The 130,395-nt window shown below is 60.9% G+C and overlaps 11 protein-coding genes across 28 annotated transcripts in view; 4 read left to right on the forward strand and 7 right to left on the reverse strand.

The window, feature by feature from the left end:
• Positions 1–6,979: 6,979 nt before the first annotated feature.
• On the reverse strand, positions 6,980–15,692 carry NOTUM (notum, palmitoleoyl-protein carboxylesterase). Its single transcript, XM_047834109.1, has 12 exons — positions 15,640–15,692; positions 14,404–14,768; positions 13,253–13,305; positions 13,077–13,172; positions 12,548–12,608; positions 11,637–11,695; positions 11,166–11,268; positions 10,254–10,445; positions 9,990–10,090; positions 9,299–9,446; positions 7,850–7,897; positions 6,980–7,619 (listed from the first exon to the last, which is right to left on the reverse strand). The coding sequence occupies exons 2-12, from the start codon at positions 14,739–14,741 to the stop codon at positions 7,313–7,315; spliced, it is 1,506 nt and encodes a 501-aa protein (XP_047690065.1). The 5' UTR covers positions 14,742–14,768; positions 15,640–15,692; the 3' UTR covers positions 6,980–7,312.
• A 13,710-nt stretch (positions 15,693–29,402) lies between these two features.
• ASPSCR1 (ASPSCR1 tether for SLC2A4, UBX domain containing) lies at positions 29,403–55,826 on the forward strand. 10 transcript variants are annotated; one of them, XM_047832555.1, is made up of 17 exons: positions 29,403–29,606; positions 30,569–30,624; positions 32,207–32,321; positions 33,619–33,719; positions 40,963–41,020; positions 41,933–42,006; positions 42,353–42,752; positions 49,257–49,396; positions 49,526–49,607; positions 49,981–50,047; positions 50,819–50,881; positions 51,439–51,491; positions 51,622–51,716; positions 54,710–54,761; positions 54,896–54,965; positions 55,045–55,220; positions 55,479–55,614. In XM_047832555.1, exons 1-16 carry the CDS (start codon positions 29,505–29,507, stop codon positions 55,209–55,211), a joined length of 1,695 nt encoding a protein of 564 aa, XP_047688511.1. In that variant the 5' UTR covers positions 29,403–29,504; the 3' UTR covers positions 55,212–55,220; positions 55,479–55,614. The 10 variants fall into 10 exon arrangements, with proteins under 10 accessions (XP_047688511.1, XP_047688509.1, XP_047688508.1 ...); XM_047832553.1 differs by lacking the exon at positions 55,479–55,614 and adding an exon at positions 55,354–55,447; XM_047832552.1 differs by lacking the exon at positions 51,622–51,716 and having other exon boundaries at positions 55,479–55,821.
• A 976-nt stretch (positions 55,827–56,802) lies between these two features.
• CENPX (centromere protein X) lies at positions 56,803–60,188 on the reverse strand. Of its 2 annotated transcripts, none has more exons than XM_047832565.1 (5): positions 60,067–60,188; positions 57,620–57,671; positions 57,396–57,449; positions 57,062–57,147; positions 56,803–56,966 (listed from the first exon to the last, which is right to left on the reverse strand). In XM_047832565.1, the coding sequence occupies exons 1-5, from the start codon at positions 60,094–60,096 to the stop codon at positions 56,952–56,954; spliced, it is 237 nt and encodes a 78-aa protein (XP_047688521.1). In that variant the 5' UTR covers positions 60,097–60,188; the 3' UTR covers positions 56,803–56,951. The 2 variants fall into 2 exon arrangements, with proteins under 2 accessions (XP_047688521.1, XP_047688519.1); XM_047832563.1 differs by having other exon boundaries at positions 57,062–57,150; positions 60,067–60,184.
• A 153-nt stretch (positions 60,189–60,341) lies between these two features.
• LRRC45 (leucine rich repeat containing 45) lies at positions 60,342–68,487 on the forward strand. The gene is given in 18 exon segments (XM_047833511.1): positions 60,342–60,985; positions 61,537–61,598; positions 62,023–62,093; positions 62,344–62,522; positions 62,776–62,904; positions 63,979–64,091; positions 64,415–64,473; positions 64,732–64,809; positions 65,085–65,220; positions 65,305–65,382; positions 65,472–65,583; positions 65,709–65,779; positions 66,207–66,299; positions 66,587–66,679; positions 67,224–67,397; positions 67,472–67,520; positions 67,523–67,618; positions 67,829–68,487. Coding segments are annotated over 18 exon segments (2,010 nt in total). The 5' UTR covers positions 60,342–60,765; the 3' UTR covers positions 68,026–68,487.
• A 132-nt stretch (positions 68,488–68,619) lies between these two features.
• On the forward strand, positions 68,620–71,590 carry RAC3 (Rac family small GTPase 3). Of its 2 annotated transcripts, none has more exons than XM_047833512.1 (6): positions 68,620–69,109; positions 69,677–69,748; positions 69,974–70,091; positions 70,220–70,282; positions 70,694–70,853; positions 71,093–71,590. In XM_047833512.1, exons 1-6 carry the CDS (start codon positions 69,075–69,077, stop codon positions 71,221–71,223), a joined length of 579 nt encoding a protein of 192 aa, XP_047689468.1. In that variant the 5' UTR covers positions 68,620–69,074; the 3' UTR covers positions 71,224–71,590. The 2 variants fall into 2 exon arrangements, with proteins under 2 accessions (XP_047689468.1, XP_047689469.1); XM_047833513.1 differs by having other exon boundaries at positions 68,955–69,109; positions 70,694–70,857.
• Positions 71,591–73,141: 1,551 nt separating this feature from the next.
• LOC125152187 (L-xylulose reductase) lies at positions 73,142–75,050 on the reverse strand. The gene is made up of 8 exons (XM_047834031.1): positions 74,912–75,050; positions 74,732–74,829; positions 74,123–74,277; positions 73,988–74,030; positions 73,814–73,913; positions 73,661–73,725; positions 73,453–73,570; positions 73,142–73,326 (listed from the first exon to the last, which is right to left on the reverse strand). Exons 1-8 carry the CDS (start codon positions 74,961–74,963, stop codon positions 73,223–73,225), a joined length of 735 nt encoding a protein of 244 aa, XP_047689987.1. The 5' UTR covers positions 74,964–75,050; the 3' UTR covers positions 73,142–73,222.
• A 4,999-nt stretch (positions 75,051–80,049) lies between these two features.
• On the reverse strand, positions 80,050–82,191 carry LOC125151680 (carbonyl reductase [NADPH] 2-like). Its single transcript, XM_047833030.1, has 8 exons — positions 82,140–82,191; positions 81,566–81,663; positions 81,308–81,462; positions 81,172–81,214; positions 80,985–81,084; positions 80,804–80,868; positions 80,457–80,574; positions 80,050–80,367 (listed from the first exon to the last, which is right to left on the reverse strand). Exons 1-8 carry the CDS (start codon positions 82,189–82,191, stop codon positions 80,264–80,266), a joined length of 735 nt encoding a protein of 244 aa, XP_047688986.1. The 3' UTR covers positions 80,050–80,263.
• Positions 82,192–96,546: 14,355 nt separating this feature from the next.
• RFNG (RFNG O-fucosylpeptide 3-beta-N-acetylglucosaminyltransferase) lies at positions 96,547–100,392 on the reverse strand. The gene is made up of 8 exons (XM_047832976.1): positions 100,102–100,392; positions 99,618–99,666; positions 98,971–99,073; positions 98,682–98,835; positions 98,346–98,434; positions 98,088–98,253; positions 97,519–97,604; positions 96,547–97,437 (listed from the first exon to the last, which is right to left on the reverse strand). Exons 1-8 carry the CDS (start codon positions 100,375–100,377, stop codon positions 97,356–97,358), a joined length of 1,005 nt encoding a protein of 334 aa, XP_047688932.1. The 5' UTR covers positions 100,378–100,392; the 3' UTR covers positions 96,547–97,355.
• Positions 100,393–100,479: 87 nt separating this feature from the next.
• Positions 100,480–105,870, forward strand: GPS1 (G protein pathway suppressor 1). 5 transcript variants are annotated; one of them, XM_047832974.1, is made up of 15 exons: positions 100,480–100,561; positions 100,865–100,949; positions 101,519–101,611; positions 102,137–102,318; positions 102,775–102,939; positions 103,021–103,156; positions 103,264–103,341; positions 103,526–103,586; positions 104,056–104,141; positions 104,381–104,475; positions 104,697–104,802; positions 104,882–104,962; positions 105,049–105,186; positions 105,272–105,406; positions 105,494–105,870. In XM_047832974.1, the coding sequence occupies exons 3-15, from the start codon at positions 101,534–101,536 to the stop codon at positions 105,566–105,568; spliced, it is 1,416 nt and encodes a 471-aa protein (XP_047688930.1). In that variant the 5' UTR covers positions 100,480–100,561; positions 100,865–100,949; positions 101,519–101,533; the 3' UTR covers positions 105,569–105,870. The 5 variants fall into 5 exon arrangements, with proteins under 5 accessions (XP_047688930.1, XP_047688928.1, XP_047688929.1 ...); XM_047832970.1 differs by having other exon boundaries at positions 100,504–100,561; positions 100,746–100,949; XM_047832971.1 differs by having other exon boundaries at positions 100,504–100,561; positions 100,746–100,949; positions 103,529–103,586.
• Positions 105,871–106,134: 264 nt separating this feature from the next.
• On the reverse strand, positions 106,135–111,694 carry DUS1L (dihydrouridine synthase 1 like). 2 transcript variants are annotated; one of them, XM_047832975.1, is made up of 14 exons: positions 111,573–111,694; positions 110,892–111,138; positions 110,335–110,443; positions 109,790–109,840; positions 109,406–109,518; positions 108,789–108,871; positions 108,457–108,560; positions 108,222–108,366; positions 108,009–108,105; positions 107,831–107,919; positions 107,284–107,429; positions 106,923–106,960; positions 106,603–106,678; positions 106,135–106,499 (listed from the first exon to the last, which is right to left on the reverse strand). In XM_047832975.1, exons 2-14 carry the CDS (start codon positions 111,126–111,128, stop codon positions 106,429–106,431), a joined length of 1,359 nt encoding a protein of 452 aa, XP_047688931.1. In that variant the 5' UTR covers positions 111,129–111,138; positions 111,573–111,694; the 3' UTR covers positions 106,135–106,428. The 2 variants fall into 2 exon arrangements, 1 of the variants encoding a protein (XP_047688931.1); XR_007146900.1 differs by having other exon boundaries at positions 106,434–106,499; positions 108,005–108,105.
• An 18,549-nt stretch (positions 111,695–130,243) lies between these two features.
• FASN (fatty acid synthase) overlaps positions 130,244–130,395 on the reverse strand; it is an 18,424-nt gene continuing 18,272 nt past the window's right edge. For both annotated transcript variants that reach the window (XM_047832905.1, XM_047832904.1), the window contains exon 42: positions 130,244–130,395. This exon is cut by the window's right edge and continues 674 nt beyond it. The gene's annotated coding sequence lies outside the window, so the exon portion shown is untranslated.

A 130,395-nucleotide genomic window follows, 5' to 3' on the forward strand; every position in this document is an offset into this window, starting at 1 on the left:
CGCTAGCACCGTCCGTTAACTCCTTGGCTGCTGGCGCTGCCCCGCCTCCGGAGCACCTGCGTCTGTCTGTCGGTCAGCTGGCTCCAGGGCCCGCGGGGGAGGGGAGGGAGGAGGGGAGGGAGGAGGGCAGAGCCCAGAGCGGAGGTGGGCTTGGAAGCCTCCCGGACCACCTGCTGGGGAGGATCTCCGGGAGGCGGGAGGCGGGACCGCAACGCAGAGGAGGAGGGGCGGGGGAGGGGGGTTGGGGGCGGGGGCTCCGCGGGCTGCCCCCCCCCTCCCCCGCGTCCCCCTGGAGGGAGGCTTGGCTCAGAGCTGAGGTGGTGTCAGGGCAGACCCTGCTGAGAGTGTCCCTGGGCTCCTACTCAGCCTGATCTCCTGGAGGTGCTGGGGCTGACCCTGGCGCAGAGTTTTAGTTATATTTGGGGGTTCATCACGGACCTCCTCGCTTGTCCTTCCTCAACCTGTAAACTAGAGAAAACTCAGCTCTCCCATTTTGGGGCAGAAGTATTCATAATGTGTGAAATGCTTTTGAAGATGGAAAACAACTTTCCAACTGTAAAAGTAGTAGCTTGCAGGCCCAGTCAATACAGGAAAAGACAAGGAAAAATTGCCCGTAATTCTGTTGCCTGACCATGAACGTCTCCTGTATGTGTGCCTACTTCTCTTGACTTTTCATTTAGAAAATTATAAAATTTGGGGCGCCTGGGGGACTCAGTCAGTTGAGCGTCCGACTTCCGCTCAGGTCACGATCTTGCGGTTCGTGGGTTTGAGCCCCGCATCGGACTATGCTGACAGCTAGTTGCCTGGAGGCTGCTTCAGATTCTGTGCCTCCCTCTCTCTCTGCCCCCTCCCCCCCTTCCCATGCTCTCTCTCTTCTCTCAAAAATAAATTAAAAACTTGGGGCGTCTGGGTGGCTCAGTTGGTAGAGCGTCCGACTTCCGCTCAGGTCACGATCTTGCGGTTCACAAGTTCGAGCCCCGCATCAGGTTCTGGGCAGACAGCTCACAGGCTGGAGCCTGCTTCGGACTGTGTGTCTCCCTCTCTCTCTGCCCCTCCTCCGCTCATGCTCTGTCTCTCTCTCTCTCTCTCTCTCAAAAATAAATAAAAACACTAAAAAAATTTCAAATTTATGGAAGAATTGCAAGACAACACAATGAACACTCAGACACCTAGATTCAAAAATTGTTAATATTTTGCCCTATTTGTTCTCTTTCCCCACACCAGTAATAATTAATGATATTGACTAATTCTGCAGATATGACAATTTGCCCCAGACACTTCCATGGGCATCTCCTATGAACAAGGCCATTCTCCCATAGAACCTGAACACAAGGGGATTTAAGAATGATCACTTCACACACGGTCCTTATTCCATTTTCCCCCCGTATCCCAAAATACACTTAAAATCTTTTAAAACGTTTGCACCAGGATCTGATGGGGATTATGCATTGCAGTGGTCTCTCGTGTCTCCCAATTATTCTGGAATAGTGTCCATTTCCCGCCCCACCCCCACATTTTATTATTTCTTTATTTACGTACTTTTTATTGTTCAAAAAAAAATTTTTTTTTGATGAAAGAGAAATAGAGAGTGAGTTGGGGAGGGGCAGAGACAGAGGGAGAGAGAGAGAATCCCAAGCAGGCTCCGCACTGTCAGCACAGAGCCTGACTCAGGGCTCAAACCCACGAACCGTGAGATCACGACCTGAGCCGAAATCAAGAGTTGGACGCTTAACCGACTGCGCCACCCAGGCGCCCCCGGGCCAGTGGTTTTATAGACTGTCTTTCAACGTGTATTGGCTGTTTCCTCGCGGTTATAGATTCTGCTAAATGCTCTTGTCAGGAAAACCACAGGGAGACGCGCGTGGCCTCAGGGTGCCTGTCGAGAGAATGGTGGCGGGATGAGTCCAGAGCGGGAGGCCTGGCTGTCGCTGGGGTGGTGTCCCCAGCACGGGTCTCCGTGGCCCCCGCAGTCCTCCCAGGCTCTCAGCAGCCTCTGGAGTCTCTCGTGGGCAGCGTTCTCCGTGAACACACACCCTCTTTACAAGTAGACTCGTAGCGGTCCTCTGACCTGATGTGCCTGTTTATGATTTTTCTGGAAGAGTTAATATAATCATGAAAGAAAGCATTCGTGTTGGTTTGCAGGTCGTGAGTCCTCCGAGATGGTGTCTGGATGCTGCAGGCTGGGGGAGGAAGGCCTCGCAAGGTAAACCTTCCAGTCCACTGACACTCAGGAGGAAGGCGACCCCGCGTGCGCCCTTGGGAAGGGTTCTGCTTCGTCCCTCCCAGGTGTCCGCCACGTGGTCTGCTGACCCTGGACCAGGGAGCAAGGGGACATGGGCCTCCGGCTTGGGGGCGCAGGGAAGATGGGTCAGCTCCCACCACCCTGCGACCCCAGGGAGCTGGAAGGAAATCCTCTGCTCGGAACAGTTTCATTTACCACAAGCGGACCATGCTTTAGCCAAAGTTCATGGCTCAGCAAGTGGTAACAGTGAACCAAGCCGCGTTCCTCAACCGCTCAACCGGTGGCTGGGGCACAACCCCCCGCACCCTAACCGAAGGGGTCCAGCTTGTCGCACGCGAAACCCTGAGCATTTTGGGAAGACCAGGTTCGGCGTGGCCAGCGCCGCGGGGCGGCTCTGGGCGCTCAGGGACGGCCAGCACACCTGTGCGGGCGGCAGGCAGCCTCCCAGGCAGCCTGTGGCAGGTGCGGTGAGTGAGGGGGCACCGCTGTGGGCTTCGGCAGAAGTCGACTCCCTTCCTGAAGACCGGACACCGCACAGACCTCGCTGGGGTTTCCAGCTGCCAGCACGGAGATGCCTGGAAATCAGGCCAAAATGCAACGAGAGATGCTGGAGAGGGACAGGCATGGCAGCAGCGAGAGTGTCCCGGCAGGCTGGGACATGGCCTGATAGTGGCCATGGAGTCCAAGTAGGGCAGCATCCCAGGGCCAGCGTCCATGGCTGTCCCACGTCCCCCCGCCCCTGCGGCCCCCTGGCCCTGCGGAGCACGGGGGGCCTCAGTGGCCCTGCCCGGGAGAGAGCTGTGGCCGGTGTGGCCCGGCCAGGGGCCCGGACGGAGCTGCAGGCGCTGCGTCGGAGCCTGGGTGAAGCCCCTTCTGGCCACTGAGTCCCCCATTTCCCTAGCTCCCTGCGGGTGGAGCCCGGCCCTGAGTTCTCTGTGCAGGCGGACCTGAAGCACAGGCAGAGGCAGAAGAAGCGGGGTGGGGGGTCTGCTCAGGGGCAGCCCCCGTGCCTGGGCCCTGCAAGCCTCCCCTTGCCAGTTCTTAACCGCTCCCCGCCCGGAGGGGCCTACAGAGCTGGAGAGATCACAGCAAAATCGGCTCCCTTTGCTTTGCGGGCGGGCTCTGCTGCCCACAGCGGGAGACTCGGGCCGTGTGGCCACGCTGGGGAACAGAGGCCAGGCTGGGCGGCTGCTTCGTGGCTGGGACGGTAGCCGGGACCCCTGGGAGCCTGACATGGAACACGTTCCAAATTCCAGACACAGACTCCCCAACTGCCTGGTGCAAGGCTGCTCGGTGGTGACGTCTGCTGTTCTCAAGCCTCCACTCACTTGTCACAATTAAAAAAACACCGAGAGGGCGCCTGGGTGGCTCAGTCGGTTGAGTATCTGACTTCAGCTCAGGTCATGATCTCGTGGTTCATGAGTTTGAGCCCCGCGTCAGGGTCCGTGCTGACAGCTCAGAGCCTGGAACCTGCTTCACACTCTGTGTCTCCCTCTCTCTCCGCCCCTTTCCTGCTCATGCTCTGTCTCTATCTCTCAAAAATAAATAAACTTAAAAAAAAAACCCACTGAGAATCTAGCTTCTTGTAGTGCAGAAATAGCGACTAAATGTTCAGTGAATTTAGCCTTTTTTGGGGGGTCAGTGAAGGCCCCTCTGAAGAGGGGACAACTAGGCTGTGAGCTGAGTGATGCCACCGGCACGTGTCCACATGACAGAAAGGCAGGGGTGGCTGCTGTGTGTGCTCAGGGGACGCGGGGGCTTGGTAGCTGGAATTTGGGCACGAGGGCCGGTGGTGGGGGCAGGACAGCTGGGAGGGAGGCTCTGGAGGTCCCAGCCACTCTGATGGCAGCCACGGGGAGCATCCGTGTGCACATCTTGCCCGTGCTGTCGGATATTTTGGCTTTTTTTTTTTTTTTTACACATTTCTATTTATTTGTGAGAGACAGAGACAGAGCGTGAGCGGGGGAGGGGCAGAGAGAGGGAGACAGAGAGTCTGAAGCTCAGAGCCCCACGTGGGACTTGAACCCACGAACTGTGAGATCATGACCTGAGCCGAAGTCGGACGCTTCACCAGCTGAGCCACCCAGGCGCCCCGGATCTTTTGGCCTTTTTTTGAAGTGTGGAGTTGAAGCTCCAGGCTTCAGGTCCCGGGCAGCAAAGCTTATGCTCTGGTCATCACGTACCGGAAAGCTGGGCCATGGGTTTGGAGTGAACGTTCTGAGCACTTTTTTAATCAACTTTTTACATCTTAGAGCAGTTGCAGGATCGCAGCAAAACTGCCGGGAAGGTCCAGAGCTTGCCCGCGTGTCCGCCCCTTGCGCACAGCCTGCCCACGCACCCGCCACGGTGCTGTCGGAAGCCTCGTGCGGGGACGTTTCGCCTGCTCGTCCCTCCCCCACCCCGGCAGCCCTGGGTCCTTGTCCTGTCCCCACAGCTCTGCCTTTTCCCAGGGTGCCTGGCACTTGGAGTCATGCAGCCTGGAGCCTTTGCAGACCAGCTTCTTTCACTCGGTGATAAGGTTCCTCAGCATTTAAGTTTCCTCTAGGTCTTTTCCTGGCTCGGTTGCACATTGCTTTTTAGTGCTGAGTAATAGTCTGTCATTTGGATGGACCACAGGTTATTCAAGAATTGGATGCTCAACCGAATGAGCCCCCCAGGCGCCCCTGGTCTTTTTTTTTTTTTTTTTTTTTTTTTTTTTTTTTTTTAGGTAGGCTCCACACCCAATGCGGGGCTTGAACTCACAACCCTGACGTCAAGAGTCAGTCGTGTGATCTATCGACTGAGCCAGCCAGGAGCCCCCAACCCCCCTGTCTTTAAAGTATGTCCTGAGCATTTTTGTTCCCATGGGAGAGAAAAAGCAGCACCATTTCTAGAAAAGCCGAGAACTCAGTGTGGAGGGCGCTGCGTGTCACTTGCTGAGTACTGAGGTTTGGCAGCCCCACGGTCCTTGAGTGTCCTGGGCTCGTGTTGTCACTGGTCCGGCAGTGAAGCACAGCCCGGACAGGCCACTAGGCCGGTGGTAGGTCTCATCTGTCTCTTCTTCCTTGTCAGGAATGCGTGGAGAAGGGTTTGTTCATTTGGTGACAGAAATCCCGTCGGGTATAACCCACAGGTATGACGTTCAAAGGTGCACAGCGCATCCGGGGAGCTGCCTGCTCACCCCCCAGCCCGCCTCGGATATCTGTCCGATGGTGCTGATGTTGCCGCCCCTGCTCTTCTCTGCACAAAGAGCTGGGGTTTAGACGGCGCCGCTCGAGTCCCCTGCCCAGCCTGACTGTGGCCCCTTCCAGTGAAGCCCCCCCTGTTGGGCCCTCCCAGCCCCCTCTCCCACCGGGAGCCCCCCATCCACGGGGAGCCTGAGGAAGGGCCGCTTCCCCGAGCCAACAGTCCCCCCTGGATTCCCCTTCTTCCGTCTACAGCCCTTGCCCACCTCATCCCTGAGCTCACTGTCTCCTTTGCCCTTGGGACCGCATGGGTTCCCACAGAAGACCATGGGGCCGCGGTCTCTGGAGACCCCAGGTGGGCCGCTCGGCGCCACCTGGGGAAGCCAACATTGGTGATGAGCAGGCCCAAGGTGGGCTGGGAGGGGCCGCGGCGCTGCTCGGCAGATGACACAGGCCCTTGGGTTCTGCCCCGATCCCTCTCCGCCCCACGGTGGCCCTGATGCGTTGGCAGAGCTAGCCAGACCCCGGGGCACGGCCCCCGACCTTGCTGGGCCAGAGGGTGCCGGGCCTCTGAGATTCTCCTGGGAACAGGTCTGGGCTCCTGACATGTGTGTGGTGGGTGTGGAGCCCATGCTGCCTAGCAGGGATCCTCCCTCTGTCACAGGGGTGGCCTCTCCGGGCCTCAATTCCTTCATCTGTCACTTGGGGCTTGTAATACTTCAGGGCAGCTGGGGCGGTGAGGGGGGGGTTGTCACCATGCAGGTATGCTGGGGTGCCTGAAGCAGGGAGTGCCCAGCTCCCCTCAGTAAGCCCTCCGGGCTCTTTGCACCCCCTCCCCCCGCCCCCGCAGGAGGTGATGTCTGTCGTCCAGCCCCAGGCGACAGGAACACCACTCACAGCTCTGTGGGCCTCAGACACGGTGCGTGGTGAAAACAGAGGCCACAACAGAGGGTGTGCGTGCGTGCGTTTGCTGGGGTGCAGGGTCCCCGGGACGACCCACGGGAAGACTACCCCTGTGTTCTGGGAGGCAGGGTGGGGGCTGGGCCCAGCGGGTTCCGCCCGGGGAATCTGCATCTTGGCGTGTGCACGAGTGACCTCATAAGAACCAATAAAGCAGTGCAAGCTTTTAAGAACGCTTTAGCTGGATAAGGAGTGTTTTTCCAGGGTGAGACAGTTTGGAAATGAGATTGCTGGGGGTGGTGTGTTGCCGAAGGGGCAGGTGCCCCACCAAGCACTCTGAGTGGCCTCGGTGCGCGCCGTGTGAACGTCCCCAGACGGGAAAACAGAGACATGGGAGCTGTGATCGCCATGTTGGAGTCTCACGTGTGCTGTGCCCGTGACTGGTATTTGCTGAGTGGACGAACAGGACACGAGGTGGGGTCCGTGCCCCCCACCAGGGGGTCGGAGGTCAGGGCTCCCTATGGCCCCCGCCCCCAGTATCCCTGCTGCCCTGGGGATGGGGGAGGGGGTGTGAAACGGGCAAAGTGCCCATTCAAATAAACACGCCTGCAGGGGGAGGCTCTTTTGTTGTCTTTTTTTTTTTCATTATTTAAAAAAAATATGTTACAAAACAATATCATTAATCATATATTTCTTATTTCCCTTTTTTAAAAAATTAAAGTAATAAAAAAGTCATTTTATAAAATAATACAAAAGGCCAGGAGAGGCTGAGGCTGGGGCTGGGCCAGCGGGCTGGAACCCGGCGCCTCGGGCTCCCCAGCGAGGGCGGGGCGGGAGGCAGGGCTGGGGCTGGAGGGCGGGTCCACGGTCTCCAGCGAAGGCTGCTGGGAGGATGGCCAGGGCCCTGTCTGTCCTAGCAGGGGCAGAAGAGGCCGGGCAGGTGGCCCTGGGGTGGGGAGCCCGTGGCGGCGGCCGGCCCTCAGTGCCAGCTCCCGGGGCGGGACCCCTAGCTGCCGCTGCTCAGCATCCCCAGCAGTTTACTGGGCTCCAGGCCCTGCTGCTGCGCCACGGTCTGCACGTCAAAGCCCATGTGCATGAGGAACTGGGCCACGTTCATCTCCTGCCCCGTGAACTGGTCCCGGATGGTGGGGCAGGAGGGGTTGCAGTGGGGCCAGGGGCAGCTGTCCACCAGGTGGACAGGGCAGCCCTTCAGGGGGGCTTTGCCGGCCTTGTGGTTGTCGTGCAGGCTTCTGTCCCAGCAGTGCAGCGCCCGCGGCAGCGAGGTCCCCTTCACCTGGACGTCCGTCCAGTGGCTGCAGACAGAAATCCAGGTGGGGCTCGCTCGGCATTGCTACCACCGGAGGCGGGCTGACTCTGAATTCTTGCCACACAGCTGGTTGTGTAAGCGGCATCGGAAGCCCGAGACAGAAGCCCTTCATACAGAGCCAGAGAAGGCAGGTGGCGGCCAGGTGGGGGGGTGGGGCTGTGGACGTCTGGAGCGAGAGCCAGGGATGCGATCTATCCGGGGCATGGGGACACTGACCTTCGGATGATGATCTCGTGGGAGAGGCAGGCGGGGGCGAAGCTGGCCCTGTTGGGGAGCAGACAGTCAGCTCACAGAGAGCACCTCCAGCATCTTCCCCACCCTGGTGCCCACAGGTCCTGACGCTCCAGCCCACCCCCCTGGGCACCTGTCTCTGGCTCCCACCTCCTTCCTGTACCTACTGCTCTGGACCAGGCCTTGTCCCCACCAACCCATGGGCTCCCCTACAAACCCTTGTCTCTTTCTGCCTCCAAACCCGGCACAGAGTCCACCCCTTCCAGGCACGGCCACCTGGGCCATGGTGGGATGCTGACCCGGACAGGTGAATATTTTGCTGTTTGTTTGTTTGTTTAATAGGCTTCATTTCTAGATTCACATTAAATTTTTTTTTTTAACGTTTATTTATTTCTTTTTTTCCTTTTTTTTTTTTTTCAACGTTTATTTATTTTTGGGACAGAGAGAGACAGAGCATGAACGGGGGAGGGGCAGAGAGAGAGGGAGACACAGAATCGGAAACAGGCTCCAGGCTCCGAGCCATCAGCCCAGAGCCTGACGCGGGGCTCGAACTCACGGACCGCGAGATCGTGACCTGGCTGAAGTCGGACGCTTCACCGACTGCGCCACCCAGGTGCCCCTAACGTTTATTTATTTCTGAGACAGAGAGAGACAGAGCATGAACGGGGGAGGGGCAGAGAGAGAGGGAGACACAGAATCGGAAGCAGGCTCCAGGCTGGGAGCTGTCAGCACAGAGCCCGACGCGGGGCTCGAACTCATGGACCGCGAGATCGTGACCTGAGCTGAAGTTGGACGCTTAACCGACTGAGCCACCCAGGCGCCCCTCTAGGTTCACGTTAAAACTGAGTGGAAGGTATGGAGATTTCTCACACCCCCCCTGCCCCCACACCTACAGCCTCCCCCATTATCAGCATCCCCCACCAGATGGCGTGTCCGTCACAACTGACGAACCTTCAGTGACACACAGCTACCGCCAGAGTCCAGAGTCACGGTGCACTCTCGTGCTGGACATCGTAAGGGTTTGCACAAACGGATGCTGACGTGTGTCCATGTTACGGTCTCACACCGAGTAGTCTCACTGTCCTAGGAATCCTCTGTGTCTGTGCACCCCTCCCCCTTTTCCCAACTCCGTCCTTGATGCCGAATGAGCTTTTTACGGACCCCGCAGTTCTGCCTTTTCTGGGATGTCACAGAGTTGGAATCACACGCTACGTGGCCTTTCTCGGACTGGCTTCCTTCTCTTGGCTACGTGCGTTTACGTTTCCTCCACGTCTTTTCAGGGTTCAGAAGCTCATTCCTGTTCAGCGCTGGGCAATACCCCTGCGCGCAAGGCCGCTTCCTGTTTTGCCATCTGTGAGGCCGCTATCTTTACGTCAAATGGTTTACCGCCTACCTAGAGGGGCGGGGGTGGGGTGGGGTGGGCAGGACACTCACGGCACATCCTTGAGCGTGTTGCGAAGCTCGCGGCCCAGGTTCTGGATGTACAGCCACTGGCCCTCCTGCACCGGCTGTCCCGTGAGATGCACGTTGTCCACAGTCAGCTGGGCCTCATCAAACAGCCACTGCACCACGAACACGGGGCCTGGGGGGGCACAGCTCAGCTGGGCCTTGCCTCGACACTCTGCCCTCCACCCCGGGCTAAGGGCCGCTGAGGTCCAGCCAGCTCCACGGCAGGCTCACAGGCCCTTGGAGTGCTGGCTACCGGCCCCCTCACGGTGTGCTTGTCTGAAGAAGTACCTTGTTACCTCCCCCACCAACCTTGGCCTGGCTCCCAGGGTGTGCACTGTGACCACAACTTGGTGGTGGTGTCCCTTCAAGTGTGGGACTGAGGAGGGACGGCCGAGGCCCACGGAGGGCAGCACTAGGATTCAGCTGCCAAGCACATTCCTAACTGTGACTGTGGACAGGGTGACCCACTGTCCTGGTCGGCCTGGGAGCGAGTGCACTTTCAGTGCTGAGACCAGGCAAGTCCCAGGCAAACCTGGACGGCTCAGTTCCCCCGCCCCCACGTGGGTGGCCTGCGGTCTCTGCACCCAGCTCTAGACTCCAGGCTGGAGGAAGCCTAGACCCACACCCCCTGCTCCCCACCCTGCCCCGCGTGCCCCGCCCGCAGCCGGCCCCTCACAGCGCAGGGTCGGGTAGACTTTGTAGCCAAAGAAGCAGTTCCACTCCTCGCCGTCCTTGAACTGGTGCCGACAGCGCTCCGGGACCACCCCGTTCCAGTACCTGCGCCAGGGCTGGGGGTCAGGCAGCCCCGCCCCACCCCGCCCCGCCCCGGCCCCTCCCCCCACCCCGCCCCGCCCCAGCCCCTCCCCCCCCCACCGCAGCCCCGCCCCAGGCCCTCCGCCCCCGAGCCGGCGAGCCCAGGAGGCACCCCCGGGTCTGGCACCTGATGCCGCGGCGTATGGCCTCCGTGGGCGCGCACGTGACGGTGTCGACGCAGTCGGTTCGGCGGTACTGCTTGTTGTCCAGGAACCAGCCCGAATCAGCCAGGCCCCGCACCTGGATGGCCGGGTAGCCCAGCTCCTCCAGCTGCTCGGCCACGCGGTCCACGTTCAGCAGCACCCCCGTGCCCCCCGCGCTGGGGAGGAGGCAGTACGTGAGGCGGGATGGCCGCGGTGGGGCGCTCGCCTCCCCGGAGCCCGCCCTGCCCCAGCCTAGGCCCGAGAAGGGGCCGGGATCCTGACGCGTCCTGAGCTGCCAACATGCTCCGTGTTCCACATTCGTGTGCAAGACCCACAGGCCTTTGGGGGTCACGGAGGCACAGGAGGGGCTGGCAGAGCTCCCGACACTGAGCTAAGTGGCAGGTCACCCACTTCCTCCCCCTCCTCTCTCCCTTCCTCTGTCTCTGACTCGGTTTCCTTATCTGAAAACGAAGACAAAACATGTGGCCTCAGACCCCCTCAGGTATTCTACCGATGTCCTCGGGGCCCTGCATGCCTGCAGCGGTGCAGCCACCAGGCGTGATCCCGCTTGCAGGGACCCCAGGCCTTGGAGAAGGTACACCGGTCCACAGCTAGCCCCTAACCGACTACCTAGGCCACCGTCATCCAAGGCTTCCCTGCCTTGGGAATCCAGCAACCTCAGAGTCCAGAAGCATCCTCCGGACAGCTTCCAGCTACACAGCACTGTGGAGCGGAACCCCTGTGACGCTCCAGTAACACAGACCCTCCTAGGTGCCCTCCCAGGCCTGGAGAGGCGTGAGCTCCCTGGAGCCCAAGGCGCGGCCCCTCCTCGCCCTCCACCCCTCTAATCCCACCACCCCCCCTGCACACACAGGCCCCCGCCCTGCCTGGCCCACCTGCTCCCTGCCAGCAGCAGCACCTTGGCCCCGCTCAGCCCTTTGCCCAAGAGCTCTCGGACCACCTCCTGGATGATGAGGGCACCCATGAAGGCGTACTCGTCTGCAAGGAGGAGGACCGTGGCTTCAACGGGGGGCCTGGACAGGAGCAAGGCCTCCCAGCTCCAGGTTGGAAGGAGGAAGAATTCTAGCTGGGGGTCTGGAGGTCCTCCCGGGGGATAGGGTCAGGGGCTGAGGTGAACTGAAGGGAGGTTGTCAGGTGCGTGAGGGATGGGGCCCCTCCCCAGGGGACACGCAGGAGTGAGGACCTCCGAAGGGGCCAAGCCAGGCCTGGACAACAGGCAGTGGGTGCTTGGGGCAGGCGTCCCGGGACACACGGTCAGAGGATTAGAGGGAGTTACGAAACTGGGGCCCTGTCCTCCCTGCCGTGTCCTCCGGGGCAGAGAACAGAAGTTACAGCAAGGAACTCACTCTTCTCAGACTTGGACGAAGCCCCGCTCCAGACATCGCTGGAGCAGTAGGGGACGAAGCTGTGACAACGGACGGTGTGAGTTGCCATAGTCCTCTGCTGCCCAAGGCCCTCAGGAAGGACCCCTCCCCAGGAAGGGTCCTGAGGACAGGACCGCCTGGGAAAAACCTCTCGGAGGACAAGATCCTCCCAAGGACAGGACCTCCTGGGAAGGACTCCCCCCAAAAGGAAGGACCCTCCCCAGGGAGGAACACCCCCCATGGGGTTCCCCTGGAAAGAACCCCCCCCCACCCAAGGACAGGAATCCCTCATAGGTAGGAACCCTCAGGGAGAATCTCCCCAGGAAGGACCCTCCAGGTGGGACCCGCCCCCAGGAAGGGCCCCCCCCCCCAGGAAAGACCCTCCCCAGGGAGGAACACCCCCCATGGGACTCGCCAAGGAAGAACCCCTCCCAGAAGGACCCCCCCCCCCCCAGGAAAGACCCTCCCCAGGGAGGAACACCCCCCATGGGATTCCCCTGGAAAGAACCCCCCCCCACCCAAGGACAGGAATCCCTCATAGGTAGGAACCCTCAGGGAGAATCTCCCCAGGAAGGACCCTCCAGGTGGGACCCGCCCCCAGGAAGGGCCCCCCCCCCAGGAAAGACCCTCCCCAGGGAGGAACACCCCCCATGGGGTTCCCCTGGAAAGAACCCCCCCCCCCACCCAAGGACAGGAATCCCTCATAGGTAGGAACCCTCAGGGAGAATCTCCCCAGGAAGGACCCTCCAGGTGGGACCCGCCCCCAGGAAGGGCCCCCCCCCCCAGGAAAGACCCTCCCCAGGGAGGAACACCCCCCATGGGACTCGCCAAGGAAGAACCCCTCCCAGAAGGACCCCCCCCCCCCAGGGAAGGACCGTTGTGCTCCCTCTTACACCATGTTGGCATTCCACCAGTGGGGGTTTTCCTCTGGCTGGGAGGACAGGATCCCTGTGCCTGTGGTGTCGGAGGGCAGAGGCAGTGGGTCTTTCTGTTGGGAAGGGGTGTGTGGGGATGGGAGCTACGGGAATGTGTGGGGTGTGGGGGATCCTACTTGGCCACGACAAGGGAGGTAGGCCAGACTAGTCATCTGGACGTGACCCTCGACCTCCACCACCCAGCACTGGCTGCTGTGACCTAGGGATGAGGGGTGTGGAAGCAGCCATAGTAAGCCCCCTCCCCCCCGCCTCCAGAGATTACCTGTGGAACAGAGTGAAGGATGATAGGTGGGTGCCCCCTGACCTTAGGAGGGTGGGAGAACTGGGGGGTGGGCACGGTGGGGGCTTTCCTAGGGCTCTAGGGAGTGAGGAGGGCAAGGGTTCTTCCGGAACTTGGAACTGTCAGCCCTACCCTACCCTGCCCTACCCCTCAGGCGGGAGCTCGGGTGGGGGGGTGGGGTGAGGGGGGGACCGGCGACTTGCTGACCTGTGCGGGTGCGCGGCCAGTCTCTGGAGCTCATGAGGCGCCGCATGGTGTCATAGCGGGAGTCGCAGTTCTCCCGGTTGAAGCAGTACCAGCCACCTGCGGGCACAGCCACCATGTCAGGGCCCGCACGCCCAGGGGCCTCCGCCCTCCTCGCCGCCTCGGCTCCGGGGACGCACCTTCCAGAAAAAGGAGCCACCGCCGACTGCCCTTGGATTCCTTCAGGTAGTAGCTGCAAGGAGGGGGAGGGGGACGGGCGGAGCGGGTGGTCAGCTGGGGCCCGCGAGGACCCAGCTCTGGGGAGGAAAGGGTCATTCCACCTGTCGCCCGGCGCACGCGCCAGCCGCACGGGGGCGCCAGCGGCCAGGCCCCGCGGAGCGCGCGCGGCCCCGCCGGCGGTGGCGGGTCCCGGGAGGTGGCGCTCGTGGGGCGGGAAGGGCCTCGAGGGGCTGTGTGGTCCGTGGAAAATCCCCACGGCCCGCCCCGCGCGGGACCCGCTGTAACCTCGGCGCCGGCGGCGGGGCGCGGGGAGCGGTGGGGGCGGTCTTGCTGGGCTCGGGATCTCCCGGGACCCGCAGTGGTGCTTGGAGACCGAAAAGCACCCTCTCTAGAGGAGCGTGCACGTGGGGCGGGGGCCCTGGGACCGCCAGGAAGGCGCGGAAGGGCGCGAGTACCACCGAGGCCCGACCTAACGTCCGGTCCTCGGGCTGCCGACTTCGCTGAGGGTGTGGGGGCCCCGACCCCTCCTCAACCCTCAGCCTCACATCCTTCCTTCCGTATACATCGGGGCTGGACAGGGGTGAATGCCGCAGCCCGGGTCCTTCGGTCCCACCTGCGCCCCTTGCCCGTCCCTCTGGCTGGCTGGGATCTCAGGTAGTCCCGGCAGCAGCAGGGGGCAGACAGGGTCGTTGTGGAGCTGGGGTGGGGGTGGGGTACCGCAGGACTCTCCCCGCCCCGCTGCGTCGCCTCCTGCGGCTGGAGCCAGGGTCACCTCCCCGCCCAGAGACCGAAGGACGCGAGCAGCGGGGCAGGGCACGGGTGGCCGAGGGGTCAGTGCCCGGCCTGGCCAGAGGCCAGCTCTCCGAGCGCTGCCCCCACCCCACCCCACCCCACCCCACCCCACCCCCGCTGCGGGTGCCCGCCCCGGGTCCTCCGCAGGGCCAGCTCCTCTGCGAGCCCGACGGGGGCCCTCTTACCCCCCACCCCGAGGAGGGGGGCGGGCGACCAGCGCCGGGACTCCGAGCGTCCGAGGGGGCACGGAGGCGGGTGGCGGCCGAGCCCCGCGGGGCGGCCTGCAGGGGGCGCCGGTCGGGGCGGGCGCAGGCCTTACCCGGCGGGGCTGCCGTCGTTGCAGGTCACCGACGTGTTGAGCAGGAGGTGCAGGCGCAGGTCCTCGTTGAGCTGCTGAGCCGAGCAGGGGTACAGGGACTGGGCCAGGCTCTTGACCTGCGCCATGAAGCTGTCCATGTTGCCCTCCACGGCGGTGAAGTCCAGCGGGAAGCTCTCCACCGGCTGCCCGGCCGCGGGTGCCGCCTCGGCCCGAGGCGGGGAGGGCGGCGGGGGCGGCTGCGGGCCGCGGCGCCGCCAGGTCTTCCTGCCCTCGCCGCCCCCGGCCCAGTGCAGCAGGCCCAGCAGCAGCAGCAGCAGCACGCGCACCCCTCGGCCCATGGCCGCGCCGCTCGGGCCCGCGGCCACCTGCGGAGAGCGGGCGGCCTTGAGGCGGCGGCGGCGGCGGGGGTGGGGGCGCCGGGCCGGGGGCGCCGGGGCCGCGGGGCGCCGGCCGCGCCTGCTCGCCCGACCGGCTGCCCGCGCTGGGCCCGGCGGAGGAAGCGCGGGCGGCTCGGCGTCGAGGCTCGGGGGGCCGGGCGCCGTCGGCCTGGGCTGCTCGGGCTCCGCGCGCGGCCGGCGAGGGCAGCGCAGGGTCTGGGTGCGCTGGCTCCGGCCCGCGCCAATGAGCGGCGGGGGCCGAGCCTGGGCGTAGTTTGCGGGGGCCGCGGCGGCCCGGGTGCCCGCGCGTTAGATGTGCCGCCGCCGCCGCCGCCCGGCTCGGCGGAGGGGGAGGGGGCCGCGCTCGCTCTTTTCTTGGCGGAGGCATCGCCTTTTCTTCCCAAACCGCAAGCCTGACGGAGGGGCCTGGCCTACCCCGCCGCGGCCGCCGGAGGCGCTCCCGGCCCGGCTCCGTGGGGGGCAGCGCGGCCCCCGAGGTCCCCGGCAGCTCCATTCCCCCCGCGGCCGGCCCGGCGCCGCCGCCGCCGCCGCCGCCGCCCTCACCCCCACCCCCGCCCCGGGGAGGCTGGAAGGGGCGGCGGGGGCCGAGGGGAGGGGAGACGCCACGGGCAGGAGCGGGGCTTTTCCGCGCCGGGACTCCGCCTGCCGCGCAGGGGCCGGGCCCGACGGGCCTGGGGGCGCAGGGCGGGCGCGCTCACCTGAGCCGCCGGGGTCCCCCCTCACCCTGCTGCCCAGGCCCGGAGCCGCCGGCGGGCGACCCGGGCCCCGGCCCGCACCCCACCCCCACCCCCACCCCCTCCCACCGCCCGCCCCGAACGCGCCCGAGCCCCGCGCTCACCGCGGCCGGCCCCGCGGCCCCGGCTCCTCGGCGTCGCTCGCCCTGCGCCAGCCCGCTGGGACGCCGGCTCGGCTGCGCTCCCCCTCTGGCGCTGGCGCGGAGCCGCCCGGGACTTTTATCCAGCGGGGCCCCCGGGATCAAAGCGACGGCGGACACAGGGCCCCGCGCCGAGGGGCCGGCAGCAGCGGCGCCGGGGCCTCCAGGAGGAGCGGACAGGTGTGGCGCGGGGCCCCGGCGCCCTCGGCGACCTGCGGGGAGGCACCGGGCGTCCCGGCACGGCGCCACGGGGGAGTCGCCCGATCCTGCGCCCGGATGGAAGGATTCTGGGCGGCCCTGGGAGGCAGTGGGGCCAGAAGGGGCGCTGCCACTTACCGAGGTCGGCGAGCCTCGGGGTGGGGTCCTGGATCCTCCCTGCGTGAGCCCTGGCTGAGCGCTCCACGCCGAGGACCCCCAAGAACCTTTCCCTGCCCTAGCCGCCACTGGGAGATGGGGAGGGGAGGGGGCGAGGATCGATGAGCCGCCGGCTCGGTCTCCCCTCAGTGACCCCCACGCAGCCCAGTCTGTCTGGCCCATCACCTCACCTTCCCAGCGCACCTCACCGAAGACAGAAGGAGATTCTTTCTCAGAAATCAAAACGGGGTGTGTGTGTGTGGGGGGGGGGGCAGGTGTTTGCTTAGGAGGCTTCTACGGGTGGGTGGGGAGAAAAAAAAGCGTTTCTTCACCATCCACACCCACAAAGTGCTGTGGACTGCTTTAGTAGACCTTTTCTCCTTTCCCCTCCCATCTACAGTCCAGCGGATGCCATCACACCCATTTTAAAGATAGGGAACAGGCCTTGCCTTTGGGGACAGGGGTCCAGAACTGGGTTGGGGGGGGGGCTTCCTGAGTCCCTCTCCTAATTCAGGGCAACGGGGAGGCTGTGTTCACCCCCCCCCCCGGGAGGCACCTGCAGCCCCTCCTGGGGCAGGAGATTAGAGGCTGCCACCCCACCCCAGCCCCCCCTGGATTGCTGCTGGCCCGACTGCCCTCTGTCCTTCTCACCAGGCCCAAGGCTGAGTGCTGAGCTGTACACACAGCAGGCAGCTCTGGCTGGGCTCTCAGGAAGACCAAACAGGGCCCCTGAGAGCTGGTGTTCGGGCACTCGAGGGATGTGAGGTGTGTAATGGAACCCTCAAAGCCTAAGATGAGTCTTAGGGGCCCCAGAGGTTGGCCTGGGCCGGAGTCATTCAGCTAAGAGAGGGCAGGCTGTGTGACTAGCACGGGTCCTCCCCACGGGCACCTTCAGGGAAGCTGTGTACCCATTTTCCAGATGAGGGGGACTGAGGCTCGGAGAAGCTCACAGACGTGCTGAGAGTGAGCTGTGTTCGCTCAAAAATCCACACTGGCCGTCCCACCCCCACGTGGTTGGGTCCGTTTAAAGGCTTGGGACTGGCCGGCCAGAGGTGGTAGCTTCGCACAGATTCCGTCCAGAGGGATTCCACCTTCCCGCCCCCGCTGACCTAGGTATTGGGGAGAACCTGCCTGGGAGCCCCCTACCTCTAGGAGCCTATTGCTCCAAGTTCCAGGCGGGGAAGGTCGGCTTCCAGCTGGGTGGCATCATCGGGTTGGGTCGCGCTCCACACTGACCCGGCTCTGAGCCGTTTCCTGGCTGGGAGATCCAGCGCAGGACCTGTGACCTCTCTCTATGCCTCCGTTTCCTCTTCTTTAAAGTGGGGTAATGACCATACCTCTATCAGAGCTTCTCTTGTGGGATTATGGGAGCCCATGCGTGAAAGTGCTCAGCACGGTGGGCGGCCGGGACGGCAGCGATGATTGCCAACGAAATTCCGGGACAAGGGGAGAGCATGCACGTTGTACTCGCCGGCGTTTGCCGTAATGCGTTTTAGCCTGCACATTGAACCAAAATGAGTTCTTGTTTTGGTTTATTCGACATAACTAGCAGAAGCGAAAAGCTTTCCCCGGAACATTCCTGCCCGTCTGTCTGTCTGTCTGTGTCTCCGCCTTCGCCATTCCTGCTCCGTGCGACCCTGACCTGTCGCGGCAGTTGGCTGTGACACACTGACTCTGTCCTCTCCCTGCCGGCCCCCGAGGGGCCAGCTGTACCTTCTGCGCCCCAGACTCCCGCACTCAGAGATTGCAACTCCTGCACTCTGCCGGGTCCTCCCAGGACAGCCGGCACTTCAGGCTGCCCAGCGCTGGGCCTCCTCTTCCGGGCAGACGCACCCAGCCCCGAGGCCACGGAGGAGGGCAGCCCCTCGGCTGAGCAGCGACGGGTCAGATACCATCTTGCAGCCAGGAGGATGGGCCGCGGTCAGAAACAAGGGAAAGGACAGGCATTGGCCGGGGACGCATGGAGGACGTGTGTGCGCCGCTGGCGGGAACGTCAAATGGGGCAGCCACTGCGGGAGACAGTTTGGTGGCTCCTCGGTAGGTTAAACGGAATTATCGAGTGATCTAGCCATCCCATGCCCAGGTATATTCTCTAAACAATTGAAAGCAGGTGTCCCAACAAAAGCCTGTATGGCACCGTCCGTGGCACCAGTACTACGTACAGTCGTCGAAAGGTGGAAAACCCGGACGTCCATCCACGAGGGAACGGATGGACAAAACGTGGTCTATACCATTCAGACATAAAAAGGAAGCATCGACACGCGCTTCGTAATGAGTGAATCTTAGAAACGTGAAGCCGAGTGAGAGAAGCCAGATACAAAAGGCCACATATTTTATGATTCCGTTCGTGTGAGATAGCCAGAATGGGCGAATCCACAGAGCCAGAAAGCAGACTGCTGGTTGCCAGGGCACGTGGAGGAAGAGGGGACGAGTGACGAAAATATTCTGGAATCGGTCGAGGTGGCAATTGCACCTGTGCGTGAACTCAATGCCGCGGAATTGTATACTTTAAAGTGATTGGTTTTAGGTTATGTGAATTTTACCTGGGAAAAACAAACAAACCCTATAGCTCCAAGGGGTGTGACCCATGGTGGTCACCAGGCTGGACGTAGGACACCACGTGACTGAGGATGTGCTCCAGGTAGACTGAGTGTCCAGGTGGGACATTCTCCCAGGACATGTGATGTGCACCCCCCAGCTTGCTCACTAGATGGACGTCCAGGGGCCCCACATGGTGGGGGACGGAGCATCAGACCCCAGCACCTGCTCTCCCCACCCCCCCACCCCCCGCCTGGGGCTGGGTCTCGGATTGCCAGGTTTCTCACCTGTAAAGTGGAGATAAGAACAGCACGTGCCTCCCAGGGTCGAGGGAACAGGAAATGAGGCAGGACCAGCAGAAGCTAGGGAGCATGTGATATATGATGGTTATTACTTGGGCATGCGTGGTGGCCATCCCCGAGGGACCAATGTAGACTGAGGTCATGGGCACCAAGGGCTCATGGAATGTCTGGAGGGTAGGAACTTAGGTTTGGGGACGAGGAGCAGGAACAAATCATCCTCCTGCGGTGGCCCACAGACCAAGGACGCCACAGATGCTGGACGTGGGGCTCGCCCTTCTCTGGCCTCTCCCCACGGCCATGTGCAGTGCAGTAGACTTTGCTTTATTCCTGCCCCTTGGCTTCCTGGCTCCCATTCAGGGGGGCAGGTGCTCCCAGCTAAGCTCAGATCTGGCGTATGCTCAACCGCAAGGAAGCTGGGGAACTGAGAACCCGGAGTGGGGGGGTTCTTTTCTTTAGGAGGGGCATCCCCAGACATGGTTTGGGGGTGCAGGGGCTGCCGCCTGGGCAGGAAGACAAGGGGGAGGGAGCCGGAGACCTCAGGTGAGTACACGGGTAACTGATGGGAGCTGTGTTCCATGTGTCAACATGTGCCCAATTCCTGGGAAGCGGCAGGCAGAGAATGAACAAACGTTTGGGGGAAAACAGAGCTAGGGCCCAAGCTGGGGCAGGTTCAGGGCCCAGGCTGGCGGAAGCCACTGAGGGAGAGGGAAGAGGGCGCGGTGGAGGGCAGTCCGTGGTGCGGGGGTCCCACCTGAAACCCCGTGTGAGGCCTTTCAGACCAACAGCGTGGCCAGAGGGCCGGGCCTCCGGGACCTCCGGTCATTCGGCAGCTGTGGACCCAGTGCCCTTGCCCAGATGTGGGACCGCCCTACACAGCACGGCTGGCTCCCTCCTGGGGCCCCTTGAGGGCCCTGAGTCTGGCTTTGCATAGCAGGAGGGCTGCTCTGAGCTCCAGCTGTGGCCTGCCTGCCGTCTGGGGCCCAGATGCCGCCTGCCGGCCTCAGCCGCCTCGCCTCGCTCTCCGCCACCTGGGCAGCTCCGCACCCCAGCTGCTGGCCTCTGAGGCCCCAGAGGGCAGACAATCCTGCTCCCCCCAGGGGCTTGCTCTGAGAGGAGGCCTTGCTCCCTGGCCAGGCAAAAGCCCATCTCCAGCTCTGAGCCAGGGAAGGGGCCTCAAGGCCAGAGCCTGCAGTCAGAGAATCTGAACCCTCTTTTGGGTTCCCCCAGGGTCCCCCCACCCCCATTCATTAGCAGAAAATCCCCCCTGGCCTCATACTCCCAGACCTTGATTAGCAAAACGGCTTGCCTGGTGCGGGGGTGTGTGGGTCTAGGCCCTTTACAGACACTTCTAGGCCCGATGTGGGGACATGTCCTCTCCTGAGAATCAGGTGGCCATTCACAGGCCTGCCCTGAGCAGCCTTGGGATCACCTGGCAGAAGGGACCATATATATACCCCTTATCCTGGGATTGAGAGAGCCCAGGAGTTAGAGCCCCATTCACGTAGGGGTGAGGGCCCCCAGGGCTGCGAGAGGAAGCTACATCATAGTGCCCCCTGTGACCGCCTCCCATCCCATCCCAGTGAACAGAGGACCAGTGCAGGCTTTCCTGGCCCCAGACTCAACCCCTGAGGGCCTTGGGTCCCATGCACGGTTATTTGGCAAGACCTGCTTGCCTCTCTGCGCCCCTCCCCCATCCTGCCCCCCCACCTCCTCGCAAAGCCTCAGCTGCCTGGTGGATGGTCCTGGCTGGAGGACCCTCCCGGATGTGGCTGCCCCCCTGGCTAACTGGAGTGTCAGGGCCCACCTGGGAACGGCCACCCTCCAAAGCTGGCAGGAGGAAGGGGATGGGGATGGGAGGTGCTTCTGGAAGATCTGTGGAGATGGGGCTTCCCAGGGTGTCGCAGGTGTCCCCAGGGCACCAGTGCGTGCCCCACCCCTGCCGTACAGGTGAGGAAGGGCCTGGGGAGGTCAGGTCCCATGGGGAGGGCCAGAGCCAGCTCCCCCTCGGCTCTGCCAGCTGCTGGCTCCTTCGCACCCTAATGAGCTCCAGGCCAGCTGGTCCCCATCCGTGCGGCCTGCTGGTCCCCAGTGCCGGCTGCAATAGCGGCTGCAGGCCAGGGAGGCCGGGCCATGTGACCTTCGGCCCGTCCTCCCTCCCACCCTGTGATCTGCACGTGGCCTCTAGGGAGGCAGAAACAAACCCTCAGATCTCGTCACTGGGAACCTTTCAGCGCCAGCGACATCAAAGGGGGCAGCGGGGGCGGGGGCGGCAGATGCTTCTCTTAAAGGGCCACACCACTTTTTAATTCAAAGCAGATTCTGGGAACAGCTGTCTTGCTACCGCATCGTTGTTGGAGGAGGGAGGACAGGGGCCAGAAGGAGCGGGGAGGCAGCGATCCCTGCCCTCCCAGCCCAGGGCATTCGCTGTTCAGAACCCGTGAGAGGGTAGGTAGGGACAGTGCTGGGGCCCCTCCAGATTTCAGAAGAGGGCACTGGGGCTGAGTATGTCACTTTGCCAGCCGGCAGGGTGGCGACTTAGAAACTCAACTGTTTCATGAAATCAATACTCTGATCATTCTAGCACGTGTGTGTGTGCGTGTGTGTGTGTGTGTGTGACGTTCTTAGTGCCTGGGGGCCACCCACCTCGCTCCATGCGGGGGGGGGGGGGGGGGAGGCAGGGACCCTGTTGGCTCACCTGAGCCCTGTCCCTAGGCTGTCTTCTGGGGGGTGGGGCAGATGATAGGAGAACAGCTGCCCCAGGACCCTCATGACTCAGAGCAGAGTGGTGAGTGTGGAGGTCGCCCGGAGTCATTGTTTCATTCTCTGGCAGTGAGAAGTCACTGCCTTAACGATACCACAGATAATTTCCAGAAAGATCTATGTTGGAAAATAGATGAGGCTGGTTAAGTTAAAAATGCCATGTAACCACGATCGTGTGTGTATGTGCATGTAAACACACACATATGTACATATATTTTTTAAAGTTTTTTTTACTTATTTATATTGAGAGAGAGAACAGAAGGGGGAGAGAGAGGATCCCAAGCGGGCTCCACGGCCCCCAAGCAGAGCCTGATGCGGGCTCAAACCCACAAACTGTGAGATCATGACCTGAGTTGAAACCAAGAGTCGGACACCTAGTCGGCTGAGCCACACAGGTACCCTTATACGTATCTTCCAAATGCATTTTGCCAAATTGTAAGTATGGCACGGGGCAGGGCCGTGCCTCCCCCAGGGGCCCAGCACAAGGTGAACCCTCAAAAACTACTTGCCCCTGCAGGTAATAGGAGCTTTGTTTCCCAGGCCAGCCAGGCGCTTGTAACCTACAACATATGACCTGAGGTCCTAATAAAACCACATCATTTCTTTGAGCCATCATTTCTCTGGAAAATACAGCCTTGGCCCCATTTGCAATGCCCAGGAAGGTAACCTGTATTGCTCTCCTCCTCCCTCAGGATTTGGGTCGGGCCAGGCCAGGAGATTCTGTGCCGCCTGGGGCGAGGACCCCAACCTGGTCTTGCGGCCTGGCTCAGGGCCAGCGGAGGCCCACTGTGGGGCACTCACTGCCTGTGATGTGCTCTATGGCTTGGCCCCGTCTCCTCGGCAGTCAGGGCTGCTGCCACTGTCCTTTTACAAGTGAAGAACCAACCCCCACCCTCCATGCAGCCCGGAGTTCACGCCCCGACCCCTCCCTAGGCTGTCCAGCTTGTGACCTTCCCTACAACATCCACTTGGGGACGCTCGGCACTCTGGGTGCCGTGTACGAGGTCGAACTGGTCCTCGAGCAGGGTCATGTGGGCTGCGGTGAAAATAACACACAAGGGGACATCTGTGCCACCCGCTGGGTGAGAAGGAAGGAGGGGAAGAATTTACGCCCATGTCCCTTAGCATTCCGATACATGCACTTGCTTATCTTTGCAAAAAGAAACACGGGAAGGCTACCCCAGAACTGAAAGAGGATGGTTTTCTATGGGGTGAGTAGGAATGGACCAAGAGGGAGTGATCCTTTCTGGCTGTCTTGTGTTATACTTGTAACTTTTGATGCACATAAATATCTTGTATAACCAAACATAGCATTCAATCAAAAAAGGTGAAAAAAAGACCCTAAGATTCAGAAATAAATGAATCTATGCGCCGGATGACCGTAACTGCACAGAAAAAGAGAATTAATTCAAATAAAACTTGAACACTATACTCTGTACTTCTTTAGCGGTATCTGTTCTGAGGACAAAAATAACTACAAAGAGATCTTGAAATTTCCTTAGTAGGTCGGTAGTTATTAGCCAGATTGCTGTGGCGATTTGGAGGGAAGTTTTGTTTGTTTGTTGCTGCTTTAAATTTTTTTTTAATTTAACATGATTTATTTTCAAGAGAGAGTGGGGATGGAGGAGAGGTAGAGAGAGGGAGACAGAGGATTCAAAGCTCCATGTGTGCTGTGACTGCAGAGTCCTACGTGGGGCTCGAACTCACGAACTGTGAGATCATGGGCCGAAATCAAAAGTGGGCCGCTTAACTGGCCAAGCCACCCAGGAGTCCCTTGTTTTGTTTTTTAAAGTAGGCTCCATGTCCTATGTGGGGCTTGAACCTATGACCCCAAGATCAAGAGTCACATGCTCTACTGACTGAGCCAGCCAGGTGCCCTGGAACAGAGAACGTTAGTAAACACACTGATGTTACTGAAAACAAGCATTGTCACTGTGGAGAAAGGGATACCTGGTTGAACCATGTAGATTTGCTTTTTTTTTTCTTTTGTAGAATAAAAGATGGTTGAATATTGGTAATTTCATATTGTTCAACCAAATATAAATATGGACTGAGGGGAGAGGAAGAAGCCCGAGGTGTGGTTTGGAGGGAGAGACATTCTATGCCATGAGGATGCCAGCTCTGTCCCTGGCGAGGTCGTAGAAGGCAGAGGGGCTCCATAACGCTGAGCACGCTCAGCCCCAGGCCTTGGCTTCTGAAGCCCACTCCCTTCTCATGGAGACCGGGGCTTCCTTGAGAAATGGCAGATTTAGATGGCTGGGGCAGGGAACGTCCTGGGTGAACCTAGGACATCTTGAGTGGCAGAAGTGAAGTGCTCAGAGCAGAATGGAAACCTCCAAAGGACGCAGGGAAGATGTCACTGAGAAAGGTGCCTGCAGGCCAGCTCAGAGTACGGTATCCATGTTAGATTTCCCAATGGCGTGTAGAAGTTCGGTGATTTGTAAGAGATTGGCTTGGCTCTTGGGAAATACACACCGAAGCGCTGAGCAGCAAAGGTGCACGGTATCTCCAATTTATTCTCAAATAGTTCATCAAAAACTTATCTACAGAGAGAGAGAGATCATAAAACAAGTGGGCGGCATGTTATAATTGGCGAGTCTAAGAAACACACAGGAGTTCCTTGTGTTGTTCTTGCAACTGTCTTCTCCTCTTCCTCCTCCTTCTCCCCTCCCTCCTCCTCCCCCCTCCTCCTCCTCCTTCTTGTTTTTTCTTTTTAATTTTTATTTAAAAAAATTTTTTTTCAACGTTTTTTATTTATTTTGGGACAGAGAGAGACAGAGCATGAACGGGGGAGGGGCAGAGAGAGAGGGAGACACAGAATCGGAAACAGGCTCCAGGCTCCGAGCCGTCAGCCCAGAGCCCGACGCGGGGCTCGAGCTCATGGACCGCGAGATCGTGACCTGGCTGAAGTCGGACGCTTAACCGACTGTGCCACCCAGGCGCCCCTTCTTTTTAATTTTTAAAAAATGTTTTTATTTATTTTTGAAGGAGGGAGGGAGAGACAGAGCATGAGCGGGGGAGGAACAGAGAAGAGAGAGGGAGACACAGAATCCGAAGCAGGCTCCGGGCTCTGAGCTGTCAGCACGGAGCCTGATGCGGGGCTCAAACTCATGAACTGTGAGATCGTGACCTGAGCTGAAGCCGGACACTCAACCAGCTGAGCCACCCAGGCGCCCCCCTCCTTCTTCTTTAAAAAGTGTTTTATTTATTTTGAGAGAGAGGGAATGAGTGGGGGAGGGGCAGAGAGAGAGAGAGAGAGAGAGAGAGGGAGAGAGAGAATCCCAAGCTGGCTCCTCACAGTGAGCAGAGAGCCTGACGCGGGGCTGGAACTCACCAACCATGAGATCGTGACCTGAGCTGAAATCAAGAGTTGGACACTAATCAACTGAGCCACCCAGGTAACCCCTTGCAACTTTCTTCTAAGTTGAAATAATATAAAAATAAAAGTCATCCCCCTTCAATAAATAAATAAATAAAATAAAATGGGAGCATAGGAGCCAGCTTTAAGGAGGTCTCACTGGCTAAATTTGGATCAATTTGACCATCAAAAAGAATAATTGAATGGAAAAAGAATCTATGAATTCATATCAACATTTAAGAATTTGTTTTTAATTTTTTTAGTGTTTATTTTAGAGAGAGAGACAGATAGACAGAGCATGAATGGGAGGGGCAGAGAGAGAAGGAGACACAATCCGAAGCAGGCTCCAGGCTCCCAGCTGTCAGCACAGAGCCTGACATGGGGCTCGAACCCATGAACCGCGAGATCATGACCTGAGCTAAAGTCACGAGCCCAAACGACTGAATCATGCGGGCGCCCCAACGCTTAAGAATTTTTTTGGCATTTCTTGACCAAGAAAATGCCTAGTAAATGTGAAGGAAATGATAAAATTAGGAAGTCATGATTTTGCAATCATGAATGTAACGACGGATTCAGACAATAACCGTCAACTGATGCTAAAACCATTGGGTAAATGGTCATTGAAAAACATATTTACAGTCTCAAGGAACTACCCCACACATGGTTTATTCACTCTACGAGGGACCTTGGCCACGGAGGAAGCTGGCAGAACCCACCCTGGCCGAGTGTTCAGACTTCACTCCCCACTAACAGGACAAGCTGATGTCCTGGACCTCCTGATGGGCTGTCGCCTTTGCTGCCTCACTGATCCGAACATTTAATCCCGGAAAGGCGGAGGCAGAACCAGACTATTGAACAGTCTAAAGAAAATGGGTCTGGGTTCTTACCAAATGCGAGTGTCATGAAAAATTAAAACAAGCAAAACAAAAGATCGAGGGTCTGTTGTGGATTAAAAGAGTGTAGGCAGATGTGATGAACAGACGCAATGTGACAGCCAGCAGTACAGGACTATTTGGGGACAAGGGTAATTCGACAGTGAGATGTGTATTAGATAATATCCTTCTGTCCATGACTGTCTGCTTGGCGGGCGCAGGGGTGGGTTATTGTTAAGTAGGGCAAGGTCCTGCTTCTTAGGGGGTGCTGCTGAGTTGTTTGAAGGGAAAGTGCCTGGATATTGTCAACTCACTTTCAATATAAACAAATATGCAGACATATACATTTGTTTATTTATTTATTTACTTACTTAATTTGAAGAGGGGGCGGGGAGAGAGAGCATATGGGGAGAGGGACAGAGGGAGAGATTGAGAATCTTAAGCAGGCTCCACACTCAGTGCCGAGTCTGATGCGGGGCTCGATCCCCCGACCCTGAGATCATGACCTGAGCTGAAATCAAGAGTCGGACGCTCAAGTGACTGAGCCACCCAGGAGCCCCGGCCCATACGCAAATATAAATGCACAGAAAGAAGGCAAATGTGACATGATGTTGGCAGTGATGCATCTGGAGGGACGTGTAGAGAAGGGCTGGAGAGCAGTACTTTATTAAGTGTTTAGCTTGTCTATAGATGTCCTTTATGTTCAGTTTTCATTTATTTAAGTAATCTCGACACCGAATGTGAGGCTTGAACTCATGACTCTGAGATCAAGAGTTGCATGACTGAGCCAGCTGGGTGCCCCTAGAGGTCATTAAAATTATTTATTATTTATTATCTTTTAATGTTTTATTTATATTTGAGGGGGGGGAGGGGCAGAGAGCGGGAGACACAGAATCTGAAGCAGGCTCCAGGCTCTGAGCTGTCAGCACAGAGCTCGATGTGGGGCTCGAACCCAGGAACTGTGAGATCATGACCTGAGCTGAACTCGGACGCTTAACTTACTGAGCCCCCCAGGCACCCGCAGATGTCATTTTTTAATTGAGAATTTTACTGAGGCGATTAGAGAGTCATGTGGAATCATAAGAGATAATACAGAGCTATCCCCCGTGCACTTTGCCTGCTTTCCCACCATCGCGGCATTTGGCAAAACCACGGACGAGATCACAACCAGGACGGGAACGTGGGCACTGTGTACCCCCCCTTCCCATTTCCATGAGGGTCCCTGGGCATTGTCTCCCTAGATCTACACCGGCTTCGTTCCCTCCCCCAACCCAGTGACCCTAACATCTGGCAACCCTTCGTTTGTCTACCGTTTCTAAGATGCTGCCCTTTCCATAGAGCTGCATCCATGGAACTGGGATGCCCGTAGCCTTAGGGGACTGGCTTTTTCTCACGCAGCACACTGCCCTGGGGAGTCGCCCGGGTGGCTGTACCCGGAGCTCGTTCTTCTGGATGAAGGGGTGGTGTTCCGTAGCGTGGCCGGGCCTCCACGTGCTCAGCCGCTCACCCACTGACAGACATCTGGGTCTAGGTTTGGGCCATCACAAATAAGGCTGCTGTGAACACGGATGTACAGACCTGCCCTCTTCTGAGATAACAGATTTGGAAAGAAAAACACGAACTGTAAACAGATGCCCGAGAGAGACCTAAGTAAAGACCCCCCTTCATGGCCTCGCATACCTCCCAAAGATGCCCTTTGACCCCGCAGTCTCCTCCACGACCTCCACTGTGACTGCTCCCTGGAATCTGGGTAGCTCAAGGCTGTGCCTGAAGTGCCCGTAGGAGGTGACGGAGCCCTAGATAAGTGTGCTGAGGTGCAGAGACGAGCCGAGGGCGGCAGGCACAGTGAAGCAGCCTCCCGCCCAGTAGAGCAAATACACGGCCCTAATGTGTGTGTTCAACCCTGAGCGTGCACACACGCTGAAGGCAGGTGAGGGGTCTTCCTACTGTGGTGGTGAGCTAGCATGTGCAGGACCTGGAGTTTTGGGTGTTTCCTGCCTTCAGGGGCTTGTCAGGCGTGGGTCTGGCAGCCCAGGGCTCTGAGCCAGCATCCAGTGCTCATCCCCGGGGCTTGTTTCCATAGGTGCCTCACTGTATCCTGGTCTGTCCTGCCTGGTCTGCATCAGGTCCGGCCCAGCCGGGCTACTAAGGGGAGGTGGTCTGCCCTGACTCTCCTACCTCCCATGGCCAGTGCCCCAGTGTAGATGTCACTGAGTCTGGGGTCCCCTGCCTCTGCCCGGTGAGGATGGGCTGCCGGAGGGGCAGGCACAGTTGCAGGGGACTATGTGTTTGTTATACTATCAATGGTCAAACGGATATTTGCCAGAACCTGTCCCATGCCAGGCTCTGCTCCACGCACTCTGCTCTGAGTCCCTGCACAGTGCAGGGCCCCAGGGCCGGGCCTGCTCCAGGCAGGGACAGCAGCAAACCAGTGAGCAAGCAGCAAAGTCCTGTCCCTTGGAGACAGGGGATCCCGAGGGGATCCCTGTAGGCTGACATGCTGGAAAGGCTGGGCTCAGGGAGACTTGGGGTGTACGGGCTTGGCCGCCACGTTACTGCCGTTGGGGCTCCGATGGGTTAAAGAGTGGGGGTGGGGAGCTTGGCCAGGCAGTGATTAGAAACGCCCCAAAAGTGTCTGCTCACAGACAGTGAGGCCGATGTGAGCAGGCAGGAGTGGACAGCACGAGGTGATAGCAAGAGACGTTGTCTCTTAGCCAGCAAAGACCTGGCAGTGGCTGGTAACCAGGCTTGACCAGAAGACCTCCCAAGTGCCTCCCATGTGAAACCTCCAATGTCCTGTGATGCTCCCTGGCCTCAGGGGAGGGGCGTACCGAGGGCTCAGTGGGACACTCAGGCCACACTGAACATATAGGACTGCTGCCTGGATGGTCAGGCAGGACCGTGAGGGGTGTCCCTGGAGCTGCACCCAGTTTTCTTATATATGCATGCACATGTGTGTTTGTCAGTATATGGGTACGTGTGAGATGAATGTGTCACCCACATGAAGGTGAGACAGCACCCACACAGGTGGGACAGTAGGACCCGACACGCCCCTCCTCTGCAACCTTCCAGACTCTCACTGCGCTGGGCTGCAATCAGGGCAAGCACTGAACGCATAGAAAGTTGGTGTCAGACTTGCTCTGGTCTTGAGCTCGTGGCCGGCCTTTACCTGAGCCGGTCCCTGGCCTTCACACCACCCCCCCAGGGCCGCAGGCGTAGGTGACCATTGGGGACTGAGGGACAGTGGGCAGGCAGGGGGGCAGGTAGGCGGGCACTGGGGTGGAGGAGCCAGGGTTGAAGGGCAAGCGAGGCCCAGGCCGGCCTGGGCGCGGTGACCCTGCGGGACCGGGAGCCCAGGCCTGGCGAGGTCGCAGCCCGCAGGGCCGGGCCGGGCCCAAGAGCCACGCTGCGCCCGTTGGGGTGCCCGCGCGGGGCCACGCGGTATCCGAGCGCTCCCGCGCTCAGCGGCGGCGTCGGGGCGGGGCCAGGGCCGAGGGGCGGGGCCCGGATGCTGGGGCGGGCCCGGAAGCGTGCGCAGGCCCCGCCCCCAGGCCCCGCCCCGCGGCCGCGTGGCTCTGCGTCCGGGCTGTTGGCGATAAAGTGGTTTGACGCCGAGCCGGCGGCGGCGGATCACGTGAGCGGAAGATGGCGGCCCCAGCAGGCGGCGGGGGCTCCGCGGTGTCGGTGCTGGCTCCGAACGGGCGGCGCCACACGGTGAAGGTGACGCCGAGCACCGTGCTGCTGCAGGTGCGGCGGCGGCGGCTGCGGCGGCGGCGGCGGGCGGTGGCGGCGGGCGGCGGGGGCGCGGCGCCGGGTCTGCTCCTGCGGTTGGCTCTGGAGCGCTGCGGAGGCGGGGCCTTCGGGGGCGGGGCCTTCGGGGGCCAATGAGCTTCCTTCTGGCGCGGCGTGCCCGCCCCCTTCAGCCCCGGGCTCCTGCCTCCGGGACTCCGCGGGTCCCAGCGGGGGCCGGGGTCTGGCTGGCTGGAGTCGGGGGGAGGCACGTCCTTCCACCCCTCCGAGTCCGCCGCAGAGCCTCGAGCCGTGTCCCCATCCTGGGACGTCCTCCGGCCAGGTGTCCATTGGATGTGCGGCCGTGGCGTCTGGAAACTGATTTGCTGAGTCACTCGCTGCACTTCTCTCCGGGGCAGCTGTTGCATTAAAAAGGCTTATCGGGCCCCGCGGTTCAGGGGCCAGTGCTCGCCCAACGGTCTGCCGGGAGGAGCCCCCATTGTGGGGCGGTGGCGGTCTGAGCCGACCCGAATAGCTCAGTGTGTCTGCCGGGCCCGGAAGCGGGGATCTCCCCGGCCAGACGGGCGCCCCAAGACCCACCTGCGCTGGCCGTGTGTGCGGGTGGCTCATGGAGAGGACGGTGAAGCACTGCAGGCAGTGGGGCCCAAATTTGGACTTTACTCTCTCTGCGTGGGGCGAGTGTCCCAAAGTGTGGAGGGAAAGGTCTGTGGCGGTGGACTGTTGGAGACCCAGGGTGGAGGCTGTCCCGGGAGCTGGGTGACAAGGCAGGCCCAGTGAGGAGAGGGACAGTGAACACGGGTTGCAGGTGAGGCGTGTGGATCCGTTGAGTGGACAGTCCCTCATGTGGTTTGTACTAGGCTTGGCCTGGAAGCCAGTTAATCAAGAGTTGGACTCTGTGCCTGCCAACCAAATCACCAGGCCAGACCCAGTGGCTCACAGTCCTGTCGTCTGACTCCTAGGTTCTGGAGGACACATGCCAGCGGCAGAACTTCAACCCCAGCGAGTACGATCTGAAGTGAGTGTGCTAGGGTCCGGTCCTGGTCTGTCGGGGCCATCCGCCCCTCCCAGGACCCTGCCTGGGGGCGTAAACCAGCAGAAACCTACTGTCTCACAGAAACCCCAAGTCCAGGTGTGGGGCAGGGCCACACTCCCTCTGAGGCTCTAAGAGAGCAGCTTCCTTCCCTGTCCCAGCTTCCGGGGCCTCCAGCTGCTCCCTGGTTTGTGGCTGCACTCGGCCTCTTCCTCCTCCTCACGTGGCCTTCTCCCTGTGTGTCGTGTGTCTTTTCCTCTTCTGTCTCTTATAAGGACACTTGTCATTGGATTTAGGGCCCACCCAAATCCAGGATGACCTCATCTCGAGATACCTAACTCAGTTTTATCTGCAAAGTTCCTATTTCCAAGTAAGGTCCCATTCATGGGTTTTGGGGGTTAGGATGTGGATGTGTCTTTTTAGGGGTCTCTGTGGAGGGTTTCCGTGTGTTTGTTTGTATCTGTTCTTGGTGGGGCTCTGAGGGAAGAGGAAGTGGTCGTGCAGATGTGGGCAAACCTGCAAACTTTCCCCCGCAAACAACTGTGTGGATCCTGGCGGCCTCGTGGTGCCCTGGAGTTGCATGCCTGGGTCTTAGTGTGCGGGCGTGTTTCTAAGGAGAGGGCTCTTGGCACGTCCTCAAGTGGTCTATTTTTTTTTTTTTATTAAAAAAAATTTTTTTTTTAACGTTTATTTATTTTTGAGACAGAGAGAGACAGAGCATGAACGGGGGAGGGTCAGAGAGAGGGAGACACAGAATCTGAAACAGGCTCCAGGCTCCGAGCTGTCAGTCAGAGCCCGATGCGGGGCTTGAACTCATGGACCGCGAGATCCTGACTTGAGCCGAAGTCGGCCGCTTAACCGACCGAGCCACCCAGGCGCCCCTCAGGTGGTCTAAAACAACAAAGGAATCAGCACCCTTCCTTGGTGGCCTGTGGGTTTCTGTCCCACCTGAGGAACTTCTCCCCTTAGTGACTTGTCTTGGTGTGGCTGTCCTCACCTCGGACAGAGGAGAGCCTGTGCTGCCACTGAGAATCCCAGGGCCCCGCTCCAGGCTCCGGGCTGTGCCCTGGCGTCCACTCACAGAGCTTCGAGCTCTTTCTGGTTTCCCCGACCTGCCCGAAGCAGGTTAGAACTTTCCCGAGCAGAGCTAGGCACATACACCCCTCAGTAGCTCCAGGGTGCATTTTTATTTTCTGCATCTTCTGGGCCTGCTGCTGCTTCGTGCCTGGGGAGGGGGCTGGGGCGCCCCCTGGTCTGTCCACCAGGGTGACCCATTTCTCGTTTCTCCCTCTTGCTCTGTCCTTGTTAGCTCAAAGCTGAGTCAGTGTCTACTTTTCCTTTCCTTTGAAAGATCCGCTGCAGACAGGCATCCACTCTGTCTCTGCAAGCTGGCAGGCTGTACCTGTGTTCTTGCAGCCTTGGGGGCACTGGCTGGGGAATCGCCACGTGGACGCGAACACCGCTCGACTTAGTCCCTGCTCCCAGCAGGGCTGTGCTGGGCACCGTGTGCAAGCTGGGCTGTATTGGGATGTGCAGGGCAGCCCGTGAGCTGTGGCCTGTTTTGCAGGTTTCAGAGGAATGTTCTTGACCTCTCTCTCCAGTGGAGATTTGCCAACCTGCCCAATAACGCCAAGCTGGAGATGGTGCCTGTCTCCCGGAGCCGCGAGGGGCCCGAGAACATGGTAGGTGGCTCCCCTGGAGGGGCCCGGCAGCGCTGCCTGTGGCTCTCGAGTCCGGGCTGTTGGGACGACAGGATGCTGTAGCAGGCTGAACGGGTGGGACGAGCTGTTGCAGTGATTGGGGGAGGGGGCGGTGAATGGAGGGATGTGCCGGGCGAGGCTCGTGTCCTCACACCCTCACCACTTTCTCAGGGTCGGTGGTTGATTGGAAACGAGTCTTTCGGTCTCTGCTCTGAATTGACCTTTGGTGGGCGGGGCTACCTGTGCTGTCAGCCAAGCACCTCGGAGCCTGCGGTTTCCTGTGGACGTGGTGCAGCCTCGCTTCTGGCGGGAGCACACGTGGCCCAGGGGCTCAGGCTTCACCCTGGGCCTCCTCACCGGCCTTGCTGGGACCACAGCCCGAGTCTTGGACCGTGGCCTCCTGCTTCCTACCGGATCAATTACTTAGGACCTAGAGATTGAGCAGAAGACAGCACAGTTACCGGGGGTGGAAACAATAACCACAGTGCTGGTGTATCTCTGCAAGCCCCCAGATACCGCAGGGGAGGTGGTTCATCCCTGCCGAGAGACAAGGCGGCTCGGGCCTGCGGACATCAGTTAGCACTCCGGAGCCCATCAGGAGTCGGGCGGCGGGGACCGGCCCCAACACCCCTCTTTTCACGTGGAAGGAACCCTCACTTCCCTTGGGGATTCCTTGGGGCTGCCGGGGGTGGTAGGGAGCTTCTCTCGCGCTTTCACACAGAGCGGCTCGTCCTCTGTTACCGGGACTCCATGTAAAGGCGCGCTTGAAGAAAAGAGTGTCTTGGCCAAAGTGGCAGGGAAGCGGGCCTGGGCACCCAGCACTCACCGTGACAGACGGGCCTCAGGGAGGTGCTCGTGAGCGTAGGGACACATGCTCACCCCGGCTTGCGCACGCGTCCTCCGGTGTCTCTGTCACTCAGCGGAAGGACCCGAAAGGAGTGTCTTCTGGGGCTGTAGACTTACGTCCCCACTCGGCACAACAGTTGTTACACACGGAGCTTCAAGAACAGTGTGTTCGTTTGTGAAAAACGCTCAAAAGACGTAACACGCCTGTCGTTTGCCTCTGCGGAACAAGTTAACCCAAACTGTGACGACTGAAGACACAGCGACGAACGTGTGTGGGGTGTGCGGGGGGGGACAGCGCTTCCTTACCCTCAGGAGTCCGCGTCCTGCCGCCCACGGGATCCCGGGGCCCCGAAGGAGAGGTGTGTGCTCTCTGACCTGTTCCCTGGGCGGCTGCTTCTCTCTCTGACTCGGTTTCCCAATCTGCACCCCTCAGGTTCGCATCGCTCTGCAGCTGGACGATGGCTCCAGGTTGCAAGACACTTTCTGTTCAGGCCAGACGCTCTGGGAGCTTCTCAACCATTTTGCACAGACCAGGTGAGCGTCAGCGAGCAGGTTCTGGGCTCTGCCCTCTATGGCGAGGCTGCTGCTGGGTCGGCGGGGCTGGTCTGGAGCCACAGCCCGAGGTTCGCCGCGGCCGGAGGGTGTGCCTTTAGGGCTCTCCGATCTTGCTGAGAGGACGGGTTTGAGATAAGGGGGCCGCCTTCATCAGCGGCCCCCAGCAGGAGCTGGCCGCCACAGCTCATCCTTTTTCCTGGGCTTCCTGTCGTGACGGTGGCGCCTTGCCCTCCCGGAAGACAAAGCCATGCTTCTGTCCTTGTGGGGGGCTTGGTGAGCGGTGAGGGGAACAGGGAGCTTCTGGGCTCCTCGGTGGACAGAGGCTTTAGGTATAAAACTTCCTTAGGAAAATGGGTCACGTTTGAAAAGAAACCGTTAACGATATTTGACAGGTGTCAGTTTCCATCTGGTAATGAATGGTTTAAATCTTAGTCCTGAATGCGTCAACGTGGTAGCGTTTTACTTTTCTGTCTTTCATTTTGGCATGGAAGTCTTTGTGCTCTTTTGAAGGTCTTGGCCCGCGGCATAGAAGGGACCGTGGGAGGGCGCAGTGGTCACTGTGTGGCCCCGGACAAGTTGCTTGCCGTCAGGGGCGGTGTGAGGACGGGAGAGCAGGGCCTGGCCCCGAGGTTTGTCTGTGCGGCAGAGGGGACTCTGGGCCCGCACGGGGACGGGGTCGCCTAGGAAAGCCCATCTAGTCTGACTGCAGTGCCCGCCGCCCCTGCCGTCACCGCACCCGGGCTCCTGCTCCCCGCCGTCGTCGTCCCGTGCGGGCTTCCTCTTCCCGTGTCTCCTGTGTCGGACCTTCTTCCCACGGGGCCGTGGGGGCGGCTGTGCCGAGAGCAGGGGGCTCCCCTCCGCTCCTACGGGCCTGGGCCCCTGCGGCCGGGCCTGCCTCCCCTCCAGCCAGCCTCGATGTCCTCCGCGGGCGCTCCTGGGGAGCCCCTGCTCGGGGGTCTTTGGTGGTAGAGGCGCGTGGCACGCCCGACAGCAGTCCGCGAGCCGCCTCACCGTGCCGCCCGTGGCGCCTGCCGTCTTGCTTTCCCAAGGGGGCGGGGGTGCTTCTGCAGCTCAGAGCCCTGTGCCGCCGGCACCTGCCCTCTCTGCTGCTGCTCCGTGCTGCTGGGAAGATGAGGCCTCCGCATCTGTCTCTCCTTTGTCCTTTCATTCGTCCGGCTCAGGCCGGGCGGGGCTGAAGCAGGGAGCCGGGGCCTGGCCTCGCAGAGCTGACGTCTGTGAGGAGCTAACAGGCAGTCCTGCAGAGCCACAGGAAGACTTCGCAAAGGAGGAGGCAGGGCACCTTGGGACGTGGTGGGGCAGCATTTTCTGGGTGGCGGGGGAGGTCTCAGGAGCAGCTGTACCAGGATCTTGGAGGGAGCCCTCTGGGTCTAGGGGACATTAAGTGCAAAGGCCCTGTGGCAGGAACAAGGAACAGGAAGAATTCCTGGAACACAGGTGTCATTCTCCCTCCCAAAAGGCAACTGAAACGATAGGAGAGGATTTTACAAAGGTATTACTCAGAGCCCGGGCAATGGCAGCACTGGGTCATGGGTGAGGCGGACGATGGCTGGGCAAGGAGGCTAGAGTGGGAAGGCAGGTGGTAGATGAGGTGTAAGGAGCCATGGGGCCTTAGCTGCCTTCCGCTTTATGCTGCTGGCCCTGGAGGTGGTCCCAGGTGTGGAGCCTCAGGGCTCTCTGGACGGGGGTGCCCTCACTGTTCAGGCTGTTGCAGGAGCATGACCCCCCTGGGTAGCTCCCAGAACACTCGCAGCTCCCACTGTAGGGGGTGTGGGCGGCTCCCCGGATCACTGCCTGGGCACTGACAGCCGACTGCACTGCCCCTCGGAGCCCAGATGTCTGAGCAAGCCTCTGGGGTTTGAGGAGGAGACCGTGAACTGCAGGGACAGAGTGACAGCCTCTGTTCGCGTTCTCAGGACGGAGAGGCAGGTGGGACGAGAGCTGGGGGCGGTTGAACAGGCAAGTGCAGAGACCAGGAGGAGCCCTTGGAAGCAGGTAGGGAGGCGTATGGGTCAGCCGCAACCGTGGCTCAAGCGGCCACGATCCTTGTTGCGCGTGACGAAGCTCGTGGGTCTGAGGACCCACCATCCTGCTCAGTTGCCTGAGGCTCGGCGGGGCGGGGCTGGTCGGCGGCCACCCCTGGAATTGAGGGTACAGGGTCCTGGCCGTTTTGGCCGAGGCTCGGGAGGGAGCTCACCTCCTCTGCGGGAGGAAGAGACAGAGCCAGGCGGCTGAGCGTCAGGATGGGACAGGCAGAGGTAGATCTGGGGCCCAGGCAGCTGGCTCCGGGAAAGAGAAGAGGGAGGCGGGGGGAGGGGGGGATCGTGGCAGTGCAGTGGAAACCGGTGCCAGGACCGGACGCTGCATTTCCAGACTGCGGTGCACCACTGTGAGCACTGGAGCCGGACGAAGGGACACCGCAGGCCCGCGGAAAGGCCCCAGGCTCCCGGCAGCACCACCGGGAGGGCGGCTGACCGGTGCCTTCACCTGCTGCAGGAAAAGTGTTTATCCTAGGATTATCTGTCAGAATATCAGAGGCGTGGATGGAACCAAGCGGTGTCTAGGCTTGAAAGGTCGCACGGTCTCCCCTTGCACGTGCTCTGAGGACGCTGCCGAGGCCACCGCACCGAAGGGCAGGCAGGGTCCACCCGGGAGGAGCTGGGCACGCGCGCCAAGAGTCCCGCCTGACGGAGCGACGCACCGGCTCCCTGCTCTCGAGGCTGGGGCTGGCGGTGAGGAGTGGCTCAGAGTTGGGCAGCCGGGTCGCCCTGCCGTGAGGACCTCCCTCTAGAGGAGACTGCAGTACTTACGTGCAAATAAAACCGAACAGCGTCGGAAACCTGGAAACCGGTGTTTCCAAAAGACCCCAGTCCCCTGCGACGGATTCTGTCCCCTGCGGCAATGCGTAGGATCTGGTCCCCCGGCCGGTGGTGGCTGGAACTAGACAGGGTACCGGTGGAGGGTGCCGAGGGCTCTGGGACTGGCCTTTCAGCACCGGCCGGTGGGGTCAGCTGTCGATGGAGTGTGATGAGCGGAACAGGGGAGTGGAGGCCGCTCTTGGGAGAAGCTGGGTGGCGTCAGGAGGAGCTGGGCCCCTCAGGTCGCTTCAGTTGGCCGCGGGGTGTCCGTGAAAGTGTGTGAGTGGGAGCAGAGCAATTTGCCTCCTCTACGTGCTGCTTCCGAAGGTACCGTAACGTCTCTAGAAGTTTCCTCCCGGCACCCTTGCCCCAGCCGTGCGGCTGCTGCCCCATCTGTGTCCCACCGGCTCCAGGCAGGGCGGGCGCTTCTCCGCTCGCGCTTTCCTGGGAAGCTGGCGCCACTAACCACGGAGCAGGGTCCACAGGAGGGAGGGCAGGTGGCATCTGTGGCCACAGTCACGGCCCCACGCCTGATTCGCGGGGCTTGGCGGGGCCGAGCTAGGGCCTTGCAGGGGCTGCGCCTGCCGCTGTGGGACACCGCTCGTGCGGACGTGTGCGTGGTCCCGGGACGGATCCTCGCGCGGCGGGGACGATGTGCCAGGACTCACGGCAGCTCCCGTGCTGGCAGGGGGCGGGGGCAGGCAGCTCTGGGAATTCCAAGTCTTCATAGGACAGGATGAGTGGGAAGCGGGTTTTTCAGGAGGAGGTAAGCCTCTGAGCGACGGGCTTGGCAGGGAGCCGTCAGGTGAGTGCGCGTCCTGGGTCCACTGAGGGTCAGGTCGTGGCTCCTGTGCACGGTGGCTCTGCCCTGACCGCCGGCATCTGGATCACCTAACCGGCCACGGGACGTGCCACATGTGCCACACGTGTGGGCTGCAGAGGTAATTCAGACTTTTCTGGTAACCACATCAAAAGAACAGGTGAAATTAATTTCAGGATTATGGCGGACTTGACTCGGTGTGCCCAAAGTACTGTGCTTTGAACATGTGATTAACGGGAAAAAGACATTTTTACATTCTTTGTTGGATGGAGAACTTTGACATCTGGCGCGTCTCACACGTGGACCGGCCTTCCTACGGCTGCGGCCGTGTCCGTGCTCAGTGCCCACGTGGGCCTGGTCGCCACCGCCGCCTCTGCTTGGCCTGACCGGCCCTCCCCCCGCCTCCTCCTTGGGCACGTGCTACAGGGAGGGCCACCGGGAGAGGGGCTCTGTCCTGGTGCCCCGTGTCCCCTGCTCCAGCCCGTGGCTCTGTCTCTGCGCTGCGTCTGACTGGTCAAAGCAGCAGGGCCTCGAACATCCTCGAGAGGGGCTGCCCGCGAGTTTGGGGACCAGCCTGTTGTCACACTGAGGGGGTGCATGAGCCACGCCCCAGAGCTTGCGGGCGGCCAGAGGTGTGGATGCTGGGGTGTTCGTTCAGAGCTCTGGGGCACCATCCCCCATCTTTCCTTGGGAAGAAAAGGAAACTTCCCTCTTGAAACTGACCCTGCTCGGTCTGCCCTGGAGGAGGGGGCCCCACGGCTCCCTGGGGCTCTGACCTCACCTCCGTGTTGGGATATGAGTGGCCCGGCCCCTCGGGATGTGGCCTTGCCTCCTCGTGGCAGCCGAGTCTGAAGTCACAGCTCTGTCAGTCTCAAATAGGTGATGTAAATAGAAAGGTCCGGATGTCTGGCTTGCCTCCCGCATGGCGTCCTGCCAGGAGCTGGCCCTGGGTGGACAGACATCCCGTGTCCGTGGGGACAGCATGTTTGTGGCGAGTGAAGCCAGTAGCAACAGTGTCTCTGCCCCGCCCGGCCCTCCCCGCCGGCCCGTGGCCCAAGCGGGAGCGGCTTTGCAGATCTTCCGCGGGGCTAGAGCCGTCCTGCGACCGAGGCGATGTGCGAGGAGGGGCGGGCGGGCATCCGCGGAGGGTCTGCGTGACGCCCGGCCTTGAATGACAGTGCTGCCTGGGTCGGGGGCCCAGCTCCCTCCAAGAGAGTCCTGGGGCTGCCGAGGTCTGCTGCTCTGGAACAACCCCCCCCCCCGCCTGCCGTTCTGGAGGGAGAGCCCCGCTCATTGGCCCGGGGGGTCTGGAAGCCGTCGCGGCGCCCCTCCCCTGGCACGTCTACTGGCCTCTCCGTCAGATCCCCACACGGCAATGGGAATCCGATCCCTCTGGAGGAGCCGCACATCAAAGCCGGGCTGGCGTTTGATGTCCAGGGGCCTTGAGGGCACAGAGATGAGCAGGCCTTCCCCGGGCACCGTTCCTCTTCCGCTCCGCTCATCCGTCCCCACCACGACGTCAGGTGCCAGAGGAAGGTCCTGGAGACGGCATGCCTGGCCAGGGCTCCTGAAGGAGCAGCGAGGGCCCACTCGGACCTGGTGGGCGTCGGCCCAGCCAGCGTGTGGCCAGTTTTCTGAGTCCAGGTGGTCCGGGACCCCATGTCCCCACTCGCCCTTGCTGGCCCTGGGATCTGGTTTGCTGGAACGCACCGTTCTTGGCTGAGGTCCCTTCACTTTCCCTGTCTTGTCTTCAGTAAGAAAAGTCGTGAGCTGGCCGGGGGACGTCACCGACACTTTTGGGGTCCTGTATTTCTCTGAGGCCTGGGCTCACTGAGTCTTGGGCCAGTCCCAGGTCTGTAGGGGTGCTCCCTGGCCCTGCCGTGCACGTGAGATGACACCTTTTGTGGCCAGCCCCCTGCGTGGCTCTGGTTGAGGCTGGCAGCCTCCTCTGGGGACCAGCTTCTTCACAGCTGTGGGTGTGGGGAGAGCACGGGTGAGCTCCGTGGGGGCTAATGGGCCTCCCACCTTCCTTTGGGGACATTGGGAGGGCTGGTCAGGCTTGGGCAGGGACTCCTCCAGGGGTCCCAACATCTAGCTCTGGACTGTGGGTCCTAGCTCTGGGCAACAGGCAGAGGAAAGCAAACAGGAGGAACAGAGAGAAAAAACCCACCCAGAGGATGGGATCACGGGTCTTGGGGACGGTCCTAGGCAGCCGTGCCGTGCGCTCAGAGTGTCCGTGTGCGGCTGGAGGCCCTGCTGCTTGTGGTCACCAGCTCAGCTGCCGAGTCGTCTCGGCCGAGCCTGCATGTAAAGCCCTGAGCCCTGGTAGGGCCGTGCAGCCTGGCCTGACGTCACCCCAGGCCTCCCGCTCTGGCGGGCCCTGCCCCTCCGACTCGCCCTTCTCATGGGAGAGGGCCTGGACAGGACACTGCAGGCGTGGTCTCCGGTGGGTGTCTGTGAGGGCTTATTTCAGTGACGTGTAGGAGACACACTTTGCCGCCTGCAGTGGGAGGGCTCCAAAGCCAGGCCTCAGCCTGCCCGCTTGCCCCCTGACCTCCACGGTCAGCACAGGGCCCCTAGCACAGGTGGTGGTGCACAGGTGCCTGGGGGTGGGGTGGGGGCAGCATGTGTGCGTCCTGCTGTCCTGTGAGCGCGTGCAGCTGTGCTTCCTGGGGCCTGTTCCCTCCCGTGTGCGGGTCCCGTTTACGTCAGTGGCTCGGTCTGGTGCAGGTGGGTGCCCGCTGCCATGTTACCGGTGAGCACGGCCTCGAGGAGAGGAGGGAGGACGGAGGAGAGGGTGGCATGGCAACCTGGAGGACGGCGGTGAGGGGTGGGGACACCTGGTGCCTTTGCCCCTGCGTTGCCCTGGCCCAGCCTGTGCGTGTGACAGCGGCTGGGGCGCCTGTATCGCCCTGTGCGCCAGCACCCGTGCCCTGCCCTGGTCTTCACCTTCACAGCTTTTTGGTGACTGTGGTTCCAGTGGCTGTTGTGAGCCCATCCCTGTGCGGTGTGACCGCTGGGCTGCGGCCAGTGGGTGTGCTCCACAGGGAGGCCCTTCCCTGTCCTCCCGCCTCACGGCCCGAGGTCACGCTTGCCCCGGGGGTCTGGGCAGAGGGGGCAGCGTGCCTTTGCTCATGGCCTCGGGGGCCTGGCCTCTCTCCTTGGAGTCCACTTAGTGGGTGCAGGCCCTGAGCTGCTCCTGGGGCTCTGGGGTCAGCAGTCCTCTTAGAGGATGGCTTCCCAGGGCTCCGGGATCCTTTCTCGTCGTTGACCCGCTCAGCTGACCGTGATCTGAGGCTTGTCTGGGAGGTGGCTGGTGCTGCTCTGGGCTGCGAGGCTGGGAAACACGGCCACGCCCTTTGGGCCGGTGGCTCCCCGCCAGGCATTGGCCGCCTCCTCCTGGTGGCCCCGAGGCGGCCAGGGTGGGCCTGGGCCCGGGGTCCTGCCCGGGTGCCCAGGGGGCGCCGTCTGAGGGCACCGGGTGTGCCTGCGGCTGGCCTGTGACGTCTCCGTTCCCCCCCGGCAGGGAGTGCCTGGAGCAGCCGAGCGAGGCGAGCCCGGTCTGTGTGTACATGCGGGACGAGGTAGGTGAGCGGCCCGGCCCCACCCGCCTGGCCCCAAGTCACCACACGGGCCCGGCCCCACTTTCCAATCTGGAAAATTCACTCTCTCAGACCCGCCTTCAAAGCAGCGAGCGGGGAGACGGCCTCTGAAAGCGTGATGTGTTCCATGGAAAAAAGTGGAGTGCCGGCTCCGCTGGCACTAACCACGGGCCGCCCGGGCTGCTCCCCAAGCCTCCTCAACGCCCTGTTTGTTTTCTCAGCGTTTCTCAAAGCCCGAGAGTCACAAAAGTGGTTTCATTTTAATAAATATTTGCTTTGCTCCGTGTTTTGATCTTTTTCAAAACCGAGGGCAGCATAGTGCGGGCGTAGCCCGGCTCCGGGGCCCTGCCCGTCCCCACCCGCCCGTCCGTGACGGGGGCACCCTCCTGCTGCTTAGTCCCCTGCCTCACAGGGGCTTTTTGTTTTGAGCCTGGCCAAGTGCCCTTTTCTGGCCCGGGGTGGCCACTGTCCCCAAGGGGCCCCGGGAGGATGCTGGGGTTTATTTATCCCAGTTCGAGGTCCCCCGACGCGGGGCCATGAAGGGCGGGGGTCCCAGGGCTGTTAGTGGGAGGGACCTGGTGGGACCCATCCTCCCCTAGAGGAGACAGACCACGGGGCCCCGGGCACCTGGGCCTGGGTTGAGGCCGTCGTGGTCGGGGCAGCCCACGGAGGGGGTTGGCGGGCCGGATGTGGCTGACTCCGGCCTGAGCCTGCCCACCCAGGCCGCGGACCAGTGAGCATGTGCTCAGGTGTCTGGCTGGGGGCCCCCGTGGTGCCTGTTCTCAGGCCGAGGGAGCTGGCGTGAGGAGGGCTTGGCGGGTGGGGCTCACGGTGCCCGCGTCTGGGCGGCCAGGTGGGTGAGCACTGTCAGCGAGTCCTGCTTCCCCCTCACAGGTGACCGGCAGAGCCTCCTTGCAGAGCACGACGCTCAAGTCTCTAGGTCTCACCGGGGGCAGCGCCATCATCAGGTGGGGGAGCCCTCCCGTCTTGTTCACTGAAGAGAGTGGGGTCTGAAAGAAAAGGTGGAGAAGTGAAAGAGAAGATGTGCCCCACCTTGGTCCTCTCCCCTTGATCTGAGGCCACTGCCTGCTGGCTCGTCCTGCCCGGGGACCTGGGGGGCTTGGTGCCACGGGGAGTGGCTTGTCGCTGTGTACGGCCAGCGTGGTGGCCCCTGGACGGCGAGCCGGGTGGGAGCTGCGGAAGGTGCTGAAACCGGTTTGGTCCTTGCCCGAGGACCTCCCTCAGGGCCGTGAGCCCCAGGAAAGGGAGGGCTCCGTGTGGCGTTTCACTTGCTTTCCGGGTCTGCGCCCCCAGGTTCGCCATGAAGCGACGCAATCAGGAGCCTGGGGTCTCCCGGACCAAGACCCCAGGGAGCCCGGCCCCCTCCCTGTCGGCCGACCAGGCCACCGGCGGCCCTCTACTCCCGCTGAATTCGGTGGGGCTCAGCCAGGGTGACGTGAGCCATCAGGATGAAGTGGGCACCTCGGGGGCCAGCCGCGTGGACGCTCCAGCGAAGCAGATCTCGAAGGAGCCCGCCCCCGCCCCCTTTGTTCCTTTCTCAGGTGGGGGACAGCGACTGGGGGGCTCGTCCGGGTCTGCCAGGTCTCTGACGTCGCCTTCAGCCAAACCGCCGAAGTCCTTCTCCAGCCCCGGAGGCCCCTCCAAGCCGAAGAAGTCGAGGCCTGGCCAGGAGCCCGGGTCAGAGCCGGAGCCGGTAAGGAGCCCCAGGCCACGGCTGGGAGGGCAGGAGGGAGCGTGGTCGGCTCTCCTGGGAAGCCGTGGTTCGGGTTCTGTTTGGCCTCAAATCAGTTGCGCCAAGGGCCCGTTTTAGATGTTCGGTCTGGTGGGTTTGGACCAACTCGTGCCCCTGGGACCGCGTCACAGCTGGGAGAGCCCACCTGCCTGGTGGCCTCTCTGTCCATGTGCGGGCTTCCGACGCTCCCGCCCTGCGTGCCTCGGAGCCGTCGTCCCGCACCCTCTGCCTGGGCCCCGGGCCCTGGCTGGTACCGCCTCGCAGGCGGCTGTGGCGCTGGCAGTCCCCTCGGTCTGCTGCTGCTAGGCGGTGTGCGGGGCGGGCCTCCTCCTCCTCCGGCGCGTTCATCTGGCGAGGTTTGGGGTTGATTCCCCGCCGAGCCATCCTTGCGTTGCAGGGACCCGTCTAGTTGTGATGCTCTGCATCCCTGCTAGCTTCTCTGTTGGTGGGAGTTAGCGTTTCAGTGGAGGGTTAGCGTTTGTAGTGTCTGTCGTTCGTAAGCAGAGCATCCCGTGGGCATCGTGGGGCCCTGGCACCCCTACCTGCGTTCCTGTCTCCTCTGGGGCCCTTGTCGTTCTTCCAGGCCGCACAGCTGGGGAGGGCGGAGGGGCAGAGGCACCTGTGCTTGTGGGGGTCGTGGGCAGGGGACGGCTCGGCCACAGGATCAGGCCTGCGTCCTTTCAGAGGGCCAGGAGGCTGGGGCTTGCTCACCTGAGTGGATGGGGGCCGAGCCAGTCCCGAGGCTCATGGACGTCCACCCTGGAGAGGTGGTGGTGCTGCCGCCCCGGCCCTTGTGCTGATATTTGGGCCGTGTTAGAAACCCATCCGCAGTCCCCGCTCTCCTGGCCTTTGTGACTTGGGCCCAGAATCAGTGGCCAAAAGCAGACCTGTGTGGTTGGGGTGAGCGCATCCTGGGGTTCTGACTCCCTGTGGGCCTGCTCTTCCTGGGGATCTCTGGGTTTGGGAGCTGGACGCTGGGGCCAGGGCGGGCTGTCCCTTTCTCCCATCCTGAAGTCACAGAGGACTGGTGAGTGGGGCTTGTGGACGGCTGGCTCGGCCCAGGCACGCCCTGGCTCTCTGGGTCCCTTACGAAGCCGCGCATGGCCCTGTGGACACCTGGGGGGCAGGGGGCGGGTGCTGGCTTATGCTGTCCTGTAGCGGGTGACTGTCTGGGCACAGGATCCCAGTGTACCCCCAAGCACTGAACCTGGGGCCCCCAGGCAGGAGACGTCCCAGGCAGGGTGCGCCTGGCCGCCAGCAGCGTGTGCCTTTGATCTGGGGGCCCCAGCAGCTGGTTGATTGTGGAGCGTCCCCCACGGCTTGCCCGCCCGCCTCGTGCCTCCTGTCACTAACAGCCCCACACCCGGAGGGCTGGCCGGCCACGTCAGCCCTGGGGGGGAGGGCAGAAGGGAACAAAACAGAACTTTTGGGGGAACTTCAAAGGTACACTTTGGTAATCAAAACGAGTTTCCAAGTTTTCCATTAATGTTTTGCCTGTGTGTGGTTTTGGATTTAAATAAAGAGTCAGAAGAGACAGGATAAAATATAGGCAGGTCCTCGGCTGAGAACTGGGATGGTTTACAGACCCGGGCGGCTCTTGCCTTTGATGTCAGAACATTAATTATTAGAAGGTAGTTTTACTGGCCATCAGAGCCGGGCTCGGGGAGAGGCTGGGGCTGCCCGGCGGCCCCTGGCCTGTCCTTTGAAGTCCTTCCGCCGGCCCAGGAGGCCGCCCCACAGCCCGGTGCGCGGCTGGGCCACAATCCCAGCAGGCGCCCCCCACCCCCAGCCGGTCCAGGGGTCTCTGATCAAAGGCCCCGATGCCCCGGGCAGGGCAGACGGCTGGCAGCAGTCTTCCCTTGCCTGACTCTCCGCCCTCAGAGGCGGACCTGGGGCTTCCTTGGTGTCTCCTTGGTGCCTCCTTGGTGCCTCCTTGGTGCCTCCTTGGGGCTTCCTACCTGCGTCTCCAGGCAGCCGTCCCTGGCCCTGGCTGGCCCGGCCCCCTGCTTTATGGGCAGGTTGAGCGAGAGCACGTGGGGCTGGGAGGAGCCCAGCCAGGGCCTGGGGGTCCGAGCAGGCCCCCCTCCTCTCGTGCTGGGGTGCCTCTCCTAGCCTCCTCCCCTGAGCACACCCCACTGTCCCCCGCGTGTGGGTCCAGGGCACGGTTCGAGCCTGCGTCCGGCGTGTGCGTTCGGTGCCGTGGCCGCCCCGGGCTCCGGCAGCAGCCCAGGGGCCCAGCTGTCCCCAGAGGCACAGCGGCGGCCTTAACGGGAACGCCGCTGAGGTTGGTCGGCAGATGGGGTGGCGGCCCGGAAGGTGCTGGCCCAGTCTTGCAGCGGTTTCGAGGGCTGCCAAGGGCCCTCCAGCCGTCTCTGCCACAGCTGAATGTGGGGGGGAGATGCCGGCCTTCGAACCGTAGTGGAGAACGGGTACACGGGGTGCCCTGGTCCACAGAGCTCCGGCAGGGCCAGGTGGCCTTCTGTGGATGGGCCGGGGGCTTCGTTGGCAGGCCCCCATCCTGAATGGACCCGAGGGGCGCTCTCTGGTGGGACCGTTCCCGGTTCTCTGGTGTGGCACGTGTGTCCCCACCGCGTGGGCGTCCGCCCCCTGTACCTGCTGACCTCGGACCACGTGTCCTCCCAGGGGCAGCCGGGAGGCGGAGGGGACCCCGCACCGCACCTTACATTTGTGTATCTCCGTACCGTGGGGCGTTCGTGCGCCTCCTTTGCGGTGGTGAGCGTCTGGTCACGCCACGGGCGTGTGGGAGCCTCGGCCCGTCCCCCCATTTCTTGTGCTCAGGGTGGGCGGCCCGGGGAAGGCACCGCCTGCCCGCGGCCTTGGGTGTCCTCGGCGGTTCCCTCGAGCAGCCCCGCCGGGACCAGGCCTGGCCTCGCACTGGCTCAGCCCTGCGGAGGGCGGAGGGCGCTGGCTCTGTGAGTAACTCGGGAGGTTTGGCCCGCGGCCCTATGTACGGATTCATTTAAGCTCCAAGCCTCAAGGGGAGACGCTTCACATTCCCTCTGACCAAAGACCATTGTCAGAGGATAGTCTGGGCCGGGAGCGGGGAGAAAACCAAGAGCCCTCGCGGGAAAGCTGGAAAATCTGGGGTTGAGGTCACCCCCAAATAGTTTTTACATTTTTTCTCTGTGTGTCATCGCGTCCCGGAAAATTACTGTCAAGAAAATGAACCCACAGCCGCGGCAAGGCCACTTCCGACAGGAGGGGACCCGTGTGCTTGGTGGCCGCTCCGCCACCGGGGAGGCAGCTGCTGGAGGCTGGCGCCCGGCCCGCCTGGCCCTCCATGCCTGGTGCCGGGCTGGGCCTTCAGCCGCGCTGAGCCTGGCGTGGGGCTGGGGGGTGGGCGAGGCCCCCCTCGGCCCCCTCTGCCCCCTCTGCAGTCTCCCTCACTCGACCCATCCTGGCGAAGCAGGGCGCTTTCCGTGTGGCCGGGGAGCTGGGCTGTCACCCACTGCAGGGGCGCCTGGCCAGCGTTAGCGGCTGTGCGGACAGCTTTATGTTCACTGACCTGTCCTCCGTTGTCCTTTTCCGGACGTCCTCTTGTCTGTAGGACCCTGGGTGGAGGCCAAGTCCTAGAACCTACCGGGTCCTGCGTTTGCCAGACAGGAGAGCCCTGGGCTGGGGCGCGTCGGCACCTCCTCCCTCAGGGTCACACCTGCACCTCAGTTGTCCCATCTGTCACGCACACTCGGGACAGACCCTCGGCCCTCGGGCTGTGCCCCCATCGTTCTGCCCGGCCCCTCCCCAGGCACTTCCAGGATAAGGGGTAGGGGTGAGGAAGACGGGCCAGGCCTTGAGCCCATGAGGTGGGCAACCAGCACCTCTGCAAGGGTGACCCGGGCCCAGTGATGTCATGCTCTTTGGAGCCGCTGTCCTCTGCATGGCTCCCCCGCAGCCTCTGGAGCTGACCTGGAGATTCGGGCCCTGAAGGCCAGCTGTCAGGGTTCCTGAGAAGGTTCTGGGCTCCATTGTTCTCAGCCCCCGAGCCTGTGGCCCCAGCAGCTTCTCCTGGCCCCCACGGTCCTCAGCCAGCGCCTGGGAGCTTGGCGCCCTGTGCTGAAGGTGAGGGCCACAGCCCCCGTCACACTTGTCGCCACGTACACTTTCTCCCTGAGGGTGTCTCATCTCAGAGCTGCACTCTCTGTCTAGAAACATCCGTAAATCCGCCTCGGACGCGAGCCGTGCGTATAACTGCCGGGACCAGGGGACAGCAGAGGAGGGCGGCTTGCTGGCCGAGCGTCGGCCGTGAGCAGGACGAGGGCTCAGCCTGGAGTCCGCCCGGCTCTGGCCTCCCCAGCCCCACTGCGCCTCCCCGTCCCCGCCGGCCCCTCCTATCTGCGGGGGAAATGCTCTCCTGGGGAAGGCCAAGGGGAGGTATTCAAAGCCCCCCGGCTTCTCCCTCCATCATTTGACAGTGGGATCGTACTTTGGTCCGTTCTCGTGGGCCAGGGCCTCCTGGGCCAGGACGTGCTGGCCGCCCTGAGACTCAGGAGGTCTGGCCCCGAGCTCTGCTGGGTGGCTCGTTCCCGGCTTTTGGCTTCTGCTTGACCAGATGGGTTTTCGGAGCAGAGTGAGACGCCGGAGGAGAGAAGGAATCAAGGGTAAATCCAACACTGAGAGGGATTTTGTCAGGTTTATTTTCTGACCAAAAGTCAGTGGCCCCTGAGCGGCACGAAGCCGGTGGCTGGTGTCCTCTGTGTCCCCCATTCTGGGAGCGGTCTGAGGAGCGTGCTGTGGGCCTCGGGCTGATCGGCACTGCCGGGGGCCTGCAGTCCTTTTGGGTGCCCCAGGCTGTGCCCCGGAAGTGCCAGGAGGAGGGGAGGCCCGAGTGGGCAGGGCTCCCTGGGGCCGGCTTTTCCGCAGGGGAAGCGCTCAGACTCCGTTCGGTGCCCCGGACTGCTGGATTCTCGGGCCAACTCATGCCCAGGGCTGGGTCCTCCAAGGGAGAGCCTGTGACACGGTGGCCTTAGAGCTGCTCATTAGCCTGCAGGCTTCGTGCTTGAGTGCCTGGGGGCCTGGCGCTCGTGCACTGGCGGTTCCTGGCTCGGGCCTGTCCGCGTCCTGCCCTCGCTCCCCCCAACACCCTGCCCCAGGCGCCCCGGCCGGCTCTTGGCCCTTCTGGAATGCAGGCGCCGTGGCTGTGGGGGGCAGCCTGGCGCCTGGCATCTTGTTATAAAAAGCTCTGGTGAAGACTGCCCACAGTGGCACAGGATCCTGTGGCTGCGAAGGGGCATCCCCCAGGGGCCTCAGCCAGCCACCTACGGGCCCTGCTACCCAGGCTCTGGCCAGCCCTGCTTGGCTGCTCTGCCCCGGTGCTTCAAGGTCAGGGGGGGCTTCCTGGTGAGAGCCCACCCCCCCCCCCCCCTTCAGCGGGGGAGAGCCGTATCACGAGGCGTGGCGTCGCTGGGCACTCGACCTGAGACTGCCCGGGCCGACAGTCCTCACGTGTGGCTGGGGAGTTAGCCCTGGAGACGCCCAGCAGGTGCGCTGGTCCCCAGATGCTGGGCGGCCCTAGCCCTCGATTGGCCTGAGCGTGGTCGTCCCCCCGGGCGGTGAGCCTGGCCTTCGGGGCAGGCTGGACCGTGTAGAGGGCTCTCAGGAGGGACCTCTGGGGAGGTGTGCTCCTAGAGCCTGCCCGGCCCGTGCCTGGGTGTGGAGAAGAGGTGAGGTTCCCCCACAGGGGCAGGGCCAGAGGGCTGGGACCTGCGCGGCTCGGTCGGGCCCGGCTCCAAGGCCGCCTTGGCGCCGAGAGGGGTCACACTGGCAATTACCCACCCGGAGGCGCCTCCGGCCAAGCGAGCCCTGCCTCGCAATTTCCATCGTCGCTGCTGCCAATTAGGAGTGATGCCGTCCCTTTCTGCGTCCCCAGGGTGGTCAGAGGGTGGGCTGGGCTGCTCCCCTAGGGAGGGGAGGGGGGGTCAGCCTGGCCACGTGGCCAGTGGCTGGCAGGTTTTTGCCAAACCTCTAATTTGGGGGCTGTCACTTCCCCTGCCCTTTTGTGGAGCCCCCGATGTGGCCTCGCCCGGGGCGCTGTTCCCTGAGTTTGCTCTCTATTCGGGGGACCCTGATAACTGGCAGCTCCCGAGGCCTCTCGGTGCTGGGGCTCCCACAGAGACGGGAAGTGAGCCGAGTAGCTACCAGGGGAGCCTGTCACCCCAACCCCCAAGCCCCCCGGCAGTGAGGGTGCCTGCCTGGCCTGGCTGAGCCAAGACTCCAGGGCCGCGTTCCCTGCTGGTGAATGGGGGTCTCCATGTCAGTGTACCTGAGCAGGAGGCATGGAAGGAGGGTCTCCAGTCCTGGACACCTGGCCCCGGTCACGGGCTGACAGGTGGGGCCGGTGAGGGTATGGGCTTGGCTCCAGCTGTGGGGCCTGGGTGACCCGGCCCCACGGAGTCAGGAGACCAGGCTCCTGGGGGCCTGCGGCAGCCGAGCCCTCTGCCCACCCAGCCGGTGGATCGGGACCCCGTGGTGTGCCACCCGGACCTGGGAGAGCTGCTCCAGGCTTGCCCTGCAGAGCTGCCGGATGAGTTCTTCGAGGTGACCGTGGACGACGTGAGGAGGCGCCTGGCCCAGCTCAGGAGCGAGCGGTGGGTGTGCCCCAGCTGTGTCGGCGCCTCCTGGTCCCGCGGAGCCCGGGGGTGGTGGGTGTGGGTCCTCCTCGCTGGCCGGCCAGGGAGACCCCCGAACTTCACACGCAGACTCGCCACCCCCTGCAGGAAGCGCCTGGAGGAAGCGCCCTTAGTGACCAAGGCTTTCAGGGAGGCTCAGAAGAGGCAGAAGCTGGAGCGGTACCCCAAGGTGCATAGAAGGGCTCGGGGGGCGTCTGACCACGCCGCTGGCTGTGGTCACCGCCTCATTGCAGGCTTGCACGGCCACGGTTCGTAACCAGTCAGCCCTGTTCGTGATGAAAACACGCTGACGTGTTTTCACAAACGCGCGTGGTGGGGCTTGACCAGCCCTCGTGTGCAGCCCGCGGTACAGTGAGCTGAGGCCACAGCCCTGGCCAGTAGCATGGTGGGGACAGCCGGGAGCGGGTGCTGGCTGGCACTTGCACCTGCCCTGGGCCTGGTGTCTTCTGGCCTGGGTTGGGGGACCGGCCATCATGGGCCCGGGGTACAGCCGATGGGGACTTTGGCCGTTCCTGCTGACAAGTTGCCTTGTCCTGGCCCAGGTGGTCCTGAGGGTCCTGTTCCCTGACCGCTACATCCTGCAGGGCTTTTTCCACCCTAATGAGACAGGTCAGTGGCCCCACCGGGGTGTCTGGGGGGGGGGGGCCCTCTGAGTCCCGCCTGGCTTCCTTCCAGGCCATGGGACTGCGGCTGCTGGGCCTTTGGGGGGAGACGGGCGTTTCCGGGTTGTTGGTTGTGTCTGTGGGGCAGCCTGTGAGCTTGCAGAGCGTGTTGGGGGTGTGGGCACGGGGCCGGGGGGCCAGCTCGTGTCGGATGTGTACCTGGCCAGCCTGGTGGTGCCCCCGCGCGCCCACCTGTTGAGGGCACGGGTGTGACGGAGGGGTACCCAGAGGAAGGGTGGGCCCCCGCCCCCCTAACGTGGGAGTCTCTGGCTTGGAGCTGCGGCTCCCCTGGAAGGAAGGCAGCAACGCTGCCAGTTCTGAATGAGGTCAGTGACCTCCTTGGTGACCTGTGCCCAGGTCAGTGAGGGCAGCAGGCAGGCCCCCACGGTCCCTGGGATGCTGTGTAACCAAACCTTTGTACCCGGGGCCCCCATAGGGCAGAGCTCGGGATTAGGTGGTGGGCAGGGTAAGTGGTAAAGGGAGGGATGCTCCCGCAGCAAGCTGGGGGCCTAGCCAGGCTGAGGGTCTCAGAGTCCTGTGGAAGGACCATGCTTGGCTTTTCACCCCTGGGGTGGAGGCGGCTGAGCTGCCCGGGGCTGCCCGTCCCATGGGGTGTTGGGGGCTCTGCACAGAAGCGGGACGTGGCTTGTCCTGTCCCAGAACGCGGCCCGTGCCCGTCCCATGGGGCCTCGGCTTAATCCCGTCCTCCCTCCTCCAGTGGGGGATCTGCGGGACTTCGTGAGAAGCCACCTGGGGAATCCTGAGCTGCCGTTCTATTTGTGTGAGTCCTCCTGCTGGACACGTCCCGGCAACGTCCGGATCTCGGTGACCCCCGACCCGTCCCAGCTGGGGCTTGGAGAGATTTTCCTCTAGAAAACAACATCGTGGGGTGGGCTGGGCTGGTCATGCAGTAGCCCGCCTACCGTGTAAGCCCTGCTGGTGTCTGAGGACAAGTCCGAGGAGAGGGGAAAGGCGAGGGGAGGTTGGCTTTTGCCCCCTCAGCACCCCTGCCCTGCCCCCTCTCCCTGACCTCCCCTCCCAAGGGCGTCTGGGTAGGGAGGGGTCAGACCACTGGGCTTCGCGGGGAGTTGTGTGAGGCTGGGGCTCCTTGTAGGTGGGCCCGCCCTAGGTCACCCACCCCCAAGCCCCTTGCCCGGGTTGCAGTAGTAGCAGAGGGGCGGGCAGAGGGCTACAAGCTGAGGGGGCTCCTTGGAGATACCCCAGCTAAGGCCATGGGCCCAGGGCCCGCCCCTCCCCCTCAGGCCTGTCCTCCTGTGGGGGTCCGGGGATGGGCGGGGGGCGAGGTGGCTCTGGGCCCAGACACTTACCTTTTCACAGTCATCACTCCTCCAAAAACCATCCTGGATGACCACAGGCTGACCCTCTTTCAGGTACTGGCACCCTGGCGGGGATGCGGGGGGCCAGGGGTGCAGGTGTGGCCGGGCTGGCTCTGTAGACGTTGGGGGGGGGGGGCACCAGAGGGAGACGAGCGCCTCTGAAGCTGGTGCCGGGCCTTTCCAGCCTCCCCCGCTTCCTGCCCTGGCGGGGATGGGCCTACCCGGCTGGCTGCCAGCCTTCCCGAGCCGGGACCGCCTGTATCCTGCCCCGGGGTCTGGGTGAGAAGGGGCTGGCGGGGGCGGATGGAGGGTCAGAGGCCTCACCCGCCTGTGGCAGGTCCCCTGGGGTGGCAGCTGTGGGGCTAGTGTGGCACCCCGCTGCCCGGCCTGCTTCCCTGCCTCTGCTGGCAGGGCCGTGATGGGCCCTCCCCGCTAGCTGGTGTCTGCCGACCCTCCCCACGGCCCCCAGAGCTCCTGAAGGTAAGGTGAGGAGTGTTGATCCTGTGCCCTGCTGGGCTGCCTTCCAGAGCCAGGAGGAATGTCCCGTCCCTTTGCCCCTGGGAACGTAGCCTGGGGCCTCCCCAGCCCTCTGGCCTAATGGTTTCCTCTTCAAAGTCTTTTCAGATATTTTAATTAGTAACAGAGGCCGGCCCTTGTTAAGTGGCTGGCAGGCCCTGCAGAGGTCTGAGTTGGGCCGAGGGGGTGTGCTTGCGCCTGGGGCTGCCACCATTGTCAGGAGGGCGGGGCAGGGGCTGGAAGCTCTCCGAGGAAAGGAGTCGGGGTGAAGTCAGGGCAGGCGGGAGCAGGGAGCTGTGCCCCCCCCCAGCTCCCCTTTCTCAGCCCCCGGGAGCCCCAGAGGCACTGGGCCTCTTCCTCCAACCCGCCCTCCCACCTTCCCTCCCTCCCTCCCTCGCTGGCCAGCCTGTTGATAAACATTGAATTTAGGAGATGCTTTGGAATGGAGGGGGACCAACGCCGGTCCCGCCCCCCCCCCCCCCGCCCGCGCCCCGATTAGGAGCCCTGGGGTGCTGTCTGTTCTGTCCAAGCGGCCTGATTCCTGGTGACACCCTGCCCCCTGCTACCAGCAGCTGTCTCCTTTCATCTGTCAGCTCAGCCTGGAGCTGCGGGGGCCTCCGCGCGGGGTGGCGTCCCCGCCCGCCCGCCATCAGAGAGCTGGCAGGGCTTGGGGAAGGAAGCCTTCCTCCCTCGTGTGGGTGAGCGGGCGTGGGCGCGGAAGCCGCCGGCTTTCATGTCCCTGGCACGGCTGTGCTCCGGCTGCTGGCTGCCTGGGAGGCTGCCGGGAGGCCGGTCCCAAGCTCCAGAGAGTGGCAGCTTGGGGTAGGTGAGAGGGATGGTGGCCCAGCTGCCCCTTTTGGCCACTGGGCCAGGACACTGAGTGCTGGGAGAGGTGGGGCTGAGGACGAGGCCTGGGAGGATGTGGGGGGGGGGGGCGGGTTGCGGTTGGCAGGCACAGGCGCCCCCAGTGCCCATTAGATGGGCTTCCTTTAGTCCTGGTGCTGCCCTGGGCCCCGGCGCCTCTCCCACCACCTCGCTTAGGGCCCGAGTAGCAGCCTTAGCCGGTCCTGAAGAGTGCCGTGAGCTGCGTAGACCTCAGCCTGAACAGAGGCATAGACTCCTTCCTGGTGGTCACAGCGGCCTTCTGTGCTGTCCCTTCACCCTTTGGTTAGGATCGCAGAGATGCGAGCAACCGAGTGGGATGCTTCTGGTGGGTGCTGAGCGGGGAGGCAGGGAGGCTGGGTTCAGGAGGAGTTGCCCCAAGGGCCCGAAGGACTCCCAGCTGGGTGAGAGGGGTCCTTCAGGGCTTTCAGCTCCACGGCCCCCGGCTGTCCTGCCAGGTGGGTTCCGGTGGGGTCTTGTGAAATGGGAATGTGCCGAGAGCGGTCCAGGTGCCTGGGAGGTCAGCCAAGTCAGGGTCCGGTCAGGCTGGGGCTCCCGGGGAAGCTCGGAGCCCTGTTGTCTCTGCCCCCCCTCCCGCCCCCAGCTTCTGTGCCTCCCGGGCCCTGGGGCAGCCCCCTGTACGCCCCACAGGCTGTCCCTGTGACCCCAGGTGTCCTGACAGAGTGATGGGGCCTTCACATCAGCCCCGTCTTTGGCCTTGGTCTTGGCGTCCCCAGGCTTGGCCTTTCAAACTTCCTCCCGGAGAGCAGAGGGGGCGCTCTCACCTGTGGCTGCCCCTTCCACTGAGGGCTGAGGACCAGGACCCTCTGGCCAGCTTTGGGGCTTGCAGCCATGGTCCTCGGGTACAGAGACCGGAGCGGTAGACCGTGGGGCCCCTTTGTGGGCGGCCCTGAATCTGCACCTCAGGTTAGCCCCTGCCTCCAGGGAGCACGTCAGGGCCTGTGTGACCCATCCCTGTCCTGTACCTGAGCGAGAGCCCTGCACCACTACCCCCCCGTGGGAGGAGACTCTGGAGAGGCAGTTCCTGGACGCCCAGGGCGGGGTGTGGGGGCCCCGGTGCGGTGCCCTCCCTGTGGCCAGGGCTCCACACCAGTCACTTCCAGGTGACCGCCCGGTGCTGAGTCAGGGACCTCGAGCCTGAGCTTTGGGGTTCTGGGTGGCGGACACTCAAAGGGAGCTGACCCAGTACCTCCCCGCCCAGGACTTTCAAAGCGCCTTGGCTCCAAGAGCCCCCGCTCGCCACGCCTGGGCCTGGGCCGGCTGAGGGGCCCCCGCTCAGCGGGTATGGGGGCTCCCCTCCCCCTGACGGCAGCCCACCAGCTGCTGCACAGACCCCCGCGCTCTGGGTCCTCTGAGCAACACTGCCTGTTCTCTTCCTCCACACCAGTCCCGTGTATCTGTTTTCATCTCCCCTGACCCGTCGGCCTCTTACAGGCTCCGCTGAGGGTGGGGGCTTCTAGGTCTGTTCCCCTGGGTCATCAGGAATGCCGAATGCATGTGCCGCGAGAACGTCCTGCTGGTGTTGGGGCTGGCTCCCGGAGGGACCCCTGTGGTCTCACAGCCAGCCCGGCTCGTGCTGGGGGTGGGGGGTGGCACAGCGGGACCCAGTAGAGCCGGGCGGGGTGGGGGGGCAGTTCCCGGGAGCAGGGCAGCGGACTGCGCTTGCGGTGGGGACCTGGCTGGGGCGTGGCCCTGGTTGGCAGAGCCCTGGGCCCGGTGTGTGCCGCTTAGCTTCCCATGCAGCCCCCAAGAGGCCACCACGAGAGTGGATGCAGCCCGCCCTGCCCACCCGCTGCGGCCTCTGCCCACGGTGCCCACCTGATGCCCCGAGCCCCCTTCTGTTCTCCCTGCAGGCAGATCTCTTCCCTGCTGCCCTCGTGCACTTTGGAGCTGAGGAACCAACAGGTGGGTGGGGAGGAGATCCGGGAGGGAGATGTGTGCCCAGTACCCTATTCCCAGGCCGCGTCCCCTCCCGGAGCAGAGCAGCAGCAGGGAGAGGGGGGCCCTCCATGGCCTGAGGTGGGCTGGGTGTCCCGCAGGCCTCTTCCTGGAGCCCAGGCTGCTGGAACGCACCGTCTCCCCGTCTGCGGCTGACTTGCTGGTGGCCAGGTGAGTGCCCGCGGTGGGGAGGGGCGAGTCCCTGCTGTAGCGCGTCGGCCCTCCTGCATCTCGGCCTCCTGCCCCCCAGGTGCATGCCCAGGGCTGCTGGGGCCCCGCCCCCGATGCCAGCCCCTGACCCTGCACCCCGTGACTTGGAGCCAACGGCTGAGGCGGGGGCGGTGGGGCTCCCTGAATCCCGCCCCGAGACGGCCCAGCCGGTCAAGAGGGATCTGGGCAAGGTGCCCAAGTGGCTGAAGCTGCCAGGTACCGTGGCAGGGTGCAGCGGAGGGAGGGGCTGCCTGCCGATGGGGAGGCCCTCGGGTCATCTTGGAGCAGCGGAGGGAGGGGCTGCCTGCCGACCCGGGGTCCTCGGGTCATCTTGGTGTTGGCATTGCAGCCGGCAAGAGGTGAGAGCCACCAGCCTGGAGGTGCCCTGTCTGCCAGCTGCAGGACCCCTCCCCACCCTGAGCGGGAATAAAGGTGTGAGCTTCTCTCGGGGTGCTTCTGTCGTCCTTTCTCCAGAAAGGGACCCCACCGCGCCCTGCCTGCAGCTCCCCACCCTGGGCTCATCGATTCTGCAGCCGGTCTGGACCCGCGTGGACCTGGGGGATGCCGCTTGCCGGGACCTCACTCTTGTGAACAGAGGCACAGACAGGTGTCCTCCCTGAGCCGCCGACTTGACCTCACTGACACCGTTAATTACCCCTCCTGTGAGGACCCCAGCGGCCCCAGGCGTTCGCTGCCTGGCCGCCTGTCTGAGCGCAGTGGCCGCGGGGCACGGGCTCCCGCCAGCCTCCTCTTCGGGTCTAATCACTTCCACATGCTCCCGGCTCTTTGAAGCCCCTAACACTCCCTGAGGAGAGGGGTGGGAGAGGAAAGTTGGGGGGCCAGCATGGGAAGGGGTGCAGGAGGGAGCCAGCGGGGCTAAATTAGGGAGGACAGGCCTGCTGTCCAGCCCAGGCCCTCCTCAGGTGCGGGCTGCCCGCAAAGGCGCAGATCCGCGTGGCAGGCGGGGCGGCTGTTGTCCCTCCCCAGGGGACACCCTGCAGCTCAGGTGTGGGAGCCCCAGGGAGGTGGGTGCCGTGGGGTGGCCAGGCCCCCCAGCGCCCGGGGGCAGCCACACCACCCAGACGGGCTCTGGACAGGTTCCATGCAGCTCGGTCTCCGGTGGGGCACGGCCCGAGGCCACGGAGCCGCCCTGACCTAGCTCCAGGTCCCTCCTGCCAGCAGACCCTGTCCACGGCAACATTGCTGGGCCGTGGCAGCCCCACAGCCACGCACCCCGTGGCGGGAGCACCGTCCGGCAAGCGGCCACATGCGTGAGGGCTCGGATTTCACTGCCCCTCGCTGTGGCCCGCGGCAGGGCGCTCACAGGCGCGGTTTGGTGTCCTCCTTTCTCAGGGCTGGGCTGCCTTCCTACCAGCACGGAGAGGGGCGGCCCAGCAGGCTTTGAAGCAACTTGACTTTGGGTGATTAATGCATCAGGGAGGCGTGCCCGAGAGGCGGCTTTGATTTATTGATGTTGCCTTGTGAGAGCAAATTTATGGCTCAGGGAAGCACCTTCTGAGGGGAATATCAAATGGTTAAAAGGTTACACAGCAGCTTTGATGTCGGGGTGTCAGGACCATGCGCACCTCCGCTCACTCGGAGAAGGCGCACAGGCCACCTGCTCCAGCGGCACCCCTCTGCTTCCTGGCACCTGCATTCGGAGGACCGGGTGCTTCCCTGACACCCGTGGGTGTGAGGGGAAGACGCCTGCCTCCCCGTCCCCTCAGCGACCTTCCCCACCCCATCTGCTGTGTCCAGGCGGTCAGCAGCGAGGCAGAGGAGACACCAGGAGGGGTGGGGTGTCTGCCAGGACCCAGCTCAGCCCTTGGGGCCGGCGGAGAATCTTGGGTATCAGGAGCTGCTTGTCTGTAGCCAGAGGCCACCGAAACGTGGGCACGGGGCTTTAGCCTTGACTTGGACATCAGGCCGCAGTGGGGGTAGAAGCCCCTAGAAGTCCAGGAGCTGTGGGGGGGAGAGGAGCACTCAGAACCCACAGGTGCCAGCCCCGCTCCTGCTCCCGGGAGGGCAGGGCGCAGACCCCACTGGGGGCCACCTACCAGCTGAGGCAACACCTTTTCCAGCTGGTCCACGTCCACGAGAGCCAGGTCCTCCGCCTGGGCCTGCCGGACGCTGCGGATGGCTGCTTCTGCCGTGACACAGGAGGAAAGTGTGCGGGGGTGGAGGACGGGGTGCACCTCCCCCCAACCCTGTGCGCGGCTGGCAGCTCAGAAACATGGGGCTTTCCAGGAACACAGAACTTAGGGGCTGGTGGGAAAATGGGAAAGAAGTGTGTGTGTGTGGTTTCCCAGCTGAGAAACATGAGGGGAGCAGTGAATGGTCGGGACCGGCCTGGGGGACACCGGAGGACGCTGCCGGGGCCCCTTGGCTCACCCACAACGAAGATCTTCAGCAGCTCCGCCATGAGCCGCAATGCATCCCCGCTGACTGCAAGGTGGAGGGGAGTGAGTCACAGGATCCGTGCCCCTCTGGCCACCCCCGTCAGGGGCCATGGTCCCACCCTGCACCCCCACCCCCACCCTGGCCTCCCCAAGGCGCTGGCCCTGTGCCTGGCGGTCCCTGAGTCTGGCCCCGCCTGCCAGCCAGTGCCCACGAACCTTTGGTCTTGTCATCCTTAAAATGCAGCTGCAGCAGCTTGCCCACCAGCTCCTGGGGGGGGGGGACGGGGGACAGAAAGGCATCAATGGTGGGTCAGTGGCCCAGCACGGTGCCCTGCCTGCGGCAGACCCCTTAGGCATTCAGTTCCAGCTGCTGGAAAGACCCTCTGTCCAGGGCCTTTCGAAAGCTGGGAGACTGGGTGGGGAGAGGCCTCCAGGGGAGAATCAGACACGCGGTGGACAGGTGGGAGCGGCCCAGGTGCCAACCCGCTGCTCCCTGGGCTCCAGGACAGTCCTGTGCTCCCACCCCTGGGCCCGAGGCACTCTCCTTGAGGGGCCCCTTGGCAGGAGTGTCCGCACCACCAACACTGCCTAGCTTGTTCCAGACCCTGCTCTCGGTGCCAGGTCAGCTCCATCTGGGGTCCCTCCCTGGGGTCCCTCCCTGGGGTCTACCGCGTGCAGGGCCTGCAGTGCACAGAGGAATCTTCCTGTACGGGCACGGGTGCCGTGAGCCACACAGCTGTGCAGGGGCCGGGTTGCTCCATCAATAGGCGGTCAGGGTGGACAGGGGAGGAGGGGAGCGGAGCCTGGGAGTGTCTGCAGGGCCTCCAGACTGGAAGGTGGGGCGAGGGCGGGTCCAAGCTGAGACTCCTCAAGGCAGGGGACTTGAGCCCCCCGAAGGATGGCACCTCTCTGCAGAGCTGGGGGAGGTAGGAGGAGGGGCAGCCAGAAATGGGGTGTCATGTAGGGAAGGTGAGTTGGGGGCTGGCCAGCCCTTGACTTTAGCCACAGGAGGTGGCGCTGCTCCACCCAGTGCCGCTCGGCAGAGCCTGAGGGCAGAGCAGAGGGCAGGACAGGGAGAGGATGCCGTGGGGCCCAGGCTCAGAGGGTAAGAACTTGCCACAGGGTCCCTCCAGCAGTGACTGTGAGAGCTTAGCGCCACCTGCTGGTCCTTCTTGCTGCTTAACCAAGAAGGTACCAGGAAAGGCCCAGAAGGCCCTGCTGCCCCACCTGCCCCGGGGGACCCCAGGAAGACCTACATCAGCAAGGCTGCTGCACCCGGGGGGGTGGGGGGAACGGCGCTGTCCAGACCACTGAAGGGGTCGGCACCAGCTGAACACGGTGGTTCCCTAAACAAGTAACTCAAACTCGCGGTGGGCAGGACAGCCTATAGGCACTATGGTGCCCTCTGGCCCTCACCTGGGACAGCCCTGCTCAAGGGTAATGATCGTACCCCCAGCTCTCCAGTTATAATTGCGGGGGAGCACTCTCATGACCACCACTCTGCCAAGTCATTCCAGCCTCAGTGACTTTCCCTATTAGGTCACAACCCCTCCTGGGGTGGCCAGGGCTGAACCACAATCCCGGGTGACGAAGAAGAGGGGGCTGAAGCAGAAGGTGAGCCACAGAGGATCCGTGTGTCTGTGCAAGGGAGTGACTCCCACCCCCCGGGACTGGCAGACCTCCCTTCTGCTATCAGGGGCTCAGAAACCACTCATAGCGGGCAGGGGGCGGGAGCCAGCGGGGCCTCCGTACCCACCCAGCTACCCAGAACCGCCCTTACCAGGGCAAAGGGTGAGGCCCTGAGTGGAATGGCCTGAGTGTAACCCTAGTTCTGCCTCAGTTTCTCCACCAGAAGGTGAGGAGGGTCCCAGTACCCAATTCCTAAACGGACTCATCTGTGTCAAGGGCCTGTAACCGAGGCTGACCCAACGACACTGACTGCAGAGCCACACGCACACCCCGGATGGAACACAAACAGAAATGGTTTCAGCTTGGGGCACCTGGGGGGCCAACTTCAGCTCAGGTCATGATCTCGCAGAACCTCAGTGCAAGCCCCGGGTGGGGGGCTCTGTGCTGACAGCTCAGATCCTGGAGCCCGCTTCGGATTCTGTGTTTCCTTCTCTCTCTGCCCCTCCCCTGCTCATGCTCTGTCTCTCTCTCTCTCTCTCTCTCTCTCTCTCTCTCTCTCTCAAAAACAAGTATAAGTAAATAAAAAAATAAAATAAGTTTCAGCTTGACTCGGGTGAGACACAAAGCCCAGGACTCTTGATAGGGAGCAGACCAAAGGGAAGCTTTAGAGGATGCAGGCCGCGGGACTACCTGCGAGCCCGGCGCAACCACTACGCAAGGTGGTAGCCGGCTCCCGGAGCTCCCGTGGCTCGGCGGGCGGCGAGGGTTGGGGGCACACGCCTCTGCCTGGTTTCCGCAGACCCTCTCCCTCTGGCCGCCAACCAGGCTGCCTACTCCACCCTAGGCTACTCGGCTGCAGGACCCCACCCGCGGAGAGCCAAGGGCGCGCGGGGCAGGGGTCGCGGTCGGGTTCTGGGAACGGGCCTGCCCCACAAAGCACCAGCGGGCGTAGCGGGGGCGGCTCGGGGCCCGCACGTGAGCCACCCTGGGGTCCCCCGCCCGGTCCCCGCCCCCTGCTCCGCCGGTGCGCTCACTTTCCGGAAGCCGCCGCTAGTTCCTTCCATGACAGCCGCCGGGACACGCGCCCTACAGGGTCCTGGGAGGCCCAGGCCAGTCTGTCCCCGGCGCACCCTCCGAAGTCCCGCCTCCGCCCCTCCAGCCAATCAGTCCGGAGCGCGCCCTCCGCATCCCCGCCCCCTGGGCCAGAAGCGCGTGCCCACCCCTTCGTCCCTATTGGTCCGCGAAGATCGCTCCTCCTCCTCCGCTAAGCCTCCTGGGAGTTGCAGTTTGCGCTCGCCGTTCCCGGCGCGCCTTGCTCTTCCTGGATACTGAGGTTCGCGGCGGCCGCGCGGACTCGCGTCTGCACGGGGACGGTCCGGAGCGCGAGGGCTGGGGCCTGGGGCTCGCGGACCGGCCTCGCCGCGGGAGGTGCCGTCGACGAGGGGTCCTCACCCCCGCCGCCTGGAGCGGCCCCCGGCTCACTCCCCGGCCCTGCCCTCATGGGGTCTCCCTCCTGTAGAACCAACTCACTTTGTTCCTCTTTCCTCGGCTCCTGAGAACTTAGGAGTGCCTGTGCTCCGCACTGAGCGGTCCGGCACCGTAGGCCCCCAGGGGACAGGCCCTGCCCTCTTGTCCTCAGGGAGAAGAGCCGGGTAGCAGGAGCAAGCAGTCGCCTTCCCTCTGCTTCCCAGCCCCAGCCGGCTCATGGTGAGGCCTGTCCCCAGGAGTGTGCCATGGAAGAGTTCCGGCACTCCTACAGCCGGCTGTGCAAGGAGAGTGGGGCCGAGCCCCAGGAAACTGTCCTGCAGCAACTGCAGGGGCTGCCACGGGGTCGGCTGGACCTGGCCACTCAGAGCCTGACCGTGGACACCTGCAGGGCCTTGGGCGAGCTGCTGCAGAAGGAGGCACTGCTGACCGAGCTCATCCTGAGCGACTGCATGCTGAGCGAGGAAGGTGGGCACCCGAGGGCCGGCAGGGGCCAGGGCAGCCCTTGCAAGGTTGGGGTTGGGGTCAAGCCCTTTGCCTCAGGGCAGCCTGGACTTGCTTTGTTTCTCGCGGTTTGCTGCGCGGGGTCCGCGTTCCTTGGCAGCCTCTGGCTCAGAGGTCTTCCGTCCCGACCGTCACACTTCATCTTTGTGAGGTTTCTACTCTGTGCTGCAGGCAGTTGAAGCAAGCGGCAGTGCCCCTGACAGCTGCTGCCAATTGAAACCTGGCAGCAGAGGGCAGTTTCTCTTTGCAACAGAGAAATCCTAGGTTCCCCTTAGGAGAATCCCAGGGTGCTGGTGAGCATGAGGTCAGGAGGCTGGCTCTGTGCCTAGCAGAGGTTACAGATGTCTCAGACCTGACACAGCAAGCAGGGCAACTCAATTCGGGCGTGAATCCTGACCAGTGGGGGCCACCGGGACAGTCGTTTCTCCCTTATGTCTGGGAAGCTGAGCTGTCCCAAGCTGGAGCCCACGGGGAGGAGCTCAGGGGCACAGAGTGACCGTCCTGCCGCCTTACAGGGGCCACACTGCTGCTCCAGGGGCTGTGTGCCAACACTGTTGTGCGGTTTCTGGATCTAAAGGTGAGCAAGTCTGCACTCGGGCGTGGGACTTGAGACCCGGAGGGGAGCGGTGTGTGTGTGTGTGTGTGTGTGTGTGTGTGTGTGTGTGTGTGTGTGGAGATTTGAGTGTCCTAGCAACCTGAAAATGTGGATGGTGGCCGGATACAGTATCTGTAAGTACTCTCGGCACACAGGGCTCCCTACCGTCTTCTGGTGGTCTTGATTGGGGGGTGGTGTGATTTAAGGTTAGGAATGTGAGTTCCAGAATGTTCGTTCAACAAACCGCTCCAGGAGGCCCACTCTGGTCAAGGAAAGCACCTTCCGCCCACAGCCAGCCACCTGGCCTCATCCACTGTCTGACCAGGGCCCTGTGGGGTATGGACATGGCATTTGGAGCCCAGCATGTGACGATGGGGAATTACCAGGCTGCCTTTTCCTGCCCTAGGGCAATAACCTTCGAGCTGCAGGGGCCGAGGCTCTGGGACAACTCCTCCGACAGAACAAGTCCATTCAGAGGTGAGATGTGGTCCTCGGGTCGGCCCCAGAGGGCACGTTCTGAGGCCTGAGAGAGTTCTCTTGAGCCCTCCTGGCCCGTTGTTTGCATTTCGTATCCGTTGGTAGGGAGCTGACAAGTTTAAGTTACTCACGTGGCTGCAGCTTTTCTGCTAGAGACCCCGAAGCCTGCACCTCCCCTCGAGCCCCTCCAGACCCTGTGGCAGCAGGGTGCTCCTTGGGGCCACACGCCTCACGTCCGCCTCTCCCGCAGTCTCACTCTGGAGTGGAACAACATGGGTGCGTGGGAAGACGCCTTCGCCACCTTCTGCAGGGCCCTGGCGGGCAACGGGGCCCTGCGGCAGCTGGATCTCCGCAACAACCAGATCAGCCACAAGGGCGCAGAGGAGCTGGCCCTGGCCTTGACGCGCAACGCCAGCCTCCAGCAGCTGGGTGAGGCCTCTCTGCACTGGCCTTCTCCCGGAGGTCTGAGGTCTGGGGCCGTCGCCTGCTGCTCCCTCGGCCCTCCTGCTGCTTCTGTCCTGTTCTGGAAGCAAGTGGGTGGAAAGGTGCTGCGGGGAGGGGCCCGGTTTGCTGGGCTCCTGCTCAGTTGGCGACCACAGGGAGCGCCCTTCCCCCAGAGAAAGCATCCCAGGCTGGGCCAGCCGTCTCCAGGCGCGTGTGGTGACAGTGGATTTCCTTCCAGACCTGCGCTGGAATGACATCGGCCTCCTGGGGGGCCGGGCCCTGGTGAACTGTCTCCCCCGCAACAAGACCCTGTGGAGGTTGGAGCTGGCGGGGAATAACGTCCCCGGCGACATTCTCAGAGCTGTGGGTACGGGCACTCCGGGCTGCCGACAGCTCGCCCTGTTTGGAGCCGGGGATAAAGCTGATTCCCTTGGACGGGCCCAGCCACTGAGGGAGGGGCAGCTCGGGGCTTGGGACAGGGACGCGTAGAAGCATCGTGAGATTAGCCTAAATCAGAAACGGAAGTAGAGGGAGAAGGTTCAAGGGAAGGAGACAGTGGCAGTGAGCCCGCGGAGAGCCTGCTGCTTGTGCTGCTCCAAGCCTGCCTCGGGACGTGCACTCGCTCCTTAGGCCTGTGAGGCACGGGGTCACCTGGGGCGTGGGGTCTTGCCCCGATGGCCATACCACTGCCTTGGTGGCCCGGCCACAGATGGGAAGGGGCTTCTTGGCATCGGCCCCGTCACCCCAGAGTTCGTGGCTACACGTGTAAGCTGTGTATAAGCGCAGCCACCCAGCCCGTGTGGCCCCCTCCCATCAGTGACCCCAACAACTCAACCCCGGGCCCGGTTGGACAGTCTGCCACTCCCCATGGTTACTTGTCCTGCCAGCAGCACCGGCCACCCAAGGGCCTGAACTTGGGCTGGAATCCCGGGTGGGGCCACCACCTCCTGCTAGGCCCACCCGGCCCGTGTTGTCCCCAACTTCTCCTGGTCCCTCAGCCCTTATCATTACCCTCAGTGCCACTTTGGGCTGGCTCCTCTCCAAATCTTGCCGGAATCTTTCTGGAACACAGGAGATGAGTGTGGTATTCGATTCTGGGGAGTCACGCTGTGGGTTCTGACCTCTGGGGTGGAGCCCAAGTGCCTAGGAGAGCGTCCATCTGTGGGAGCTGGGCAGTCTCCCCACGTGCATGCCCCTTGCACTGGGTGCCTCCCGGGCTCCTGGCCCCACTGTTACCCACGCCTCTGCCTCCGGTGCATTGCGGGGAGGTCTCTCTGATTTGTGGGGTAAGGCTGCCTCACACAGTGTTGATTCCCAGATGACTGGCTTCTGGGTGCGGGGCCAGGCTGGCTGGTGGCTGCTCCTGGGCTGAGCAGCCTCCTCCCCACCCCCCACCCCCCCCCCCCCCCCACCTGGTGGATAACTTGGCTCTTTCCAATAGAGCAAGCCATGGACCACAACCGGGACCGGCAGACCACCTTCCGAGAGAACCAGGCCCGCACCCATGTGCTCAGCAAGGAGGTGCAGCACCTCCAGGAAGAGAAATCCAAGCAGGTGAGTTCCGCAGAGCCTCCCCCCAGCTGCATGGACAGAGCTCCCCTTGGTCCCCATGCCATGGCCGTCTTTCCTTCTCGCGGACACCAGCGCTCCCCCGGGGCGGCCAACACTTAGGCCCGAGAGGCAGCCTCTTGGCCTCACCTCTGTCAGGTGGGCGGGCGGGCAGGCTTCCCCTGTGCAGGAGTCCCAGCCTCCCTTTGGATGAGGCCAGTGCTTTCCTGTTCTGCTGCTTCGGCGGGCGTCTGCTCTCCTTCCTGCTTGACCAAAGGGAGCGGGCAGGCTCGAGGTCCTGACACGGCTCTGGCTGGCTCTGTCCCCAGTTTCTAGACTTGATGGAGACGATTGAGAAGCAGCGGAAGGAGATGGCCAGGAGCGGCAGGTGAGCGCAGCCCCGGGACCGCAGCTCACCTGGGGTGCCCGAGACTTGGATCCTCGGCACCTGCCCACCGACCACCGACGAGGGGGTGGCGTGCTCCCCGGGGGAAGCTGGCTGCAGGACGAGGGGCGGCACCGAGAACTTCCCGGCCCAGCACCTGGAGCGTGGTGGAAGCATCAGGAAGAGCAGCTGCCGCCAGAGCCCAGGGTGCCCGGGGGGGCTCTGAGGTTTGGGCTTCTTGGACCTTCCTTCTGTTCGTAGGGCGTCGGCTATACGCGTGGGGCAACTGCAGGAAGCCCTGAATGAGAGACATTCCATCATCAATGCCCTCAAGGCCAAGTAAGCAGGGGTGGGGGGCACGAGTGTGGTTGGAGGGTGGCTTCAAAGCGCTTTAGTGACGTGCCCACGGGCAGAAAAGGGTGGGACAGACAAGAACCCGAGTCCTCGGTGTGCAAAGTGGAGGTGGGAAACGGCTGGGCTGGTAATCCTGGAAGGCTTCTTGGAGGACGTCAGCTCTAGCTGAGGTGAACAGTGGCCAGCAGGAGTGAGAGCAGCAAGGCCTTTGCGAGGCCCGAGGTGAGGCAGGGGCGGGGCTGGCGTCTCCCTCCGAACAGGCTGCAGATGGCCGAGGCCGCCCTGGCCCTGTCAGAGCAAAAGGCCCAAGGCCTGGGGGAGCTCTTGGCTACCGCGGAGCAGGAGCAGCGAAGCTTGGCGCAGAGGCAGGCAAAAGAACACAGGCTAGAGCAGCAGGTGAGCAGGGAGGGCTGGGCGCAGGGCGGGCAGGCGGTGCCGGGCAGGGGTGACGGGGGCGCCCTTGCCCTGCCTCCCCCGCAGGAAGCTGCGGAGAGGGAGTCCAAGCTCCTCAGAGACTTATCTGCTGCCAACGAGAAGACCCTCCTCCTGCGAAACCAGGTGTGGGGGTGAGGGGCCGGGCCCCCTGAGGAAACGGGCGGGCCCCGGGGCCGGGACCCAAGCTTCCCACCCACGGTGCTGCTTCCCAGGTGGACGAGTTGGAGCGGAAGGTGGGATCTCAGCAAGAGCAGCTGTTCCTGGCCAGGCAGGAGCTGACCAACACGGCGGCCGAGCTGAAGACCAGGGCCATCCAGGCTGAGGGTGGGCGCATGCGGGCCCACAGCCGAGGGGCCCGGAGAGGGGTGGGTGGGTGGGTGGGTGGGGAGCGCCGGGAACGAGGTGCCCCCAGCGAGTCCCACCCATGCTCTCCCCGCCTGGGCTTGCAGAGCATCTGGAACTAGAGAAGAAGAGGTCCCGGCAGAACTTGGAGGACTTGGAGCGGCTGCGTGCCAAGGAGGTGCTTGTCAGTGACCCCATCAGGTCTCCTGCTGTCCCCGCTGTCTGCCCGGGGCCTGCGGAAGCCTCAGGGTGGCCTGGTGTCCCCGAAGCACACCCCTGGCAGTGCTCCCCTTGACTACCTTGGGGGTGCCTGGCAGTTCTTTCCCAGCCCTGGCAGATATAACACCCAGGGACTCCCGACCAGGCTGTAGGAAGGACCCCGGCACAGGCTGCCGTGTGCCCTGTGCCACCCTGTGTGGCACTGGACTGTGCCCTCCACCCTTCCTGCAAAGCCGCGTGGGGCAGCCCATTCTCGGGAGGAGCAGTGTCCCCAAGATTTGCCTGCCTCCTGGGGTGGGAAGGGAAGCCTTCTACGGCAGGGGGTCAGGGGATGTCCGCCCGGGGGATTGGTCTCCCAGCCCTGCCCCCACCCTGTGCCTGGGCAGGTAGAGCATCTGACTCGCCGCTCGGAAGAGAGTGAGAGGGCCATGCAGGAGAGGGTACAGAGGCTGGAGGCCTCACGGCTGTCCCTAGAGGAGGTGAGCACATGCCAGTTGGGTGCTAGACTCTGCCTTTCTCTGGGGCACCCCTTCTGTCAGTCAGAACCTCTTCAGGCCCGCCTCCCCCCGCATTCAGGACTGGTATTTCCGTGAGGCCAGAGGGACTTTCCTACGGTGGGACGTGGGACCTCTTGGCCGTGGCAACTCCTGGGACACTCTCAGGAGGCTGATGCGGGGCGCCCCCGGCCCAGTGGTCGGGTGGGGCCACAGGGGTCCCTGGCTAGGGGCAGGAGAATAGGCCACGTGGGTCGCTGTCTGTGGGGCAGGAGCTGAGCCGAGTGAAGGCGGCGGCTCTCAGTGAGCGTGGCCAGGCTGAGGAGGAGCTCATCAAGGCCAAGAACCAAGTCCGTCTGGAGGAGGTAAGCCCGTGGCCAGACACGCCTGGATTCCACAGCTTACAGTGCCCACCGGGGAGCGAGGCCCGAGGGGCTGAGGTGCCCCGGCCAGACCTGGGCCGTCCTTTGGTTCTGTAGGGGAAGGTGGGGGGACAGGAGCTCCAGAGGTACGGGGGCAGGGAAGAGTCAGAACAGGACAGGTGCAGGACACATCCCACCCCCTCCCCCACCAAGAGCCACCGTCGTGCCACCCTGGGATGGGGGAAGCGGTCTGCCCCCGTGCAGCCTGTGATTGCATGGCCAAAGCCGGGACCCAGAGGGCAGAGTGGTCAGCCTGGGGGTGGGGAGGGGGAGCAGGAAGGGTACTCTGTGGGCCGGGTCAGGTCAAGCCTGCTCGGAACACACACACAGAGTGACTTCAGTCACGAGCACTTTTCGCGCCGCAAGGAAAAGTTCCCCTGGGGCCGAGGCGGCTACTCCACAGGGAGGCCCGGGGCCAGGGCGGGAAGCGGCTGGCGGGCCTCGGCCCCTCGCCCCTGGGCTCAGCAGCCCCCCTGGGTGCCCACAGCAGCAGCGCCTGGCTCACCTGGAGGAGAAGCTGCGGCTGCTGGCTCAGGCGCGGGACGAGGCCCAGAGCGCCTGCCTGCAGCAGAGGCAGACGGTGGCCGAGGCGCAGGCGCAGGCCGGCCAGCTGGGCCTGCAGGTGGAGGGCCTGAGGCGGCGCCTACAGGAGCTGCAGCAGGTAACTCGGACTTTGAGGGCCCCCCCCCCCGTCCTCTCCCCCCGCCACACACGCTCACCCCCCACGTCTGGCAGGAACTGAGCAACAAGGACCAAGAAAAGGTGGCAGAGGTGACCAGGGTGCGGTGGAGCTGCAGGAGCAGAACGGCCGCCTGCAGGCCGAACTGACGGCCCAGGAGGCTCTGAGAGAGAAGGTGGCGGCGCTGGAGCGCCAGCTGAAAGGTGAGCTCAGCCCCCCAGCCCCGGTGCCCTCGCAGCCCAACCCGTCCTCAGTGGGCCACCCGACGACAGCCGGCCGGGCTGCAGAGCTGAGCCTGGCCTGGGTCTCCGCTCCCAGGGGCGCTGGATGGGGTCTGCCTCTGTGGGACCCCGGCCAGGGCCCCCCAGGCCCTCTCCCCCGCTGCCGTCCTCCCTGAGGTTCTTCCCCTGCAGTGATCACAGGTGACCACCGGGAGGCGCTGCTGGACAGGGAGAGTGAGAACGCCTCTCTCCGGGAGAAGCTTCGGCTCAAGGAGGCTGAGATCGCCCGGATCCGGGAGGAGGAGGCCCAGAGGGCCAGCTTCCTGCAAAATGCCGTCCTGGCTTATGTACAGGGGTCTCCCCTGAGGGCCATGAGTCCCCAGAAGTGAAGGGAAGCAGGGGGACTCCTAGAGTGGCAGGAAGGCAGCATCTCCCAGACATCTGTGCCGCATCCCTGCCCATCCCTTCCTCTCAAGGGACAGCCCATCGGGCTGGCAGCTTAAGGCAGGGTCTACAGCTGGGGACTTGGAAAATCGGTGCCAAGCCGGACCAGCGAGCGGGGCCACTGCTGCCCAGCGCTGGGGTGCCCTGCTAGGCAGGCACGGGGCTAGTCAGCCAAGACGTCCCCAGCGGACACACCGTGGGCCCCAACCCCAGCCCTTCGGGTGGGTCCCAGGGAACATGCCTGAGATGTGTTTCAGAAGAAGCAGCCACAGGGGAAGAAAATCCAGAAGACCTGCACCCCCTACCCCTCACAATCACCTTTTCCGGTGTGCCCACAAACGCTCCTTTCCCAATGTAACCAGGAGCCCTGGTTCTTTTGAAATACAGAACTTTTACACTTTGTGATACATTTTGGGCCGGTGCCTTTCCCCACATGTGTCTGTGCTCCCAGCCACCCAGGAGACCCTCTTGGGCATGGCTGTTGCCCTGTGGGGACGTGGGGCTACTGTAGCACACCGCTGGGGCTGCGGGGGCGGGGTGGGGGGGACCGGTGACTGCCAGCACCAGCTGTCTCCTGGTCGCGGGGCGAGTGCATCTCAGCCCCTCTGTCCGCGGGCCCTGGGCAGGCGCTTCCTGGAAGAAGCCACAGGCACACAGACGGCCCCACACACGGCCTGGTTGGGGGGCATCGCCTGCCTGCGCTGGCCCCCGGCCCGTGGCATGGGTCCCAGGGGCTCCGGGGACTGGCTGGGGATCGCCGTGTCCCCACCCCTCACCGGAGTTCTCCGGGACCGGGCGAGTGCCGGGCTCGGGGCGGGCCCGCGCCCCCCGCGCCCCCCGCCGGCCGCGCTCGGCTGTCTCCGCGCCCGGCGCTCGGCGGCGCTCGGCTGTCTCCGGCCGCTCGGCTCCGCGCTCGGCTCGGGTCCGCGGCCGCTGCGGCGCCGGGCATTTCTCCGCAGCTCGGCTCGCGGCCGCGCCCGCCCGGCCCGCGCCCATGCAGGCCATCAAGTGCGTGGTGGTCGGCGACGGGTGAGTGCGCCGCGCGGGGGCCGCGGGGCCGGGCGGGGGCGGCCCCGGGGACCCTGCCGGGGCTGGGCGCAAGGCTCCGGGGCGCGGGAGCGTTGGGGGTGCGGGGGACCGGGCGGGGCGGCCCTCACGCCCCGACGCCCCTCCCGCGCGCGCCCCGGGGTCGGGCCGGAGTGGGAGGGCGCGCCGGGGCGGGGTCCCCGCCGGCCGCCGGGCCGCGGGCCTCCGGCCCGGGCCCACCTGATGCTGCCCTGCCGCCGCCTGGCCGCCGGGTGGGTGGGGCCGGGCCTCCCACCTGGGCTGCGCCCTCCGCCGGGCCCACCCGCCCGGGTGCCGGAATCTCGGAGACGGCTCGCCCCACCCCCAGCCCCAGCCCCAGCCCCAGCCCCAGCCCCAGCCCTGCCCTGGGGAGGCCGGCCCGCGCTGGTCCTCCTCCAGCTCTGGGCAGCTGCGGGTCTGCCGGGCCGGGACCCCTGTGTTCGCCTGTGGCTGCACGGGAGGGGCTGCCCTTGCTGGGCGGAGGGCTGAAGCCTGGCCTGGGAGCAACGTGGGCTCGCCCTCTGTCCACAGCGCCGTGGGGAAGACCTGCTTGCTGATCAGCTACACGACCAACGCCTTCCCGGGAGAGTACATCCCCACCGTGTGAGCGCTCCGGGCGGGCGGGTCAGGAGCTGGCCCGTTAGGGCCTCGGGCGCGGTCTCGGTGTCATGGCCCTTCCCCCCCCCCCCCCCCCCCCCCCCCCCCCCCCCCGGGCTTCGAGGTCAGGCGCGGGAGGCCCCAGTCTGGGCTGCTCGGGTGGGGCCGGGGCGCTGCCACACCTCGCGTTCTGTGCGGGCCTGGGCCGACCCTTCCCGCTCTGCCTGGCAGTTTCGACAACTACTCTGCGAACGTGATGGTGGACGGGAAGCCGGTCAACCTGGGGCTGTGGGACACCGCCGGGCAGGAGGACTACGACCGGCTGAGGCCACTGTCCTATCCCCAAACTGTAGGTGACGACAGGGCCGCCCCGGGAACTGGGTGCTTGGGTGGGGTCCTCCTGGGGATATGTGGGGGGGTTGCCATTTGGAGGTCCTTGACCACTCCCACCAGGGCCCCCTCACCTTTTCTCCCAAGGACGTCTTTCTGATCTGCTTCTCTCTCGTGAGCCCGGCGTCCTTTGAGAATGTTCGAGCCAAGGTAGGGCAGTGTCGCAGGGAGGGCTTGTCTGCGGGAGAGGGGTTGTTCAGAGGATTTGCCCCGGCAGGGTGGGGGCTCTTGCCTGAAGACCTTAGGCAGCTTGTCCTTCGGAGGCAGGCGAGGTCTTGGCACGGGGTCTGAAGGTGACCCGGGACAGTGATGAGGGGCTGCGGTGAGGTAGGGGTGGGGGGTGAAGCTCTCAGAGAAGGCAGGGCCGCTAGGCCCTTGAAACTTCCGGGTAGGCGTTTTGTTCTGGGTGACTTTCCCACTAATCCCAGTGACCGCTCCAGGAAGGGCTGAGGGTAGATGCGGGGACCAAGAGGAAGGGACTCTTGGGAGCCACGGCCTGCTGCGGGCATGGCTGGGGGAGAAGCCCTCAAGGGGTAGGGGTCAGAGCCTCCATCCCCGCAGTGGTACCCCGAGGTGCGACACCACTGCCCCCACACGCCCATCCTCCTGGTGGGCACCAAGCTGGACCTCCGTGACGACAAGGACACCATTGAACGGCTGCGGGACAAGAAGCTGGCGCCCATCACCTACCCCCAGGGCCTGGCCATGGCCCGGGAGATCGGTGAGTGGGCCCTGCAGGGCCTTGGGATGCCGGCGGGAAAGGGACAGGAGGCCTGCTCTGGAGGGCACAGTGCTGCCCCCTGTGGGCCCCCACCTGTGCTCACCCCTTACTTGCACACACCCCCAACCCCCCGCCCTGCTGCCACCTCCCTTGCTGTCCTCCCCCTCGCTGAGTCCCATCCTCAGCGTCCCCTACTCTGGCTGTCCCCTCATCACTGTCCCCTCCCTCGCTGCCCTCAGGCTCTGTCAAGTACCTGGAGTGCTCAGCCCTCACTCAGCGGGGCCTGAAGACCGTGTTTGACGAGGCCATCCGGGCTGTGCTCTGCCCACCCCCTGTGAAAAAGCCCGGGAAGAAGTGCACGGTCTTCTAGAGCCAGCTTCTGGAGGAGCGACCCCGCCCGGGCCCGTGCTTGCTGTCGTGTCGAGATGTTTGGTGTCCCTGAGTCTGCTGTGGGGGAGTGGTGTGGGTGGGGAGGGGGAAGAAGCATGGGGACAGGGCTGGGGCCGTGGAGTCCTGTCTGCTCTGTCTTGTCCTTCTGGGGTACAGCTCCAGCTTTACCTGGCCCCCACGGGAGGCTGGAAGGGAGCAGGGTCTCCCTTGGGCTGCAGGGGCAGGTCCAGGGCAGCCCCAGGATGGGCTTCCTGGTGGGGGAGGTTGGGGGGATGGGTCCGGTTCATGCGCCCCAGGATGGGGCAGCCCTTTCTTCTTTTATACAATAAACATTCTCCACCACCGTCTCCCGCCTGTCTGGGTACTTGCCTCTCTGCCCTGGGGTGCCTGGCCCCTCACTTCCCCCATCCAGAGTACAGAGGGGTGAGCTTGACCCCACACCCTGGGCAAGAGGAGAGAATGAACTTGCTCAGCTGTGTCAGTCCCCAAAGGATGTGACCCAGATCAGAATGGGAGCAAGGACATGTAGCCCCTTTGGGGTGAGGAAAGCCCCCCTCGTGCTGACTTCAGGCCTCGGGGAGGGGCATGCGCTGGGGAGGCGGGCTTCGGTGCAGCAGCTCTCAGGTGTGGGGAGGGGACAGCCTGCGGTCAGGGCCCACGGAGTCCCTGGCAGGGCTCCGCAGCGCCCCGCACCCACCAGGGCTGGGCCACACTGAGCTAAGTATTCAAGAAGAGAAGTGGTCAGGAGGAGAGGCGGCCAGTGTAGACAAAAGCGTGGTGGTCAAGTGTGGTTCCTCTGGAGTGGCAAGGGGCTCTGGAGTGGCAAGGGGGCCGGGTGTCAGTGCCAGAGTCAGAAATAGTGGGAGGGAAGGTGAAGGTCAGCCGGGGAGCACCCCGGGGGGCCACAGTGCAGGAGCTCGGACTTCACCCGAGGCCGCAGGGTGCCAGTCCAGGCAGGTGCTTACGACACCAGGCCTCCCCATGGTGTGCACAACAGGCTCCCGCTGGCTCAGAAGAGGCAACTGTGAGAGTTTTCAGGAGTTTCGCTAGCCAGTTGCTAAACTGCTTTTATTAATAATTATATACACTTACAATGAGTCCTATCAGAAAATGAGCAAACGCTCCAAACACCTGTTTTTGTACACAGTGCTATCGTCTAGGTGTGTGGGGTTACTTGTGTCCGTGGCATCTGTGTGGTGCGGATGCCACATGAAGGTGGGACACTGCACATCTGTCCCCACACACCTGTGCCCAGCCCCGCCCTCAGTGATGTCAGATTCGGGGGGGGGGGGTGGGTGTCCCTACCCTGTGGAGACCGGCAAGTTCGAGCAGGGCCTGGCGGACCGAATCGTTCAGGTCTAAGGCAGGAAGACACGCGGGTGACACATAGGCCAGCTCTCACGTGGGGAGTCCTTTGCGAGCCACAAAAGTGGGACGATGTCCTTCCAGTATTTGAAAACTGTCACCTGATTTGGCAAAGAGGTCGATCAGGTCACTGACAAATTAGCGAAGTTCCAAACATCCGTCTTCCTTGTTCCACTTCTGACTCGTTCATTAATGCCGATAAGCATCAACCGGCGTCTCCGTGCGGTTACACCCACGGAGCTGGTCAGAACGCCGCTGCTTCCAGCCCACAAGCCTCTGGACGTGCCAAAGGCCATCCTTGGTCAAATTCACCACCGCGCTTAGGAGCTGGCCTGGATGGCCTCGCCTCCCAGGCCCTGCCAGGAACTTGGCCAGGTCTGAAAAATCTCAGGCACGGGAGCCAGGCTGCCACCTGGCCTGGGCTGTGAGTTGAACAGGTGGCTGCCTACCTGGGACTCATTCCCACCCCCCAGCACTGGGTCCTGCACCTCCCGACCCCTTGCCAGCGGCCTAGCAGTCAGTGTGCAAACCAGGCAGAAGAATCATGTTTATTGGAGAGAAGGGGACAGGGGTGGGCTCAGCACGAAGCGGGGGTTACGTTAGGCAGAGGAGACTCAGGTGGCCAGGAAGCCTCCGTCCACCGGCACGGTGGAACCCGTGGTCATGCTGCTCCGGTCACTCAGAAGGAAAAGGATGACGTCCACCACATTCTCCACCTCTGTGGGCAGGGTGGAAGTCAGGGCACAGGTGGAGGGGGCTGCCCTCATCCTTCCCTCTCACTTCTCACCTAGGCGGGTACGGGGGCTACTGGTGCACCCCCCGGCTGGGCTCCTGCCTGACTCACCAGCAAACCTGCCAAGTGGGATTCGATCCAGCATGGCCTTGGCCTTCTGGGGGTCGCTCCAGTTGGCCTGGGCCATGGGGGTCATCACCACTGTGGGGTTCACCGCATTCACGCGGATCTGCACCAGGACAGACAGGAGGTCAGCAAGGCAGGCTAGGCGCCCAGGGCACGAGGGCTGGGTGATGGGAGGCGTCCCAGGGGGGCTCACCTTGTGTGGCCCAAGCTCCAGAGCCATCACCCTGGTCAGCATGTCCATGGCACCCTTGGTAGAACCTGTGAGGAGTGGCGTGCCTGGAGCCTGACGGCTGCAGGCTTGGGGGTCGGTGGGGTTCGGGCGGGAGCACACCTGGGGCTTACTCACAGTAGACGCTGTGGTTGGTTATTGCGCGCTGTGAGGCCTGGCTGGAGATATTCACGATGGCCCCCGGGGCCCCCCTAGCTATCAGGCCCCTCGCCACGATCTGGAATTTCAGAGAAAGCGTGAGGCAGAACTCGTCACCCACTAGTTCCCACCCCAGCCGTGAAGCCGGCTCACCTGAGACACCTGGATGACAGCCCGCAGGTTCACATCGAAGGATCTGGAGGCAGATGGAGAGACCCCGGTCAGGGACTGGGGCTGCTGCTGCAGGGGACAGCCCTGCCCCGGGGGCGTCTACCCTGGTCAGCTCACGTGTCACACGCCTCCTTGGTGACCTCCAGGAAGGGCTGCAGCAGCGCCACGGCGGCGTTGTTCACCAGGAGGTCCACGGGGCCCACACTGCCCAGTGCCCGCTCCGTGGCGTCCCAGTCACCCAGGTCCACACACACGGGCTCCACCCCAGGACACTGTGCGTAGCGGGGGGAGGGACAGCTACCAGCGGCTCCCCGCCCCAAAAGGGGCGCTGCCTCACCGATCTTTCAGCCTGACAGGGGGCGGGGCTAGAGGTCCCAGAGGATACCTTCTTGGGGTTCAGAACGCAGGCTGCTGAGGGAGGTGGTAGAGGACCTAACGCGGCCCCTGGTTATCTCGGGGCTTGGTGACCTGGAGGCTGGCCCCGCCTCCGGCCAGTCCACTTCCTGCGCCCCAAGGCCCCGGGCCGGCAAAGCAGCCATTTCTGCCTCCTTCCAAGCCCAGGGGGCGTTGCCGTTCCACCAGGGGCCGCCCGCCCTGGGAGGGGCTGCTCAGGGTCCTGGGTCAGCCCCTGCGCCCCGCGCCTGCGCGTCCCGGCCCTCTCGCCACCCCCACCCCCGCCCCGCCCGCCTCCCGCCGCCCCCGGGGCCAGGACAGAGCTGCGCCTACCTCGAGGACCAGGCTGTCCAGGTCGGCCCGGGTCCGGCTCAAGGCCACCACCTGCACCCCCGCCGCGTGCAGCGCCTTGACAGTGCCGCGCCCGATGCCTGCGGGGAGCGCAGCTCAGTGCGTGCGTCCCCCGCCCCGGCCGCCCGCCGCCCGCCGCCCCAGGCCGCCCCGCAGGCCCACCTTTGCCCGCCCCGGTGACGAGCGCACGGCGGCCCGCGAGCCCCAGGTCCATGGCTGGCGTTCAGCGCCTGAGTGTGGCGGCCGTCGGAGGGCGCGGGGCGGGACGGCGGAGAGGCGGGGCGCGGAGGGGCCAATCACAGGCTGGTGTCCGGGTCGGGGGCGGGGACATGGAAATAGCACCGCCCAGGCGGGCGCCGCAGGCGCAAGGGAGTGGGGGCGGCGGGGGGCGGCGGGTCACCTGAGCCTGAAAGCTGTTTAGCGGCCTCCGAAAGCAGAGCCCCGGAGAGCACCGGTTCCCTGCCAAGATTGTTCCAGAAAAGGTGTGCTGGTTAATACCAGAAAGAACGTGTAGCTACACGTGAAATGCAGAACTCAGCGCCAACATATCTTGCTTTGTTTCTGGGAAGAAAAGTTTGACAAAAGGGATCGCATGACCCACACCCCCACCCTACCCCATGGCTGACGCAGGTTCTCTCATAGTGCCCAAAGGGGAAGAGTTTGGACAACTAAATCAGCCTGAAGAAGCCAATGCCAACAAAGCCCCACCTTAACCTGGTGAGGTAGAGTCCCCTCCCTAAGGAAGGAAAAAACCAAAAACAAAATCCTCAAGGTAACCTGGCTGTGCGCATACATGACAACATCCCTCAGGACCTTGTAACATGAGATCACTTAATCAGACTGCATGTTTGTGTGTTACCACATATGGGAGAAAAAGAAGTAGAAAACACATTTGAAAAACTATGCCACGTGGTGCTCGGGGCTCAGTTCTTTGGGTACGAACCCAACTGAGCTGTGCTGGCAGGAATAAAGTTGCTTCCTGGGAAGTAAAACCTCAGTGTCGTGACTCTGCGAGAGTCCTGCTACATTACTTGGGGACTTGTCCGGGATTCAGAGACAGTGCGTTTCCACCTCTTTTGCTGCTGGGATACGAACCTCCTCCGGGCGCCTGGGGACCACTTGACCCGCAGGAGGCTACCCCTCCCGGCTGGGGGTGAGGACCCCGTGTGCGCCAGCGGAGCCCGTGAGGCCCAGGGACCAGCTCAGGGAGCGCCCATCAGACTAGTATGAACCCGGGTTCGTTTTGGCAGACCTGCCCCTAAGAGGCAGAAGGGGGGCCTGGTCACCCCCCAGGGCTGCCTTAGTAGTTCCGCGAGGGGACTAGGCACAAAGCCGCAACTCCAGGGCGCTCGGCGGCGGGTTGGAGTCACCGTGTGACCGTGTGTGGGGACTTGTCTCTCATTCATTTCCTGGGTCAATGACTATGATAATTAGAGCCAACTGTCTCTGGTTAGCTTACCTCAGAATGGGAGTTTTAAGGAATACTCCCAAGGGGCCAAAACTCCCTTTGTTTCAGGGAAATTCCCTGTCTTCTCCGGACTGACATGCACTGCCTTATTGCACTAGTGAAAAACAAAACAAAAGAAACCTGGGGTCTGCTTCTCTGTCTGAGCCCACAAGACTTCAAACTGAGAATTCTCTTTCTCTGCCTTCTGCCGGCACCTCGCCTCTTCTGCCTTCCCCTCCCCCGCTCCTGTTTCTGCCCCACTTGGGGGGCGGCCTGCAGAACGGGCTCCCCAATGCCTCAGGCACATAAGCACCCCGCCCCGGAGATCCTAGAGTGGAGACCACACACTTCAGATTTCCCCACCAGGACTCTAAGTATCAATTAATCACGGGAAACAAATTGTCTTCGGTGGACCCAAGTAAAACGTATTCAGTGTTTAAGTTAATTTAAGTTTGTTGGTTTGATAGAGACAATGTTTATCAACATTAAAAAAAAAACAAAACTTTCACTCTACCTAGATTTGCAAATAAGCTCATGTGATCTCTGTTCCAATTTAACAGAAGGGTGACTTAAGGTAATGGTTAACTTTGTCTCATAGTTTTCGTGAGCAATTGCTTTCAAAGTCTTTGGTAACTTAAAACTGTTAGGATGTCCTTGGAACCACAGTAGAGGGGACGGCCATCTTGCCGGTGCAATCCAACGAAAAGCCCCGAGTAGCGTGCCAGAACGAATTGGAGGTCAACCAATCACCGAGCGACAGCACGACCTGAAAAAGGCCCACCCGGACCTGAACCCGGAGGAGCTGCAGCTTAAAAACCCCACCCCACCACACCTGGGGGCGACTTCCCTGGCTCCTCTCTCTCTTTGAGTCACGGAACCTCGCCCGAGACCTTAGTTCCCAAATAAAGCCTTTGACTGCTAAAATTTTTTAGCCTCTGACTCCTACCTTTACCCTGCCTTACGCCTGACCCTAACAAAAACGTTAAAGTTTTTGCTTGCATGATAAATTGGGTTTTAATTCATTGGCTATCTAACGAGACAAGGAGGCTAAAGGACTAATTACTAGATGTAGGTTTGCGCTTTTGACTTGTTGCAGAAAAACTAAAGATATTTGGATCTGTTAAAAAACATGCTTTGTGCTTAATTGATTCGTAAGTTTGCCATCTAAGAAATTCTGATGTAACAGTTCACAATTGATTACTACTTAGTTTTCACTGGAGACTAAGGTTTCTAAGAGTTAAAATTCTGCTAAATGTAGTTGAGACTGATGGAAATAAGGAAAGCAACTCTACATGTAGAAAACTAGACATATAAATAAATATAAGGTATGGAAATACATTTTTTGTTAAAGGTAAAAAAAAAAAAGTAATTTTGTCCTAAATAAGACTGGTTGTTTGGGGAAAAAAATGGCTCAGGTCAAAATCTAAAAGCAAAGGACAGTTATAAAAAGGTTTATGAAGAAAAATCTTTAAAAAATTGTACATATGGTCAGGAGGTCTAAGGTCAAATCTTTAAACCACGCTAAATTAGCCACTATCTTACAGACACAAAATAAAACCCCGGTGGCCTTCCTGGAAAGGTTAAGGGAGGCTCTCATTAAATATACACTGTGGGCCACTTGACCGACCCTTGGGTAGATTCTAACTTCTGTACCCCTACATCATCCCTCGTAAGCTTGAAGAAGCCAGAACGGTCATCATCCCTGTTCCCTCACAGCAGACACAGGCCCTGTTCCAGGGGAGCAATGAATAGGGAAAGGGTGAACATTAGGCAGGGAGAGACAAGGGACCTTCAGGGAGGCAGACTACAGCTGCAGGTGGGAGGCTGAAGGAGCAGACGGGGTTCTCTCCTTGTGAAATCCCTTATGGGCACCCCCCCCATTATCAAGGGCATAAGGGGGGGATCTAAATGAGAAAGGCAATCTAACCCTAAGACAACAGATGTGAGCCCTTGCGTCTACCCTAACCACCTTATACCACTGGGTCAGGGAGCGATTACCTGTGAGTCTGACCACAGATGCTCAGCCTTTTAAACCAGGAGATGCTGTACGGGTGAAGGAGCAGAGAGTCCAACCCCTAAAACCCCTCTGGAGAGGACTGTTCGTGTCATTTTGTGCACCCCTACGCAGGAAAGTAGCCGAAGCGGGTCCCTGGGTTCACTACGCAGAGTGAAGCCGGCATCTCGAAACTGGGAGTGCCTTCCTGATTCATCAACGCCGCCGTGCAAGCTGACCACAAGGAAGAAGCAATCTGCAACTCCAGAGGCTCCGGCTCCGGGAGACTGCAGCCCTGCTTTAGTCACTTGGAAGCTGACTGATCTACGCACGGCAGCAGCTTAAGGAACCGACGGTCCGATGAAACAAGACTGTCCTTATTTTCTATATGTTTCCTTGCCGTGAGGCACTGTCACGCCTTGTTTTTTACTGTTACTGTCACCCTTGCCCTGCTTTTCACCATGGGATTGGCTGAGGCCGCCCCGGGCCGGCTAGGAACGGGGGGAGAGGTTTCTGTTAGCACTCACTAGCCAAGCAGCAAACCAAAATGCTCAGTGCTATCTATCAAAATCGCTGGGCCTCAGATCACCTGCTTGCTTCTGAGGAAGAAGTTTGTAAAAAGTTTAGCCTCAGCAACTGCTGCCTATAGATAATGAGGAAAAAGTCATAGAAAAGATCACAGATCAAATCAAAAGGATTACTCATGTCCCTGACCAGACCTGGAGTGGTTAAAACCCCGGAGAGTTATTTGGAAACTAACTCTCATAAAAATTATCCTCCTAATTCTGGGAGGTTGCTTAATCCTACGGTGCTTAGCTCCCTTGGTTGTACGGTCTGCTTCCAGTCTCACTGAGGCCATGATTTAAAAAAAAAGAAAAGAGGACAGCCATACATGAAATGATGCTATAGAATTATAAGCCTTTAAACCAAGATGGTGCTCTTTAACCCAAAATAGAGGGGTCCAAGCATCAAAGAGGGGGGGGATGTGGTAGGGTTCCCTCCCTAAGGAAAACAAACAAAAAAACCCTCAAGGTAACCTGGCTATGAGCATACATGACAACATTGCTCACGACCCTATAACAGGAGACCACTTAATCAGACTGCATGTCTGTGTGTGTTTCCATATATGGGAGACAAAGAAGTAGAAAATACATTAAAAAAACACCACGTGGCATTCGGGGCTCAATTCTTTGGGTACGAACCCAACTGAGCCATGCGGCACAAATAAAGTTGCTTCCTGGAAAGAAAAGCCTGGGTGCGGTGTCACGACTCTCTGTGTGAGAATCTTGCTACACTGGAAGGGAGAGGAACCCCTATCATCCAGGCCCTTTAGCAGGAGACCACCAGCAACTGTAAACAAACTTGCACGGGATGAGATAGGAGGATCGGGGTCATCCGGGGTTCACGGTGGCCGGCAATGGCAACAAGCATTGCTTCCTGAGCCTTTAGGGTCATTTACAGATAGATGCGAGCCCGTGGGTACATGGCATCTTCCCCAGATCCCAGACCCTCTAACCTCTCTGACTGGCGGAGGTTGGAGCAGCAGTGCTGGGCTGAAGGGCGGGGCCAGAGCCTCAAGGGGAGGGAACGTGGCTGCCTTCTGCCCAGGACTGATTGGGGGGCTGGGGGGGGGGGCGGGGCACGGACAAAAATCTCTGTGTAAGAAATCGCTGCCCTTCAGCTACTAGACAGGGTCGCCGTGGAGTCCGGCTGGCTTTAGGATCTGCGCCCTCATTTCAAGGCAAGTGAAATGTGTGCTCCCCCTCCCTGATCCTCCCCTCCCAAACCCCGGCACGCACTGGTTCCAGAGAATGGCCTCCATTTATTTAGGGAAATCCAGCCGGCACAGCGGAGGACACTGGGTGGGGGCGACAGGGGCGGGTTTCATGGCAGCGCGAGTGTGGATGCGGTGTGTGCCCAGATGCAGAGTCTGGGTGGGAGATGCGCGCGCGAGCGGCTGGGTGGTGAAGGCGTGGTGGGGCGGTGGGCGTGACCGGGGCGGGGCTGGGCGGTGGGCGGGGCGGGCCGGGGCGGGCCTGGTGCCCTGAGCGCCCGCTCCCCGGCGCCGGGCGCTCTAGGAAGCCAGGTACCCGGCGTCCACGAGTATGCCCGAGCCGCTGGTGGAGGCGCTGCGGTCGCTGAGCAGGAAGAGGATGCTGTTGACCACGTCCTCCGTCTCTGCGGGGATCGGCGGGGGACCGGCGGGATCAGCGCGGTGTGTCCCGGCCGCCCTGGTCGCGCCCTCCGCTCCCCGAAGCCCCGCTGACCTGCAAACTTCTGCAGGGGGTGACGCTCCTTCAGTTTCCGGGCGATCTCGGGGTCCGTCATGACTTTGTGGCCCATGGCCGTCAGCACCACCGTGGGGTTCACGGAGTTTACCCGGATCTAGGGCCAAGGGGCCAAAGACGGCGGCCTCAGCGAGTAGGTGAGCCTCTGTGCTCCCCCCCACCACCTGCGGAACTCGCTTACTGTGTTCAGTCAGTCGCTGCCCAGAGCCTTGGATGGTCCTCGGGCCTCTCCCATGCCGTCTGCCGCCCCTTACCATTGCCAGCCCCTACCCCTGCTCCCCAGCCCACCTTTGTGTGATCCCCAGGTCCTCCCCTCCCATGCCCACCTTGTATGGCCCCAGCTCCGCGGCCATGGCTCTGGTGAATACACTTATTGCGCCCTTGGTGGAGCCTGCGGAGGGAGGGCAGCACTGAGGACCCCTTAGCCCTCTCTGCACAGACGCTAAGCCCCAGCGCCCAGGATCTCCTCATGGATGGATGGGGTACGGGCTGGGCAGAGGGACTCACTGTAGACAGATAGGTTGGGTAAAGTGACATGGGCCACCATGCTGGAGACATGGACAATGGAGCCAGGCACTCCGCGGTGGATCATTCCCCGGGCCACGATCTAGAAACCGGGAGAGGGGCAGCCTGATCTCACTGTACTCCCGGCCGGGCCTTGTCATCCTTGGGCCTTGCTCCCCCACTGGCTCACCTGGGACACCTGCACCAGTGAGCGCAGGTTCACATTGATGGTCCTGCAGAGGGCAGACAGTCAGAGCGTCCAAGGCCACATCGGCCCCATGTCCTCAGCAACCACTCCCCAGTCCACCTGCTCTCCTACTCCCCACCTGTCGAAGACCTCCTTGGTGACCTCCAGGAAGGGCTGCAGTGGCGCCACGGCAGCGTTGTTCACCAGCAGGTCCACGGGGCCCACGTTGCCCAGTGCCCGCTCCGTGGCGTCCCAGTCACCCAGGTCCACACACACAGTCTGTATCCCGGGACACTGTGGAGAGGCAGTGGTCAGTGATCAAGGAGGTGGTCCCAGCAGGCTCATGAGGCACCCGGAGCGTGTGGGGTCAGGCTTGGGCCGTGACCGGGCTGCTCGCCTCCTTGGAGAGGCTGACTAGGTCAGTGTCGGTGCGGCTCACGGCTACCACCTTGGCTCCCAGGGCATGCAGGGCCTTCACAGTGTCCCTCCCGATCCCTGCAGGGGGGCACCGGGTGGGCAGATACCCCAGTACATCTGGGTCAAGGCTGAGGACTGAGGCTGCAGCCTCTTCCACTCAGGAAAGAGCAGTGAGGGGGTGCCAGCCAGAGTCAGAGGCCCGGCCGGCCAGGATCTGGCCAAGGGAGGCCCCAGAGAACAGCTCCTTTCCACTGAGCCCAGGGAAGAGACCCTGTCTGGATGTCCCCGTCTGCGTAGCCTGAACCTGAAGGCCACTGTCTCGGGTGGGGGGTCTTGCACTGACCAAGTAGAGGCAGTGTCCTGTCCCAGGGCGGCCTGATGGGTGGTGGACGTCACCCGGGGCCGGGGTGTGGTAGGGAGGCAGGCGCTGGCGGGGAGGGCTGTGACAGGCATGGAGGGACTCACAGACCCCAGCACAGGCGTGTGAGGCTTCCAGTCTGGCCACCTTACTCTCCACCTCGGCCCCTCCCGCACCCCCACCTGCTCATACGTACCTTTCCCTGCCCCTGTCACCAGGGCCGGCAGTCCTCTGAAATTCAGTTGCATGGTGCCGACTCTGAGCCTGTGTGCAGCAGGAGAGGAGGGCAGGGAGGTTTTAAAGGCCTGGGGCGGGCCGTTGGGGTGCCGTGGAGGAAGGGGGGGTGCTGGAGGCGCAGGGCAGGGGCGGGGCATCACTGCAGTCTCTACTTCCTTGTTTACAGGAATCTTCTGCCCTCCCCAGCACAACCCAAAGGTGCTGGTCAAAAGCTGCACCATGAGGTTTGGAAAAGGAAACAAAGGGGCTTGTGGGTGGCTCAGTCGAAGTGTCTGACTCTTGAGACCGGCTCAGGTTGTGATCGTGCATCAGATTCCATGCTGAGCTTGGAGCCTGTGTGGGATTCTCTCCCCCTCCCTCTGCCCCTCTCCCCGACTTGCACTTTCTCTCCAAATAAATAAATATTTAAAAAAAAACAGAAAAGAAAAATAGGGGCGCCTGGATGGCTCAGTCACTTAAGCGTCGACTTCGGCTCAGGTCATGATCTCGCAGTTCATGAGTTCGAGCCCCGTGTCGGGCTCTGTGCTGACACCTCGGAGCCTGGAGCCTGCTTCCGATTCTGTGTCTCCCTCTCTCTGCCCTTCCCCCACTCACGCTCTGTCTGCCTGTCTCTCTCTCAAAAATAAAAATAAAGATTAAAAAAATTAACAACAACAAAAACAGAAAAAAAATTAACCGCGGAGTAGGAACGTGGCCCTTCTTGGATGGTGGGGACGGATGGCCTGGAGCTGGCCCCTGCAGGCCTCGAGCAGGCGCCCCTGGATTATAGCCCAGGCATACTGGGTTTGAGGCCGTTCTCCTGCCCCGCTGACCCCGACTCCACCACGGCCCTAGTCTGTGGCCTCCAGAGTCTTCCTCACTGGCCCCTGGCCGGCCTAGGACACCCGCCCCCTGGCTTCCAAGCCCAGAGCCCAAGCCTATCCACAGGTGTGGCCACCCTACCGGCCTCATTCCCTCTCAGGTGTGGCTCGGGGAGGGGGCGGTTCTCCCTCCCGGCTGTCGCTGTCCTGTTTTGGCTCCCTCCCCCCACTCTGAAACTTCATCTTGGCACAAATCGGCGGACTCTTCCGGGCCCCAGAGGCCTCACTGGGCTTCTCCTCTGTGCCACTGCTACCTGTGGGTTCTGATGGTGATTGCACTTCTGGCAGCAAGCCCCAGGCCTGTCCTGAGCACCTTCTGGTCCCGGGTCCCGGGCCTCACGGGACCCATGCCGCTGTCCACAGGTTCGGGGGTCAGGGCAGGACACGTGACAGGTCTACCAGGCCCTCCCGATCCAGAGGTGTGCCCCACCGTCTCTCCCTCACTCAGACCTGGCCAGCGCCCCAGGAAGAGAGGCTCCCGTCCTAAAGCCCATCCTGCCTCTTGGAGACCCCCTCAGTCCTGCAGACCCAGCTGGGCTTGCCCTCTGGGCGCGTCCTTGGCTTGCGAATCATCGGCGAGTGAAATGGAGGGAGTCCTTGCCCTGACACAGGGAACTCGTGCAGTCTGGCTTCCTTCCCAGACACCTGTTGGACATTTGTTCCCAAGAGGGACTCAAGGTGCCAGCTGTGGGGGTGGGACAAGGAGCCGGTCCTGTGTGCGAGGCTCCAGAGAGCACATTAGCCAGGTGCCTGGGAAGCGCCTTTATGCAGCGCGGGGCTGAGCTCTCATCTGCGGGATCCTCCCACAGGTCTCTGAGATCCCCAGGAGAGAGCACACCTGCTTCCGCCCCTCTCCGAGCCCTGGGGGGGGACGGCTTCCGCGTGGCCTGGGGGACAGTCCCCAGCCCCCTGCCCACCCTTTGCCTGATCTGCTCGCAGAGGTCCCTCTGGGGAGTGTTCTCCCAAACACCCACAGCTTAAAATTGTCTCCCTACATCCCTCAACCCACACCCCGAATCAGAACACCCGGCAGCACTCGCCCCACTCCACCAAGGCCACCACGACATTCCAGACACATTCAAGTGCTACGGATCATTTTTATTCTGAAATTATTCAGGGTTGCAAGGATAGTACAACCGTTTTCTCTGAACCATTTTGAGAGTAGTTTGCAAAACTAGCACCCCATCACCCACAAGTAGCTTAGTGTCTGTTTCCTTCAAATGGACATTATCCTACACACACACACACACACACACACACACACACCAGCCAAGGGACTAACACCACATGTCCCCGCCATGTGTCCTCAGCTCCCTTTCAGGTCTTAAAAATTGTCCCAGTGATGTTCTTGTTGTAAAGAACGGCTTCATTGAGGTATAGTCGATAGATAATCAGAAATGCAACTGAGCAAATATTGAACATGTGACTTTATTAATCAGTTCGTGGATTAGGCATCATCTCATCCCCAAGCAGAGAGGAACTCCGTTGAGCTGCAGAAAAGGAAGGGTTTTTTGTTTTTTTTTTTTTTTCATCGTTTATTTATTTTTGGGACAGACAGAGACAGAGCATGAACGGGGGAGGGGCAGAGAGAGAGGGAGACACAGAATCGGAAACAGGCTCCAGGCTCCGAGCCATCAGCCCAGAGCCCGACGCGGGGCTCGAACTCACGGACCGCGAGATCGTGACCTGGCTGAAGTCGGACGCCCAACCGACTGTGCCACCCAGGCGCCCCTAGGAAGGGTTTTTAAGGAAGAGAGGGAATGGAAAAAAGGAAATTAGTAGCAAAGAATGCATTGTTTTAGGCCAGGTGGCCCTCCTAAGGGGAACAGAAGGGGTCCCTCAGTACATGTCCTGGTGCTGACCAGGGCATTCTCCGGATGACTGGCTAACAGGTCCCTGACGTGAGTGACTACATTTGGGGCCCCGCGGTTTCCTTTTTAGCAATACTAAACTGCACAGATTTACCGTACAGTGAGAGCAGCTGGGGCCCAGCCCCGCGAACTCATCACCACAACCGGGGTCATAAACAGACCGATCGGCTCCCCAGGCTTCCTCGTGTCCAGCTGCTTCTGTGCTTGTGGTGGCAACAAGTGGCCCAAGCCCCTGCCCCCAAGCGCTCCAGCGCGGGAAGACTGCTCCCCCATTGCCCTCCCGCCCCTCCCACTCAGCGCATCCCCGGAACTTACTCTCCTGGCCAGCTGGAAATGCCCCATTTCAGTTCTGGGTAGTGAAAGGGCCCAATCCAAGGTCACCGTTGCTGGGGCTGGCTCATCCCTCTTGCCTCCCTCGCTCCAGGACACTCTTCAGTCTTTCCTTGACTTTAAGACCTTTTGGAGACTGGAGGTCGGTTCTTTTGCAGAAAGTCCCTCAGCTCCGCCTTGCCCGGGGTCCATCGCGATTAGATGCTGCGCGTCTCTGGTCAGGAGCGCCAGGGAGGCGGCGCCCTGTCTCACAGCTCGCCGTCAGCTGGTGACCTGTGTCACCACTGGTGCCGTTAGCTCCGACCCAGGGGTGGAAGGTGACGGCGCTGGACCTCACAGCTCGGTCCTTCACACTAAGAAGAACGTGGCTGCCGCAGCTTCGTGTGTCCTCTGAATCGCGGGCAAAATGTCCCCGTGGCCACACGGACTCGGAAGTACGCAGGGAAAGGAGTTCTGGGTCCAGGGGCGGCCGTGCGCAGCACGCACCCACCGGTGCAAACTCGCCACGGAGCACTTCGCTTCCGGGGAAAGCCAGGAGCAAGACGGGCCTGACGTCATTCAGCCGACAGCCCGCCCTGGACACGTGCTGCCCTGGACCCCACGGGCGGCGCATCCCTTCTTGTGTCTCAGCCACCCTGTAACCGACACGGAAGGCGGGCCACCGCTGGCTCGGAGGATGGCAGATGGGGCGGGACCAGGAGGAGGGGAGAGCAAGCAAACGGGCTGACGGGCACGCGAAGACGCACACAAATCACAACGGAATGGCCGTGGCGCTCTTTCCTGCAACTGGCCACGTGGCCACACGGTCACAACTACTGTGCACCCGCCACCAGCCCGCGCCTCTTTGCCCTCGGCTGACCCGGGCTCCTCGCCCGCTGGAGGAAGAGCCCAGCACTCGCACGGCTCCGACTGCGCCCTGGCCCTGCTACCTCTGTGGCGATCACTATCGCGTCGCCTCTGGGGACTAAGCGTCACTCGGAATCCCTGCCCCCGTTGAACTCCGGAAGCCCGGCTGGACGGCCACCGTTCCGACCGAGCGCGGCCGCAGAGAAGAGCCCGATGGGAATTTATGTCCCAAAAGGGTGCCGAGAAGGGCGTCCCCCGGGCTCCGGGTCCGGCAAAGTCGCTCCCGCGGGAACGTTCCAGTCTCTCTGCGCCCGTGGGCACCTTCCCGCACAGCGTGCCACGGAGCCCGCATTTCCAGAGGGTTCTGGCGGCCACCCTTGTGCCGGGTCCCCGTCCGCCGGGCAAGCGCGGGCAGACCCACAGGTTGCCACGCATGCGGCGGGCAGGCTCTGCCCAGGGAGCCACGCGCACGTCTGCGTGGAGCTTCCTGCTCCTTCTGCACCGGCCCCACACCCTGGCGCCCGTTCCACACAGATGCGTCCCCGCTCCTGTGCATCTGAATCAGCAAACCCGGGCGATTGCTCTGGTGAGCCTCCCTTCTCACGTCCCACCGGGACCTCACGTCCATCGAGTCTGCCGAGCGGCTAGAGCAGGGGGGTGGGGGGGGCGTGCACCTGCGAGGACCAGCAGGCTCCGCAGGGGACCCTCTCTGGGGCCGCCGTGACCGCTTCTTCAGGCAAAGAGACGCTGAGCTCCTGGGACACTTAGGGGTTCACCGCGTGCGTCCGTGTGTCCGGTCCGAGACTTCCGGGCCCCACTCTTCACCGACTGTTGCTGTAGCGTTGACACAGGGTCCCTGGGGCGTGAGGGGTCTGTTTGCACTGTAAGGGTGAGGCTTTGTGCGGCCGCAGAGGGGCGGGCGTGTCTTCTAGGACTCAGGTCCCTCCTGCGGGCCTGGGGCTGGGACGACCCCTCCCCCCACACCTGCAGCACCAGGAGGCCCTTGGGACCTGTGCTGGGAGTGGCCACCTGCCACACCCCACGTGCCTCAGCATCCCAGCTTCCGCCGGGGTCTCTCAGAGCCGGGCCGAGACCATGAGGGTGAGTGACGGGGCCTGCGTCGGGGGGCAGGGTGACAATGTGCAGGCTGGGCAGACCCCCGGGGGCCGGAGACCGGGCAGAGGGACGAGGCGGCCTGGGGGCCTCACACAGCCCCACGCACACCTGCCCCAGCTCACACACGTACACACCCACCCGCACGCGTTCCCCACCCCCAGGCACACCACACGCACATATACTTGCCCCCACACCTGCTTTACTGACTGTTTTCTACCCCTGAGATTCTGAGTTCTTCAGCTCACCAAATCAGCCCTCCGGGGCCTGCCTCTGCCCTCTGGCTTCTGGCCTCGGGCCTCTGCCCTCTCCCTTCTCGCCTCGGGCAGACCGTGGAGGCTGTCTTCCCAGGGATCGGGCCCTGAGTCAAGAGGGTGAGGGCACTTGCACCCCAGGGCAACAGCGGAAGGGGCGTCCGTGCCCGGAGCAGGGCTGTGGAGCAAAGGTTTGCCAGGGGCCCTCACATCTGCCCCGGTGCCCGACACGGGCTCATCGGAGTCTCCGAGAGGAAGGTCACGAACAGTGTGACCACCCACCCACCGCAAGCCGGCCTGTGCTCTGCACTGGAGGTGTGTGTGGCGGACCCACCGGGGACGGGGACAATGAAACGGGCCACAAGAAGGGTGTGACCCAGGCTGTGGCGGGGGCGCCCGTGCAGGGAGCCCCCACCCGGGGCCGGGGCGAGGAGCGGGCGCCCACCTGCTTGGCAAAACGCCAGGCCTCTAGTATTGCGGGTGGTGGAGAATTCGCGGCCCAGAGAGGTCCGCCCTCGCCTCTGCTCCTGGGACGCGACCTCCAGGCCTCTGCAGGGTCCCGCCTGCCAGGCATGTCTTGGTTCGCCTGGGGGCCTTGGCCACGGGGTGGTCTCAGGTGCGACTTGTGCTGGGGGGGGGGGGGTGGGGGGCTTCAGGAGATGTAGTATCAGGCCCGGCCTCTGGGGACGGCTGGAGTCTAAAGGTCGGCCTGCCACATAGGCGGTAATGAAGTCGCAGTAAAAACCCTGCACACCGAGGGCTCAGGCAAGCCTCCCTGGCAGTGTTTTGCGTGCGTTGTCACATGTCAGGACTCTGAGGGGAGGAGACAGTGGGAAGCTCCCCCCGACCCCTGCCCAAGGTCTACCTCTGTCTCTCCCTGTGGTGAGAGGGCCTGGGAGGAGGACTTCGTCTGGATCACGCAGCAGGTGCTGTGAGATGGGGCGGGGGGGGGGGGGAGGGCAGGGAGAGGCCTCGGGTGCCCAGGGGCACCACATGAAAAGCCTGGCTGCAGCTGGACAAAGGTCGTTCCCAGGACTCTGGGCTTGCTTCTCAGGCTCTGTCCTTGAGGTCCTCAAGAGGGAGGGAGGTTTTAGTTGACTTTGAGGAGAGCACCCTTGAGTAGACCTGCCTGAAACCAGACCTCGCCACTTGAGCTGCAAAGAGGACGCTTGAGCGGGATGGGGCGGAACTGAGTCAGAGCTGGCTCGGATCAGGGACAGGTGGGCTCCCGGTGGGGGGAAGGGACTTCCCACCGAAGGGCCAGCCCCTGCGAGGCCCACAGAAAAGGCTGGGCTCTAGGCTGTGCTCAGGAAGGGTATGGAGGACTCTGGGAGGCTTGGGCACCAGACAGGCCTGTAAGGAGGCCGCCCACAGTCCGGATCCCACCCTGCTGTCTGGGCTGGAAGGTTTTTCGTTGGGAGGGCCTGGAAAATTCCATGGCTGGGAGGCACGGACGGGCACGGTCTCTACACCTGCAGAATGTGGACACAGTGCTTAGAAACCAAGGCTGTCTCCCAAAGGGCATTTCAGTGCCACGGCGTAGGGGGGGGGGTGCAGGTGCCCTTGTGCTGGTCACGCTGAGCAAGTGGCAGCCTCCTGCTGTGGGACCCGGCCCTCCCCCAGAGCCAGAGCCACAGCCCCGTCGTCACCCACGGCTCAGCCCAGAGCCTGCATTTGTTCCAGACCTTTCCTCGGCGCCACTGGCCACCTGCTGCCCACCAGGACCCGCTGGTTCTACTTCGGGAGGAGTTCTTGATCTGCCTGTGCCCCATTTCCCTCTCCCCGAGGCCAGGTCACCCGCACTCTCGCTGGCTCCCAGCCACGTCGGCCGGTAGAGGCCCGGGCTCTCTCCCCACTCGCCGCAGCTGCTCCGTCCACCTTCTCAAATGTGGGCCCAGGAAGCCGAGCTGGCACATCAGCTTCTCTGAGGGTCGTCCCTCTGGGTCCCCGCACCCCCGCTGTGGCTCCCGCCCCCACCGCCTCCACTCTGTGACTTGCGACAGGCAGGACCCCAGCACGACAGGGTGCTCCGCCATTATTCCCCTAGCGCTACACTGCGGAGCGAAGGAACGATGAATGAGCGAATGGATGGCACATTCTAAGACAAGGGACTGCCAGCTTGTGGCTGCAAAGAGCACAGGCTGTGGGTGCCGGCACGGGACGCTTGCGGCCGAGTTGGTAGGGAAGGACAGGCACGGGCACGTACAAGATGACCACAGGAGAGACCTCTGCCTCCACAGCTGGCCCGCGTTCGAGACTGGGGGCAGTACTGTGTCACAGTCAATAGGACGGTTATCAGGACAGCACTGTCGACGGTGACCTGTCCTGGACATAGGGCCCCCGAATCTGTAAGTGGAGATTAACAAAACACAAACCACCCAGAGCAGCATCAGGCTGAAGGCAGCACGAGGGGGCTTCCTGGAGGAGGCAAGAGGCAGGCGCAGCTGAGAGAAAGCTGGGAGGGGGAGAAAACCTGTCCAGGTCACTGGACACAGGCCACCACTCCTCCCTCACTGGTCGTGTGTGCACACATGCACCACCACACGTGAATGTGAGCACGTGTGCTCGGGCACTCACCTGGGGACACACCTGGACACGTGTGTGCACACACAGGCACACGTGTGGGAGCACTCGTGTGTGCTCACGTCTGGCCAGAGGGACGGAGGTTCATCCATGACGCCGGGCTGAGCCAGGAGTCAGGCTTAGCCACATCCTGTCACTGTGTTTAGGGTCCACTCTGGCACTCCCCATGGCCGGTCACACAGGCCGGTCTCAGGGGAGGACGGGCCAAGGCACGTTGGCTGTTCTGACCGGCTCTGGGTCAGGTGCCTCCCGGGGACGCTGCTAAGCCAGATTTGCCCCTGGGCCAGGAGCTCAGCCTGGTCTTGGAGCCTTTGAATACACCCAGAGGTGAGACTGGGGATGCTCGCCTCACTGGGGCGGAAGCCGAGGGCCGCCTCAACAGCGCATTTTGTTTTCTTCTGGACGCCGAAGGGACAGAAAAGACCTAAGACCTCCAGGACCCCATCATCTCTGGGCATGAAGGGCTGTGTGGCCGGCAGCTGGCAGGGGTGACAGTCCCATGCCGACCGCATGGGGCACCCAGGTCAGATCTCTCCCCCTGGGCCTCTGTGCTCCCAGCAGGGAGTGGGATCCGGGGCTCAGGTCACCCCAGGAGCTCAGTTTGAGGGAGGCTTTGCCTCTGGGGGTGTCTGTGGGCTCAGTGCCAGGCCTTTCCTGCCTCAAGCACCCCCCTGTGGAAAGGTGTTCAGGCTCGTGGGCACCATAGAGAGAGAAAGGGTTCCTGCAAGGTTTCCTTTGAGGGCCTTGGAGCCGGCACCCTCCGTCGGGCCACATGGGATGCACCGCCTCGAGTTGGAGTGTGAGCCACGAACCACAGCCCGAGAAGCCAATCGACGAGCCCACCAGCTTTCCTGTGTGGGCTTGTTCTTATCTTCACCCACTGTGGCCAGTCCTCACCACGTCGCTGGGGCCCGGAGCCTTAGAGGGAGAGTGATGGACACCTGGGGAGGCACGCTCAGCCAGTGGCACTGGCCGAGTCAGCTGGGCGTGCAGGCAACGATCAGAGCTGAGGTTCGGGACTTCTCCGGCCTTCCCACCGCTGCCTGCACCTGCCGTCTCCCGAAAGCCCCGACCCCGCTCCTGGGGGTAGAGGGTCTTCCCTCTCCCGCAAGCTGATTCTTTCACAGCCTGGCACCAGGGCTTTGGAGAATAAGAGGGAGACCTTGGGTGTCAGGGTTATTGGGCAGGGGTCCGTTCCCTGGAGGCTTCTGGGTCCTGGGGACACTGCCTGCCTTCAGACTGCTGACAGCTTCTCCGGTGGGAAAAGGCCTGAGGACCCCTGCTCCCCCCACTATGACGGGATGATAGCATAATGTGTAAGGTGCAGATGGGGAGCCCTGGCCGCGGGTCTCCTTTGCCAAGAGACTAAGCTCTTTCCAGTAGGGGAGCGTTCGGGCGGGTTTGCCGGAGGCACGAGGGCTCTCTGCCAGGGTGAGTGTAAGGCAATGCTCCTGGGAAAAGCCATTCTGGCTACTCCCAGGATTAGGACGAGGGATGCCGAGCTCGGGAGGGGCATCAAGGTTCCTGCCAGCAGGCACTGGGTTCTCCATCCTGCGGCCTTGCTCAGCGCATGGAGAGGATGGTCCCTTCCCCCAACGTGACGGTGTCCCTGGGGAGTCCGATGACCCCCCTCCCCCCCTCTTGGGAGCTGGCCCAGCTTAGGTGAATTTCTGTCTCTTAGGCCCCAGCAGACCCTCCACCAGCTAGCACTTCCTCAAGAACAGCTATAACTCGCCCCTCGGATCAGAGTAGAATAGGTGAAAAACAGACTGAGATTTACAACACACTGTCCTCTCCATGAGCTAAAAATGTGGGCCCAAACAACCACAGACATTGGCCTCCAGGGGTGATTGATTGGTTTAGAGAGCACGAGTTGGGGAGGGGCAGAGAGAGCGGCAGAGAGAGAATCCCAAGCAGGCTCCGCGCTGTCAGCACAGAGCCCAACACGGGGCTCACACTCACAAAACCATGAGGTCACGACCTGAGCCGAAACCAAGAGTCGGTTGCTTAACCGACTGAGGCACTCAGGCGCCCCTCCACTGGTGGTGTTTTAACAGGTTTCCAGACTACCCTTCCCACTGTAAATAACTGTGGAGCCTGACGAAATATGCCCGGTAGTTGTTTTCCGGAAGTGGGTAATAGTCAGCACAAGACTTCCGTCCCTGGTGGATAGAAACCCCTCAGATTAGACCCACGGATGCTCTGCCTGGGGTAGCACCTCCACCTGAGGGGCAGGGAGCCAGAATCCAAGAAGAACACATGATCCTGCCAAGCGGAGGAAGCAGATCAGGATCTGAGGCAATTGAGGGGCTGGGATCTTCAGGCCTGGCGTTAGAAAGGAGGAGGCTGCACCCAGAGGTCTGTGGGTGGTCTCTGTCTGGTTCCCTTCTAGACCACGGCCGAGGATGGGGCTGTACGTGTGCAGGGTAAGATTACCCAAGAGGGGCTAAAGACAGACAGAGGAGTAGTTGTGGACCAGTGTTGGGGACCTGGGAACTCTGGCCCAGCCAGAGTAGACACAGCTTCTCAACACCTCGTTCACTCCCTGGGCATCCACCTAAGACCTGGAAAGTCTGATCCGTATGAGTCAGGGCCACTAGAGGCAAGCTTACTCTTCTCTCTCTGAAGCCCTAATAAAATGTACAGGGGTGACAGTTTGGAGACCGAATCCCACTAAGTCAGAGGCCCTGGGGAAACACCATAAGTTTTGCATAGATAACCCTAATAAAGCACAAAACCAAAACTAGACGAGTTTAAAACGATCAGTCAGTAATTAAACTGTCTACCAGAACAAACATCAACACTCTTCAGAGGAAGATAACAAAATCCAGACTTTCTTTTTTTTTAGAATTTTTTTTTAACATTTATTTATTTTTGAGACAGAGAGAGACAGAGCATGAACAGGGGAGGAGCAGAGAGAGAGGGAGACACAGAATCTGAAACAGGCTCCAGGCTCTGAGCTGTCAGCACAGAGCCCGACGCGGGGCTCGAACTCACGGACCGTGAGATCATGACCTGAGCCGAAGTCAGATGCTTAACCGACCAAGCCACACAGACGCCCCAAAATCCAGACTTTCTATGGCATATCATCTGCAATGTCCGGTACACGTGAAAATTTTCTAGAAATGAAAAGAAACGGGAACCTGGCTGGCTCTGTGAGAGGGGCATGCAACTCTTGATCTTGGGATTATGAGCTCGAGCCCTACTTTGGGTGTAGACATCACTCAAAGAAATAAATTTTTTTTTTAAAGAAAAAGAAATGAAAAGAAACAGGAAAATATTATCCACAGGCAAGGAAAAAGCAGCCAGTTAAAAAAAGACTATCTTGATTTACCAAAGTTTATTTTTTAAAAACTTTTTAAAAGTTTATTTATTTTGAGAGAGAGAGAGAGAGAGAGTGAATGCAAGTGGGGGAGGGGCAGAGGGAAAGCGAGGGAGAGAGAAAACCCCAAGCAGGCTCCATGCTGCCAGTGCAGAACCCGACACAGGGCTCGATCCCATGAACCATGGGATCATGACCTGAGTTGAAATCAAGAGTCAGATGCTCCACCTACTGAGCCACCCAGGCCCCCCTATCAAACAAGACTTTAAAGGAGGTATTACAAACACGTTCAAAACGTTATGGGGCGCCTGGGTGGCTCAGTTGGTTGAGCGTCCGAGTCTTGATTTCCACTTGGCTCGGGTCGTGATCTCCTGACTGTCGGGAGGACTCCCAGCTGCAGACGCACTGGCACGTGCTGGCTGAAAGCCGGAGTGTTCCTCTCACAGCCACAAGTGCTCGGTAGGAATGCGACCGGCCTCGGCACGCTTGGCGTCACCGGTAATCGGTACCCACCAGGCCCGCGCTTCTCCATGCTCCCGTGTGACTTCAGGCCAGTGGCACGCGGGCAAAGGAATGTGTGTCCCTCCTGGGCCCCTGGTGGGCGCGTCGGGCATCTCATCACTCTTGTCTCTGCCACCGTTCTAGCCGATGCTGGGCCGCTCGGAAACCACAGCTGCTGGGCCCAGGGGTAAGGGGCCGGGTCCTGACTCGCACAATTCCCGCGTGGTGTGGACAGACGCACGGTCAGCGTGCAGTCATTTCTGCCCGGCGCCGAGCCCGTCCTGACCAATGCTCCATGATGGCTTCTTGTTTTTTTAAGTAAAAGCAACAAATAATCTAATTCTAGCACTTGTTGTTGAGAAGCCTTGTCCCCATCGGACTGCCCTGGGGACCGCGTTGGAAACCTTACGACGGTGCACAGGTGCATCCGTGTCTGGGCTTCGCTCCGCGCCTTCTGAGGCCGCCTGTCCACCCGCGCCAAGGCCACGCTGTCTCGATTCTGTGGCTCCACCCTGGGTCTTGAAGTCAGGCTGTGTGAGTCCTTCCACTTTGTCCTGTTCCCAGATTGCTTTGTGGATCCACATGCTGAGCGTTAACACATAGACTTTAGATTCAGCCGATTAATGTTTTTGTGCCGCGTTTGTCTGATTTTGGTGCCAGAGTCATACTGGCCTCACAAAATAAGGGAAAACATCCCCTTCTTCTCTGTTTTCCGGAAGACTTTGTGTAATATTGATGTTACTCCTTCCTTGAATGTTTGGTAGAACTCACCAGTGAAACCACCTGATCCTGGATATTTCCTTGTGGGAATGTTTTTGTTAATACATCGAAATTACGTAATACATATGGGCTGTTCTGATTTTGAATCTTATTGGCTCACTTTCTAAATAACATCTTTATTGAGATATCATTTGTATCAAAAGGTGTACGGTTTGGGGCACCTGGGTGACTCAGCCGGTTGAGCGTCTGACTTCGGCCCGGGTTGTGATCTTGTGGTTTGTGAGTTTGAGCCCTGCCTCGGGCTGGCTGCTGTCGTCACAGAGCCTGCTTTGGGCCCTCTGTCCCCCTCTTTCTGCTCCTCCCTCACACCCTCTCCCTCAAAAATAAATAAGCATTTAAAGAAAGTCTATGGTTTTGAAGCGTACAATTCAGTAGTGTTCATTATATTTGCAGAGTTGTGTAACCACTCCCACTGTCTAATCCCAGAAGAAGGTTAATCCCCATTATGCACGCTGGGATGGAGTCGCCGCAAATACAGAGTTAGCTAATACTGAGCCACTGTTCTTAGAGGAAGTGCACGCACACAGGGGCACATGCATGCACACACGGGCAATGTGCCTGCGGGCACACGTTACATAGATGGTAGGTAGCCCTGTGAATCAGAAAAACAACTCCTACTGGTGGATTCTATTTTACAGAAGAGAAAATGAGGTTCAGAAGCCTCAGGTGAACTTGTCACTCCGCCAACAGGTGCCGCAGTGGGGATTCACAGCTGGTGCGCCTGGCCGGAGCCGCTCGCCAGCCTCTGCACCGAGGCTGTCTCCATCCTGGGGCCTCGCCTGGCTGGACCTCAGCCGGGCACGCGCAAATCTGGCGACTCGGTCATTATTCGTGTCTTCAAATGACCAGGGAAGCAAGCACTGATTTGGGGATTCCAAAGGTCACGAAGCGAGCAACCTTTCAAACACAGAATCTGCCAACGCGTGTGCTCATTGTTCCGAGAAGGCCCGCACCCCGTCGGCAGCCGCTCCCCACACACTCCGAAATTTACAAAATTTGAACTTTTTCTGATTATACATCTACTGTGTGTCCATTATAACACATGCTTTGTGGGGGGCCTGGGGGCCTGGCTCAGGTCACGATCCCCCAGTTCTGCGCTGACATCGAGGAGCCTGCTTGGGGTCCTCTCTCCCTCTCGCTCTCTGCCCCTCCCCCGCTTGCACCATCTCGCTCAGAATAAACAGTGAAAAAAAGAAAGCTGCTGTTTGGTGGTGTCGCTGTCCCCAGGGGGCGGTTTTGGGCTCACCGAAATTCATCAGTCCCACCTCTTGTTCAGACCCTCCCAGTTCTCCAGCCCTGACAGAGTGAAGCCTGGGGCCCCTCCCCGGCAGCCCCAGGTTCTGAAACCCATGACATTTGACTCTGTCCTTAGGGTGAGCTTTCCTCCCTGGCCATGTCCCAACGAATCACACACAGCTGCACACACCTGCGTGGTTCTACACCATGTGCACATGCACACACACAGCCATTCACACTCACGTGCACACGCACCCACGTACGGTCACGCACACTCCTTCCTGTGTATGCACACACTCATCCGTATACAGCCACGCACACATGTGCACACCTTGTATACTCGTGTACGCAGCCACGCACACGCGTGCACACCCACATATGCCCACGTACACGACTGCTTACGTGTCTGTGTGTCCACAGTGTGCTGAGAAAGCAGGTGGAACAGGCAGCCGTGTGACCTGTTCGTCATTCCCTGCAGGACCCCTCCCCCAAGCCCTCACCAGAGGCTTGGTTCAGAGTCCCGAGGGCAGCTTCAGTCTTGGCCGGCAGGACTGCCTGGGGTGGAGCCTCCTGGGGGCAGCGGCTGGAGGCCGTGTGGTCCCTCTGGAGCTGAGCCTCAGCCCCCAGGTGCCTTGCTGGTCCCTTAAGCCAACACAAGCCAAACGGAAAGTGAAGATCAAGCCTTTATTCACTTATGACAACAGCACAGCAAGGGGCCGGAACGGAAGTGCCAGCTCCTGGTTCCACACTCTCCTCCAGAAAAGGCACAGTCGGGGGTGTCATCTGCTGGGGAGGGGCTGCCGTGCTGCAGACGGACCCCAGACAAGAGGCTCCTGCTTTCTGGACTTGGCCGGGCTTGGGGGGAGGGGAGGGGAGGAAAAGTACTACATGGGGAGTCAGAGTGCAGAAAGAAGGCCTCGGCCAAGAGCCCCCCCCCCCCCCCCCCGAGGAAATGGCCTCTGGATGGAGATGCCCTGGCAAGAAGTAAGCTGTGCCCCAAGCACGGCCGGAGTCCTTACTGCAGCCGCCCTGAGACGGCGGTGCCCTCGCTGGGCACCGAGCCTGGTGTGCGGAGGGCGTTCCCCCAGGGACCTGCAAGAAAAGCCTCCGCGCTGGCCTGTGGTCAGATGAAGGGTCCCGCATGTGACCCTGGCCTGGAACCCCCTCTCCAGCCCGGGGAGGAGGGCAGGACGGAGCCCTGGGTGCCGTAGGCCAGCCTCCTCCCAGGCCCCTTCCCGTGGGAGCAAGCCTTCAGGGCTGGGCTGGGGGGAGGGGCAGTGTCTCCCCTTCCCACTTTCCGGGGCCGCCCGCACATGGCACAGCCTGGACCCCTGGTCACCTGGCCCGCCAGGGGATCTGGGGGAGGCCTGCACGGCGCCCACATGTGGCTGTGGCCCTGGATGTGGCCGTGACCACCTGAGAGAGCCAAGGCCAGGAGGGGTCAGCATAGTTCCTGCTCCATGGGTTAGGAATCGAGGGTCACCGAGAGACGAGGTCACTCTGCTTGTGCACGGGACACCAGTCTGTGTCCGGGTAGAGAAGGCAGTGGACAGACTTAAACCTGGGAAGGGGACAGGGTGGTCAGGTCTGCCGGGGGTGGGGGTGTGGGTGGCGACAGAGCCCCTCCCCACTGCCCACTCACCGAGTGGGATCCTGCTGCAGGCTGAAGCCTCCTGCCACATTCACCACGTTACGTGGGTTCTCAGGACCCCCGTAGCTCAAGGTGACCTGGACGAGGGGAGGGGGCAGGTCACTGTCCCGGGACGAGCCCTTCCCGCCCCAGGAGTCCAGCCAGGAGCGGCTGCCCTGCCCTGGCTTCCCGGTCCCCCCAGGGCGGGCTCGCGGACAGCACGGAGGGGTGACTGCGCTGAGAGGTGAGGCTCACGCAGAAGACGAGGCTGGCATCCGGCTCAGGAGGGTGGCTGGTGCACGTGCGGAGGCAGCCCCGCTCAAGCCACCTGGCCCTTCCTCCGGCCCGGTCTGCGACGGCACTCGCCGCCTGGGCTGGCGCCTGCTGCCGTGGGCCCGTCCGCTGGGGAGGGCACAGCGGCTGTCCCTTCCAAACGAGCCAGCACACCCGAGGCCCCGGGGCCCAGCAGGCCAAACGTGGGTCTGCAGCAACTTCGCTGCGGTGCTGGGAAACCCTCCAGAGCCCTGGTCGCGGGCAAGGCCCCCGTGGTGAGGGCGCCGGGAGCACCCAGCGGGCCGTACCTGCTGCAGCACGGCGTCAGGCGGCAGCCTCTGTAGGTTCTCCAGGTGGGAGTGGAAGAGTGAGCTAGGCAGCAGGCGAGCACCCAGCAGCCCCTCCACGATGTAGCCCACCGTGCAGTCGTCCGGCAGCCGCACCCGCTCAGCAGTGCTCATGAAGCTGCCCAGGCTGGCAGGGGGCCGGGGGGAGCTGGTCAGGGCCCCCTCGGGCCTCAGCACCAGCACCTCGGGCCTCCCGGCACCCCTGTGCCCTCCACTCACCTGGCCCAGGGGCTCATCTTCAGAGCGAGCCCTCTGCTCAGGCAGAACCCGGCCCCACCGGTAGCGAACCAGAACTTGACAGTGGTCACCTGAGCAGGAGAAGGGTACCAGTCAGGGTGTCGTCCTTGAACTGCCCACACAAGTGGCAAAAGTGCCCCAGGGCACACGAGAGCTTCTGCACCCCAGTCGCCCGGCGCCCCAGCTCCTCCCACCGCACCTCCTTGCTTGCCCGAGCTCTTGCAGTGACCCCCTGGGTGGGTCAGACACTGGCCCCCCAGCCTTTCCCCAGCAGACCTCCCCCCTCTCTCAGCTGTCGCCGTCAGGCCCAGGACTCACAGTTCCGCCTCCCTGGACTCTCTCGGCGGCCTCAATGGGGTGGTCGAGGCTGGGCCGCCCCAGGTAGACATCCTGGCTGGGTGAGAAAGTGGACAGCAGCTGGAGCAGGCCTTCGGGGTTCACGTAGTTGTCGTCATCCACATGGCAGAACCACCTGGGGGCAGTGGGGGAACTCTCACGAGTGAGGGGCTGGCACAGTTGGGGGCCTCCGCCCCCCTGGCCCGGGTGCGTGGGCCCAGCCTCAGCCCTGGGCTCTCCAAGGGGACACAGGGGCACGGCCACCACATACTTGCGTCCGGACTCGATGAACTTGTCGTACTCCACGGCCATCTTACAGCACAGCGCCTGACGGGTGTGCACGGCTGAGCAGTTGGTGTTGATTACGTGGCTGCCTGGCGGGTTGGAGAAACGGGGAAGCCTGAGGGTCAGGGTGAGGCCTGCTGCCAGCCCACCACGCAGAGATCAGGGCGAAACGTGAATGTCCAAGCCGGCCTTGCCATCTCGTCCCGATCAAAGGCCCCAGGCCGGGTCTGACGACAGCCCTGGCCTGGCCTCACTTGCTGACCTTGTGGCTGACCCCTGAGGCCCAGACAGGTGGTGACCACTCGGAATCCCATGAGTGCAAAGCCACTCTGGGGTTGAGAGCCCGTGTGTGACTGCCAGGAAGGGGTGGTTCCTTGCTGGAGTGCCTTCAGGGAATGTGGCTCCAGCCTGATGCCCTGGGACGCCTGCCCGTGGGTACATCGTGGCTGGCAGGGTGGGTGTCTGGGTGCTGGGCTGGTGGCAGGTGGGTGTCTTGGCTCTGTTCTCTACCAGCCGAGTGACTTAACTCCCGGACCTCTGCACCCAGCAGGGAGACAGGTGCCACTGGACCAGAGCACACACGTGAGGGGCCTTTGGGCACGCTGGCAGGGCTGGGCTGGGGAGGGCACTCACCTCCCTGGAGCTGTAGCTCAGGGTCATCCCCATCGGTGAAGATGAATGTCTGCGGAGAGACAACCTGTGAGGCCCCAGGTGGACAAGGATGGGGTTGCAGAGATGGCCAGGTTGGGGTTGGGCTGGGGGAGAGGGGAGGGCGATCCGCAGCACCTCCTGGTGCTCCCACTGGATGTTTTTGGGGTCTCAGTCCAGTGTCAGCTGAGCGAACCCACCCAGGTCTGGAGCATGGGAAGGGGCAGCAGGGGGTGGGTCCTGGGTCCCCACAGACTCAGAGCGAGGGTCTGGCCCTCCCTCTGGGGACACAGCAGTGGGTAGCGAGTCCTGAGGATGGGGTGTCAAGTCGCGGGCTGGGGGGGGGGGAGTCCTTGCGGGGACAGGGGTGCCAGGGGTCGCGGGTGGCTGCGGTCCTGGGTCGGGATCCTGGGCGGGGGGATCCCAGGGATGGGGGTCCCGAGGGCGGGGATCCAGGGGCGACGCCCACCTGCTGGCGGGCCCGGGAGATCCAGGTGCGCAGCAGCAGCCCGAGGCGTGGCCCGTGGTTCTTCTGCGTGGTCTTGACCGCGATGAAGACGTCGTCCGGCCGCAAGCGGGGGGCGGTGGCGAGTCGGGCGGGGGGCGCGCGGGGGCCGGGGCCCGGGGTCGGGGCCGGGGCCGGCGCGCGGGGCAGCGGCAGCGGCAGCGGCAGCAGCAGCAGCGCGGCCAGGGCCGCGGCCAGCGCGAGGCAGGCCCGGCACAGCGCCCCCCGCGCACGGCTCATGCGGCCGCGGGACCCGCCGGCTCCGCCCGGGCCAGGCCGCGCCGCGGCCCCTTTAAGAGCCGCCCCGCCCGCCGCGAGCCGGAAGCGCTGCCCCGGAAGCGGACGGCGCTGCCCCGGAAGCGGACGGCGCGCCGCGGCGGGGTGGGCGAAGATGCCGCTGCCGGTTCAGGTGTTTAACTTGCAGGTAACGAGCCGCGGCCGGCGGCCCCTCCGCACCCCCCCGACCTCCCCCGCCGCCGCCGCCGCCGCCGGGGCCGGAGCCGGGCCCCCGCGCGGCCTCCCCTCCCCGCGGCCCGGCGGCCTCGCGCAGGGTCCCCGCCGTCGGCCCGGCAGGCGCGGCCGGGCGCTAACGCTCTTTCTCCCTTCAGCAGCAGGCCAGCTGTGTGTCAGGGTCGGGGGGTGCAGAGAGTCAGGACAGAATGAGGGATAGCCCGGCCCCCAGCTCGGCCTCCTCGTCAGTGACAGATCTGTACTGCACCCCTCACAGCAGTAGGTCAGACCTCTTCCTGCCGGGCACGGCCGGGGACTTCAGCCTGAGCGCCAGCCTGTCGGCCTGTACGCTGCTTTATGAGGTACCTTCCAGGACAGGGGGCCCAGGAGCGAGCGAGCGAGCGCGGGAGGGGGGCAGAGCCCCGCCCGCCGGGCCGGCCGGCAGCGCAGGAGGGTCCCCGAGGTGACGCCTCCCCGCCCCCCGCCCCTCCGCGGGCTCCCGGTCCTGCGGCCCCCGCGGCCCCCGCGGCCCCCGCGGCCGGGGCGCTCCCGGGCGGAGGCCGCGCCCGCTTCTTCCTTAGGGCTCGGAGGAGGCTGCGTCAGGACGGCGGCTGGGAACGAGCAGGGCCGGGGGAGGGGGGCCCGGGGCAGCGGCGCCCCGCTGTCCGCTTCCCGCGCCGGAGCCGGGCGGTCAACGTGGCCGCCGGGGGCTGTCTGTCCACCAGCCAGCCGGTCGTGCGCGGGGCGGCCTTGGAGACGGGCCTGGAGACGGGCCGGGGGTGGGGAGGGGCAGGGATGGCCGGCTCTCGGGGACAGGATCCCGCCAGGGAGACAGCACGGCGGGCAGAGGTGACCTCAGGGCGCAGTGAGGGCTCCTCGCCCGACCCTGGCCGCCCGGCTCGAGGTGCCAAGGTGCTCCCCCGTGTTGCAGGGGGCCGTGGAGCCCATGCAGATCGATGTGGATCCCCAGGAGGACCCGCAGAACGCACCCGATGTCAACTACGTGGTGGAGAACCCCACCCTGGTATGGAGCCCGGGGGGCGCTTCCAGGGGTGGGCAGGAGGGGACTGACACCTTGGCCGGGCTCCCCACTCTGGCCGTGTTTTCCTCGGACCCAGGAACCTTAGGGCTGTCCCGCTGCCCACTTAAAAAGGGTGGTAGCCCAGCTGGAGACCGTGCGCCCTGCTTCTCTCCCACGTGGAAGAGCCCACGGGCCACGCCACTGTGCATCTTGCCTCACACTGAGGACAGGTCTTCCTTGGGGCTCGACCCATAGAGCACTGCTGCTTTACCGTTAACCCCGGGGACCGGCAGGAGCGAGGGGTTCCCCTCCGGCTCTGGCCGTGCACCTCCTCAGCCCCCGGGGCAGAGCTCTACCCCAGGTGGCCATTTCTAGAACTGAGTAGTGGTCTGGTGCCCACATGTGCATGGGGCCTCTTGGACACGGGAAGTGGGTCTGTATTTGGGTCCTGTCCCTGTCCTTGCCAGGGCCTGGGATCTGGGGTCCCGCCGGGCACAGTCTCCATCCACTCCCCCCACCCCACATCAGGATCTGGAGCAGTATGCGGCCAGCTACAGCGGGCTTATGCGCATCGAACGGCTGCAGTTCATTGCTGACCACTGCCCCCCGCTGCGGGCGGAGGCCCTGAAGATGGCCCTCTCCTTTGTGCAGAGGACCTTCAACGTGGACATGTACGAAGAGATCCACCGGAAGCTCTCGGAGGCCACCAGGTGAGGGCAGGGGGGAGCAGGCACCAGGAGCCGGGCATCGTGTGTCCTCCTTGGGAGCAGCCCAGGCAGGGGGCCCTTCCGGTGTCCCTGCGGCCCCTGACACCACCCCCATGAGGACACTTAGTAGCAGCACTGCCTCTGTGCGGTGACCTGGCCGTCCTTGTTGAAAAGCCAGGCAGGGCAGCAAATGGCAAGACGGACTGGGTTCTCACTCTTCCTGCTACGTGGCCGTCACCGTTGTCCTGGACTTTTCCGTGTGCGGTGACGTGCGGTTATTCTGACCTCAAGCTCGTGGAGACGACAGTTTCTCGCAGCTCGGCGTGGCTGCAGGACTCTTCTCCCATGGGGCGCCCGCACCAGGCTGAGGGCCTCTGTGTTCCTGTGCTGGCCGGGGGCTCCCCCCGTAGTGGCTGGGCCAGAGCCCCTGATGGCCCCTGACGGCCAGGTCCTACGCAGGGAGCTGCAGAATGCGCCTGACAGCATCCCCGACAGTGGCGTGGAGCCGCCGCCCCTCGACACGGCCTGGGTGGAGGCCACGCGGAAGAAGGCCCTGCTGAAGCTGGAGAAACTGGACACGGACCTCAAGAACTACAAGGGCAACTCCATCAAGGAGAGTATCAGGTGCTGCTCGTGGGACGCAGGGGAGGCGGCGGCCAGGCTGCGTGGCCCTTAGGCCCGGCTCGCTCATGTCTGGGCCCACAGGCGCGGCCACGACGATCTGGGTGACCACTATCTTGACTGTGGGGACCTCAGCAACGCCCTCAAGTGTTACTCCCGGGCCCGGGACTACTGCACCAGCGCCAAGCACGTCATCAACATGTGCCTCAACGTCATCAAGGTGAGTCCTGCCGCCGCCGGGTGCGCTCCGGGAGGGGCTGCGGGGCAGCAGCGCGCCTGGGCCAGCAGGGGGCGCCCCGGGCTGAGTCCACCCCACCCGCCCGCCAGGTCAGCGTCTACTTGCAGAACTGGTCTCACGTGCTCAGCTACGTCAGCAAGGCGGAGTCCACTCCCGAGATCGCCGAGGTAACGCCGCCTCCGCGCCCGACCTGCCTCCTCAGACCCTGCCCCCGGGACCCCCGACGCCCACAGGCCTCCGTCCTCGTCCTCGGCAGTCTGCCCTTGTCCCTCTGAGGCTGGGGCGGCGCCCCGGGGAAGGACGAGGGTGTGGAGGGTTTTGGTGGCTCACGTGCTCGACTTTCCCCTGCAGCAGCGTGGGGAGCGGGACAGCCAGACCCAGGCTATCCTCACCAAGCTCAAGTGTGCTGCAGGTGAGGGCCCTGGGGGCACAAGGACACCACCGTTGCCCCCAGGGCTGGGGGTGGCCCGTGCGTGCGGCTCTCGAGTCTCAGAGCCGAGTCTCAGAGCCGGGTCAGGAGCCTCATCACACGCATGGCCCCAGGTGATGCCTGTCTCCTCAGGTTCTGCCAGGGTGTGGCCCGTGGGCAGAGGCCCAGGCATTGCTCTCAGCTGCTGTCACTTCTGGGCCCCTGCTCAGCCTGGGAGGGCTCAGCCTAGGAGTCCTTTGCAGGAGTGACCACACCTGTGCACAGCTTCCCCGGGCCCTTGATCGAGGAGGGTGCAGAGCTGGAGCTCGTGGGCGCGGTCCCATCTTGATAGCCGGAATTCCCGTCCCAGACGGAGGAGCGCGTGGGGTGGGAGAGGCTGGGGCTGATGGCCCGGTGAGGCTCTGGCGGCTTCCTCCGGGCCCTGGCTTCATTCTTACCTCCCCACGCCTAGGCCTGGCCGAGTTGGCTGCTCGAAAGTACAAGCAGGCCGCCAAGTGCTTTTTGCTGGCTTCGTTCGATCACTGTGATTTCCCCGAGGTGAGGAGCGGGAGGGTCTCTGGGGAGGAGCCCTTGCTGGGACTTGCAAAGCAGGGGGAGGGCTCGTGGGTTGGGCTCTTTACCGAGGAATATCCCCCAGCGGAGTCCTCGGCAGTCTTTGAGTGGGTGGCAGGCAGGGCAGGGGTGACCCAGCCTCGCTTCTGGGCCACCCCCTCGCGTTGCGTCCTGACCGTCAGTGACCCTGGGCATCTGGGTGCAACTCCTTTCTTGCCCTTCAGCTGCTTTCCCCCAGCAACGTGGCCGTCTATGGCGGCCTGTGCGCCCTGGCCACCTTTGACCGCCAGGAACTGCAGCGCAACGTCATTTCCAGCAGGTGTGTGCGGGGTGGGTGCTGGTCCCCTAGCCTGTGCCTCTGGGGGGCCCACTCTCTGGTCCTGCGTCTGCCTGGCCCGGCCCCTCCCCTCCCCTCCCCTCCCTTCCCCTCCCTTCCCCGAAGCCTGAGGACTGCTGCCCTCAGGGCTGCGGGCCCCCCTCCGTCGGCCTTGGGAGCGGGTGCGCAGGTGTGGGGCCAGCTCTGTGGGTCTGCACCTGCAGCTCTTTCAAGTTATTCTTGGAGCTGGAGCCGCAGGTCCGGGACATCATCTTTAAATTCTACGAGTCCAAGTACGCCTCGTGCCTCAAGATGCTAGATGAGATGAAGGTGAGGGGCCTGCCGGATCTGGAGGGCGGTCAAGGGAGAGGGCCAGGGGCAGCTGGGGGCTGACCGGTCTCTTCACCAGGACAACCTGCTCTTGGACATGTACCTGGCTCCCCACGTCAGGACCCTCTATACCCAGATCCGCAACCGTGCCCTCATCCAGGTAGACGTGGGGGGGGACAGGCTCGAGGTGGGGTGCCTCGGACGGGGCTGGGGGCCACGGGAAGCTGACGCGCCCTCTGCCCGCAGTACTTCAGCCCCTACGTGTCTGCTGATATGCACAAGATGGCTGCAGCCTTCAACACCACGGTGGCGGCCCTGGAGGACGAGCTGACGCAGCTCATCCTGGAGGGGCTCATCAACGCCCGCATCGACTCCCACAGCAAGGTGGCCACGCTCGGGCCAGGGCCATGGGTGCGGGGAGGGGACCCCTGAGGCCCGGTGGGCGCTACCGAGCCCCGTCCCTCCACAGATCCTGTATGCTAGGGACGTGGATCAGCGCAGCACCACGTTCGAGAAGTCCCTGCTGATGGGGAAGGAGTTCCAGCGTCGTGCCAAAGCCATGATCCTGCGGGCGGCCGTGCTGCGCAACCAGATCCATGTCAAGGTGAGGGCGGGGCGGCCCTGGTGTGTGGGAGCGGTGGGGCAGGCACACACTCGCCTGCCGGGCTGAGCAGCGGTGTCTCCACCACAGTCCCCCCCCCGCGAAGGGAGCCAAGGGGAGCTGACCCCGGCCAACAGCCAGTCGCGGATGAGCACCAACATGTGAGAGCACCCAACAGCCTCCTCCTCAGACTTGGACACGTGGGCTTCTCATCACTCGAGACCCTTCCGGAGGTGCCACCTGTGACCCCCCACCCCCCCAGGGTTCCATGTCTAGCTTCTTGTGCTCCTTTCACCCTGTTGTGCCCTGTGCTGGGGGCCCTGGCCACGCGGACTGCTGGTCAAGGCCCTGCCCGGAAAGCCCTGCGGCGCTCACCTGTGCAGCGCCCAGAGCCCCCACCCAGTGGCACTGCCTCCCCACCCCTGCAGATGTCCCACCTCCGTCCATTAAAGGGCAGCCTGAGAACACGCCCCTTGTGCCGTTCCTTCCCGCTTAGTGGGTTTCTAAGGCTCCTCCGGGAGGGCAGGGGCCGGGCCTGGTCCTTCCTTGTCCAGGCACAGAACCTGCTTCCTTGGGCTCCGTCCCTCAGCCAGGCAGGGTGGCAGGGAGGGGGCCGAGGCCAGCCAGCTGCTGTTAGGGAAAGGTTTCCCGCAGCAGAAGGTTCCTTGTTCTGCAGGCCCCCCCACCACCCCACCCTCCCAGCCCCCACACACCCTCTCCGGCCCTCTGAACACATCTTTGAAATGATTTATTGTTCGCTTTTGAACACACACGTTGCTAGGCGGGGGCAGGTCCAGCCTGGGAGCCTGCTCCCCGGTGCAGCATTTCTGGGCTCCCGGCGTAGGCGAGGGCAAGACCAGCTCATCCTTCCGTGTGTGGAGTAGCGGGAGATTGATTCCCTGAGTAAAGGCGTTTCCTCCGGCGGGACGTGGTGAGGCTTCAGCAGCGGCCCCGGGGCCTCGGGTGGGGGGGCTGCTGCATGTCGGGCTCCAGCTGCCCTTCGGGCCAGGGCGCCGCCCACCACCTCAGGAAAGCTGCCTGGCCCCCTTCCAGGCCAGAGACTTCTCCAATTTGGTTTTAAAAAGCAATCCGTGACCTGGCAGAGAAGCAGGAGGGAAGTGGGGCTCAGGAGGCCAAGGGTCCCACTGTCCCCCCGGGGGACCAAGGGAGACCTGCTGACGGCAGCAGGTGCCCCTCACCTGGGCAGTCTGCGGCCTCTCTGAAAGCTCGCTTCTTGCAGCAGCCCCGGCACAGGTTGAACACGCATCTGTTGCCCTGGACACAGGAGAGCTGGTGGGCCTGAGCAGGCTCCCCGGGAGCACCAGATGGCTGCACCCCTGGCCAGGGCGCGTCCCGAGGCCGGGCAGAGTCGGCCTCCCCGAGTGGCTAAGCCACTTCAAGCTGTACCCTCGACAGACGGGCAGGGGGCCGCTCCCGCAGGTCCTGGGCAGCCCGGGGACCACCCTGCCCACTACCTGCTGAGGCCGAGCTCTGCTCTGGGCAGCATGGTCAGACTCACCTTTGGGTTTCCACACTGATCACACTTTGCATATTTTGCTGAGAAAAGAACAAAAGCAGACATTGGTTGAGGTGAACCCATCCCCCAACTGCCACTTACGGAGTCCCCGGTGGGAGTTCTGCCTGCCGCGGCCAACCAGGCGGTTCGAGGGTGGGCACAGCAGTCCCTTGTCCCCCCCCCGGGGCCCCCATGGTTCTCTGGGTGTTCGCCACTAGAAGGGCTTTCTCAGGAAGGTGGCCCCAGAACCTAGCTCTGCCTCTCAAGTGGCTGCAGGAACGCATGGGGACGGCACAGAGCCCCTGGCGCTGCTCTCCTCTGTAGCCATCAGAGCCACCCGTCCCTGGCAAGGGGAACAGCTCACGCTTCAGCGAGGGGTCGAAGGTCTTGTGGGGGTTCCTCAGCTGCTTCTTCTGCTTGTTCTTGGACAGGACATCTGTGCCAGCCTCCTCTTCCTCCAGGGCCCGCTTGCTGCGGGCACCCCCGTTCTCCTTGCTCCCTTCCCTGGGCCTGAAAGGGAAGGGTGGTGGGCAGGGCCGGGGGCACCCGCGAGAGGCAACCCGCCAACCCAGGCCCATGGCGAGGAAGTGCCCGCGAGTCCCCGGTGGCCTCAGCAGCTTGGGTCGCTCAGGCTGTGGCTGGGCCTGAGTGGCCACAGATGACAGCCAGCCTCACCTGGAAGAACCTGGGGGAAGCTCAGGGTGTCAAACCTCTTGTCCCCAGAACAAACGCACCCGGGATCAGAGAGCACTTAAAAAGAATCAATCCCCTTGTAGAGAGAAAAAACATAAAACCGAAGCCCCCGCCGACAGAGAAGCAAACGTGACACCAAGGGATGGAGCCGCCAGCACCCCCCACCCTCCAGGGCTGCAGAGGGCAGGCCCGGCCCCCAGGGCTGGTGTGAGGCTCACCCTGGCCGGAAATAGGGCTGACAGATCCAGTGGAAGAAAGGCAAGCCGCCAGGGGGCTTCTCTCCCTCCTTCTGCCTGGACATATCCTCCTGCAAAAGCCCAGAGAGCCCTGCGTCGTGGAGCCCGAGCCCCCCGAGCCCCTCACGCCTGCCGCAGCCCTGCCGGCCCCAGCACCTGCCTGACACCGCAGCTTCAGCTCCTGGCTCACGGCTGCGACGCCCTCCAGGGTCTTCACTTTGGCGAGCTCCTCCCGAAGCTGCCGGTGCACCTGCAGCCTGAGGCAGAGGCGCCGTCACCTGCGGCGGCCAGTCCCCAGGCAGAGCTCCCCCAGGCGCGGCTCAGACCCAGCGGTGTGTGCCTCGGGGGGGTGGGGGGGCGGGAGATGACTCACGTGTGGTGCCACAGCTTGAAGAGGTGGGCCCGGACGCAGGACAGGGGGCAGGGGTGCTGCCGCACGATGTCCAGGTATTCCTCGGCCAGCTCCCACACGGCAGGGCTGCGGCCCTCAAACAGGGCGGGGTTGTGCAGGTTGCCCTCTGCGGGTGGTGGGGGCGGGGGTGGGCTTGAAGCTGCCGGAGAGACGCCCCCTCCCCTGCCGGGCTGGGCCCACCGCCTCACGCCCTCACCTGCGCTCATGACCCCCTGCACTCCAGTGTCCCGGATGCAGCGCTCCACGTCCTGCAGGCACTGGATGTTCCCGTTGGCAAACACGGGGATAGTTACCGCCTTCCTGCCGGGGGCAGGTGGGTGCACTCAGAAACATCCTGTCCCCTCAGCCGCGGGGGCGGCGCTCCAGCACATGGTCCTCTTCTGGCCGTGAGGCTCCCTACCTACCCTGGCCACCTCTTCCCCCCCCCCCACCCCCACCCCCAGCACCCAAATGGCTGGGCACCTGGCTTCAGGGCCGGGCTGCACGTCTGTCCCCTCATCCGCCCGCCCTCCACCCCTGCCCACTCACCGCACAGCCTTGATATGCTCCCAGGACGCGGTGCCCGACAACGGCCCCTTCTGCTCCTTGGTGCGCCCGTGCACGGTCAGCAGCTAGAACACAGCAACGCCCGGGCTCTAACCTGCTCGTGGCCACACACCCCGAGCCGACCCCAGGGGAACGCCCTCGCTTTGGCATCAGCTTCCCACGCAGAGCAGAGCAAAGGCAGCCTTGCATCCAGCTGGCACAGCGTCTGCCCGCGTCCCCGGGGTCGAGGCTGGTGGGCTGCCGCCCAGAGCTCCTGTGTCCCATGGACCCACCCAGGATGCGGAGCCGAGAGGCCCAGCCCCGTTCGAGGGCCAGTCTTGGCCAAAAGTGGCAGCACCCTCGAGCCCAGCTCCAAACGTGTGAGGGAAGGCCGGGCCAGCACCAACCTGACTTTAAGGCTGGTGGCAGGTGGGGAGAAGTGAGCTGGGACTCGTCCACCCTCCTCAGACCCCACCCATGGTCACCACGATTCTAGTTCGCCCCAGAGAGTTCGCTCAAGGGGGTTCCTGGGGTCCAGGAGCCTCCACACCTGCTTCCAGGTGCAGGGGACACGGGGCAGGGGAATTGCACTCGGCCCTGTGAGCCCACGGCCCACCTACCTGACAGCCGGCCTTTTCCAGCATCTGAGCGTACTTGACGGTCTTGTCAATCTCTGGGAAGACGCGGATTTTGCACGTGACGGGGACAGAGAGCTTCTCATGTGCCAGCAGAACTGCGAAAACAACAACCGGCTTCTGAGAAGCATGGTGTGCACCTGCAGGCAGGCTGCAGGCAGCTGAGACCCGCCTCCGTCCACCAGGGCACTGGAGGGGTGGGGACCGGGTGGGGACACCTCCCTCTCCCTCCTGCACCTACGGCTCCGGGCAGAGCCCCTCCTGCAGCAGCGAGAGCACCGGGGCTGGGACTTGCCTGCCAAGGTCTCAGGGCCACTTCACCAACTACACCCCAACCTGACTCCCCACCCGTGCCCGGGGCCAACTCACTCATTCTCTGGAGCAGGTCCCACTCCTCCTGCAGGAAGGCCCCGTAGTGACCTGCATGAGACAGGCACGGCCATTAGCACCCATCCTCCTCCTCCTCCTCCTCCTCCCGCGGCCACACACGGCACGAGCACCCCCCACCCCACCCCAAGCCATCCAGAGGGGCAGCAACAATCAGGGAGGTGAGCAGTGGGGGCAGGTTGCCCAGCAGAACACCCACCCTCCATGGTTTCTCACCAGCCAGCAACCCCTCGGGCTCAGTGAAGAAAGTGTGAGCCCCACGCCCGGCGGTATAACCTCCTTTCAGCAAAGCCCGTTTACCCAGATGGAGACCAGTGACCCCAGGGCACTAAGGGAAGTGACAGCTTGAGAGCCAGCAAACCCTGTCCTTCCAGCGCTGGAGAAGAGCCACCTCCAGAGGGAGCAGCAAACAAAGGGCTGGGACACCACCTGAGCTGCCACTGCCATCGGAGCAGGGTCAGCCACACCCTGGCCTCCATCCGGGCACCCTGTGGGCGCTCAACACAGGAACCCAGAAAGGAACTCACCTCGCTTGGCTATCATCTGCGGGCAACCCAAATTCAGGTCGACGGCATCACAGTAATCCTGGGCCAGGAGAGCCGCCTGGACGAACACCTCTGGGTCATTGGCACAGAACTGGAAAACACATACAAGTTGCCACGAACCTGAACCTGATACCCTGATACCCCAGACAGAGCCCCACAGGAGTTCACACTTGACCCAGTGGAGACAGGATCCCAGGGTTGCCTGCAGGATGTCATCCCGTCCTAAGCGTTTATATTTGGTGGGTCCCCGTATCACAAGGAGTCGTCACAGGATCACATAATGTCTCAATTGTAGCAAAGCTGGGATCATGGATTCTACACAGCGCAGAACGTTCTTCCCAACCATTGGCTAGAGCGCGGTGACAGCAGGCCAGTGGTGTCAGGGGCTGCGAATCTTCCAGGGCACCCAAAGTGTCCCTTCCAAACCGGGCCAGCTCCCGGGAGGGGTAAATGTCTTGAGACCAGCTGCAGGTGCCCTCGGAAGCCAGGTGCTTGAGCACCGCGCCCCCGCCCCTCCCCTCGGCCGCCACCCCGCCCACCTGCACGATGAGCGGCCGGTCCTCGGGGCACACTTCGCAGTACAGGTTGTCCTTCCGGTAGTTGGCGTCGCGCACGAAGACCTGGGCGTGCAGCATGGGCGTGTAGCAGAGCTGGGCCCCGTGCCGGCGGCTCAGCAGCCTCCAGGCCAGCTCGCTCTGGTCCACCATGGGCGCCACCACGTGGCGAGCCCCCCCCAGGGTGCGGCTCCAGAACTCAAAGCCCTGCAGCTTCGGCATCGTCCGCACACTGAAGGGGGAGACGGAGGGCTCAGCCGCAGGCGGCGGGGCGCCACGCCCGGGGACGGCGCCGACCTCCCCGAGGCCGCTCCAGCGCAGCCTCACGGCCACACACTGGGACATCAAGGGCAGCCGTGTGCGCGGCCCCGAGCTGAAGCCCCAGGGCCTTCGCCCCTGCGCGCCGCGGCTCCGGTCGGGAGGGCCGCCCCGCCCGCCTCCCTCCTCACAAAGGCGGCTCCTGCTCCGCGGGAGAGGGCGGGAAGCGGGAAGGCTCCTTGTCCGGGCAGGCTCGGCTGTGCCGGCCCCGCACCCTCGCCAGCCCCGCGGGCCGCGAGGCCAAGCCACTGGCTCGGGCGCCCGCCGCGCGTTCCCGGACACCCGGAAGCCACAGGGAAGAGCCCCCGAAGAGGCCGGGGCGCCGCGGCGTCACCGCACGACACCCACCTGCGCCCGGGCCCTCCCGGGCCGCCGCCAGGGCCTCTGGGCGCCAGGGCGCGGCGCGGGCTCCCTCGGGGCCCGTCAGGCCGCCACGCCGGGGCCGCCGCCCGGCCCAGGGCTCCGCGCCGGGGCCGCCGGAAGGTGCCTCCGCCAGGGCGGTCCGGGCGGCCCCGCGGTGCGGCGGGAAACGCGTCCCAGGGAAACCGCGCCAGGCCGCGACGGGGCCCGCCCGCCCCGCGAGGTCGGAGGTCAGAGGCCCGAGGTCGGCCGGGCCCCGCCACGCCTCGCTCGGGCGGTGGGAGTGGCGCGCCGACCGCGGGCGCCAAGGCCCGGCCGGCGCCCGCTTTCGTCTCCGAGCTCCGCCTCTCTCTTCCAAGGGGGCCGCAAGCCCCCGCCCCGGCCCTGCGTTCGGCGGCCTCGGCGGCCTCGGCGAGTCCCCGGCTCGCGCCCAGCCGGCCGGAAGTGCTGCTTTACGCGAGGCCACACCCCCGCACTTCCGGGCTCCGGCCCAGGCTGTGAGCGAGGCTAAGCCGCGGGAAACCCGGGTGGTCCCCGGCGCCGCGCACGCGCAGAGCGCCCCCCGCCGCGGGAATCTGGCGCAGGCGCACCTAGAAGCCCCCACCTCGCGGGGGCCGCGGCGAAGCTGTGTGTTCGGGCGTCCCGGGCGGCAGTCTTGCCTCCTGGCGGCCCCGCCGAAGCCGGCTTCCCTTTCCCAAAGGAACCCTGTAGCCTCACCTTTCCTTGCCCAGCGAGGAACCCGAACCTCTGCCTCCGCGGCGCGAGCTCCGGCTCCTCGCAGTGCACGCACCCTTGGTTTAATTCGCAGGCCCCTGCGCTGGAGCCCGACAGGGCAGAGAGCCAGGTGCCAGGCGTTTCCACCCTTAAATGTCTCAGCATCCAACGGATAAAGATGAAAGAAGAGCAGTAACAAACATGAAAGATGAGCCAACCCACGTGAAAAATAACACTCACGCCAAATATCTGTCCCCTGTGCCTGCCACGGGCGTCCGTGGTCACACTGGAGTGCTTGAACGCAACTGGCCTGATGAGATGTGCTGTGTGAAAGACACGCCAGATTTCAAAACGTGGTAGGAAGGGAACAAGTGTAGGAGTTCATTAGTAATTGGAAAAGTACCGACTACTTGTTGAAATACTACTTCTTATATTGACTTCGATTGACCACATTATTAAAATTCATGTTGGTTTTTTTCTTTTGATATGGCGACTAGACATGTTAAATTTACGTATGTGGGGAGGGTTTCTGGAACAAGGCTGAGGAGCTCTCCAAATCTCTTCTCAAACAGGCAATGGTAAAGCAGGGCAATATTGTTAAAAGCAACCGTTCCAGGAGTCTGGAAGTTGACTAAAGGCTTACAACGTTTGAGAGCACAAAAAAAAAAAAAAAAAAAAAAAAAAAAAAATTCCTGAACATCAGGGACACCTGGCTGGCTCAGTCAGTGGAGCGAGGGACTCTTGATCTCGGGGTTGTGAGTTCGAGCTCCAGGTTGGGTGTAGAGACTACTCAAAAATAAAATCTCTTTTTAAAAAAAAGATCGAACGTTAGTAAAGATTAAAAACAGTTGCAGTCCGTGGAGTTTCAGGAGGGGCCTGCTTTCCTTTCCTCCCACCCCAGGGCAATTCCACCAGAGCCAGACAGGCCCTGAGGACTTGAAAGCCCCACAGGGTGTTTGTGAACAATTGCCATCAAGGTGGACGGCCACCGGTAGCGACCCACCCCTCAGCTCCCTGAGGCTGGTCGAAGCCAGCATAGTCCGGCCAGAGATTTACAGGAAACTCAGTAACTAAAATAGCCACAGTTGGGCCTTGGTAAGCCCCCCAGATGTCCCTGGTGGTCTGCAAGGCTGTGTATATGCTCGGGAAGGCCCAGAGACGGCCCCAGCAGTATACTCATCTCTGGCTGAATACAAGGCTTTGCACAAACAAAAAGCGAAAGCCGGGCTGAGCCGTAAACTGCTTGAGCTTTGAACGTGTCCCCAACCTGCACACAGAGCTGTCCGCAAAGGGCGGAGGGCTTACTTGGTCCAAACGTTGGAGCATTACCTCTAGCCAACAATTGTCCTTAAACTATAGTGACCCAGAGGCAATTTAGGAAACCAGACTCACACGTCGGAAAAGAAACAAAGAAATATCTAGCAGAGGGGCGCCTGGCTGGCTCAGTCCACAGAGCCCACGGCTCTGGATCTTCGGGTCGTGAGTTCAAGCCGCGGAGTCTAACAGGGATACCAGTGGCCACACACAGCGGAGGGGACAGGCTCTACAGCATTCATACTCCAGGCAAGGTACTGGGTAAACAAACACTAGTTCCAAAAACAACACTAAGGGATGGGGGTGAGGAGGTCAAAACCTAGAGTTTTTACAACACATTGTCTAAAATGCCCAGTATTCAATAAGACATTGTAAGACATTCAAAGAACCAAGAAGATTTGAGACCTGTACAGGGATTGTAAATCAACCACACACTTCCATGTAAGCGAAGGGTCAAAGAAATCAAAAGGGAAATTTTAAAAAGTGAGTGAAAATGAAAACAAAACATCAAAATTACAGGATGCAACTGAAGGAATTCCTGGAACAAAATTGTGAGCTATTAACTCCTACGCGAGACGGGAAAGAGGTCACCCAAACTTCCACTTTAAGAGCAAACCAGCAGAATAATGGACATACTAAAAATTAGAGCAGAAAAACATGAACAGAACACAGAAGAGCTATAGTGAAAACACTGAAACCAGAAACTGGTTTCTTTGAAAAGACTCAACAAAATTGACAAAACTTTAGCTACACTGGCAGAGAAAAAATAGAGAAGACACAGATCGCCAGAATCAGGACGTCATCGCGGAAATGAGGACGAGATGACCAGAAGGGAGGGCTGAGAAAAACAGAGAAGTTCGATAAAACTGACCAACTCCCAGAAAGGGAAGATTACCGAAACCGACCCCAAAATAAATCAGGGGCGCCTGGGTGGCTCAGTCGGTTAAAGCCTCCAAACTCCTGATTTCGGCTCAGGTCATGATCTCGCGGTTAGTGAGTTTGAGCCCTGAATCGGGCTCTGTGCTGACAGTGTGGAGCCTGCTTGGGATTCTCTCTCCCTCTCTCTCTCTCAATAATAAATAATAAGGAAGTAAATAAATAAATAACAAGGAGGCACGTTGTATTCGTAATTTAAGGTCTACGAAATAAAAGCCCCGGGCCCAGATAGCTTCAGTGAGTTCTAGGAAATATTTAAAAATTCATACCAATCGTCTACAGACTCTTCTAAAAAAATAGAGGCGAGTACACTGCCTGACTCGTTCTGTGATGCCAGGAGTGTCCTGCTGTCAAAACCAGTCAAAGGCTGGACACTAACATTCTTCATAAGCACAAAACTCCAGGAGCATAAGAGGACTTACACACCATGACCAAGCGGTGCTGGCCCCAGACGCAAAGGTGACCTGCTGTCTGAAGATCGGCGGCTGCACCGTGCGTTAACGGTGTGCACAGACACGTGATTATCTCAACAGATTCAGGAGCATTTGGCAAAATCCAACACCTACTCAAGATTTAAAAAAAAAAAAAAAAGGCCTCGATGAAGCAGGAATGGAGGAGAAGAGAGGGAAGGACTTCCTCTACCTGATAAAGAGTATCCAGAAACTGCAGCTTCTAATGGACACAACCGTGAAAGGCTGAAGGCTTTTCCCCTCTGATCGGGGGCAGGGCGAGGGTGTCACCCTCTCACCCAAAACGGTGCTGGCGATTCTGGTGGGCCCAGCAAGGCAGGAAAAAGGAGTAAGCGCCCTATAGATAGGAACAAAAGAAAATGCCTCCTTTTGCCGGGATCGTCTACATAGAAATTCCTCAGCAATCAAAAAAAAAAAAAAAAAATCTACAGCTAAGAAGTGAGCTCAGTAAGGTCAATACACAAAAGCCAATCACAGTTTTTAAGTCGTCTCTGTGCCCAATACGGGGCTCGAAGTCAGGACCCCGAGATCAGGAGTGGATCGCTCCAGCAACTGAGCCAGCCAGGCGCCCCTCAATCCAGCTTTAGATACGAAAGCAAACATGGGGAAACTGAAGTACTCTATGACCGATCCAACAGAAATTATTTACCTATAAATCTAACACAATATGCACCAGGATCTGTATGTTGATAATTACAAAATTCTAATGAAAGAAATCAGAAGGGGGACGCCTGGTGGGCTCAGTCAGCAGAGCATGTGGCTCTTGATCTCAGGGCCGTGAGTTCACGCCTCCTTAGGCAGGGAGCCTACTTAAAAATAAGTTTAGGGGCGCCTGGGTGGCGCAGTCGGTTAAGCGTCCGACTTCAGCCAGGTCACGATCTCGTGGTCCGTGAGTTCGAGCCCCGCGTCGGGCTCTGGGCTGATGGCTCAGAGCCTGGAGCCTGCTTCCGATTCTGTGTCTCCCTCTCTCTCTGCCCCTCCCCCGTTCACGCTCTGTCTCTCTCTGTCCCAAAAATAAATAAACGTTGGAAAAAAAAATTAAAAAAAAAAAAGTTTAAAAATTGCGGCGGCTGAGTGGCTCCATCGGTTGAGCGTCTGACTCTTGATTTGGGCCCAGGTCATGACCTCATGATTCGTGGGATCGAGCCCTGCATCAGGCACTGCGCTGACAGCACGGAGCCTGCTTGGGATTCTCTCCCTCCCTCCCTCTCTCTGCCCCCTACCCCATCTCTCTCAGAATAAATCAACTTTTTAAAAAAGAACACGGAAACTGAGGAAGACTCTCTATCATGGTTTGGAACGGCACACCACGGTCCCGGCCCAGACCATTCAAAGTTGTAAAGAGATCAGTTCTCTCCAATTTGATCCATAGATTTAGTGTAAGTCTACACAAGAAAAACCCAGTCAGTTCCTTGTAGATGTGGACAAGCTTACTCTAAATTTATATGGAAAAGCCAAGTGCCCGGAGGAGGTAAAGCAGTCTTGAAAACCAAGACTCCAAGGGGAGGGATGTTCTACCTGGTGTGGCGGGGGGCAGGGGGGTGCGGAGCCCAGGGGTGCACCCGCACGGATTCGCCCACACAGACTCTGGCGACGATGCGGAAGCAGTTCAGTGGAGGAACGGGAGCCTGTTCCAAAAACCGAGCAATTGAGCCTCCACAGGTGCAAAAAAACCAGAACCTCAAACCCTCTACAAAAAATTAACTCGGGCGCCTGGGTGGCTCAGTCGGTTAAGGTGGGACTTCGGCTCAGGTCATGATCTCGTGGTTCATGGGTTCCAGCCCCGCGTCGGGCTCTGCGCTGACAGCTCGGAGCCTGGGGCCTGCTTTGGATCCTGTGTCTCCCCCTCTCCGTACCCCTCCCCTGCTCACGCTCTGTGTCTCTCTGTCTCTCAATAATAAACACTTAAAAAAAATTTTTTTTAATTAACTCAATAAAATGTGCAACTATAAATGTTTTAGAAAACACACAGGGGGGGCGCCTGGGTGGCGCAGTCGGTTAAGCGCCCGCCTTCAGCCAGGTCACGATCTCGCGGTCCGTGAGTTCGAGCCCCGCATCGGGCTCTGGGCTGATGGCTCAGAGCCTGGAGCCTGTTTCTGATTCTGTGTCTCCCTCTCTCTCTGCCACTCCCCTGTTCATGCTCTGTCTCTCTCTGTCCCAAAAATAAATAAAATACGTTGAAAAAAAAATTTAAAAAAAAAAAAAGAAAAGAAAACACACAGGGAAGTGTCTTTGTATACAGGGTTGGGTGAGAAACGGTGACACGTGACGTCAACGCCGAGATGTATGAAAGGGGAGCTTGGGGACGTGAACATCGTTGCAAGTAAAACCTTCCGCCACGTGGGAGCCTGGCTGCGGGGCACCGAGACGCGCCACAGACGGGGAGGAGGCGTCTGCGTCCCGGTCGCCGCCCGGGCTGTAAAGATCTGCCCAAACAGCAAAACCAGGGAGCCCGAGGATCCTCTGAATCCGCCTGAAGAAACCGAGAAGCGATGGCGGTAAGTGCGTGACTATAAAGGACGTTATGATCGCACGCTTGTCCTTTCCTTCCGCGACTTCGCAGTCCCTGGGTGAACCGGGGCGCGTTGGGACTGTGACCCGCGGAAGGTCACATACTTGCCAACAGCGGCCATGGGTCACGGGCGGGCGCCAGCCCTGCGGCCGGGGGAGAGGGCACGGCTGGCCCTTGCAGCCCAGAGGCGCGCGTGGGGCCAGCCGGGGCGGTAAGTAGGAAGGTTAGGAGAACGATCCCAAGACGGGCACTCGCCCGCCGTTCTCCTGGCCGTTTTGGTGGCAGAGCGAGCCCCCCTCCCGCGTTCCTGACATCGGCGTCGTGGTCATCTGGAGGAAACGGGCAAACTCCTAAAAACGCAGGCTGCCGCAACTGAGTCCAGGGGAAACACGACACCCGGAGGGGCCGCTGAGAAAGGGGCGCTGAGTCTCCAGGGGCACGGATGGATGGTCCCAGGCCCGCGATGGCCTTGGAACGACAGGTCGCAGAGCGCCGGGGGCGGGGCCAGCGAGGGCACGGGCGCCCCCACCGCAGGCGCCTCGAGGAGCCGTGCGGTGGCGGGAGACGCTTCTGTCCTGGTTGCGGTGACAGTTGCCCGGGTTCACACAGGGGATACGGCTGCACGGAACCACACGTTGTACCGGTGTCACTTTCCGTGCGTGCCTTGCTCCGTAGAGACACTCGGTGCTGTCACGGGGAAACGGGGGGGGGGGGGGGGGGGGGGCGGCGTACACAGGCTGCAGAGGACCTCCCGCACATTGTTTGCAACTTCCTGTAAACCTATGTTTATATTTCTAAAGCTTCGTTCAGGGGCGCCCGGGTGGCTCAGTCGGTTCGGCTCAGGTCATGATCTCGCGGTTCGTGGGTTCGAGCCCCGCGTCGGGCTCTGTGCTGACTGCTCAGAGCCTGGAGTCTGTTTCGGATACTGTGTCTCCCTCTCTGTCTCTGACCCTCCCCCATTCATGCTCTGTCTCTCTCTGTCTCAAAAGTAAATAAACGTTAAAAAAAATAAATAATAAATAAAGCTTTGTTCAAAGGAAGGATAACTCACAGCGGCCGAGGCACGGAGGCAACCCGTGTCCGCCCACAGACGACGCGTGGGGAAAGAGGGGTCTCGCCCGGCCGTGAACAAGGAGGAAGTCCTGCCATTCGTGACGACATGTCCCGACGCCAGGACTCCGTTCCGAGAGAAACGCGTCGGGGAAAGACCGGCACCGAGTGTCTCCGTCCCTCGGGGAGTGTGACAGGGGGCACGGTGGAGGGGCAGGGCCGGGGGTGACGGACAGCGCGGGGACGCTCGCGGAATCGACACTCGCGGGCGGTGCGTCTGCCCGAGCGGACGGGCCACGGGGTGAGATGGCGGTCGCGTTCGCCGCCCCGAGGAGGACATCCGGCCCCCGTGCGTCAGGTCACGCCCGGGACGTCTCGACCTCACCCGGTGTCCTAGGTCAGCTACCTCTGGAGCTTCAAAAGCGAAAACCGCTGAAGGTTTTGCCCGCACGGCGGGGCCTGCGGCGGCCCGGGACGCTGAGCCCGTTTTCACGGGTTTACTGGGAAACCGCGTGCCTCCTCTTGTGAGGTGTCTGCTCAGGCCTTTGGCCTTTTCCAAACACGGGGTGCTTTGTCTTCCGGGGGTGGTCGTCTGAGCCCTTTGACGACAGCGGCCACGAGGCCTTTGTCACACAGGACTGTAAGCGGTCCCTCCGGGGCTCCGACCCGCAGCTTTGTCCCGTGAGCAGGGGCTTCGGAGATTGGGTGGCTCTCACAGTGCTGACAACCCGGCAAGCGTGTTTTGACAGCTTTTTGTGACCTAAGATGTCTCTGTCTCCCTGAAGATCGTGGGGATTTTCTCCCATGTTTTCTTACAAAAATTCACATCCAGGTCAACAGCCCATCTCGAATTAGCTTTGTACCTGACGTGCGAGGTGTTTAGAGTTTCACCCCCTCAGGGGCGCCCGGGGGGGTTCCGTCGGTTGGGCTTCTGACTTTGGCTCGGGTCATGGTCTCACGGTTTGTGAGTTCGAGCCCCACATCCGGCTGTCTGAGGTCAGCACAGAGCCCGCTTCGGACCTTCTGTCTCCATCTCTGCCCCTCCCCTGCTCTCTCTCTCTCTCTTTCTCTCTCTCAAAAAGAAATAAACATTAAAAAAAAATAGACTTCCAACCCCTGATATGTATACCTAGTTGTTCTGATTATAGTGTAAAGGACTCTTTACCCCCGCAAAGCATCTCGGGTGCCTTTTCTACAAGTAATCGGGGGCTCCCGGCTGCCTCGGTTGGTGGAGCGTGTGACTCTTGATCTCGGGTCGTGAGTTCGAGCCCCACGTTCGGGGTAGAGGTTACTTAAAATAAATAAGCTTAAAAATATATTTAAAAAATACAAGCAGCCCTGTGTGTCAGGGTGCATTTCTGGGTTCCCTATTCTGTCCCTTCAAGCTGTACGTCCGTCTTGACCCCAACACCGCACTGGTTGCATGAACATCACTTCAGAGTCAGTCTCGAAGTCAACGGTATCCTTCTTCCAACTTTGCCCTTTTTCTGACCCTTCCATCCATTTTAGGTTCTTTGCCTCATTTCCACTTACATTTTACAATGTTAGACAACAAGGCTGCAGGGACTCTGGTCAGGATCACGCTGAGTTTACAGAAGGACCGGGGGCGGTGGGGACAGAAAGGTCACCGGGTCTTTGACGCCCCGAAGGCGCCACGTGTTCTTTGGGCGGAGGTTTTCCGTGGTTCCTGACGGCGGGAGTCATTTCCCTTGTCTTTTGTTCTGGTTTTTCTGATGCTGCTCCCCTGGCTGTGCTGTGTTCGTTCTGTTTCCTCCGGGTCGGCATTTTCTCTTTATCTGAGTGGTTTTATTTGTATTTACCTTGTTTGGGCTTTGCCGAGCGTCTGTCTTCACAGCGTTTTTCAGGATGTTTAGCAAATGTTCAGCCATTATTTCTTCACACGTTTGTTCTCACTGCCTCTCCCCTGCGCTTTGCTGGGAATCAAGTGCGCCACTTGGAAGGGCAGGGGCCCCGTTCCTACCGGCCTGTCCCCAGCTCGGCTGGCGCGGGGAGGGGACGGCACCCCGAGCCTGCCGCCCGCCTCCCCGGGGACACCCGGGCTGGGAGCCTCGGGATTTGGTAGATCCACTGCCCGCCCCCATGCCTTCTCCGGTGCCCTCAGGGTGGTTTGCAGAGGCTTTGTCTGAAGACCTGCTCACCGCGTGCCCGTGCCCGGGGCGCTGGGATTTCGGGGCGGAGAATCTGGGAGTGTGGACTCTTCCCTCGGGCGTATCTATCTGTCATCTCGACACCACTGTGTCCACGGTCGTGGCCCCGGGCTCCTTTGGCGTCCCTGTGTTTCAGAGCGGCTTCGCTCTCCCCCTCGGGGCCAGCACTGGAGCCAACCTCGCTGTCCCCGCGCTGTCCCCGCGCTGTCCCCGGATCTGGCGTCCCCAGGCTCCAGGCTCCTCGTGCTCCGGAGGCCGGGCTGCAGACGGAGTTGTTAATCCTGCACGGGTGACCTGGAGGTGGCGGGCTCCCTCCCCTGCGGCCACAGCCTCAAGGTCAGGGTTTTTGCCGTCCTTTGTTGTCTGTAGCAGATGGACCGCTGAGGGCAGGTCCGTCTCTTCCGTGCGGTGACGTCATCCAGCGACTGGGCGATCGTACTGTTTCTGTTCGCCTCCAACTTTGTTTTGTCCCCATCTCTGCAGTGGTTCCCAAAGTCATAACTGCCGCAAGCTCTGTGCAGAGAAAGGTCCCTCTCCCCACAGCCGCCCCCGCCCCCGGGCGTGCTTCACTCGCCCGTCTCGTTCCTTCTGCCAGAATGAGCACCGATGCACACCCAGCTTTGTATTCCTCCCCTGACACACGGAAGAGAGCGTGATTTTCCACTTTGCCTTTTCTTCGCTTAACACCATCCCGGAGGCCACGGCGGCTTCCTCGCGCCCAGGCTGTCCGCCGCCTGCCACGGACATTTACACGCTGTCTGCCGTTTCGCAATTTCCGAGAACCCTGCAGGGAATGCGCGTGCGCGCACGTGCTCGCGGCTGTTGGTTTTCAGTTGCCGCGAGTGTGCGTTCGGGATGACGCGTGGGGCGTCTTTCTGCACCCCTGCCGAGTCCCCGCAGAGGGCTCACGGGCTCGCCCCCTTCGGCGCCCGTCTCCCCGCCGCCTTGCCAGCCGAGCGTGCCGTCGCTGTTTGCACCCATCCGAGGGGGAAGGCGTGACAGCTCGGCGGGATCGAGGCCCACTTTCTCCCTATTTTATGGTGGGGGTCTGCCCGACTTTTATTTGGTTTCTAGATGTCTTTCGAACAGCCTTGCAGAGGTACAATTAGCGATGAAAAGCTGCATGTGAAGTGACCATGAAATAAGTTTGGATGTATTTATATGCCAAGAAGACTGTCACGGTCAAAGTAATGAAACTATTTGTGACCCCCAGTGTTTCCTCCGACCCCCCGCTCCCCACCCCTGGAAAGCACTGATCTGTTTTCTGTCACTGGACATTAGCTTGCCTTTCTGGGATTTTATTGGTTTGTTTGCTTATTTATTTAAATGTTTATTTTTGAGAGAGAGAGAGAGAACAGGGGAGGGGCAGAGAGAGAGGGAGACACAGAATCCGAAGCAGGCTCCAGGCTCCAAGCTGTCAGCACAGAGCCCGACGTGGGGCTCAAACCCACGAACCGCGAGATCATGACCTGAGCCGAAATCAAGAGTTGGACGCTTACCTGACTGGGCCACTCAGGCGCCCTTTGATGTTTTTAATTTTAACAAATACGTATGTTCTGATGTCTCATTGTATTCTTAATTTTCGTTTCCTTATGAAATGTTATGTCTGTTCCTCATGTCTGTTTCACATCTTTTGCCCATTTTTTTGTTTTTAAATTTTTCTTAAAGATTTTGTTTTTTTATTTATTTATTTTTTTTTTAATTTATTTTTATTTTATTTTATTTTTTTTATTTATTTTTGGGACAGAGAGAGACAGAGCATGAACGGGGGAGGGGCAGAGAGAGAAGGAGACACAGAATCGGAAACAGGCTCCAGGCTCCGAGCCATCAGCCCAGAGCCTGACGCGGGGCTCGAACTCACAGACCGCGAGATCGTGACCTGGCTGAAGTCGGACGCTTAACCGACTGCGCCACCCAGGCGCCCCAAGATTTTGTTTTTAAGTAATCTCTCTGTACACAACCTGGGGCTTGAACTCACAACCCCAAGATCAAGAGTCACATGCTCCACCCATTGAGCCAGCCAGGCGCCCCTCTTTTGGCCATTAAAAAAAAATTAAATTGTTTGAAAACAAATTTTAATGTTTGTTTTCTTAATATTAGTATTATATTTTTAAAATTTACATCCAAGTTAGTTACCATATGGTGCAACAATGATTTCAGGAGTATATTCCAGTGATTCATCCCTTACGTGTAACACCCAGTGCTCATCCCAAGTGTCTTCCTTAAGCCCCTTCCCCATTTAGCCCATCCCCCCTCCCACAACCCCTCCAGCAATCCTCTGGTCTCTATATTTAAGAGTTTCTTGTGTTTTGGCCCCCTCCTCGTCTTTATATTCTTTTTGTTTCCCTTCCTTTATGTTCATCTGTTTTGTCTCTTAAAGTCCTCATATGAGTGAAGTCATAGGATTTTTGTCTTTCTCTAATTTCACTCAGCATAATACCCTCCAGTTCCATCCACGTCGTTTCCAATGGCAAGATTTCATTCTTTCTGATTGCCGAGTAATACTCCATTGTATATACAAACCACATCTTCTTTATCCATTCATCCATCGATGGACATGTGGGTTCTTTCCATACTTTGGCTATTTTGATAGTGCTGCTATAAACACTGGGGTGCATGTGCCCCTTCAAAATCCCACTTGGTCGTGGTGAATAATTCTTTTAATGTATTGTTGGATCCAGTTGGCTAGTATATTGTTGAGGATTTTTGCATCCATGTTCATCAGGGAAATTGGTCTATAGTTCTCCTTTTTAGTGGGGTCTCTGTCTGGTTTTGGAATCAAGGTAATGCTGGCTTTATCCCTTAGATAAATGCCTAGTAGTGCAACTGCTGGGTCGTAGGGTAGTTCTATTTTTAGTTTTTTGAGGAACCTCCATACTGTTTTCCAGACTGGCGGCACCAGTTTGCATTCCCACCAGCAGCGCAAAAGAGATCCTCTCTCTCCGCATCCTCGCCAACATCTGTTGCTGCCGGAGTTGTTAAGGTTAGCTATTCTGACAGGTGCGAGGTGGTATCTCATTGTGGTTTTAATTTGTATTTCCCTGATGATGAGTGATGTTGAGCATTTTTTCATGTGTCTGTTAGTCATCTGGATGTCTTCTTTGGAGAAGTGTCTATTCCTGTCTTTTCCCCATTTCTTCCCTGGAATATTTGTTTTTTGGGTGTTGAGTTTGATAAGTTCTTTATAGATTTTGGATACTAACCCTTTATCTGATATGTCGTTTGCAAATATCTTCTCCCATCCTGTCGGTTGCCTTTTAGTTTTGCTGATTGTTTCCTTCTCTGTGCAGAAGCTTTTTATTTTGAGTTGGTCCCAGTAGTTCATTTTGCTTTTGTTTCCCTTGCCTCCGGAGACGTGTTGAGTAAGAAGTTGCTACGGCCGAGATCAAAGAGGTTTTTGCCTGCTTTCTCCTCTAGGATTTTGATGGCTTCCTGTCTTACGTTTAGGTCTTTCATCCATTTTGAGTTTCTTTTTGTGTCTGGTGTAAGAAAGTGGTCCAGGTTCATTCTTCTGCGTGTCGCTGTCCAGTTTTCCCAGCACCACTTGCTGAAGAGACTGTCTTTATTCCGTTGGATATTCTTTCCTGCTTTGTCAAAGATTAGTTGGCCATACGTTTGTGGGTCCATTTCTGGGGTCTCTATTCTGTTCCATTGATCCCAGTGACTGTTTTTGTGCCCGTGCCATACTGTCTTGAGGATTACAGCTGTGCAATACATCTTGAAGTCCGGGATTGTGATGCCTCCGGCTTTGGTTTTCTTTTTCAGGATTGCTTTGGCTATTCAGACTCTTTTCTGGTTCCATACAAATTTTAGGATTGTTTGTTCTAGCTCTGTGAAGAATGCTGGTGTTGTTTTGATAGCGATTGCACTGAATATGTAGATTGCTTTGGGGAGTATCGATACTTTAACAATATTTGTTCTTCCTGTCCATGAGCATGGAATATTTTCCCATTTTCTTGTATCTTCTTCAATTTCTTTCATAAGCTTTCTATAGTTTTCAGTGTATAGATTTTCCACCTCTTTGCTTAGGTTTATTCCTAGGTATTTTATGGTTTTTGGTGCCATTGTGAATGGGATCGCTTCCTTGATTTCTCTTTCTGCTACTTCATTGTTGGTGTATAGGGATGCAACCAATTTTTGCGCATTGCTTTTATATCCTGCAACTTTGCTGAACTCAGATCAGTTCTAGCAGGTTTTTTTTGTTGTTGTTGTTGTTGTTGTTTTTGGTGGAATCTTTTGGGTTTTCCATATAGAGTGTCATGTTGTCTGTGAAAAGTTAAAGTTTGACCTCCTCCTGGTCGATTTGGATGTCTTTTATTTCTTTGTGTTGTCTGCTGAGGCTAAGACTTCCAATACTATGTTGAATAACAGTGGTGAGAGTGGACATCCCTGTCTTCTTCCTGACCTTAGGGGGAAAGCTTTCAGTTTTTCCCCATTGAGAATGATATTAGTGGTGGGTCTTTCATATATGGTTTCTATGATCTTGATGTATGATCTTTCTATCCCTACTTTCTTGAGGGTTTTTATTAAGAAAGGATGCTGTATTTTGTCAAATGCTTTTCTGCATCTATTGAGAGGATCACATGGTTCTTGTCCTTTCTTCTATTGATGTGATGTATCACGTTGACTGTTTTGTGGATATTGAACCAGCCTTGCATCCCAGGTATAAATCCCACTTGGTCGTGGTGAATAATTCTTTTCATGTATTGTTGGATCCGGTTGGCTAATATCTTGTTGAGGATTTTTGTATCCGTGATCATCAGGGAAATTGGTCTGTAGTTCTCCTTTTTAGTGGGGTCTCTGGTTTTGGAATCAAGGTTATGCTGGCTTCATAGAAAGAGTTTGGAAGTTTTCCTTCAATTTCTATTTTTGGAACAGCTTCAAGAGAATAGGTGTTAACTCTTCCTTAAATGTTTGGTAGAATTCCCCTAGAAAGCCATCTGGTCCTGGACTCTTTTTTTTTGGCAGATTTTTGATTACTAATTTGATTTCCTTACTGGTTATGGGTCTGCTCAAATTTTCTATTTCTTCCTGTTTCAGTTTTGGTAGTGTGCATGTTTCTAGGAATTTGTCCATTTCTTCCAGATTGCCCATTTTATTGGCATATAATTGCTCATGATATTCTTATTATTGTTTTTTTATTTCTGTTGTGTTGCTTGTGATCTCTCCTCTTTCATTCTTGATTTTATTTATTTGGGTCCTTTCCTTTTTCTTTTTGATCAGTCTGGCTAGGGGGTTATCAGTTTTGTCAATTCTTTTTTTTATTAAAAAATTTTTTAAATGTTTATTTTTGAGAGAGACAGAGCATGAGTGGAGGAGGAGCAGAGAGAGAGGGGGACGCAGAATCCAAAGCAGGCTCCAGGCTCCCAACTGTCAGCCCAGAGCCTGACGTGGGGCTTGAACCCACGAACCGTGAGATCACGACCTGAGCTGAAGTCGGATGCTTAACCAACTGAGCCACCCAGATGCCCCTTCGTGTGAGTCTATTTCTTGACTAATTATTTTGTTCCATCGATCTACTTATGTGTCTTGATGTCAATAAACACAGTCTTGATTGTTACAGCTTTGTAACAAATCTTGAAAAACCTTGGAATCAGGCAACATAACGTCTTCACTGAATTGCACTGGCTGTTCTGCATCCTTGGCATTGACACAGATTTTAGCATTAGCGTGTCAATTCCTGAAGTCTGTTCAGATTTTGATAGAGATTGTATTTGGCTCCATGAGTGGAGTGTCTGACTCTTGATCTCTGGGTTGTGAGTTTGAGCCCCATGTTGGGTGTAGAGACTGCTTATAAATACAATATTTTTAAAAACCTATAGGTCATTTTGGGGAGAATTTACATGTTAACATTGACTTTTCTAATCCACGAGCACAGCACATCTCCCTACTCCCTTCTCGGATCTTACTCAGCGGTGGAAACACCCTTCTGCACCTTCATCATATGTATCCTGAACTGTTTCTTCCTTGGAGGATGCTGTTGTGGATAGTATTGATTTTTTAATATCAGCATCTGCCTGTTCATCCCCCGTATGTAGTCATGAGATGGGGTTTAGTATACCGATCTCTCCTGCAGTCTTGCTAAACTCACTTCTTACGTCCAGGTTTTTGTGGGGTTCCATCAGCTCTTCTGCAAAGGTGACCATGTTGTCTGCAAGTAGGGACAGTTTGATCTCTTCTAGTCTCTATGCCTTTCATCTCTGCTCTTTGACTTGCTGCACTGACTAGAGCTTCCAACATGGCGTTGACCGGAGGTGGTGGGGCTGTGGGTCTCTGCCTTGTTCCTGGTTGCAGGGGGAGCATTTGCCCTTTTGCCACTAGGAACAGTGGCAGCTGCAGTTTTCATGGAGGCCCTTCATTGGGTTTGGGAGGTCTGTTTCTAGCCAGCTGAGAGCTTCCTCACAAGGAGGCACTGGGTTTTGTACATCTGCATTCAGCACAGGCTGTTTTCTGCACCCAGTGGGATAATCCCTTTTTGGCCGTGAATGTGGTGAATTATATTGATTAAAAAAAAAATTTTTTTTTTTTACATTTATTTTTTAGAGACAGAGAGACAGAGCACTGGTCGGGGAGGGATAGAGAGGGAGACACAGAATCCGAAGCAGCTCCAGGCTCTGAGCTGTCAGCACAGAACCCGACACGGGGCTCGAACCCACAAACCGTGAGATCATGACCTGAGCCGAAGTCAGATGCTCAACTGACTGAGCCACCCAGGCGCCCCTATATCGATTGATTTTTGAACGTTGAACCAGCCTTGCATTCCTGGGATAAACCCCCTTGGGTCGTGATGTATTGTCCTCTAACATGTGATTCTGTATGCCACAATTTTGTATAGAATATTTGCCTGTGTGATCATGATGGACATTTGTAGTTCTCCTGCAATGTCAGCTTTTGTATGAAAGTAATGCTGGCCTCATAGAAGAGTTGTACATTGTTGCCTTGCTCGTGCTCTACCAGGTGAGGTCACAGCAACAAGGCAGCCGTCTGTAAGCCAGGAAGAGAGCCCTCACCTGGGACCAAACTGGCAGGAACCTTCATGTTGGAAGTCCTTGCCTCTAGAGCTGCGGGAAAATGAATTTCAGTCTAGAGTATCATGAACAGACTAACATGTCCCCAAAATATATCCTGTAAACTGAGTTCTTTTGAACTTATTGAGACTGGTTTCCTTTCCAAAATTCAAGAAGAGTTTGGATAGAGCGGGTAATAGTTTTTTTCTTAAATTTCCAGCAGGAAAAGTTGTCATTGCGGTCTGGAGTTCTCTTTGTTGGAAGGTTTTTCACTACAAACTCGCTTTTTTCTATAGATGTAGGGTTACTTGGGTGGTCCATTTCTTCTTGATTATATCTTGTGTGGAATTTTTTCATTTTATCTAAGCCATCCAATTGTTTGGCATAAAGCTGTTCGTAACATTCCTTTATTAGTCTTTTAACATGTGTAGGATCTTAGCGACGACACTTCTGTGATTCCCAGTGGCGGTAATTTGTGTCCTTATTTTTTTTTCCAGTTCAATCCGGTTTACGTATTATTGGTTCTCAAAGAAGCAGCTTCTGGTTTCACTAATTTTCGGTTACTTTTCTGTATTTTATCTAATGGATTTGGACTGTGGCGTGTACTATTTCCACTATTCTCCTCAGTCTGGGTCTCGTTTGCTGTGTTTTTTTGGTTTCTGAAGGTTAGTTCATTTGAGCAACTTCCTTTTTGCCGCAGGCCTTCCGTGCGGTCTCTTCTCCAAGTACCACAGATGCAGCTATGCCATTTTCTCATTCAGTTCAAAAAAGCATTCTCTTCCAGTTTCTTCTTTAGCCTCTGTACTTTTTAGAGTTCTTACCCGGTTTCTAAACACTCAAGGATATTCTCAAGCTCTTTTTGCTACTGATGCTAATTTTATTTGATTGTGACTAGAGAAAATATTTTATAGAAGTTGATTTTTTTTTTAACTTACCGACACTGGTTTTATGACCCAGAACGTGTACTATCTTGGTGTACTTTCCATGTGAATTTGGAAAGAATCTGTGGTTGGGTGGAATGTTCTATGTCAATTAGGGCAGGTTGGTTGGTCATTTGGTTCAAGTCTTCTGTATTGATTTTCTTCTTGTTCTACCAGTAAAGGAGAGAGGGCTTTTGAAATCTCCAACTTTGTGAATTTGCATGTTCCTTCTCTTTGACCTACAACCTTTGCTTCCTGTATTTGGGAACTGTTATGGGGCATAAAGGTTCAGGATCGTCATACCCTTTCAGCTAGTTGACTCTTTCGTCATTATGAAGTAACTATTTGTCCCCAGTGTGTTTTTCCTCTGAAACCTTTGATAATCCTACTCCAGCAATCTTTCCACTATTGTTAGCATGGTTTTAGATCCACATAGCGTGTACCAGAACATTCTCTTCCACGGCCGCACAACATTCCAGGCACAAACACACCACACTCTTACATCCGTTTTTCTGTTGGTGGACACTTGGCTTGTGTCCACGTGTTGGCCACTGTCCCGGATGCTGCTGTGAACAGCGATATACACGCATGTTTGAGCCTGTTTAGAATTCTTTGGGGGTATGTACCTCAGAGTGGACTTGTTGGTTCACGGGAATCCCATCTATATCGAGCTCTCTGAGGAACACGGTAGGGCCCCCGGTCTGTTTCTGGGTTCAACATATCCTTTTTGAAACCTAGAGTTGGGCCCGAGCCTGTGCGCCCTGGCTTCCTGATCATAGGCGCCAGCTCTCTGTGCTCATCTCCGCCAGTCGGCCCAGAACGCTCTGCCCACAAACCCACTGGTGTCCACCTCGCCCCTTAGCTCTCGGGATTCAGATGCTCAGGGGACCTCCCTGCCCCTCCAATACCCTCTGATCCAGCGTCCGTACCCTCGCCTGAACTGATCAGTCTCTCGTTCGGCTTGGCCAGTTACGCCAACGCTAGGTGTCGCTGGGAAGGTGAAGAGACTCATACCTACGCCCAACTGAATTCAAGTAAAGGTTATTCTCAGTAACGGAGATGAGCTACCTCAAATGAGCTGAAACCCTGGAGAACAATCCCAAGGTTTCCCTGAGGAATAAGGAATTCTGACAAGAAGCCCAGGGACGATCCAAAAATTGCCCTGGCTGATCTTTTGAACGCCCCCAACGATAGAGGACAAGACTCTCCCGCCGGTTCTGTTTCTCTGGCGAAGCCCCGCCCGCCCTAGCCCTGCAGGCGGTGTCCGGCCTTTCTGCAGCCTGGTGCCGTCCCTCTCTCCGAGCACGCATACGCACGGTCCTGCGGGCAGGGGGCTACAGGGACCACGGGGGCATCCCCTCTGGACCCCAGGGACGTGGCGGGACAGTACTGGCCCCACAGCAGCTGTCAGAGGAGGGAAGAAAGGGTGACTGGAGGCTGGAGCTCACGTGGGTTTAATTGGGGGGGGGGGGGGCTTTGTGGGACAGCAGCTCGCACCAGGTTGGTGTAAAAACCGAACAGGATCCAGACGGGGTTCTTTGCACTGACGGTTACAGTAAATTCCGGAATTCCAGCAGCAATTTGAATCATGTTTTTGAAAAACGAACACAGACGAACACAGGGCGGGTGTCCCCGGGGCTGCCACCTTCCGCAGGCCCCTGCATCATGGGGGCCCCGGGGCTGGGGCTCCCGCGCCGCCGGCCCGCGCAGGGTGGACGAG

The sequence above is a fragment of the Prionailurus viverrinus genome, chromosome E1, assembly GCF_022837055.1.
Source record: "Prionailurus viverrinus isolate Anna chromosome E1, UM_Priviv_1.0, whole genome shotgun sequence".
In the NCBI taxonomy this organism is placed as follows: domain Eukaryota; kingdom Metazoa; phylum Chordata; class Mammalia; order Carnivora; family Felidae; genus Prionailurus; species Prionailurus viverrinus.

Excerpts from the sequence above, each read along its gene's own strand:
- LOC125151680 (XM_047833030.1), bottom strand. The coding sequence starts at position 82,191 with ATGCAACTGAATTTCAGAGGACTGCCGGCCCTGGTGACAGGGGCAGGG. Across the intron at positions 81,664-82,139 it reads GGTGACAGGGGCAGGGAAAG|GGATCGGGAGGGACACTGTG; the intron begins GTACGTATGAGC and ends GCCCCCCTGCAG. Across the intron at positions 80,368-80,456 it reads CCCCCTGCAGAAGTTTGCAG|AGACGGAGGACGTGGTCAAC; the intron begins GTCAGCGGGGCT and ends CGATCCCCGCAG.
- RAC3 (XM_047833512.1), top strand. The coding sequence starts at position 69,075 with ATGCAGGCCATCAAGTGCGTGGTGGTCGGCGACGG. Across the intron at positions 70,092-70,219 it reads CACTGTCCTATCCCCAAACT|GACGTCTTTCTGATCTGCTT; the intron begins GTAGGTGACGAC and ends TTTTCTCCCAAG. Across the intron at positions 70,283-70,693 it reads TTGAGAATGTTCGAGCCAAG|TGGTACCCCGAGGTGCGACA; the intron begins GTAGGGCAGTGT and ends CCATCCCCGCAG.
- CENPX (XM_047832563.1), bottom strand. The coding sequence starts at position 60,096 with ATGGAAGGAACTAGCGGCGGCTTCCGGAAA. Across the intron at positions 57,672-60,066 it reads CTAGCGGCGGCTTCCGGAAA|GAGCTGGTGGGCAAGCTGCT; the intron begins GTGAGCGCACCG and ends CCCCCCCCCCAG. Across the intron at positions 57,450-57,619 it reads TAAGGATGACAAGACCAAAG|TCAGCGGGGATGCATTGCGG; the intron begins GTTCGTGGGCAC and ends TCCACCTTGCAG.
- DUS1L (XM_047832975.1), bottom strand. The coding sequence starts at position 111,128 with ATGCCGAAGCTGCAGGGCTTTGAGTTCTGGAGCCGCACCCTGGGGGGG. Across the intron at positions 109,841-110,334 it reads GCAGATGATAGCCAAGCGAG|GTCACTACGGGGCCTTCCTG; the intron begins GTGAGTTCCTTT and ends TGTCTCATGCAG. Across the intron at positions 108,106-108,221 it reads TTCAAGCTGTGGCACCACAC|GCTGCAGGTGCACCGGCAGC; the intron begins GTGAGTCATCTC and ends CCTCTGCCTCAG.
- ASPSCR1 (XM_047832552.1), top strand. The coding sequence starts at position 29,505 with ATGGCGGCCCCAGCAGGCGGCGGGGGCTCCGCGGTGTCGGTGCTGGCT. Across the intron at positions 32,322-33,618 it reads GCGAGGGGCCCGAGAACATG|GTTCGCATCGCTCTGCAGCT; the intron begins GTAGGTGGCTCC and ends TGCACCCCTCAG. Across the intron at positions 33,720-40,962 it reads AACCATTTTGCACAGACCAG|GGAGTGCCTGGAGCAGCCGA; the intron begins GTGAGCGTCAGC and ends CCCCCCCGGCAG.
- LOC125152187 (XM_047834031.1), bottom strand. The coding sequence starts at position 74,963 with ATGGACCTGGGGCTCGCGGGCCGCCGTGCGCTCGTCACCGGGGCGGGC. Across the intron at positions 74,830-74,911 it reads CGTCACCGGGGCGGGCAAAG|GCATCGGGCGCGGCACTGTC; the intron begins GTGGGCCTGCGG and ends CGCTCCCCGCAG. Across the intron at positions 74,278-74,731 it reads TGGACAGCCTGGTCCTCGAG|TGTCCTGGGGTGGAGCCCGT; the intron begins GTAGGCGCAGCT and ends CGCTACGCACAG.
- GPS1 (XM_047832970.1), top strand. The coding sequence starts at position 100,529 with ATGCCGCTGCCGGTTCAGGTGTTTAACTTGCAG. Across the intron at positions 103,342-103,525 it reads CCACTCCCGAGATCGCCGAG|CAGCGTGGGGAGCGGGACAG; the intron begins GTAACGCCGCCT and ends TTTCCCCTGCAG. Across the intron at positions 104,963-105,048 it reads GCAACCGTGCCCTCATCCAG|TACTTCAGCCCCTACGTGTC; the intron begins GTAGACGTGGGG and ends CTCTGCCCGCAG.
- NOTUM (XM_047834109.1), bottom strand. The coding sequence starts at position 14,741 with ATGGGCCGAGGGGTGCGCGTGCTGCTGCTGCTGCTGCTGGGCCTGCTG. Across the intron at positions 7,898-9,298 it reads AACACGCTCAAGGATGTGCC|GGCCAGCTTCGCCCCCGCCT; the intron begins GTGAGTGTCCTG and ends GCTCCCCAACAG. Across the intron at positions 7,620-7,849 it reads CACGAGATCATCATCCGAAG|CCACTGGACGGACGTCCAGG; the intron begins GTCAGTGTCCCC and ends TTCTGTCTGCAG.
- RFNG (XM_047832976.1), bottom strand. The coding sequence starts at position 100,377 with ATGAGCCGTGCGCGGGGGGCGCTGTGCCGGGCCTGCCTCGCGCTGGCC. Across the intron at positions 99,667-100,101 it reads TCTCCCGGGCCCGCCAGCAG|ACATTCATCTTCACCGATGG; the intron begins GTGGGCGTCGCC and ends GTCTCTCCGCAG. Across the intron at positions 98,254-98,345 it reads AAGATGAGCCCCTGGGCCAG|CCTGGGCAGCTTCATGAGCA; the intron begins GTGAGTGGAGGG and ends GCCCCCTGCCAG.